The following is a 144179-nucleotide window of genomic DNA, read 5'->3' as shown; positions in this document are numbered from 1 at the left end:
TTCTGCTGCAATTTCTGTATTCCTATGGTTATTAGTTAGGTAAAAAATGTATTGCACCTTGTTTTCTTGTTAATAAAGATTATTGCTTGTGGGAGGTGCTAGGCATTGTGGGTAGTGCAAGGCATTTTGGGAAGGAGAAGCCCAGTCTTCAGTCTACATACAGACTACAGGGCATCAGCAGAGCTGTCCCTTGCAGTTCTCCTTCTTAAACTCCACCATCTTTGTGCAAGTATATCTGGTGAGTGAGGGGACATTATGTTATGCAGAGCTGTTTAGCTAAAGTATAAGTGTCACTCAGGGAGTTATTTCTGTTAGCTAGACATGCAGTTCTATGTATAGGCAGCCATTTTGGACATCTGCTTTCTTTGTCAATGTATTACTGTACATGCTTTTCTGTATGTTTTACTTACACAAGTCATTTGTATTCTTGTAGTTTTACCAATTCACAATCCTGTTGACCAATAAACAAGTTAGACTACAGAAAACAGTCCTCTTATTTGGAAGACAGGAATGGTTTATACTGAATGTCAGACTGCACACTGTGTGAACGTGTATGAAGACAGAACACCTAATTCACACTTCAGTGATTTGGTCAGTGATTTCCATACATGATTGTGAGGTAAAAGCAGGTACAGGTCCAAAATTCAGAACAAATGCAAATATTTCCATTATATCTTTTGTAGCCTCCTCTCCTTGTTTTGGTTCACAATCACTGAGGGAAATCACTGACCAAATCACTGAAGTGTGAACTAGGCCTAAATAGGAGGCTGATCAGCAATTTTTAGCCTTTTATTATGGGTTAAATAAGGGATTAAAAATTCAGAAGTCTCTTCTGGGATTTGAATCTAGAATATCTACATGCAAGGCTGAGTAATCATATAATCATATATTGTGCTTATGAATAAACCAGTAATATGTACTAGCTTTCTAAGCATAGAAAACCTCTATTCTCAACATGGTAAGACTATAGTAAGTGATGTATATGAAATGTACATGCTAAGACACAGATCTGACCGCAACATGATGATGTCTAGCTTTTCCAAACAAGGAGAGGGATGAGGGGGTGTTATAAAAGCAGTACTCCAAAGAATAAGTCACACCACTTGGTGCGCCAATGTGCTCATTTGCATATGAATAAAATGCAGGTATCGCTGCAGATGTTTAACATACAGAAATAAGAAAGGTATGGTTTTAATCAACATGATCAACCCTACCAGGCAATATGCCTAGTTCAATAGGCTTGATCATGCTGGTAGAGGCTCTTTAAACCTTAGTGCTTGAAGCCAGCATTGCTAGCCCCTGGGCCACAGTGCTTTTAACCTGTTGGGGACACATGACGTACTGGTACATCATGATGCCCTGGTACTTAAGGACACATGATGTACCGGTACGTCATGTGTATTTACGATCACCGGCGCGCGTTGCGCGGTGATCGGAACAGAGTGCCTGCTGAAATCATTCGGCAGGCACTCTGTGACAATGCCGAGGGGTGTCCTGTGACCTCTGGTGACCCGATAACCCGGAATAGGATGGCGATCGGTGGTGTGATAATACACCACCAATCACCATCCTTAGATCCCCCCCCCCCCCCGCCCCCACACACATTTTTTGGGGTTTTCACTTTTTTAAATTAAAATTATTATCTTTTTGTTAGGTTTAGGGCAAAGTCCACGAACACCCATGCCCCCACACACACGCACACTAAATAAAGTTTTCCACATACTCACACACACACTCCCCTATGGCCCGCCGGACGTTCCCTGCCGAGGAGGTATACGCCCAGCTTGCCTCCGACTCTGAGAGCTCCAGTGAGGACGAGGATGACCCCACTTTCCTCTTGTCATCCGCGTCCTCCTCATCATCTAGCGATGATGATGAGCCCCCAAGGCGGCAGAGACACCACCAGGCGGAGCAAGGGGACCGCCATGCCAGGGACCCTGTCGCCCACACTAGTACGGGCAGCTCTGGGGCTCGTACTACTTTTCCGGCCCACCAGATAAGTTCACCTGAGCCCCCTATCAGTGAACTTGCATGGTGTACCCCAGAGGATTTTGAGCCTGTGATTCCTGATTTTGTTGGCCAACCAGGAATCCAGATTCCCACAGTGGGCTTCACTGAAAATGACTATTTTAGGTGGCTGGACTCCGGTCAGTGCAGCCGAGATGAGGACATTTTGGGACCCAGTGTCAGGCTGTACTGGAGTGGGGACGTCCTTTACCAGACCCCACTTTACAATACGGCCATGACACGCTCCCGTTTTGAGGCCATTCGGAAATGCCTGCATTATGCAGATAATGCAGCATGTCCTCCCCCCAAGGTGATTCTACCTATGATCGCCTGTACAAAATCAGGCCAGTCATCGATCACTTTGGGGCCAAATTTTTTGAGGTCTATGTACCTGGAAGGGAGGTCGCAGTTGATGAGTCTCTCATTGCTTTCAAGGGGAGACTCATTTTCCGCCAGTATGTTCCCTCACCGCCAGATCCACGTCTGCTTGTGGGACCGTGCAGAAAAATCAGAAAAGCCTCCCTACCCTCCCCCTCCAGGTACCTATCCCCAGGGATGAGACCTGTGCCCTTAAAAAGTGGAAACCTGTTGCTAGTCAGATATAAGGACAAGAGGGATGTCCCTGTACTGTCCACAATTCAAGGTAACGGCATCACCCCTGTCCCTGTGCGAGGTACCGTGGCAACGATCCTCAAGCCCGATTGTATCGTCGACTACAATCAGTATATGGGAGGAGTTGATCCCTCTGATCAAGTCCTCAAGCCATATAACGCCATGCGCAAAACCCGGGCATGGTACAAAAAAGTTGCGGTCTACTTGGTACAGGTTGCCTTGTACAACTCTTTTGTGCTGTCCCAGAGCGCTGGCAACACAGGGACATTCCTTCAGTTCTATGAGGCAGTCCTCAAGGCCCTGATCTTTTCTAACCGGGAAAGAGCAGGCCGGAGTACCTCTGGAACTGGAGTTACCCGGATCGTCCCTGGCCAACACTTTCCAGGTGTGGTCCCCCATACTGGAAAGAAGGGACGGACCCAGAAAAGGTGCAGAGTGTGTCACAGGAGGGAGATACGGAAGGACACAACGACTCAGTGTGACACGTGCCCCGATCATCTGGGCCTCTGCATTATTGGTTGCTTCAGGGAGTACCACACTTCCATGGAGAAATACATTTATAATCCCCTTCCCAATTTTAATTCCATTTAGGCACTGACAATCGAAAAAAAACTATAGTTTTCAGACTTGAGACACCAAAAATGATATTTTGTAAAACGAAAATAAATAGTCACAGTAGCGTGGGTACCCAATGGCCACCCCGCACCAGGAAGGATCCCGCACATGCCTCAGTCAGCACTGACCTCAGCAGTGTGAGTGTTAATTCGCCGGCATCTGTGCTTTCACCTATGTTGGAGCATACATAGGGGTCCGGCTATCAGAGACTGCCAGACCCCTGCTGTTGATCGGGCGTGCGCAGCTCCTGCACCCGCCCGATCATCCCGCCGTACATGGTCACGTCCACCAGCGCCGTACATGTACAGCCCAGGTCCTTATGGGGTTAAATAATAGTATATAATAATAAAAATAATAGTGTGTGTTATAAAAACTGAATATTGCATGCTTGGCTATGAATCTGGGTTACAAATTCTGAGTATATTTTCTTTTCTCCATTAATAATGTAACAAATCCAGCAGCCTGTGAAAGCTCAGAAATTGACAGGTCCTAGGTGAAATGTTCGCCTCTGAGTTTGCTGAAATTTCTGTTCACTGACTGTAAGAAGACGTCTTAATGTAAAAAGGGTAAAATAATGTTGAATATAACCATATAATGCACAGTCGAGTCACTGACAGCAGCTAGGTGGGAGGAGACTTACTCCATAAGGCCCAGGTGCATCCAACAGCTGCTGGAGGGGGAGTGAGAGAGCGAACACGACCATTGAGGTGGCCCCACAGATGCTCAATTGAGTTCAAGTCTGGGGAATTAGGAGACCAGGGTAGTACTTAGAAGTCTTGGGGCTCTTTCACACAAGCGGATGCCGTGCATTGAATCCGCTGCGTGAAAGACAGCCAAGCCCCGCTCCGGACAGTAGAGACACAGAGCATTAAGATGATTGATAATGCTCCGTGCCTCTCTGTGACCTTTTTGCTACAAAATCACAGTGACAACTTTTTCTCACTGTGATTTTGTAGTAAAAAGATCACATTGTGTTGCTAAAAGATCCCATCTGCCCCAGGGAAGACAATCAGCATGTATGGGTGTACATGATCTGAAAGGTGGATTCATACAAAGAGTGCCTTTCACATGGATGAGTAGCCCAGAGAATTCCCTGAAAACCTTCCCTAGATTATAACGCTGCCCTCACCAGCTTGTGTTCTTTCAACATTGGTTGCAGGGTGCTTGTTCTCTGATGTTTCTCACCTGACTCACCTGACACACCAACATCCATTCGTTCCATGAAGCAGAAAATGTGACTGATTGGAGAAGACAACCTTTTGACAATCAGCGGTGGTCCAATTCTGATCATTTTTGAAGTTGAAGCCTTTATCTGCCAATGCAACTTTGTTAGCAGGTGCAGTGACTATCTGTCTGCTTTGGAGCCCCATACATAGTAGGGTTCACTAAATTGTAGTATTAGATACACATCTAGTATCCCCTGGTTAATTTTGGTGGTGAGCTGCTCCACTGTAGCAGTCAGTCATCCCTCGTGCACCTTCGTAGCCGACATTCACCTCTTACATCAATGGCACGTGTGCTCCACAGTCTCCACGTCACTTATTCACAAAGGCTGATCAGCAACATTTAACCTTTAATTATGGGTTGAATGAGGTAGAAAAAAATTCAGAATTCTCCCCTGGGATTGGAACCTGGGACATCTCTATGCAAGGCTGAGCAATCATATAATCATATTTTGTGCCTGTGAATAAACCAGTAATATGTACTAGCTTTCTAAGCATAGAAAATCTCTATTTTTAACATGGTAAGGCTATAGTAAGTAATGTATATGAAATGTACATGCTAGGATGCTGATGTCTAGCCCTGTCAGTCAAGGAGAGGGACAATGTTGCCATTTGTCCACTCACCATACACTTTCACCCCAGCAATAGAGAGCAGTTCACACTGCACAGTGTCAGAAATAAGGCCAACCTCGGTCTGAAAGCCAACAATCATCTTTTTTCTACTCTGATAAATCGCCCCTTTAACCCGTGACAACAATGAGGAATATGTGTGCAAACAGAGTATCACACATCTAATATACCCACCAAGCCAGCTCAGCACACGTGACGTCATTCAGAGGTTACAAGCTGCCAACAAAAGTGGGAAATGTTCATAATAAAGGGACTCAACTGTGTATATCAGTCATTTCGACAACATTTTGTGATACAGTGATTATACATCATTTACATTAAACTCCGTGCTGCCCCCCTTCTTTTTTTATAATGCTATAGAACACCTTAAACTTCATACCACAAATACACATACCTAGATGGTTACAGTCACTTTTACCTACAATATATACTGCCAGATTCGTACATCTGTGACATGAGTAGCTCTGTTGCTTCTTTCATCTTCTTGGATTATATCACTAGTAGATTGTTTACCCGCTAGCAGAAAACCACTATGTTCATGTCAGCAGGATTCCCTTACTTTATTTTACCGTCTCTATTTATAGGACTGCTGTGCCTTTCAGATAAATTAAAGAAGAACCGTCAAGGATCTTAAAGGGATTTTCCAGGAATATAAAATAGGGCTGAAGTAACAGAGTCATGATTATCACACTGCTGCTTGATTATATTCCCAGTGGTTTCTATACACTGGCAGCAATGGATAAGAAATGTTAGCATGGAAGATATGCTGTTTTTTTTTACTTTAAAGTAATTTTCCTAGACTAATCAAACAAGGGTAGCTTAATGTATAACTATGCTTAGAAACTTAGCAAAAAACAGTACTACAAGAACTCCAAGCTCTACTTTACCAAGGCTTATTTTCCTCAGTATTTGTGCAGCAATTGCCTCATAATCTTCTTTTTCTCACTGTATTTTTTAATCATTCTGCCTATACATTAATAGAAATCAGCTCTTTATGCAGCTGAGACTGTGATAGACTTTTGAGGAGGCAAAGCTGCTGGGGGAGGGACCAATCAGCAGCATGAACCAATCACTAGACAAGGATGCGTCTTAGACTACCTGCGTTTTGCTGTAGGTACTGAAGTAAAACTTTGTAGTCACAGATTACAGCTTATCTTAAAAGGTAACTGTCATATTTTTATTTTATTTGCTAGTTTATTAGAGCTAGGCATGTATACCTGAGTTATTCTGTCAAAGATTGTCAAAAGATCTGTAATTACCTTATAATAACAGCTTTCATTAATGTCTCCTGTCCCTTTCCACTGCTCCCTCAAAAGACTGTTGCTAGGGCTTGTCTGTCTTCCTGTTAGCATAAACAGAAGACAGAGGGGCGGTCCTTCACACTGCATGCCTACATTAGGCTTCAGAGTGAGGAGGGGTGTCTCTCAGTAATCCAATCTGATTGGCTGGCAGGGAGCTGCTGGCTAGAGCAAGTGTGTATGGAAAGTGAGGGAAAGCAGTTTTGGCCTCAGAGAAACTGGCAGAGGAGCCATCTTGAGAATATCCTCATATTGTCAATATTTAAACAGCCGTAATTAAGTGAAAAACTCAAGGAAAACAGTGGCATGTGAAGAAACTAAAGACTGCTTTATGCATAATGCTGCTGCAGCAGTAACATATGCTAAATTGTTTTTTGATGAAAACATGATAGTTACCCTTTAATGGAGCTGGGCTGAAAGCAGCCAAGGAGCAAGGTCTGAAGAAAATATAAATATCATTTATCATCCCATAACTGGATAGTCACTTTAAACTTTCTAATAAATCTACTTAGGAGAAAGTAGCATCTTACCTATCTTACCGCAGTGGGTAGTTCCCCTAAGAGTAGATGCACACATCCGTAATTCTGGCTCCGCATCCGTTGCGGAACTGGTGCGGACCCATTCTTTTAAAAGGGGCTGTAAAAGATACAGACAACACACTGTGTGCTGTCCGCATCCGTAGTTCCTTTCCGCGGCCCCACAAAAAAGCTAGAGCCTGCCTTTTTCTTGTCCTGTATGGTGGACAAGAATAGGCATTTCAATCATAGGGCCAGCCATGTGCGGTCTGCAAAATGTGGAATGCACACGTCCGGTATCCGTGTCTTGCAGATCCGCAATTTGCGAACCACAAAACACTTATAGACATCTGAATGGACCCTTACTCTGATGGTCTGATCTATAAATAGGCAAAAAAATTGTTACATTCAATTGGGATAGAGAAATATATAGTGTTTTGTTTTGTTTTGTGATTAAAGGTGATGTGTGAGATAATTAAAAATCTGGGACCAGCCCTTCAATAGCCTAAAATTAAAAAAAATTATATTCACCCCTTGTGGCTCTGGTCTGCTCCTACTGCAGATGCTTGTTTATAATCTACAGGGGTGATATGCCGTTATATGGCATGTGACCACTGCAGCCAACCAGTGTCCTCAGAGATCTAATGCTGAGGACAGTGATGGGCTGCAGCAATTGACACCGCAGTCACCATTACAGACTGAAAAGCAAGCAGCGGCAGTTGGACCGAACCAGCATGGGTTTCTTCAAGATTTTTACAAATCTGGCATTTGGCTTTTGTACAAATGATGGGGATGGTGGATCCGGTGTTATGTGCTATTCATAGTAAATCTGCCTGTGATGGGATGACTGCAGACCATACCGGCAGTGTACCCAGCACAAACTGAAGTTACAACAGATTCCCTTTAAAGCGTACTTAACCTTTCAACAAACTTTGCACTAATTAGTAGTACAATGTGGGTACATGAGGGATAACACTATTTCTGTCATCTATATGACTTGTATCTGTCATTTTTAGCAGTTTTCCTCTGTGCATGCTGAATGTCTAGTTTGCTGTTCTCTCAGACATGGTGGTTGGAGACCAGCTCCCATCCACTGCACACAGAAAGTAGAGGAGAATCTGCCTCTCAACATTCTCTTACTCACTCAGAAGCAGCCCTGGAGGACATTACAGAGAAGTACTGACCTGTATGCTTGTGAATAAAGCACTTGTGCTGAGATATAAGCCTCCTATGTTGTCCGTGTGTGTGTTATTTAGCTCTTGCTCACTACTCCTCACTCCCCTCTCCATAGACTTGTATTGAAATGTCTAATATGATATTCCTGAGGAGCTGATATGTATTAGACGGGATTAAGGCATTTTGCAACGTGAAAAGCAATTAGCAAGGGAGGAGGGCTAAACAGCTGATAACATAAGGACTACACATTTCTCACTATTAAGACATATTACAAAGTTTCTTGTGGTTGCTTGTACTATTGATTTAGGAAAAGTTGTTTTCAAAAGTTAGTGACCATTTAATATTTGCTTACATAAATCAGGAAACCTATTTCAAATCTACAACCATTTCATCCACAGTTTCATCAGCTTCTTCAGTACAGATATGAGGAGAAACAGGTGACTTATAACTACAGATGAGTGAATTAATTTTAAAGTTCTTAAATTCAGCCCAAATTTTTCAAAATTTTTTGATTCTACTAAACCTGGACTTTGTGTGATTCAATTTGGGAAAATCGACGAGAGATAGAGAGAAGGAGAGAGACACTTTCAAGGGAACCAGGGCATTTTTGATTCCAGTCGGATTTATTTGGACCTGAATCTAATCGGATGACTGATTTAGCCAAATCAGAATCTAATCAAATTTTAAGAAATTCTCTTATCTCTACTTAGAGTCATAAAAATAGATGCTCCAGAATTGTTTTTTCATGGGGGTGCAAGTAGTTACTAAGACAAGTCAGGAGAGGGGACTGCTCCTCTATAGTAAAAGTTTCCATAGTTTTTGTTTTTGCGTTATTATGGCAGGTTTTTTGTTTATAAAATTCATGATACATTGTTACAAAGCCTGTTTCCCGCATAGACAGCACATGTGGATGGATACATATGCATGCATTTATGCACCTGCTCGCTTTGATTTTTCTAAACGTTTCCCGTGTGTTCTCAGCTCAGAATACTACCAATCTATTTCATCTAGAGAGGTATTTACTCTACTCCTATGGGAGCCCCAGAATGCTTTTTGACATGTGAAGTTTACCAACTACAGTTTAATGAGATGTAGCCATATGTTCCGGGGATGTCTATAACAATAATGAACTGTTAAGGTGCAGACTCCATGTTGCTGTGTTTATTCCTTCTCGACACCTCCTTGTCAGGATCCCCACTGGTGACGATACCGTTGATGTAAAGTATTATGTCCCCAGCTCTTCTACCAGATTTTAAAGGGAATACAAACTGACAGACAATAGAGGGACGATTCTTAGATGAGAAGCACATTTATAAAAAAAAAAAAAAAAGACAAACGCTGACCATAGAAAACACATACTTTATTTTTGAAGCATGCAAAATAGATTGTTCCTGGTGTATCACTTTATTTAAAGGTCACCCATGATCAATCCTAATAAACCAGGGGAACCTCGTGGTTGGGTTGCTCCCACTACAGTGTCCCTGCAGGGGAAAAAAAAATATTAATTCTTTATGCAGATGGGGAATTAAGTGCACCAAGGGGAGGGGCGTAGCCACTCAAAGCCCGCAATTTTTTGCGCAATCACTTAAATTTTGCGCAAGCAAGTGCAAAAAAGCCGCAAAAACCCTACTTTGTGAGTTTGTGATGCCAGAATTCTGGAGTGAAGTTATGACAAATCAGGGCCATTGAATGAGAACCTATGAGTCTATTTAAAGGGGTTGTCTGAGTGTTTAATGCTGTGATGACCTATCATCAGAATAGGTCATCAGTAGAGATGAGCAAGGTATTCCAAAATTTGCTTAGTGACAAACTACTTCGTCACAAAGCGCCTTTCTTTGTAAGTAGTGGGTGCAATGACAGGGAGCGGCGATTGCACCGCTCTCCATCATTGTACCCCTCAGATGCCGCGTTCATAGCTGATCGAGGCATCTAACAGTTATAACACAGTGTAAAGTTTAAAGAAATAATCATACTTACATGATCCATTCGCTCGGGACAGGACGGCTGCTGCCATCTTGCTTGAAGATATGGCGTGAAATCTCGCGCCATCCTTGATGAAGTCATCACACTGGCTGGCAGGATTTTGTGCGAGATCTTCAAGCGAAATGGTGACAGCCGTCCTGTTCCAAGAAAATGAATGAGGTAAGTATGATTTTGTTTTTTTGTTTTTTACACCATTTCAGGGAAAATCGATTCACTACAACAAAACACAAGGAAACTCGGCTTTGCGGCAAATTGAATTTTCCCTGAAATTTGGATTGAAATCCACTTTGTAGACTTTGATTCGCTCATCACTAGTCATCAGCGGGGTCAGGAAAAGGTATTTCAATGCCCTAGGCGGAGCAGGAAAAGTGCACCTCGACCGAACCCCCACATACACACACCCGCCAAATCAATTAAAAGTTACATTACTTTTGAATAAATATATTAAAACAGATTTAAAAGAAGCAGTGAAGGGCAGACTCACTGACTTACAGGTGACATCTTCACGGATTTGAGTTCTTCACTTTCCTTTTCTTTTGCATTTGGTCCAGACCATAACAGGCAGGAGTCTTTGGTCAGGGGTGTGCAGCCCCCTCTGTCACATCAGAGCAAGAAGACACCAGTGTTACTATATGGCAAATGGTAGATGGGGGGTTATTACAGATTTTGCAAATGAGCCCCCAAATGTGCAATATACAGACACAAATAAGTCCCCATTTTTATACAGTCCACTATCATCCTGCTGCTACTCCCAATACTGTGCCCGCTGTGCTCCCACAAACACTATACTGTCAGAAATAACAGTGCCATACAGATTCCCCCATAGTAATAGTGCTCCCAGACTGTCCTCATTAGCAAGAGTGCCCCCAATAGTGATAATATCCCCCAAGAGTTCCCAGATTAGCAATGCCCTCCATAATGTGACCAATAATAATAATGTCCCTACAGTACCTCCAGTAGTAATGATGACATCAGTTCCCCCAATATTTATAATGCACCTCCTGCTGTCCCACATAGTGTCAGTATATACAGTACAGACCAAAAGTTTGGACACACCTTCTCATTCAAAGAGTTTTCTTTATTTTCATGACTATGAAGGCATCAAAACTATGAATTAACACATGTGGAATTATATACATAACAAACAAGTGTGAAACAACTGAAAATATGTCATATTCTAGGTTCTTCAAAGTAGCCACCTTTTGCTTTGATTACTGCTTTGCACACTCTTGGCATTCTCTTGATGAGCTTCAAGAGGTAGTCCCCTGAAATGGTCTTCCAACAGTCTTGAAGGAGTTCCCAGAGATGCTTAGCACTTGTTGGCCCTTTTGCCTTCACTCTGCGGTCCAGCTCACCCCAAACCATCTCGATTGGGTTCAGGTCCGGTGACTGTGGAGGCCAGGTCATCTGGCGCAGCACCCCATCACTCTCCTTCATGGTCAAATAGCCCTTACTTTCAAAGTTTTCCCAATTTTTCGGCTGACTGACTGACCTTCATTTCTTAAAGTAATGATGGCCACTCATTTTTCTTTACTTAGCTGCTTTTTTCTTGCCATAATACCAATTCTAACAGTCTATTCAGTAGGACTATCAGCTGTGTATCCACCTGACTTCTCCTCAACACCACTGATGGTCCCAACCCCATTTATAAGGCAAGAAATCCCACTTATTAAACCTGACAGGGCACACCTGTGAAGTGAAAACCATTTCAGGGGACTACCTCTTGAAGCTCATCAAGAGAATGCCAAGAGTGGGCAAAGCAGTAATCAAAGCAAAAGGTGGCTACTTTGAAGAACCTAGAATATGACATATTTTCAGTTGTTTCACACTTGTTTGTTATGTATATAATTCCACATGTGTTAATTCATAGTTTTGATGCCTTCAGTGTGAATCTACAATTTTCATAGTCATGAAAATAAAGAAAACTCTTTGAATGAGAAGGTGTGTCCAAACTTTTGGTCTGTACTGTATATACACTCACCAAAGAATTATTAGGAACACCTGTTCTATTTCTCATTAATGCAATTATCTAGTCAACCAATCACATGGCAGTTGCTTCAATGCATTTAGGGGTGTGGTCCTGGTCAAGACAATCTCCTGAACTCCAAACTGAATGTCAGAATGGGAAAGAAAGGTGATTTAAGCAATTTCGAGCGTGGCATGGTTGTTGGTGCTAGACGGGCCGGTCTGAGTATTTCACAATCTGCTCAGTTACTCGGATTTTCACGCACAACCATTTCTAGTGTTTACAAAGAATGGTGTGAAAAGGGAAAAACATCCAGTATGCGGCAGTCCTGTGGGCAGAAAATGCCTTGTGGATGCTAGAGGTCAGAGGAGAATGGGCCGACTGATTCAAGCTGATAGAAGAGCAACGTTGACTGAAATTACCACTCGTTACAACCGAGGTAGGCAGCAAAGCATTTGTGAAGCCACAACACGCACAACCTTGAGGCGGATGGGCTACAACAGCAGAAGACCCCACCGGGTACCACTCATCTCCACTACAAATAGGAAAAAGAGGCTACAATTTGCACAAGCTCACCAAAATTGGACTGTTGAAGACTGGAAAAATGTTGCCTGGTCTGATGAGTCTCGATGTCTGTTGAGACATTCAAATGGTAGAGTCCGAATTTGGCGTAAACAAAATGAGAACATGTATCCATCCTCTAATGGCTACTTCCAGCAGGATAATGCACCATATCACAAAGCTCGAATCATTTCAAATTGGTTTCTTGAACATGACAATGAGTTCACTGTACTAAAATGGCCCCCACAGTCACCAGATCTCAACCCAATAGAGCATCTTTGGGATGTGGTGGAACTGGAGCTTCGTGCCCTGGATGTGCATCCCTCAAATCTCCATCAACTGCAAGATGCTATCCTATCAATTTGGGCCAACATTTCTAAAGAATGCTATCAGCACCTTGTTGAATCAATGCCACGTAGAATTAAGGCAGTTCTGAAGGCAAAAGGGGGTCCAACACCGTATTAGTATGGTGTTCCTAATAATTCTTTAGGTGAGTGTATATAATGTCCCTCCATAGTACCAATATATAATGCCCCTCCAACTCCCCTGTTGTGCCAGTATATAATGTTCCCCCTTGTACGACTAGAATACTCAAATTATTATGCATAATTTTATTTAAGTGTCACAAAGATTAAATATTTTGTTTTTAGTTTAACTCATGGATGGCATTGTGTCTCAAGGCTCTTTTGATCACTGAAAACAATCTCGGACACCTGTGATAATTAGATTGGCAGGTGAGCCCAATTTAAGGAAAAACTACTAAAGGAGGGTGCTCCACATTATTAAGTAGAACACCATTTTCAAGCAATATGGGGAGGAAAAAGGATCTCTCTGCTGCCAAAAAGAGAGAAATAGTTCAATACCTTGGACGAGGTATGAAAACAATAGATATTTCACAAAAACTTAAGTGTGATCATAACACTATTATGAGATTTGTGGCTGATTCAGAGCACAGACGGGTTTGGGCAGATAAAGACACATTGAGGAAGATTTCTGCCAGATCCATGCATCGGATCAAGAGAGCAGCTGCTAAAATACCATTACATAGCAGCAAACAGATATATGAAGCTGCTGGTGCCTCTAGAGTCCCACGGACATCAAGGTGTAGAGTCCTCCAGAGTCTTGCAACTGTGCTGCATAAACCTTCTATTCGGCCACCACTAACCAATGCTCACAAGCAGAAACGGCTGCATTGGGCAGAAAAATACATGAAGACTAATTTTCAAACAGTCCTGTTCACTAATGAGTGCCGTGCAACCCTGAATGGTCCAGATGGATGGAGTAGTGGATGGTTGGTGAACGGCCACCCTGTTCCAACAAGGCGGTGGTGGAGTAATGTTTTGGCCCAGAATCATGGGAAGAGAGCTGGTCGGCCCCTTTAGGATCCCCGAAGGTGTAAAGATGACCTCTACAAAGTATGTGGAGTTTCTGACTGACCACTTTTTTGTTCCCTGGTACAGAAGGAAGAAATATGCTTTCCGTAATAAAATCGTCTTCATGCATGACAATGCACCATCTCATGCTGCAAAGAATACCTCTGCATCAATGGATGCTATGGGGATAAAAGGAGAGAAAGTCATGGTGTGGCCTCCATCGTCTCCTGACCTCAATCCTATTGAGAACCTTTGGAGCATCCTCAAGCAAAAGATCTATGAGGGTGGGAGGCAGTTTACATCCAAACAGCAGCTCTGGGAGGCTATTCTGACATGTAACATAGAAACATAGAATGTGTCGTCAGATAAGAACCATTTGGCCCATCTAGTCTGCCCAATATACTGAATACTACTATGACTAGCCCTTGGCCCTATCTTATATGAAGGATGGCCTTATGCCTATCCCATGCATGCTTAAACTCCTTCACTGTATTTGCAGCTACCACTTCTGCAGGAAGGCTATTTCATGCAAACAAATTCAAGCAGAAACTGTCCAAAAACTCACAAGTTCAATGGATGCAAGACTTGTGAAGCTGCTATCAAATAAGTGGTCCTATGTTAAAATGTAACGTGACCTGTTAAAATGTTTAAAAAGTTAAAATGTTGTTAAAAGTTTGATTGAAATAGCTTTTGATTTCAGTAAATATGCTGCAAACACAACTAATGACAATTTTCAGTTCTTTAGAACCTAAAAGTGTTTTGAAACTTACTGTGCGTAATAATTTGGAACAGTGCATTGTAAGTTTTTTATGTTTAGGAGGTTTGTTCAATAAAATTTGAATTGTAGTCTTAATAGTTGATAACATGAGAATTATGCTGACTGTTATTTACATCAATTATTTAGGTAAATGAGAAAAATATCATTTGCATAATAATTTGGAACAGGGTGTATATAATGCTCCCCTGGTGCCAAATATATAATGCCCCCCCCCCCCCCTTGTACAGCCAGTATACAATGCTCCTCCCCTGCACAGCCAGTATATAATGCACCCCCAGCATTAGTATATAATGCTCCCCCATAGTGCCACCCCTAGTACCAGCCAGTATGTAATGTTCCCCCTGCACAGCCAGTATATAATGCTCTCCACAGTGCTAGTATATAATGCTTTCCCAGTGCCAGTATATAATGCTCCCCCAGTGCAAGTATATAGTGCTCTCCCAGTGCCAGTATATAATGCTGCCCCTAGTGAAAGTGTGATGGTCACGTACACTACACACAGGGGGGAGGATAGTGACCACTGCGCTCCACCCTCACCCCTGGCCCTGCCTACTTGCCTCGCAAGTCCTAATGACAGGGGACAACTAGACAGCAGTCCCTAACTTAGGATACGTGCTGGGAAGACAGACAAGACAAATAACGGAACGTGAACGGACAGGGTCAATACCTAGAGAGCTATGCAGTACTAAGGAATGAGCAGAGAATAATCAGGAGAAACGAAGTACAACAGGAGTCCGCAAAGAATTGTCAGGTGGAAGACGGGGTCAGGATACCAGGAGAGATGCGCAGTACAGGAGGAGCAGGCAAAGGATCGTCAGGGAACAGGATCAGGTAGTATTCAGTAGTCCAACAAATAGCCAGGAACCTAGAATTAACAGGCAACCAGTGGCCAGCAGGCTGCCTGTATTTATAGTGGGGTCTGAGGGTCATGTGATGTGGCCAGTGTCACATGACCGACAGACAGACAAGTTGAGCACCGAGTCATCAGCTCGGCGCTCAAGGCAGACCTAGGAGCCTCCCAGTTAGCAAAGGGAACGAGGCCAAACACAGTTCCTTGCTCCCGAAGCTAAGCAGCAGGTCTGCGACTGATGGGAGACCGAGTGCGCCTTTGACGCCCCATGACAGAAAGTATATAATGCTCCCCCCCCCATGTCAGTATATAATTAGAGATGAGCGAATCGAAGGAAAAATTTGATTCGCAACAAATAAAAATTTCATCGTGCCTCGTGCTAACGAATTGCATTTTTCCTAAAATGGGGGCTACATGTGTTAGGACTGAGGACATTGGGCAAGGAACTCTGGGAAGGCGGGATCACCCAGATTGACATGCCTGCATGCAGCCAATCAGCAGCCAGCCAGCCCTGTGATGTCACAGCCCTATACATATGTTGGCCATTTTAGATTCTGCCATTTTCCAGCATTCAGAGTGCAGGGACAGACGTGTGAAAGCGCTAGGGACAGTAATTGGAAAAACCTGATTGTGGAAGAAAATGACAGAAAAAATTATTTACAAGTGCAAGGAAAAGATAGGGAGGAATCATTTCACAGCATCTTAGTGCAGGGAGAGACGTCAGAAGGTGTTAGGGACATTGAAAGGAAAACAAATTATTAGTGCAGGGAAACATTATTTGGAGATCCAAATAGCCATTATACAGCTCTGTCATTCCAGCTATTTGTTATTGGGCTGCAAGTGTTATGTTGAAAAGCCTTTAGAGGCTTATATCTTAGTATCTTTAGTATCTTATATCAGTACTACAAGAAAAATATATACTGTAAGAAGGTACAAGGAATCATCATGGATGATAGGCACATGACTTTTGTTTTATTAACTTGCCATTGGGTGTGAAGTAACACCAGCACTGCAAAAGTGACATTTGTTTTTGGTATCATGTGTGAATAAACACTGAAGTTTGAATTACGAACTTGTATTTTGCCTCTGTACTGCGCCTGCTTATCCTAACTACCAGAGCGAATCCCCACAATTGGTGGAGGATGCATGCATGAGCAGTGAGGCTGGTGTGAATGCCGAAATATTTTTTGGTTTGCATTTTTGGGCCTTTTTGGGCACGGTGGTATGTCATACATCAATCGGCGGTATTACAACCCGGCTGTTGTGAAGGCCCTCATGGAGGCTAATCTGCAGCAGCGAGAGACAAACCTGCAATAACGGGAGGCTAACAAGCAGCAGCAAGAGACCAACCAATTACTGTAACAACATATGATGGCTTGGCAGACAGCAGGAGCAACCCTGAGTGTCCATGATGCCCCGAAGGCAGTCCGTGCGGTAATTCCTAAGATGACACCCGCAGACGACATTGAAACCTACCTGGCGATGTACGAGAAAGTGGCCACAAGGGAGAAGACTGGGGGTGAATGTGTTGGTCCGGGACCAACGGGTACATCAGTGGGGGTTTAAGCCGGCTAAGCCCGCGAGACCTCAGTATTATGACTTACTCCACCTTTTGCAAAAGTGGCTACAGCCTGAGGTGATCAATCCCATGGCTATGCTGGATAGACTATTGGCTGATATGTTCTGGAGGGCTTTGCCACCCCCTCTCCAGCAATGGATCGGCCAGGTCTCTCCAGGTAATGCCCTTGAGATGGTCGACCTGGTCCTTTTGGGAGGGGGCAGTCAAATCCCGTAAATATCCAACCCAGACCCGGTGACTTGCGTCAACAAAACCCGCCCGGGATGTACCCCCTATGGATCAGACTCCGATAGTCTGCTGGCGGTGTCGGTAGCCTGGCCATGTACGAGCTAACTGTCCACATCAGGTGGAACCCATGGACACAAACTATGGCTTCCGTCAGTCGCTATATGCCAGGAAACTGTGTGCAGCAAGTACACCAGAAACCCTAAATCACTTGTGCCAGGTGGAAGTAGGAGACACTCCAGCAGTCTGGTGTACCTAGTAAGGGCTCCCCTGGTACGGTCCGCTAAGTATACTGGTCCGAAAGTTGGGGTCATGTGCAGTGAGCAGGATACGGGTACACTGACGCCACTTTTGCAGTGGGTCAGGATATGGGTGGTTAATAGTCTATAGTTTGTTCGTGACGCCAATTGCAGCGTGCGCAGGGTACTATCCCAGGGCCCTTCCAAGGTGTTATAAAACACGTCCCAGGTTAGGAATGCCAGAGTGGTGTAATGGCCTATAATGTCTCTATAGGTGGTGATAATGGTGTCAACAGTGTCTCCTACCTGGGTATGGCTGGACTCCTGCCTCCTGGCTCACTTGCAATAAATTGAGTGAAGTAGGAGTAATAGATGAATTTTGCAGCAGAAATGATGTCCAGACCTTTAGATGAAGTTCAAACTTTTCTTTACTGAAGATAACTTGTATCCAAACAGTATGCAGCTTTGGTCCTTGGTCCCAGCAGGTTTTGGCAATTATTGGCAGGAATAGAGGCTTCTGCTTTGAACTGTAACTTCTGTTTTGTGGGGACAGACTAGCTGAGGAGGAATGGCTTCTCCTAGGTCTCGGGACTTGACTCGCAGATATATTCTCAGGGGATGCTTTCTTACTGAAATTCTGGAGTTTGTTAGCAACTTTCTGCTTTTTGTCATCCAGCTGAGCTGCAGAGCTCAGACTGGGAATTTGATCAAGTCTCAGCACAAGACTTGGTCCTTGCTGTCTTCCCTATGCAGGGGAAACTAGAACTGGTCCTAACTGTTTTTTTCCTCCCTTGCTGCAGGAAGATGTAAACCTCCACTTCTCTTCAGCTGGGGGGCAGAATAGAACAGGATTTTTCCACTCTGAACGTCCATAAAATTAAGACTATCGCTACCAATGATGCTGCCACCTGCTGGTGAACATGGAAAATACAAGGAAATTTACATTTAACATAGTTTTAAATGCACAGTTGTGAAGACCTGAGCAAAACCATATCAGGTGACAAGGTAAAGGCTCTTAACAGACAGTAGCGGGGTAGAGGCGTGTAGTAACACAACTCTGGGGTGTTACACATGTGCATTCATGGGGACTTAAAAGACTATCCCACCCCCCTGGTGTCTCTAACCACGGGGACGGCAGGTGGACTCACGAAGTTGCAGTTGCCACAAACTTACACTACAGACTTATAATAGGAAGAGACTTCCCTTATTTCCCGGTACTGTGGCCTGCTACGACAGTGACTGATACCCATGAGACAGGGATAACCCCAGCAGAGTGACCTTGCTCCAGGGGAGGCCAGAACACTTGGAACCCGAGGCCAAAGGGCCAGCAGTAGAGGTGACCTCCACTTCAGTGGAAGAGGGTGTCACATCTGTGACAGGTCTCAGAAGGTCTGAAAGATTATCTACGCATTAGTGATCTGACAGCCTCTTTTGGTTTCACTTTGTCTGTGTGTTGCTGGCATGTCCACACCTCCTGTTCAGGTGTGGATCGTGTGACCTTTTCCTCACCCTATTTAGTCTGACTTTTCCCATCACTCCTTGCTTTAAGTGTGGTTCGTGTTGAAGTCCTGTTCATCCTTCATCCTCTGAAGTTAAGTGTTCCGCTTGTTGTGTTTTGTATTCTCCCCCCGGTTGTTTACTAGGCCTCAGTGAGACGCTAGTTCCTTCACCAGGGAAGGAACGGGTGGTCTCTGCCCTGTCATTATCTTTAGGGCATCTGAGGGTCACCAGGGTTTTCTAGGTTCCTATGTATGGGTATTGCTACCATCGAGAGGTGCCCATACGTATAGGAGTTAGGGCCAGGAGCAGGGTTTTATAGGTGGTGACCCTTTTCCTTCCCTAGTGGTGAGGCCTAGTGTCTATCCCCTTCCTTCTTAATTGTCTTTTGGTGTTTTCCCCTACTACATCCGTGACAGATCGGGAGACAACCCCATTGAGTGTAATGGTGGGAGACGTGAAGGACTTACCGCCGGGGCCTGAGCTGGCAGACCCCAATGTCTCCAGGGATAATTTTGGTACTGCACAACACCAGGACTCCACCCTATCCCGAGCCTGGGAAAATGTATCAATAGTAGATGGTGAACCACAACAAGGTTGGGCAGAGTCAGTGTTCCCCCGTTTTGTGACGTATTTCGGTGGAAAAACAAATCTTATTCAGCATTCAGCACTGTAGTAATATGCAGTAAAATCTTTTGTGATGTATTTCGGTGGAAAAACAAATTTTAATCAGCGTTCAGCGCTGCAGTTATATGAGGTAAAATCTTTTGTGACTTATTTTGGTGGAAAAACAAATTTTATTCAGCGTACAGCGCTGTAGTAATATGTGGTAAAATCTTTATTGAAGTATTTAGTTTGAAAAACAAAATTTGTTCTGCGGTTAGCGTTGCGGTTATATGCGGTAAAATCTTTAGTAACATATCTTGATGAACTTCGTGGCTCTTCCGGACTCAAAGCTATCTTGACGCTGTCTTGTCATTGTCTGTATCTACTAGAGGTCTGTTCATGCCAGGCAGGTTCCCCCAGAAGTATCTTGGTCGATCGACACTGTCATTGTGCCATTCTATGGCTTCCTCATGCTGCTGCCACCTCCAGACTCTGTCATTGTGCCACTCTGTGCCCTACTCATGCTGCTTCCACCTCATCACTATGTCATAGGTCCACTCTGTGGACTTCTCATGCTGTTCCCACCCTCCCCACTTCATAACTGCTCCACAATTTTGGCTTTCAGCCTGGCTGATATCATTTATTTGACTTTTCTTCTGAAGGACGCACAATGGATCCTGTCTGTCTAGCAGCTGTAAGGCCTGTATGGTCCTATCAGAATTGGCTTATGATTTGGTAGCCAAAAGCAGGAGTGGATACAAAACACAGAAGACATGCAAATATTCCATTCATGTGTCATCTCTGTTTTTTGTGGGTTATTGTTCTGACGGATCAGAGGAAGGGCAAATTAATCATGACATCAAAAACAAATTACTGCTGACACCGTCTCCACTCTGTCAGGGGGGCTCTACTTGTATAAGCGTTTAACAGGTTCTGTTGACATCTATGTGGAATCAGCTGGCGACGGTGTAAAAGGAGTGCGCTTCTTCTTGGCGCTAACATCGTCCTGTAAGGCTGAGTTCATACTTGAGTTATTTGGTCAGTTTTGGCTCCGTGACTGCCCTAATAAGTGAAGTGTGCAGTGATTATAAGAGCGACGCCTGTCATGTGCTTGTCATACTGACTCACAGTATTATTTCACTACCAAAGCAGACTCCCTATATGTGTTACTGCAAGGCACCGTGTTCTACACCAGTGTTTCCCAACCAGTGTGCCTCCAGCTGTTGCAAAAATACAACTCCCAGCATGCCCGGACAGCCAAAGGTGCAAGTGCCTTGGTGCCCACAGTGCCAGTATATAATGCTCTCCCCAGTGCCAGTGCTGTGGTGCCCCAGTGCCAGCATATAATGTCCTTTAGTGCCTAGCAATCTGAAGCCTATGAGACTGAAGGGGCACAGATGCGGTCATGATAGTGTCCCCTCTTATGCCTAGCGAGGTGGCGCCCTAGGCGAGCGCTTACCCTCGCCTACCCATCGTCCTGGCCCTGGTCATCAGTATGAGATCGGTGGGAGTCCAACACCTGGCAATACCACCAGCATCAGCTACTTAAAGAGGCTGCGGCACTCCAGTAAGAGCCATGGTCTTCTTGCAGCTTACTAAAGAACAGTGCCATCCATTAGATAGCGACTGTGCTTGGTATTGCAGTTCAGCCCCAATCATTTGAATGAAACTGTGCTGAACCTAGGCTGTGTGACCGATGAACATGATGTCACTGGCCTAGGAAGAGGCCACCATACCCATGGAGTGCCGCAGTCTCTTCAAACAGCTGATTACTGGGAATGCTGGGAATCAGACCCCCACAAATCAGATGCTGATCACCTTATCTGAGGATAGTGCAAAGAAATAAAAGCAAAGTTAGACCAGCACCTTGAAACGATATGAAATAATCAAAATTGGGTTGGGCCCATCTACCAACAACAAGGTGGCTTCCAACTGAAAAGACCTTCACTATCAGACTTGCCTCTGCGGTGCCTAATAAAATTCAGGCCAATGTAGGATCCAGCTATAGTATACACTGATTAAAAAGCCTGGCCGATGGGATAGGTCATCAGTGGTAAACACTCAGACAACCCCTTTAACGTATGTTCCAGGAGCTTTCCCTGCATGTACGGTAAATGTACACTGTTAATGCACTGTGAAAAGCCCCTAGTTTGCACAAAACAGATGACCCTTCACAATGGAGGTGATGACAAGAAGCAAATCAATGAGGTAAATGTACATTTATTGAAGATTTTACATTGTAGAAAAAAAATAACCCAAATATTTGTGTAGCTCTAATAATCAAAATAAGCTGTAATTGATTGATGGCTGTCCATTTTTTGGGGGGACGGCAGTGTAACCAATCAAAGAATACTGCCCATAATATTCTTTAAAGGCCAGTAATTGAGTCACCACCCCTCCCTCCTATCTGGCCTGACTGATGGTCTGACAGAGAAAGTTTAGTGAGCCGCTGTGTTATCAGTGTGCGCACAAGGGAAGTTAAAGAAGCTGGACAGAAAGTAGGTCGTATCGAGTGACATTATTTTTTTTTAAAAGTTTCCATTTAACATAGTGCGATAAACACACACCTAACCATAATGGAGTTCAAGTAGTTCAATATGTCTTCCTCCTATCTGGTAATCAGTCAGGTAGGAAGAGTCAGTATTAGGTAATCTCTCCCTGTTCTTGGCAGTTGAGTCACTTTCCACAGCCGTGTTAGGAAAGGGGATACACGTTGACACTGGTCGCGTGACACCTGTCGTGGCGAGGATCGCTGAGCAGTGGTGATCCCGTAGAAATGAATGGGATCGGCGCGGCAGTCGCAAGAAAACCAGCCATGTTTCATTTCTATGGGATGACCGCTGCTCATCGATCCTGGCCGCGACAGGTGTCGCCGTGTAGCCCGTGACTTAGTCCGTCAAACCAGGGAGAAGCAGGGATTCCCTCTCATTGTGCCTCATAGATGCAATATGCAAGCAGGCAGTGCTCCCCCGCCCTCACCCCTGACTAGCTCCCACCGATCTACCCTTTAAGGACATCTATGTGATGTCTGGGTTTAAGGTATACCTACCGAATCCCTCTAAGGAGCCCTTTAGGTTGAATGCCGACTGCACGAAATCTTAATAGTCTGCTGCTTTGTCTCTTGTTTCTCTTGCTTTCCCTCTTAGACAAGTCATACTGTGCCAGGCTGAAAGCGACTTTCTTGTATTTTTTCATCGTATTTCCTTTCTCTCTCTTGGTTCAGAGATTATAACCCAAAGGAAAGGGAAAAAAAATCACAAACTGTTTCTAGAAGAAGAGATACAAACAAATATTACCAATATTATTTTACCTCTCTGCTGGGTACAAGAACACAGGAATACAGCTCCCTCCAACAGTCCAATAAAGTTTGTAAACGACAAGAAAGCGGTATAATTTGTTTGCTTAGTGAACACTGTCTACACTCCAGTAAATTAAAATGTGCTGCATAATTTTACTACCAACCCGACAGAACCAATGGAAGCTGATCGTGCCATCTGATTGGTTGTGTAACACTGCCATCTGGTGGTCAGTACGGAATTACAGTTTTCACCTATAAAAGGCTGCAATTACACACATATATTGCTGCTATATTCCGCAGCGCTTTACACACATTAGCATCAAGCTGATACTAATTTCCATATCAGTATGTCTTGGAGTGTGGGAGGAAACCGGAGAACCCAGAGGAAACCCACGCAAACACGGGGAGAACATACAAACGCTGCAAGGCACCAGTGCTAACCACTGAGCCACCATGCTGCCCACTTATCACTTTTAGGGCTCATGCACACGAGCATGTGTTTTCCCCTGCCCGAAATGCCCAGACGCCGTTCGTGTGCACGTCGTTTGCAGATGCGGACCCTTTGACTTGAATGGGTCCATGAACCGCAAGAGACGGTGTGCACAGCAAAAAAATAGGACATGCTCTATTTTCCTGCGGTACGTAGGCACAGACCGAAATCCGATCCATGACTCTGCTTCCGATCCATGGCTCCACTGCATATCTTGCAGATTGCGGATCCATTCAAGTCAATGGGTCTGCATCCGTGATACAGAGTGCACAGGGCCAGTGCCTGTATATTGTGGGCCCCCTGTATGCGGCCCACATCCTTTGCATATGTGATGTGTGGGGCGGCATGTCAATGTATGTTGCGGATTTTGACACCAGATTTCATAGGAATAGTATAATATACATAGGAATACATAGGAATAGTATAATATGTGACAAATCTGCATTTAAAGTACATATGGATTTTGCTGCATTGCAGTACGTTGCAGGGTATCCTGACACCATCTCTTCACCAGGTAAGTGATGCACATGTGCTGAGAGCCCTTGAGGAGCTGGTGTAGAGGATGGTAGTGGTAGTGGCCCTGATGAGATGTTGTGTCAAGGTGTACTCCCTCAGGCCATTGCTTCCTGGGGATCGGTGCAGTGGAAAGGTAATTTAAAGAATCAGGCCAGAAGTAACAGAATAACAATCTCTCTTTACACAAAGTGCAGTTTCGGTTACCAGATGAGGAGATATGGTGGCTGGTTAGGTGGCAATTCAATGGCACTTGCAGGCACTTGTGGATATGGGTATTCACAGTATGATACAGATCTGGTGTTTTACTTGCCTGGAAGATGTCTAGGTGATGGGTGTCTGAGCGGTAGTCCCTCACCTGCAGCAAGGTATTTAAACCTGTGATTTTGATTTTCAATCTGCTGTCTAGGTGCACTAAAGCTTTTTGTAAGCAATGTTCTTGATTCCAATAATCTTTCTGGAGTGAAAGTTTCACAGGATAACTGGACACAGTCCCTTGGAGGAGCTCTGGCATGCACTTCCTATCTCCTCTCTGTCTGGACTCAAAATCACCCACCTGGCAGGAAGTAGGACCAACCCACTCCTACCAAAAGGGGAGGAATAGGGTGGTCAGCCCTGTTCCTGTCAACCGTTGCCAACCATTCCCCCCCCCCCCTTCTTCCTATGCTGATATACATATAACATATCACATAACATAACTGAAGATACCACCAGGTCTGGGGCACTGCACATGCACCTGGCAGTCCACATGATGTAACAAAAACCATGACTCGTTACACCCGCTCACCTTACATTGTACTATGTCCCATTGCTGATGCAAGCATTTCCATTATCAGGGGTCCAGTATTGTCTGCAAACATTTTCCGATATGTAAAAACATGACCAAATACACAACTAGCCATTAATGTAAGATCTAAAGATGGTATGCTTCCTTTGTTCCTTTCGCATGTATTTGTATTCAGAATCGGCTTAAAGGGGATGTCCACTTTTACATATAGGGCAGAATGGGATAAAAAATAATTGCAGTGGAACCAGTGTCGGAACAGCAGAATCAGGGGATCATGAGGTAAGTAATGCTCCTTTTTTTTGTTAACCAACTCTGCCCCATAGGTGAAAAGTGTTGTCCTACTGCACAACCCCTTTAAGTCTATTCTGCATATAAAGTATGGTGCATGTTTAAAGACTGATGGTATTAATACTGCATTCCCTTAAAGAGATCGTCACAAAAAAAAATTAAAGTCATATATTATTACCCCTCCTCCCATTACAATTTTTTTCCTCTTATATGAAGACTTACCTAATGAAGGTTTTTTGCTTTCCTCTGGATCATCTTTGCAGGATGACAGGCTTGGCTGGATGAGCAGATGTCTTTTTCATCCCATGTTAGCTTTATAATGATGCATGTATTCTTTATGCATTTACTATGTAATAGTCACATCATCCAGGGGTGGGCACAATAGTTAAGCACAAGGGAGGATCTTCAGTAGGGTCATTGGTGCCATTAAAGCACATTTGCTATGCTAGAATGGCAAATCAGAGCGTGCTGCCCTTTGCTGCTGTATGCCAGGCTGCTGGGGACCTCACATTGTTCATCACTCTTCACCTAACTCATTCTATGATTATTTTAGTTCTGTGTTTAACCACCTCAGCCCCTATGGCTTAAACACCCTGAAAGACCAGGCCACTTTTTACACTTCTGACCTACCCTACTTTCACCGTTTATTGCTCGGTCATGCAACTTACCACCCAAATGAATTTTACCTCCTTTTCTTCTCACTAATAGAGCTTTCATTTGGTGGTATTTCATTGCTGCTGACATTTTTACTTTTTTTGTTATTAATCAAAATTTCACGATTTTTTTGCAAAAAAATGACATTTTTCGCTTTCAGTTATAAAATTTTGCAAAAAAAACGACATCCATATATAAATTGTGCTCTAAATTTATTGTTCTACATGTCTTTGATAAAAAAAAATGTTTGGGTAAAAAAAAAATGGTTTGGGTAAAAGTTATAGCGTTTACAAACTATGGTACAAAAATGTGAATTTCCGCTTTTTGAAGCAGCTCTGACTTTCTGAGCACCTGTCATGTTTCCTGAGGTTCTACAATGCCCAGACAGTACAAACACCCCACAAATGACCCCATTTCGGAAAGTAGACACCCTAAGGTATTCGCTGATGGGCATAGTGAGTTCATAGAACTTTTTATTTTTTGTCACAAGTTAGCGGAAAATGATGATTTTTATTTTTTTTTTTCTTACAAAGTCTCATATTCCACTAACTTGTGACAAAAAATAAAAACTTCTATGAACTCACTATGCCCATCAGCGAATACTTTGGGGTGTCTTCTTTCCAAAATGGGGTCACTTGTGGGGTAGTTATACTGCCCTGGCATTCTAGGGGCCCAAATGTGTGGTAAGGAGTTTGAAATCAAATTCTGTAAAAAATGGCCGGTGAAATCCGAAAGGTGCTCTTTGGAATGTGGGCCCCTTTGCCCACCTAGGCTGCAAAAAAGTGTCACACATGTGGTATCTCCGTACTCAGGAGAAGTTGGGGAATGTGTTTTGGGGTGTCATTTTACATATACCCATGCTGGGTGAGATAAATATCTTGGTCAAATGCCAACTTTGTATAAAAAAAAATGGGAAAAGTTGTCTTTTGCCAAGATATTTCTCTCACCCAGCATGGGTATATGTAAAATGACACCCCAAAACACATTCCCCAATTTCTCCTGAGTACGGAGATACCACATGTGTGACACTTTTTTGCAGCCTAGGTGGGCAAAGGGGCCCATATTCCAAAGAGCACCTTTCGGATTTCACCGGGCATTTTTTACACATTTTGATTTCAAACTTCTTACCACACATTTGGGCCCCTAGAATGCCAGGGCAGTATAACTACCCCACAAGTGACCCCATTTTGGAAAGAAGACACCCCAAGGTATTTTGTGATGGGCATAGTGAGTTCATGGAAGTTTTTATTTTTTGTCACAAGTTAGTGGAATATGAGACTTTGTAAGTAAAAAAAAAATCATCATTTTCCACTAACTTGTGACAAAAAATAAAAAATTCTAGGAACTCGCCATGCCCCTCACGGAATACCTTGGGGTGTCTTCTTTCCAAAATGGGGTCACTTGTGGGGTAGTTATACTGCCCTGGCATTTTCCAGGGGCCCTAATGTGTGGTAAGTAGGTAAATGACCTGTAAAATCCTAAAGGTGCTCTTTGGAATGTGGGCCCCTTTGCCCACCTAGGCTGAAAAAAAGTGTCACACATGTGGTATCGCCGTATTCAGGAGAAGTTGGGCAATGTGTTTTGGGGTGTCTTTTTATATATACTCATGCTGGGTGAGAGAAATATCTCGGCAAAAGACAACTTTTCCCATTTTTTATACAAAGTTGGCATTTGACCAAGCTATTTATGTCACCCAGCATGGGTATATGTAAAATGACACCCCAAAACACATTGCCCAACTTCTCCTGAGTACGGCGATACCACATGTGTGACACTTTTTTGCAGCCTAGATGCGCAAAGGGGCCCACATTCATTTTATGAGGGCATTTTTAGACATTTGGATCTTAGACTTCTTCTCACGCTTTAGGGCCCCTAGAATGCCAGGGCAGTATAAATACCCCACATGTGACCCCATTTTGGAAAGAAGACACCCCAAGGTATTCAATGAGGGGCATGGCGAGTTCATAGAAATTATTTTTTTTTGGCACAAGTTAGCGGAAATTCCGCTAACTTGGGACAAAATTTTCAATCTTTCATGGACTCAATATGCCCCTCAGCGAATACCTTGGGGTGTCTTCTTTCCGAAATGGGGTCACATGTGGGGTATTTATACTGCCCTGGCATTCCAGGGGCCCTAAAGCGTGAGAAGAAGTCTGGAATATAAATGTCTAAACATTTTTACGCATTTGGATTCCGTGAGGGGTATGGTGAGTTCATGTGAGATTTTATTTTTTGACACAAGTTAGTGGAATATGAGACTTTGTAAGAAAAAAAAAAAAAAATCCGCTAACTTGGGCCAAAAAAATGTCTGAATGGAGCCTTACAGGGGGGTGATCAATGACAGGGGGGTGATCAATGACAGGGGGGTGATCAGGGAGTCTATATGGGGTGATCACCCCCCTGTCATTGATCACCCCCCTATAAGGCTCCATTCAGATGTCCGTATGTGTTTTGCGGATCCGATCCATGTATCAGTGGATCCGTAAAAATCATACAGACATCTGAATGCAGCCTTACAGGGGGGTGATCAATGACAGGGGGGTGATCAATGACAGGGGGGTAATCAATGACAGGGGGGTAATCAATGACAGGGGGGTGATCAGGGAGTCTATATGGGGTGATCACCTCCGTCATTGATCACTCCCCTGTAAGGCTCCATTCAGACGTCCGTATGCGTTTTGCGGATCCGATCCATCTATCAGTGGATCCGTAAAAATCATACGGACATCTGAATGCAGCCTTACAGGGGGGTGATCAATGACAGGGGGGTGATCAATGACAGGGGGGTGATCAGGGAGTCTATATGGGGTGATCACCTCCGTCATTGATCACTCCCCTGTAAGGCTCCATTCAGACGTCCGTATGCGTTTTGCGGATCCGATCCATCTATCAGTGGATCCGTAAAAATCATACGGACATCTGAATGCAGCCTTACAGGGGGGTGATCAATGACAGGGGGGTGATCAATGACAGGGGGTGATCAGGGAGTCTATATGGGGTGATCACCTCCGTTATTGATCACTCCCCTGTAAGGCTCCATTCAGACGTCCGTGTGCGTTTTGCAGATCTGATCCATCTATCAGTGGATCCGTAAAAATCATACGGACATCTGAATGCAGCCTTACAGGGGGGTGATCAATGACAGGGGGGTGATCAATGACAGGGGGGTGATCAGGGAGTCTATATGGGGTGATCACCTCCGTCATTGATCACTCCCCTGTAAGGCTCCATTCAGACGTCCGTATGTGTTTTGTGGATCCGATCCATCTATCAGTGGATCCGTAAAATTCATACGGACCTCTGAATGGAGCCTTACAGGGGGTTATCAATGACAGGGGGGTGATCAATGACAGGGGGGGTGATCAGGGAGTCTATATAGGGTGATCAGGGGTGATCAAGGGTGAATAAGGGGTTAATAAGTGAAAGGGGGGGGTGTAGTGTAGTGGTGCTTGGTGCAACATATTACTGAGCTGCCTGTGTCCTCTGGTGGTCGATCCAAACAAATGGGACCACCAGAGGACCAGGTAGCAGGTATATTAGACGCTGTTATCATCTGTGGTTAAGTGAAGCTTTGGCCAATTTGACACCCAACAGAGTGTTTTCTGCATGTATTCCATGCTTATTGTTGTTTGGGATGTTTAAACTGAACCAACATCAGATTCATTAAATTTAATCAGAGACCCTCATTACAGAGAGCTAGTGTATGTTTTACTCCATAATGCTATGGTGTTTCAGAGAAAATATAGTTTGGAAATGAATGGGACCAGAAGGAGGATCCAGCCACGAGAAGAAGAGTCCACTGTGCCGCTTACTCCTGCCCTGCTCAGCTTGATTGACACAAACATCTGTCAATAAACTCAAGAAGGGCAAAGAGAAACTGTATAGTGGACTCTTCGCTATGTGCCTAGACTCTTCTCTCTGTGCTCAGACTCTTTTCTCCATGCCCATACTCTTCTCTCTGTGCCCAGACTCTTTTCTCTTTCTGCCCAGACTCTTCTGCCTGTGTCCAGACTCTTTTCTCTATGCCCATACTCTTCTCTCTGCGCCCAGACTCTTTTCTCTGTGCCCAGACTCTTTTCTTTATGCCCATACTATTCTTCCTGTGCCCAGACTCTTTTCTCCATGCCCATACTCTTCTCTCTGCGCCCAGACTATTTTGTCTGAACCCAGACTCTTTTCTCTGTGCCCAGGCTCATTTCTCTGTGCCCAGACTATTTTCTCTGTGTCCAGACTCTCTCTCTGTGCCCAAATTCTTCTATGTCTGCCCAGATTCCTCTCTCTGCCCAGACTCTTCGTTTCTCCATGCCAATACCCTTCTCTCTGTGCCCAGACTCTTCTCTCTCTACCCAGACTTTTCTGTTTCTGCCCAGACTCCTCTGCCTGTGTCCAGACTCTTTTCTCTATGCTCATACTCTTTTCTCTGCGCCCAGACTCTTTTCTCTGTGCCCAGACTCTTTTCTTCATGCCAATACTCTTTCTGTGCCCAGACTCTTCTCCCTGTGTCCAGACTCTTTTCTCCATGCCCATACCCTTCTCTCTGCGCCCAGACTATTTTGTCTGAGCCCAGGCTCATTGTGTCCAGACTCTTCTCTCTGTGCCCAGATTCTTTTATGTCTACCCAGGTTCCTCTCTCTGCCCAGACTCTTCTGTCTGTGCCCAGACTCTTTTCTCCATGCCGATACTCTTCTCTCTGTGCACAGACTCTTCTCGGTGTGCCCAGATATTTCTGTCTTCCCAGACTCTTCTCTCTCTGCCCAGACTTTTCTCTTTCTGCCCAAACTCTTCTGCCTGTGTCCAGACTCTTCTCTCTATGCCCAGACTCTTTTCTCCATGCAAGACTGTTCTTCCTGTGCCTATACTCTTCTCCCTGTGTCCAGATTATTTTGTCCATGCCCAGTCTCTTCTCTCTGTGCCCAAAACTATGAAAACTATGGCCCTGATTTAATAAGACCGGCATGTGCTATGCTGGTCTTCATGGGCCCTGCGCTGCATATAATTTATGACTAGGCCCTTTCCACACCCTGCCATCATCACGCTCCCTTTTCAGGAACCGGCGAAGGTGGCACAAAAATGCCAGTTGCAACTAAATCTGGTCACAATGGCATTTAAATTGTCGCTAAACTAAGTTTTGCAACCTTTAAACGCCAAATCTGTGGCATAGGTGGATGCTAAATGTTTTCTCTAAAATGCTGCAGTGTTTCAGAGTACGATATACAGTAGCTGTCTGTCAACAGGTTCCACTTTGCCCCCGATGTACCATTCCCTTTACAGGGCTTACCCTGGATTTTAATATAGACGGCTACTCTGAAGCAGCTTATCGGCAGGAATGCAAGATGTCGGACACATGCCAATTAAATATTGATCATCTATTCTGGGGATTGACCATCAATGTGAAAATACTTGACAGATTTTTTAAGGTGAAGCAAGGGTCCATCCCATATTCAAAAGTCAAGTATTTTAAACTATATAGTGCCTACACTCAATGTGGATTTACACGGCCCGGCCCACCGCATCACGTGACAAGGGTTGCCCAAGCCCCTCAGGCCGATTCACCTCACGCCCTCACATGCTGTTACGCCCTACGCCGGGCTGTAACTTGAGCATAAATCGCCACCTGAAGCCTGCAAGCACACCCACGCACTGCCACCACCCATCAGTTATAAGGTCGACAGGACACCCCTGAGTGTTCCACTCGCAAGCAGACACCCACACGACAGCAGGCCTCACGGAAAAACAACGTACAGCCTCAGACTGCGCACACACTCTTCATGGAGCTAACAGGTTCTTAAGGTTACAAGACAAACCATCAAACTTTTAGGTTTAATGTATAAAAAATAGACAGTACTTGGTTACAAAAAATTATTAACACGAGACATACATAAATGGCAAACAATTATAAAATAAAAAGGAGAAAACAAAGAAAGTTCTAATACTTTGTGTGGTAAAAGTCCTTTCCTCCCAGGAGATTTGGGCAGAGTAATGGTGCACTAACCAATTCGATTGGATCTACCACTTTGTGACACCCAAATATCCAGGGATTACATTTGTATGCCTTTCCTCCAGGGGCAGGCCTGAGGGGGATTCTCACTCACCCCTCTGGGCCAAGCTACATTTCCCATGCAGCCGGACCCCTGGCCATGTAGGGAACAGGTAAGAAAATATCAAAAAGATAGTTTCCCAGTTGCCCTGGTGAAGATACAGACCCCAGACCTTCTTCATAATTCATATCTCATCGTTCAAAGTCCTAGCATATCAAACAAGACACATCCAGGACGCTCGGAAGGTGAGATCCTTCTTTTAAGAAGATGAAGGCGAGTTGATACACCATGTCTGGTGTCCATGCGATGCCCCCATCATACCAGATATGATGAGCTGGGTTTTGGAGATGTCAGACCCATCCTGAACAAGTTATGAAGGATTACAACTTATTGTTCATTCTCTGGTATGAAGCCCCCATGCTGACACACGGCGCCGGAGAGAGTCTGCTGTCCCCTGTCATGAGTGTGACCAGCAAACGGGCCCTTCCTGGTTAGCATCTCTGTGCTAACTAACCCCCCCGGGGAGCAGACATCTTGGCACTATATGCAGCCTTTAACCAATTCATCAATGGCTGCTGGCCTGGCAATACAAATACACAAATACATACTGTATATGAATGTGAATCACACTGGACTATGTTACACTACGACATATACCCATAAAACATATAATATGACAGCAAACATTATAATGACTAGGGATAAGGTGGTCCTTATTCCTGACAGGCAGATTATCGGGAATTAACGTACCTGTGAACAATCTGCCCGTCTAAATGTGCCGCCAATCATCTGGGTGATCCTGTCGTTCGTGCAGGCACCTAAATGATCATTTCTGGGCAGCAGATCATTATGTCTAAACAGCGCTCTGCTGCCCAGAAACAATGCAGCTGTATGAGGGTGACCGATCGCAATAGCGAACCCTTTTTTCATACTGTGGAGGTGATCGCTGCATGTAAATACAGCTTTCTCCTCCACCGACGAGCAGCCGACTGTCAGGAAGAAACACTCCCTTCCCGACAAATGGCTTTTTAAGCCCGTGTAAACCCACCTTTAGATATGGTTCGGTATCATTATTTTCACACTACGCCTTGTGGTGGAAGGAGGCACCGACAGAAGATAACTCATATGGCCCCATCCATTGTAAGGTCGGCCATGCCTAGTTAACTGAAATGACATGTCTAAATTTCCATTCTGTCTGTTTTGTGAAAGCGATTCAGCTTTTTGAAGTTTTCTCCCTTGTTGCCGTCTTCGTAGTCTCCCTCATTACGGAGATTACCCATGCATACAGGTTCATTGATGAGGATTCATGGAGAGAAAACACGTCTTCATTTCTTTCGCAGCCATACTACTCCTCTATCCCCTTGAGTTAAGCAGAGCGGCTTCTGATGAAGCAGACTGAATTATTTAGGACCTGGATGGACGGCTCGGCTGCTAGTTTGCATTCCGTAAACCTAGAAAAAAAAAGAAGCAGAAAATCTTGTGTGCTTCACGGTGGTTTCTCTCTCCCTGATATCAACTTTTCACATTGCTATCGTGGGCTCGGACCTGCTGGGTTACTAATGCAAATGCATGTTTTCGCATCATATACAGTCCTAATGAGGCCTCGTCTACTCTTAAAATAAAATTCCTTTAATACATGAAATGACAACTTGCCAAAATCAGCCTTGCCGGGGCCTGCTGATAGCAGTTATCTCTTAACGGAAAATAAACTGGGCATATTTATCGCGTAAATAATTTATTTCTACAGCGGGACGTCTCAGCATAAAAACGTATGTCTCTGGGCTAAAAGAAACAAACAATCAACCCCTGCTGATAATAACTTGTACTGGTAGCGGGCCCAAAAGGAGCTCTTAAAGGCTTTTCGCGAGCCGTCATCAGTGGTGAGAGATCTTATCATGTGGAAAGATATGTATAGAACAATTGTGTATTGATTATCTATACAAGCCCGTGTAGATACGCTGCGAAGAATCAAACGCCTCTTGCCAGGAAAGCGAAATGTAAAGGGCATCTCAGACTGAATGATCTGGAACGGTTTAGAGGACACTCAACTAAAAGCTAACCATGGGTGATACCCTCCGTCGCCCAATATTTGTACATTGTCTAAAAGCTTGGGAAAGGGCTAATGATATCACTTACATATTAAAAATAGAGATGAGTGAATCGATTTAAAAACTTTGGAAATTTGGCTCAATTTTCTCAAAAATTTCTGATTCTGCCGAATCAAGGAGAGAAGAGGACAGAGAATTTTCCAAGCAATCAAAAAACATACGTTTCTTGAAGAATTTGTTTGGACCGGAATCAAATCACATGAGTGATTCAGCTGAATTGTGACCTGTAACGAATTTTTTGCAAAAAATTTGAGATGAGCAAATTGATTCTAAAATTTGGAAATTTGGCTCAGTTTTCTCCAAAATGTCTGATTCTGCCGAATTTGAACTTTGGGTGGGGAGAGAATTAAGGAGAGGAGAGTTAGAGCCTACAATAACCCAAAAACCAAACCTCACTCCCCAACTTACTGCAACTTGTACAAAAAAAGAGCAAGGATTTAACAAGGTAAAAAAATCTCATTTTATTAATTATAAATCACATGAACATTACAGGTGAGACTCAAAAGGGACAGAACATGGAGACTGGGCCACAAAAGGGCTCTGCAATGTGGAGAATCACAATGGGGGATAATGTGACCATATACAGCAGGTAACAGACAATTAACAGAAGCTGTGAATATTGGAGTAGTTGCGGGTGCAATTGCTGTCCCCTAGTGTTGAACAACTACCTAGCTCTTATTCACAGCGTCCAAGCAATGGATGCTGTAGGGTGTAATTGGACGGTGCAATACTACTCATAAAGATGGCATATAACAATAACTGTAAATCACTAGTCCCACCCTAATCCAGATACCATGTTACCTACCTACCTACCTACCCATGTTGCTGCTGAAAAATGGTGACACGGTTCCCCCACTGCTTCAACCTCAACACGTGTTTCGCCACGTAGGATTCGTCAGGAGGTACCTGTCTGTTACCTGCAGTATATGGTCACATTATCCCCTATTGTGATTCTCCACATTGCAGAGCCCTTTTGTGGCCCAGTCTCCATGTTCTGTCCCTTTTGAGTCTCACCTGTAATGTTCATGTGATTTATAATTAATAAAATGAGATTTTTTTACCTTGTTAAATCCTTGCTCTTTTTTTTTGTTCAAGGAGAGGAGAGGACAGAGAATTTCCAAGTGATAAGAGCACATTCGTTTCTTAAAGAATTTGCTTGGATCTGAATCAATGGCGTACATAGAGAAGTAAGGGCCCCATAGCAAGGATCAGATCAGGCCCCCCACACAGGACAGAAGGGTCTCTGCCTAAACCCTTTTCAATGACCCTTTGGCCATTTTTCCACTGCCTCGTTTGCTAAAAGTTTTTCCTTTAGATGGTAGAATCCTGACCAAGTTTTCTCCTCCAGTAGAAGAGGAGATAATCCAAGACCGGGCCCCCTCTTGCCCTGGGCCCCATAGCAGTTCCATGGTCTGCCGCTATGGTAGTTACTCCCCTGATATGAATCGAATCTCATGAGCGATTCAGCTGAATTCTGACCCAGAACGAATTTTGAGCGATTTGCTCATCTCTGTTAAAGGGAATCTGTCACCTATTTGGAGCATATAAAACTGTGAACATAGCAATGTGCAATAAAGTACCTTCATTCCAGCATGTGTCCACTTTCTTTTATTCAACTTTTCATTTAGATGAAAAAGCAATTTTTCTGATATGCTAATTAAGCCTCCAGGTGCCCAGAGGGGCGTTATTCCTCTGCTCTAGTGCCCAGTAATGCCCCCCTGCAGTGCCCAGCCCGCCTTTCTTCCAAGCCCAGCACGCCTCCTAAGAAATACATTTACTCCCACATCCTTGCCGAACGGCGCCGCCCCCTCCACTACGTCATGTAATTTATTCACCCCACCATCCTTGCATCCTCCTTTCTTGGCGCGCAGTCGCAGTATCGCTGACTGCCTGCACCTGTACGATACTCCGGCTCCTGAGGCAACAGCGCTCTGATTACGTCACTCGGCTCGGCCCATGCCCAGTGACACTATTGAGGCTGTTGCCCTCAGGAGCCGGAGTATCGTACAGGCGCAGGCAGTCAGCGATACTGCGGATGCGCGGGATTTCGGAGGTCAAGAAAGAAGGACGCAAGGATGGTGGGGTGAATAAATTACATGACATAGTGGAGGGGGCGGCGCCATTCGGCAAGGATGTGGGAGTACATTTATTTCTTAGGAGGCGTGCTGCGCTTGGAAGAAAGGCGGGCTGGGCACTGCAGGGGGGCATTACTGGGCACTTGAGGAGAGGAATAAATCTAAATGAAAAGTTGAATAAAAGACACATGAAGGAATAAAGGTACTTTATTGCACATTGCTATGTTAACAGTTTTATATGCTCAAAATAGGTGACAGATTCTCTTTAAAAATTGACATTATTATATTGCCTGGGTACTCGGGGTCTCTTTCAATGATTTAGATTCTGATGAACTATCCTCAGGATAGGACATCAATACCAGATCTGTGGGGTCAGACACCCGGCACTCCCACCAACCAGCTGTTTCAGACAGCCTCCAGCATCAGAAACTTTACAGTGGACATAAGGGGCTATCCACTGTGTCTTCCTGGCGTGGCATACTGCAGCTCAGGTCCTATTCACTTGAATTGAAAATGAGCTGTAGTACCACGAATGGCCACTACACAGCAGACAGAGTTTCTAGTTCCAAGGGCTGTCTGAAATAGCTGATCGTTGAGGGTGTCAGGTGTTGGACTCCCACCAATCTGATACTGATGCCCTATCCTGAGGATAGACCCTCGATATGTAAATCCTCAAAAACCTCTTTAAAGACCATCTGTCAGCAGCTTTGTACCTATGACACTGGCTGACCTGTTACATGTGCGCTTGGCAGCTGAAGGCATCTGTGTTGGCCCCATGTTCATATGTGCCGACATTGCTGAGAAAAATGATGTTTTTATATATGCAAATGAGCCTCTGGGAGCAACATTGCCGCTAAACCTTGAGGCTCTGCTCTCTCTGCAACTGCCGCACCCTCTGCACTTTGACAGGGTCAGTCAGTGTAAATGTGATCACGCCTGGCCCTGACTTCTCCTAAAATCAAAGTGCAGGGGGCACAGCAGTTGCAGAGAGAACTGAGCCTCTAGGTGCAACAGAAACGCCCCCATTGCTCCTAGAGGCTTATTTGCATATATTAAAACATCATTTTTCTCAGCAATGCAGACACATATGAACATGGGACCAACACAGATGCCTTCAGCCGCCAAGCGCACATGTAACAGGTCAGCCAGTGTCATAGGTACAAAACTGCTGACAGATGTCCTTTAGGCTCCATTCACACGTCCGCAATTTTGCGGAACAGGTGCGGACCCATTCATTTTCTATGGGGATGGAATGGATGCGGACAGCACACAGTGTGCTGTCCGCATTTGCGGAGAGCGGCTTTGATCTTTGGGTCCGCAGCTCCGCAAAAGATAGAACATGTCCTATTCTTGTCCGCAGCTGTGGACAAGAATAGGCATTTCTATAGGGGTGCCGGGCGGGTGTGTTGCGGATCCGCAATTTGCGGGTCCGCAACACACCACGGACGTGTGAATGGAGCATTAAAGCTTACTGGCGATCAGCTGATCCTCGTGAATCCGGAATCTGAAACCATCTAATGGTCAAGGTGCAGCGTCCCACATACAGTGGATATAAAAAGTCTACACAGCCCTGTTAAAATGCCAGGTTTCTGTGATGTAAAAAATTGAGACAAAGATAAATCATTTCAGAACTTTTTCCACCTTTAATGTGACCTATAAACTGTACAACTCAATTGAAAAACAAACTGAAATCTTTTAGGTGGAGGGAAGAAAACATATAAAAATAAAATAATATGGTTGCATAAGTGTGCACACCTCTTAAATAATACTTTGTTGAAGCACTCAGTCTTTTTGGGTATAAGTCTATCAGCATGGCTCATTTTGACTTGGCAAGATTTGCCCACTCTTTTTTGCAAAAACACTCCAAATCTGTCAGATTGCGAGGGCATCTCCTGTGCACAGCCCTCTTCAGATCACCCCACAGATTTTCAATTGGATTCAGGTCTGGGCTCTGGTTGGGGCATTCCAAAACTTTAATCTTCTTCTGGTGAAGCAATTCCTTTGTTGATTTGGATGTATGCTTTGGGTCGTTGTCATGCTGAAAGATGAAGTTCCTCTTCATGTTCAGCTTTCTAGCAGAAGCCTGAAGGTTTTGTGCCAATACTGACTGGTATTTGGAACTGTTCATAATTCCCTCTAGCTTAACTAAGGCCCCAGTTCCAGCTGAAGAAAAACAGCCCCAAAGCATGATGCTGCCACCACCATGCAACATATCTTTTGGAATTATGGGCAAAAATTTCAACCTTGGTTTCATCAGAGCATAACACCATTTCACACATGCTTTTGGGAGACTTCAGATGTGTTTTTGCAAAATGCAGCCTGGCTTGGATGTTTTTCTTCGTAAGAAAAGACTTTCGTTTTGCCACTCTACCCCATAGCCCAGACATATGAAGAATACGGGAGATTGTTGTCACATGTACCACACAGCCAGTACTTGCCATATATGTCACGTCTGTATGTGAGCAACAAGAGCATACACAGTGAATAAGCTACTGACCGGACCCAAACTAGGGAGGATAAAGGGTGACCCCTGTCAGACCCTAAAAGCTCTCCCTATGCTGCTAAGCACATGTCCAGATCCAAATGGTGGATCGAGACATGCCCGCGTACCTAAGGCTGATGACCACTGTAACCCCTACAATAGTGGAAGGGGCACGGCCACCGGTGCCCTGCTCAGAATATGGACGGAACCGGGGTCGCCTCGGATCCAGTCAGAAAACAAACAGAAACACACAATGTCTGCACACTTAACTGAAGGAGCTGCAGCAGCAGTGAAGACAGATCCAAAGTCAGCAGACACTATCCGAAGTACTTGCTTCAGCAGAACTCAGGTCCATAGAAAGATAACACACAAGTGAAGATACTCAAGCGAGAGATACAGCTCAAATGAAAAGTATAATCCACACCCTACAAAGGAGGAGGGGTGATTTAAAGGCAGAGAAATCAAACACAGGAGGGACAGCTGGGAGGAAGTAAAGACCTAAACACAGGGGCGGAGAAACAGAGCAGAGGGAACTCCTCCAAGCTCTAGTAGTGACATCATCACAGGGGTGGAGAAACAGAGCTGTGAGAACGTCTCAAAGCTCTGGTAGTGACAATATATTCCTGCAGCTCCTTTAATGTTGCTGTAGGCCTCTTGGTAGCCTCCCAGACCAGTTTTCTTCTCATCTTTTCATCAATTTTGGAGGGATGTCCAGTTCTTGGTAATGTCACTGTTGTGCCATATTTTCTCCACTTGATGATGACTGTCTTCACTGTGTTCCATGGTATATCTAATGCCTTGGAACTTCTTTTGTACCCTTCTCCTGACTGATACCTTTTAACAATGATATCTCTCTGATGCTTTGGAAGCTCTCTGTGGACCATGGCTTTTGCTGTGGGATGCGACTAAGAAAATTTCAGGAAAGACCAACTAGAGCACCTGAACTTTAATCAGAGGCACTTTAAATGATGGCAGGTGTATGCTGACTTCTATTTAACATGATTTTGAATGTGATTGCTTAATTCTGAACACAGCTACATCCCCAGTTATAAGAGGGTGTGCACACTTATGCAACCAAATTATTTTAGGTTTTTTTTTTTTTCTTCCCTCCACCTAAAGTCCTAAAAGATTTCAGTTTGTTTTTCAATTGAGTGGTACAGTTTATAGGTCACATTAAAGGTAGAAAAAGTTCTGAAATGATTTATCTTTGTCTAATTTTTTTACAGCACAGAAACCTGACATTTTAACAGGGGTGTGTAGACTTTTTATATCCACTGTATGTGTGTAAAAGGGACACTTTAAACATCTGCCTATTTATGTATTTATTGGTATTGTATGGTATTTTCCTATTATCAGGCTGGCAATGTCATTTCACCCATTCGCCCCTAGGTGGTGCTGGCACCACATAATATATATAGCTTGGGTGTGTCTAGTAGAGTGGAGAGTGGAGATTGTAGAGAGGAAGGGAAGTTAGTTAGTACAGTGTGTATGGAGGAGAGAAACAGGCATCGTCCACCATGTAGTTTGCTATTTCTACCCCATGGTCATGGCCAGGCTAAGGGAGTACAGCAAACATTTATCTACAGCAGCCAAGCACCAGACCACAAGTCTATGTCTAAATATAAAGCAAGCCTATTGAGGGTTACAGCTGAATCTAGCTTATGGACCTCACCAGCACAAGTGCCGGAGAGTAACTTTCCAAGTGCTGGGACACAAATGGATAATTAGTGCGCAGAATTGTCCTTATTCAATAGAAGCCTTCCGGGATATAGTGGAAACCTAAAAATCTGATTACTTCAGGAGAGCATCCTGCAAATAATGTAGCAGAAGACTGATGCCTGCCATGAGGGAGAACGCCCTTATTGGATAGCTCAAGATAAGTAGAAAACCGCATATTTAGTACCAGAGTGCTATAGTTGGGACTTTAAGTAAATATACTCAGTCTTTGCCTGTTACGTAACAGCATTAGAAAATCCCTCCATTCACAATTGCCTAAACCTGATATAAGGATTACAATTACCTTAACATCTGAATCATTACTGGTGCCATAAAAATGCACTTTATTGATGGACTATAACATCTGCCTCGAGACTATCGATTCAAGTATTCATGTTTTACAACAACTGACTCTTCATTACTACTACTACACTCAACATTTGCACCTTACGGTGCTGGTGTCACTAACACAGGGGCCCATCCACCAAAGCACCTTAAACACCTACACCATCAAGGGCACCTCAACTTTCATCTGGCTGGTGTTCCCTGCAATAGAGAGTGCCCCGGAGGATTTAGTGCTGTCTTCTCCATCACTGTACGCCGACCCAGGGAGGCTCTGCTAACCGTGAGTAAATAAACTACTACTACCCCATCGGTCCACCATAGCATCACGTGTTGCCTCTGTGGCCTGGTCGTTACAAAGGGAAACAGCAGGTGGCCATTGAAGTAGATGGGTATCCAAGTGACAATAGTTGTACAGAGTCCACCAGAGAGGGAAGGGTTTTTTCCAGTCGTCTTCCAAAGCAGAAGACACTCTCTTAGACGTCCTTATCCCACAATACAGGCATTTTGTCCAGTTGATGAACCTCAAAAGGGCTTAGTAAGTGATCCTCATGTTCCTATTTAGAACCCCCCGCCCCCATTCCCCATGAAATGACAATGCCGAACCATCTTTTCTTAGAGATGCTCCTTATGCCGTTCCTCAGTTACTCTTCTTAAAATGAGACATGAGAGTTAGCCTCCCCATTGTCAGTTGGGTATGTCATTCCAAAGTCTGGCCCTGTTGGCACTGACTGTGCAGTGTCAGTGTGTAGAGATGTGTGGGAGTGTGAGGAGACATGTCCTATGGACTAGAAAAATGGCAATACACAGTTGCCAATTTTTTCCTGCTTTTACAGGAGGCATAGTAGAGGTACAGCTCAATGCAGAGTTCTAAGACAAATACAGGTATTTATGAAAGCAGACATGTCAGGGATGATGACTGCACCCGTCACGTTGAATGTGGTGTCTGCTCTGCGGGCTGCATGTTATAGAGCAGGAGGAGCTGAGCAGATTGATACATAGTTTTGTTGCAAGAGATTTAGTGTAACTTGCATTTTATTCATTTAACTCATTTAAAAGGGTTGTCTGGGTTCAGAGCTGAACCCGTACATATCCCGATTTTCACCTAGGCAGCCCCCTTTACTTGAGCATCGGAGCAGTTCATGCACCAATGCTCTCTTTTGCCCTGCGCTAAATCGGTGACATACCGGGCTCTCCATAGGGTTGCCAGGCGGAGGCTTCCGCCCAGCAGTGAGCCCGGTGATGTCACCGGGACTGATGGGCGGGCTTTAGCGCTGCCCTAACCTGTAAAATGGCTAGGGCAGCGCTAAAGCCCGCCCATCAGAGACGGTGACATCACCGAACACACTGCTGGGCGGAAGCCTCCACCTGGGGTTCCAGGATATCCAGGTAGGTGCAGCGTGACAAGTGCACAGCCACACCTAGAGGGACATTCTAGGCTACCCTTACACCACTCTGGCATTCCTACACCAGGATTCCACCATTACAATCTACTTAGGGTACTTTCACACTTGCGGCAGAGGATTCCGGCAGGCAGTTCCGTCGCCGGAACTGCCTGCGCGATCTGTCAAAACGTATGCAAACTGGTCTCCATTCAGAATGCATTAGGATAAAACTTTTTCGGTATTGAAGCCCCTAGGACTAGAATAACTCTAGCGTGAAAGTACCCTTAGGGGGGTACAGTCTGCGCTGTGCTCTTGCAGTCATCTTTACAAGACGGCACACTCCTAGGGAGAGTAGCAGCAGTGCTGAACTTTCTCCATTTATAAACAATTTGTCTTACCGTGCACTGATGAACAGCAAGGCTTTTGGAGATACTTTTATAACCCTTTCCAGCCCTATGCAAGTCAACAATTCTTAATCGTAGGTCTTCTGAGAGCTATTTTGTGCGAGGCATCATTCACATCAGGCAATGCTTCTTGTGAAAAGCAAACCCAGAACTGGTGTGTGTTTTTTATAGGGCAGGGCAGCTGTAACCAACACCTCCAATCTCATCTCATTGATTGGACTCCAGTTGGCTGACACCTCACTCCAATTAGCTCTTGGAGATGTCATTAGTCTAGGGGTTCACATACTTTTTCCACCTGCACTGTGAACGTTTACATGGTGTGTTCAATAAAAACATTGTAACATTTAAATCTTTGTGTGTTATTAGTTTAAGCAGACTCTGATTGTCTATTGTTGTGACTTAGATGAAGATCAGATCACATTTTATGACCAATTTGTGCAGAAATCCATATCATTCCAAAGGGTTCACATACTTTTTCTTGCAACTGTATAAGCTAACTAACTAACTAATGTAATGAGTTTGACACACCAAAGCGCAGAGCACAGAAATGACACTGCTGTCTCTCTCATAAATGCAAAAAAACTGCAGAAAATGGCTGCTAGGGAGATTCTCATACAGTAAGGGGTAGGCAACTTTCCTATTGGTTGCTAGGGATGTTGCTAAGCTCAGACAAAGACATTGCAGCCTTCTCATTGGCCCACAAGCAAGAAGCAGGGAGGGATCATGTGTTCAAGTAAAAAACAATCTAGAATATTCGCGAATACCAATACATAGCACTATATTCGAAATATTCATGAATTCCCAAATCGGCGATATTCGCGATTAAAATTCCCAATACGAATATACGCGCCCTACACTAGTAATTACATGCAAGAGACACCAGCTTGTTAGAAATACTAATACGGTGTTGGACCCCCTTTTGCCTTCAGAACTGCCTTAATTCTACGTGGCATTGATTCAACAAGGTGCTGATAGCATTCTTTAGAAATGTTGGCCCATATTGATAGGATAGCATCTTGCAGTTGATGGAGATTTGAGGGATGCACATCCAGGGCACGAAGCTCCCGTTCCACCACATCCCAAAGATGCTCTATTGGGTTGAGATCTGGTGACTGTGGGGGCCATTTTAGTACAGTGAACTCATTGTCATGTTCAAGAAACCAATGTGAAATGATTCGAGCTTTGTGACATGGTGCATTATCCTGCTGGAAGTAGCCATCAGAGGATGGATACATGTTCTCATTCTGTTTACACCAAATTCGGACTTTACCATTTGAATGTCTCAACAGAAACCGAGACTCATCAGACCAGGCAACATTTTTCCAGTCTTCAACAGTCCAATTTTGGTGAGCTCGTGCAAATTGTAGCCTCTTTTTCCTATTTGTAGTGGAGATGAGTGGTACCCGGTGGGGTCTTCTGCTGTTGTAGCCCATCCGCTTCAAGGTTGTGCATGTTGTGGCTTCACAAATGCTTTGCTGCATACCTCGGTTGTAACGAGTGGTTATTTCAGTCAACGTTGCTCTTCTATCAGCTTGAATCAGTCGGCCCATTCTCCTCTGATCTCTAGCATCCACAAGGCATTTTTGCCCACAGGACTGCCGCATACTGGATGTTTTTCCCTTTTCACACCATTCTTTGTAAACCCTAGAAATGGTTGTGCATGAAAATCCCAGTAACTGAGCAGATAGTGAAATACTCAGACCGGCCCGTCTGGCACCAACAACCATGCCACGCTCAAAATGGCTTAAATCACCTTTCTTTCCCATTCTGACATTCAGTTTGGAGTTCAGGAGATTGTCTTGACCAGGACCACCCCCCTAAATGCATTGAAGCAACTGCCATGTGATTGGTTGACTAGATAATTGCATTAATGAGAAATAGAACAGGTGTTCCTAATTATTATTTAGGTGAGTGTACATATACAGCATAGAAGGACATTCTGCAAATACCCATATGTATACAGGCCCCCACCACACATACAGAGTGGGACACTGCAAATATCTAACCAAGCTGATATCATGGGAAACATACTGTGTATTTATTGGATAGAATGGAGCTTTCTTATGCTCCTCGTGTCTCTCCAGGTGATAATGGAGCCATGGGTCATCACCCCATCCCAACTGACTAAAATAACATTGCCAGGGACCACCTTTAGCGTTGACTATAGGTTTTTCGTCTGATATGACTGGATCTGGCTGTCGAAAATGCTAGGAATCCTGTAAATGCATATCATTTCTGTCTCATCTGTTCTCCTCTAAGCTGCGGCTAATGGAACATTTGGATAGTAATGATTCTGACCCTTCCAGCTCTTTGCAGGATAAAAAGATTCGCAGAGCAGAACAATATTACAGAAACATCCACTTATAACAGCCAGACACCAAGGACTATACCGGATCATTTTTCAAGGGAGAAAAATATGATGCCATCACACAAGGTCACGGCCTTATCTTGGATTTTGGTTTCCACCTGGGAAATGAATGGAGGTTTGTATTTTCTCGAGGGACCTCAGCCTGAAGTACAGATCATATAAGATGCTTATACTGCAGGGGCCCAAACATGTTCATTATGGACACAATGACATCTAATAGGAACTTTGGCTCTAGAGCCATTTATCGGACTGATATAAGAGAGCTGTGGTTAAAGCAACGGCGTCTTAGCAGGACTTTATTGCGTGCTTTTGGCAGCTATTGTAAAATTAACTACATGTGTTACTTAAAGTGTAACTGTCATTTAAAAAAAAAAATTGCTAGTTTATTAGAGCTAGGCATGTACAGGGAGTGCAGAATTATTAGGCAAGTTGTATTTTTGAGGATTAATTTTATTATTGAACAACAACCATGTTCTCAATGAACCCAAAAAACTCATTAATATCAAAGCTGAATATTTTTGGAAGTAGTTTTTAGTTTGTTTTTAGTTTTAGCTATTTTAGGGGGATATCTGTGTGTGCAGGTGACTATTACTATGCATAATTATTAGGCAACTTAACAAAAAAAAAATATATACCCATTTCAATTATTTATTTTTACCAGTGAAACCAATATAACATCTCAACATTCACAAATATACATTTCTGACATTCAAAAACAAAACAAAAACAAATCAGTGACCAATATAGCCACCTTTCTTTGCAAGGACACTCAAAAGCCTGCCATCCATGGATTCTGCCAGTGTTTTGATCTGTTCACCATCAACATTGCGTGCAGCAGCAACCACAGCCTCCCAGACACTGTTCAGAGAGGTGTACTGTTTTCCCTCCTTGTAAATCTCACATTTGATGATGGACCACAGGTTCTCAATGGGGTTCAGATCAGGTGAACAAGGAGGCCATGTCATTAGATTTTCTTCTTTTATACCCTTTCTTGCCAGCCACGCTGTGGAGTACTTGGACGCGTGTGATGGAGCTTTGTCCTGCATGAAAATCATGTTTTTCTTGAAGGATGCAGACTTCTTCCTGTACCACTGCTTGAAGACGGTGTCTTCCAGAAACTGGCAGTAGGACTGGGAGTTGAGCTTGACTCCATCCTCAACCCGAAAAGGCCCCACAAGCTCATCTTTGATGATACCAGCCCAAACCAGTACTCCACCTCCACCTTGCTGGCGCCTGAGTCGGACTGGAGCTCTCTGCCCTTTACCAATCCAGCCACGGGCCCATCCATCTGGCCCATCAAGACTCACTCTTATTTCATCAGTCCATAAAACCTTAGAAAAATCAGTCTTGAGATATTTCTTGGCCCAGTCTTGACGTTTCAGCTTGTGTGTCTTGTTCAGTGGTGGTCGTCTTTCAGCCTTTCTTACCTTGGCCATGTCTCTGAGTATTGCACACCTTGTGCTTTTGGGCACTCCAGTGATGTTGCAGCTCTGAAATATGGCCAAACTGGTGGCAAGTGGCATCTTGGCAGCTGCACGCTTGACTTTTCTCAGTTCATGGGCAGTTATTTTGCGCCTTGGTTTTTCCACACGCTTCTTGCGACCCTGTTGACTATTTTGAATGAAACGCTTGATTGTTCGATAATCACGCTTCAGAAGCTTTGCAATTTTAAGAGTGCTGCATCCCTCTGCAAGATATCTCACTATTTTTGACTTTTCTGAGCCTGTCAAGTCCTCCTTTTGACCCATTTTGCCAAAGGAAAGGAAGTTGCCTAATAATTATGCACACCTAATATAGGGTGTTGATGTCATTAGACCACACCCCTTCTCATTACAGAGATGCACATCACCTAATATGCTTAATTGGTAGTAGGCTTTCGAGCCTATACAGCTTGGAGTAAGACAACATGCATAAAGAGGATGATGTGGTCAAAATACTCATTTGCCTAATAATTCTGCACGCAGTGTATACCTGAGTTAGTCTGTCAAAGATTGCCAAAAGATCTGTAATTAGCTTATAATAACATTAATGTCCTCTGTCCCTTTCCACTGCTCCCTTAAAAGACCGTTGCTAGAGCTTCTCTGTCTTCCTTTTACTATAAACAGAAGACAGAGGGGCGGTCCTTCACACTGCATGCCTGCATTAGGCTTTAGAGTGATGAGGTGTGTCTCTCAGTAATTAAATCTGATTGGCTGGCAGGAAGCCACTGGCTACAATAAGTGAGTATGGGAAGTGAGGGAAGGCAGTTTTGGCTTCAGGGAACTGGCAGAGGAGCCACCTTGAGAAGATCTTCATATTGTAGGGTTTAAAACAGCCGTAACTAAGGAAAAAAAAGTGATATGTGAAGAAAGTAAAGATTGCTTTATGCATAGTGCTAAAAAAATATATAATTTTTATAACAACATGACAGTTACACTTTGAGGCGCTTTTCTGGTTTGCATCAACAACATTTAAAATAATCCTTTATGAAGGTAACTGTAATTTTGTAATATATTTTTTTATTAGCCTTTATTGCTTCTATTTTCCATTTTGGGCAGTGGTCGCATGACCATGTCCATGCAGCTCATTCTTATTTCCTTTGATGTTATGTCCATAGGCTGGACAGTGATAGCGGAGTGTTTATGTAACTTGCTGTGTGGGAGGAGCTATAAACTAGCTGGGTGTTGTTATGGGTGGAGCTGGAGATGTGGCAGAAGAGGAGTGCATCATGGGTTTGGTGGGATACAAGAACAGGAAGTGCTACATACAGGATGGAAATAAACCAGCTGCAAACAAAAGATATAGCTGGTGACAGTTAAAGATTTAAACTGAGCATGTGCGACCGCTTCAGTGAGGAGGACAAGAAATATAGAAAAGAACAAACAGCAGGTGGCGCTATACATATACATTTTATTGAATAACATAGTCGTTATACTAGGTTTTTAATTACATGCAGTTGCAAAAGTATTCAGATCCAGGTACTGGGTTATAAAATGTAGAATATTTTTCATGGCACCACCCCTTTAAAGGGGTTTTCCGGTTGCTAGAAGTTATCTTCTACCCTATCCAAGCACACTGGCCAGTCATTTCTTTTCAGGGGGACTGCAGGGGGTAAAGGACCCCCGTTCTCATGACCCCCACCAATCTAATAGTTATTCACTATCCTGTGGATAAGGGATAACTTGTAACAACCGGAACACCGCTATAAGTTTTAAAGTGGAAGTATCAAAGCATGAAACTCAATACACATTCAATAAGAATATCACTAAAATTTACATTGTTACATCCTATCTCTATTTCCTTAGAATTCTTTCCCATTTTTCTCCTCAAATGGCATATGAAATGCTAAAACGTCTCATTGCTTTCTGCACCATGCACATAGAAGTTGGCGGCGTTACGTGATTTACTCATATGATTATCTCCCAAGTTGTCTAGTCCTCCAGTGCTGATACAGGAGATTCTGTATCTGCCTGTATCTGTGCCTGCGCTGAAAGCTTTCATTGCCTGAGCAGTAGAGGAAGCATCTGAGGAGATCATCATGTGGGAAAGTCAAGTGATGCCTAGTGATGAGCGGCAGGTGCAATATTCGATTCCGACAAAATTCGCGAATATTCGATAGAATATTCGTTTCATATTCGTCGAAATCGAATATTCGTCATTATTCTGGTTATCGCGATTATTATGCGATTTAAATAATCGCGTATTGCGATTTTAACTTAAGGCTACTTTCCTATTGGTTTGATATCTAGAATTAGCGAATATGACGAATGTATTCGTCATATTCCTCAAAACGAAGATAACGAAGTATATAGGAAAATAGGAAAGATGACTATAGAGACAGCTGTGTTTAATTCGCTATGAGAATATATTACTTTGCTTTTTTTTAAAAAAATTGAATAGTTAAATGCTTGATTATTATAATGATTCTATTTATAAAAATAAAAAAAAGCAAAGTAATATAATCGCATAGCGAATTAAACTTAGCTGTCTCTATAGTCAACCTTCCTATTTGATTTCTAGAATTAGCGAAGTTGACGAATAGGTAGCTAAAACGAAGATGTAGAATACTTCGTTATCTTCGTTTTGAGGAATATGACGAATACATTCGTCATATTCGCTAATTCTACCAAGCCAACCATAGTAAACCAGGTCCAAGTTGAAATCGCAATTCGATTAATTCAAGTTATAATAATCGAATTGCGATTTCAACTTAGCACTGCTATATTCCATATTAGGCTACAATTAACGAATATGGAATATAGCAGTGCTAAGTTGAAATCGAAATTCGATTATTATAACTTGAATTAATCGAATTGCGATTTCAACGTAATTCTCAAATCCGACAGTAGATTCTAGTATGGAGACGTTCCCATGGTGATGGGGACGCTCCATGAGCACGGAAGTCGTCAGAAGCGGCAACGGGCAATGACTGGAGCAGCCAGGAAGCCAGGAATCCTAAGGACAGGTAAGAACTACTTTTGGGAAGTGGGAAAGAAAAATATATAACAATAAAAAATAAAAAATAAAACGAATATTCTAAATATCGAATTTATAGCACTATATTCGAAATATTCGCCAATTATCGAAGTGACGATATTCGCTAAAAAAATTTGATATTCGAATATTCCCGCTCAACACTAGTGATGCCACCATCTTGGACACTATGGAAGTGTGGTCTGTTTACATATGACACCCATGGGCAATAAGGGAGGCTTCTAAAGCTGTCCTGGGGTCACTGAAGGGCAGTTTTAGCATTTTGTATGACACAATTCATGGCATTTCATTTTTATTTCAAATTTAAGCAGAAACTGGACCACCCCTTAAATATATAAGTAGGTAGAGGACCCAAAACACATGTGGGGTAGGAAAAAATGAGAGAGGCGAAAGTCGCTTTCTACATGTAATATTAAAATACAATGTCTGTCACACATAACACCATATACTGTATGTATATTATGACCTTATCGAGTTGTACAAATTATAGGCACAACTCTGTGGAGATCTTGGGGGTCAGCTGATACCAGTTGGTTGGGGATGTTGGGCCTCAAGCCACGTTGCTGGCATTGGAAACTCATTTTGGAGGCATCTAGGGTGACTTGAAAACGTCAATCCAAATAAAGGAAAAGGCAACTTCAAGCAGGGCTGCTCCAATAGCCCAAAAGGATATTCCGATATCCACACTGCATAACACGTTTCAGCCTCAGAATGGGGTCTTCTTCAGATCTTCTTGGATCAAATTTAATATATAATTATGCTATGGTTATCAGAACCAGTCACCTGTTCATCTTTTTTAAGTGGAAAGAAAGATGATTTGACCCTTGAACTTGCCTTATTTGCATCAATTCCCGGTCGGTACATTTCACCTCACCAATATCCCGATACTATTGTTCCAACGCTCGTTGGGTCTTCGTTGGACTCTACTTGTCAGTCCCTCTCAACAAAAAGGAAATAATCACTCAGCGAATCACTGGTCATTTCCTATGTGTGGAAACAGACAAGGAAGCAGAGACCAATGGGGACCTGGAAAAAGAATGGGAGCAGCAGGGATCGGTAAGGTGAGCAGAACTTTTTATTTTTTAAGAAAAAATTACTAGCTGGACAGCCCCTTAAAGTCCCCTGCAGGTTCTCACCACCCTGAGGACCCATATGGGTGTTTATAAACTGCTGGGGTGCTCTCTAGAATAGATGTTGCCTTGTCTATATAGGACGCTTCACTTGTGGGTAATTTTATATATTTATTTGAAGACATTTTATGCTCGTACAATATCCAATTTTTAAGGTATAGCGGTGCTATAAAATGTGAACCTGATTCTTGTTCTTCTGAAATGTGCCTGTGACAGCGCTGACATACATTTCACAGGAAACCCTAGCATACAAAAAGGAATGTTATAAGACGTAGAACGGGTGCATAGACTGCAGGCAGAAGCTCTGGTTGTAGCAGATCCGTGTCTGCCTGGAGCTGCCTTTTTGAGGTAAGACAGCCTGATTACTAATACACTTAGTCAAGTACTTGTGAACCTGTCAAATTAAGCCCATTTAGTGAACATGTTGCAGTATACAGCTGGATGACTTGTCAGGAGAGCTCACACGGCGGCTGAATTGTGATGAATGTGGAGCTCATTGGCTTGACAATAGGCAGTGAATCATAGGAGAGGCAAGGGCACCACTCCTGCTATAGCTAAAAATGAATGGTGGTTTTGTAGCCTCGCTCACGGTCCCGTCCAAGGTCTCCGTAAGGCTACTTTCACACTAGCGTTCGGAGCGGATCCGTCTGATGTTTCATCAGACGGATCCGCTCCGATAATGCAGACGTTTGCATCCATTCAGAACGGATCCGTCTGCATTATTACTTAGAAAATTTTCTAAGTCTGAAAGTTGTCTGAGCGGATCCGTTCAGACTTTACATTGAAAGTCAATGGGGAACGGATCCGCTTGAAGATTGAGCCATATTGTGTCATCTTCAAGCGGATCCGTCCCCATTGACTTACATTGTAAGTCTGGACGGATCCGCTCGCCTCCGCACGGCCAGGCGGACACCCGAACGCTGCAAGCAGCGTTCAGGTGTCCGCTCACTGAGCGGAGCGGAGGCTGAACGCTGGCAGGCGGATGCATTCTCAGTGGATCCGCCTCCACTGAGAATGCATTGGGGCCAGACGGATGCGTTCGGGGCCGCTCGTGAGCCCCTTCAAACGGTGCGCACGAGCGGACACCCGAACGCTAGTGTGAAAGTAGCCTAACCGTGTTATAGTATTAGACGTCCATGCTTATCAATTAGCAGACAGACGTGGAATACATGACTGGGCTTTTCAACTAGCTCAATACATGGATTTTGTATGCTCTACCTGTACTTTCACATGCCTCCTCTAGGCACGCCGGGTTCCAAGAAGAGTCCAAAAATGTACAGATAAGCAGGCTTCCTATGATACTAGCTCACGTTTGGACAGTAAAAAATCTAAGTTTGGACACACCTTTTCTTCCCATGGTATTTCTTGTTTTTGTTCTTTATGTATATTAAAAACATGAAAATGGTGAAGGAACATATATGGAATTAAGTAGTAAAGAAAAAAGTGTTGAACCAGAATATGTTTCATATTTTACATTCCTTACAGTCGCCTCCCCTTGGGTTTCATAACAGCTTTTCACACTCCTGGCATTCTCTCAATCAGCTTCATGAGGTAATTGCCTGAGATGGTTTGACTGGCCAAGACTCAAGAGTTAATTTATGGAATTCCTTGCCTTCATAATGAGACCATTAGTTGTGTTTTGCAGAGGTAGGATTGGTACACAGTTCCATACAGTGTTTAGCTCTATTCCCCTGTTGTTTTACTCTACTTTATGATAAGAACCACTCAACTAGGTGAAGAGAAAAACCAACGATCCGGGATTACTTTAAGACATGATGGTCAGTTAATCCATAAAATTTTCAGAACTTTAAAGGTATCCTAAAGTGTAGACATTTATGGTTGAATTGCTGCAAAGAAGCCACTATTGAGGAACAAGAAGAAGAAGAAGAAGACACAGCTTGAGCCAAGAAACAAAAGGAATGGACATTAGGACAGTGGAAATCTGTACCTTGATCGGAGTCAAAATCTGTGATCTTTGGTTTTAACCCTAACCACCATGTCTATGTGTGATGCAAAGGTGAGCGGATGGTTTCTACATCTGTGGTCCCCAATTATGGAGGAGGATGAGTGATAGGACGAGGGTTCTTTGCAGGTGACATCATTGGTGATTTATTCAAAATTCAAGACACACTTAACCAGCATGGATACCTAAGCATTCTGCAGTGACACGCCATCCCACCTGGTTGGCTGGGACCATTATTTTTTTATCAACAGGACAGTGACCCTAAACACACCTCTGGGAACTCCTTCAGGACTATTGGAAAAACATCCCAGGCGACTTCCCCATGAGGCTGATTGAGAAAATGTCAAGAGTGTGTGAAAACTGTCATCAAAGCAAAATGGGTAGACTGTGAAGAATGTAAAACCTAGGCTACTTTTACACTAGAGCTTTAGTTTTCCGGTATTGAGATCCGTCATAGGGGCTCAATACCGGAAAAAAAACGTTTCAGTTTTGTCCCCATTTATTGTCAATGGGGACAAAATTGAACTGAACAGAACAGAATGCTCCAAAATCCGTTTAGTTGTATTCTCATACCGGAGAGCAAACCGAAACATGTTGTCAGGGCCAGCGTTGGAGGGGAAGGGGTTGGCAAACTGGGCAATTGCCCAGGGTCCCCATTGTCTATGGGCCCCCTGCTCCAGTGCTGCTCTTCAGCTGAACGTCCGAGGAAGCAAACGGGCGGACAGCTGAACAGCTGCACTTTACAATGCAGTGTATGGTCTCCTCCTCACATATAAAAGAAATTATTACAACAGTGCTGACAGGACCTGTGATAATGTCAGATGCAGGAGGCGGAGCTCAGCAGAGAAGAGGGGATGAAGGACCTGTGATGACCTCAACATCATGTGACCAGAACAGGAGGTGGAGCTCAGCAGTGCAGTAAAGTAATGAAGAAGAAGACCAGTGATGCATGTGAAGAAGTATGGATTCAATGTAAGTGCCAGGGAAATGTTGGGAGTTGTAGTCCTCTCCTCTTATACCTCCTGTTATGTAATATCAGAGTACATTATAAGAGGAGGTATGAGGAGAGGACTACAACTCCCAGCATGTCCAGGGTGTTGTAATGTACCCTGATATTATATAATAATGGCCTGGACATGCTGGAGTTGCAGTCCTCTTCTCTTATACGTACCTCCTGTTATGTAATATCAGAGTAAATTATAAGAGGAGGTATGAGGAGAGGACTACAACTCCCAGCATGTCTAGCTTGTTATGTAATATCAGAGTACATTATAAGAGGAGGTATGAGGAAAGGACTGCAACTCCCAGCATGTCTAGCTTGTTATGTAATATCAGAGTACATTATAAGAGGAGGTATGAGGAAAGGACTGCAACTCCCAGCATGTCCAGCTTGTTATGTAATATCAAAGTACATTACAAGAGGAGGTATGAGGAAAGGACTGCAACTCCCAGCATGTCTAGCTTGTTATGTAATATCAGAGTACATTATAAGAGGAGGTATGAGGAAAGGACTGCAACTCCCAGCATGTCCAGCTTGTTATGTAATATCAAAGTACATTACAAGAGGAGGTATGAGGAGAGGACTACAACTCCAGCATGTCCAGGCATTGTGGAAGCGCTCATCTCCATAGTCATCTGTATCGCCGTCCTCAGGACAGAGATACAGATAGATGCTGCGGCGGGGCAGGGGAGGGAGAGGCGTGTCCCTTCCCTGTTCCTCTGATAGGCTGCCGGCACGTCATCGCGCCTCCTGAGCCGTACAGCGCAGGACATAGGCCGGAAGAGGCCTGCATCGCATCGCTGACATGGAGGTAAGTATAAGTGTTTTTTTTTTTTCTTATATGTACAATACTTACTAGCACATGATGGGGGGCTCTTGTTACTGGCACATGATGGGGGGGCTCTTGTTACTGGCACATGATGGGGGGGCTCTTGTTACTGGCACATGATGGGGGGCTCTTGTTACTGGCACATGATGGGGGGGCTCTTGTTACTGGCACATGATGGGGGGGCTCTTGTTACTGGCACATGATGGGGGGGCTCTTGTTACTGGCACATGATGGGGGGGCTCTTGTTACTGGCACATGATGGGGGGGCTCTTGTTACTGGCACATGATGGGGGGGCTCTTGTTACTGGCACATGTGCAGTCAGCCAGAACCGCAGGGGCAACACGTGAGGTGCACGGTGGGCCGATGAGGGGCCAAATAACAACACAGTTCATCAGTTTACTCTCGGTTAGCAGAAAGCCTCCCTGGGCCGGCAGCATAGTGTTGAGAAAGACAGCACGAAATCCTCCGGGGCGCGCTCTGTGGTAGGGAAGCATCAGCCTAGATGGAGGTTGAGGTGCCCTTGGTGGCAGTGGTGTTTAGGGTGCTTGTGGCGGCTGGGTCCCTTGGTGTTATTTGTCGTGATGCCAGTACCGTTAATGGTGGTACAACCAGTGGTAAGAATGAAGTAGACAGTGGTAGGATACAACTCACAACTTTTACTGATGTTGGTTCCAGTTGCGGCATATACATCCAGACAGAATACAGTCTTTTGCAATTTAAAACAATCCTGTTGATCCACTGTTAATAGGTTTGGCTGGGTTTAGCTTAGCTTGAAGGTTCTGTATCAGTAGTTCTGGTAGGTGACTTTGCTTCAGGTCCCTAGTAAATCTGAGTTATTTGGTGAGGTTGCCTGTAATGCTTATTTGGTATGCTTAGTCCTTTTGTTTCTGTATCTTCCAAGCCCTTGAGCAGGTAGCTAGTCTGTATTCGTCAATGTATGGTGAGGCTGCCTGTAGCTAGATTGTCCTCCATTATGCCTTAAGTAATGGCTGTTATCACCGATGTCTCTCTTTAGCTTGGTTAACTTCTTCCAGGGACGAAAACGCTATCCTCTGGTTATAGGATCTAGGATCTAAGAAGGTCACAGAAGGAAAACTGCGCCTCTTCTGCGCCTCATACCTTGGCTCTACCTCATTTGTACAGCTGGCTTCACCCACTAATCTGTGGTGTGTAGCCTCAGCTTAGCAACTCACTCTGCTATGCACTAACCTCCTAATCTTCCAGACCGTTCCACTAGGCCTGACCTAAGTATTTATATGACCTAAGTGCTATCCCCATCTAGTGGTGGGATGTATAAATTACACCAGACCAGCCTATGAACAGGGATGCAACAGGTGTTGTAGTACAAAATGACATGCAGTATGATTATGCCGTTTCACAGTAATTTTGAAGTTCCCATGTGTCCTGAGTGGGACTCTGCACATGATGCCCCCTCTTGTTACTGGCACATGATTGGGGGGCTCTTGTTACTGGCACATTATGGGGGGGCTCATGTTACTGGCACATGATGGGGGCACTTGTTACTAGCACATAATGGGGGGGCTCTTGTTACTGGCACATTATGGGGGGGCTCTTATTACTGGCACATGATGGGGGGTGCTCTTATTACTGGCACATGATGGAGGGTGCTCTAATTATTGGCACATGATGGTGGGGGCTCTTGTTACTGGCACATGATAGGGGGCTCTTATTACTGGCACATGATGGGGGTGCTTTTATTACTGGCACATGATGGAGGGTGCTCTTATTACTGGCACATGATGGTGGGGGCTCTTGTTACTGGCACATGATAGGGGGGCTCTTATTACTGGCACATGATGGGGGTGTGCTCTTGTTACTGGCACATGATTGGGAGGCTCTTGTTACTGGCACATGATTGGGGACATCTATGGGGGTACATTTTACTGGCACATTATTGGGGGCATCTATGGGAGCACTTATTACTGGCACATTATTGGGGCACTTCTTACTGGCACATTATTGGTGGGCACTATAGGGAAATCTACTGAGGCCACAAAGAAGGGGTATTTTATATGGGGGGGCTCTGTACAGTAGCATTTTATACTGGGACACATTATGGTGGGTAATATGGGAAAGGGGTACTATGGGGTCATCTACAGGGGGGGCACTAAGAAGGGGTATTTTATACTTGCAAATTATGGGGGACACTGACGGCATCTACTGGGGTACTATATATGGGGCATTTTATACTGGTACATTATGGGGGCACTAGGAGGAAGGGGGATAGGAGCACTATAGGGGCATTTACTGGGGGCACTATATAGGGGTATTTTATACTGGCACATTATGGGGGCACTATGGGGACATTAGCTCAACTGGGGGCATTACAAGGGGGTATTTTTGCACTGTCACATTATAAGGAGAATTATTTCTACTTGGGGGGGGGCATTATAGTGGGCTTTATTACTCCCCCATGGTATGAGCTCTCTAGTAGCAGCACCAGCCTCTCCCTGCTCTGCGACCCCACTGCCCCTTCTCCAAATCCTTATTATGAAATCTTTCTCATTAGGATAAAACACAACATCAGCTCCACCAAGCCCCCCAACCAAAGTTTTGAAGTGGTGTCCGAGATCCCCAAGGGCCAAGCCAAGTAACTGTAAGTTTTCATTTGGAATATGTTTATGTTATACACATACAGTCCCTGACAAAAGTCTTGTCGCTTCTCTATTTTGTAGAAACTCCTGCTATTAACCTGACTTTTAATTAATCAATTGGTTTTAGAAATAGCTCATATGAAAAGCTAAAGCCCTTCCAAATGATGTTTAATGCACTGAAATAAATTAGTTTCACTGAAAAAAGATTTATCATTTATTCAAGACAGAAAGGTCAAATTTTGGCAAGACAAGAGTTTTGTCGCCTATACAGAAATTGAACAACTTTACTGCAAATCCAAAAATATGTCAGCAAATTAAGTAGTGGTGCTGTGAGATCCAAATTTAATATCTTGTATGACTTGAAGGACAGCATCCATGCGGTTTGGCAAGGATTCATACAATTTATTGATGAAGTCATCAGGAATAGCAAAGAAAACAGTCTTGCATGCCTCCCAGGGTTCATCAATATTTTTTGGTTTCGTCTTCCATGCTTCCTCTTTCATCCTACACCACATATGCTCAATGATGTTCATGTCTGGTGACTGGGTTGGCCAATCCTGGAGCATCTTGATCTTCTTCGCCTTATGGTTGGGAATATAAGAGGTAGGTAAGATTTCTTGGTATTTTAGACTATTGATGTTGCCTTCCACCCTGCAGATCCCTCGCACACCCCCATACTGGATGTAACCCCAGACCATGATTTTGCCTCCACCAAACTTCACTGTTTTCTGGGGAAATCTTAGCTTCATGAGGGTTCCAGTAGGTATCCTGCAATATTTGCGGCGACTGTGGTGTAATTCAACAGAAGACTCATCTGAAAAATTCACCTTCTGCCACTTTTCCAGCCTTTTACCAGGCTGTAGCCCTTGGCAAATGCCACACGGTTTTTCAATTGTCTTTTGTTTAGTGCTGGCTTATGGGCACTGATTCGACCATGGAGGCCATTTCGAGACAGAATCCGACAAACTGTTCTGGTTGACACAGGGACTTCAGGTGACCGGGTCTCGTGGAGCTCTGCTGCAGTGGAAAATGGGCTGGCCTTGGATTTTCGAGCCAACAAACGGTCCTCTCAAGCAGTTGTCTTGCGGGGTCGGCCTGACCTGGCCTTGTCCAAAACGTCTTTTTTTTATCCTCTGAACTTGACGCTGAGACACATTGAAGGTGTCTGCCACATCAGCAGTGGATCTGGTCTTCAGCCTCTTGATAATCAACACTTTAGTCTCCGGGTGAATCTTAGGCATGTTTGCAGAGGTCTAGTTGCAGTTGATGTGAAGGTCTAGTGTACTGGGGTTCTTTTTATACACACCTGAGACCTAATTGATCCATTATTAGTCACAGGTGAAGGTCATATGACAAGGCGACAACACTTATGTCTTGGCAAAAATTGACTCAATGGGCTTTACCAAGCTGTGAATATTAGAATACTTTTTTTCAGTTTCGTTTTGCACTGAAACATTATTACAAAAGCTGTTGGGATTAAAATGACCCATTTCTTGTAACAAAATCTTGATTAGAAATATATTTTAGCAGCACTTCAGGTCAATTTGTACACAAGTGACAAGACTTTTGTCAGGGACTGTATAACATACACTGTGCCACACAATATACAGTATACCTCTACACTGTGTAGTCTGTTCTATAAGCACCATTGCCACTGCCCGGTAAGCGATCTGACTGCTAGCACAACCCCCCCCTCGTCGACGATCTGGGGGGGGGGCGTGCTGCTGAGCTAATGGATACACCCCTACGGCAGTAGCGCCCCCATAGCCCCTATATATGGCTAAAAAAACAATTGCTTTGGGGGGGGGGGCGGTGACACCATTTTCTACCGCACCAGGTGACACCAGCCCTAGCAACGCCACTGATATCCGGGTACATTACAACACCCTGGATATGCTGGAAGTTGTATACCTCCTCTTATAATGTACTCTGATATTACATAATAACTGCTTGGACATCCTGGGAGTTGTAGTCTTCTCTTATACCTCCTCTTGTAAAGAAGAAGCCGGACTGAGGGCGTAGCATAGGGGGAGGCGAACATGACAGGGGGTGGTTTAAGGAGACCCCTCCCTGGTCATGGTTAGGGATTGGTAGGTTTGAGTTGGTGGGAGGGGGACAAAGGGGTTAAGAGGGGATGTGTGGCAGAAGACAGGGGCCATTTTGTGCGTTCTGACCGCCATCCAGACGCGCAATGGAGGTGCTCATATCTCAGCTTCGGGCAGCGGCGGAGGAGAAGGGTGAGGACTGGCTGCAGGGTCGGATCCAGGAGCTGCTGCAGGGGGTGGCAGGGGCGCCCGCTTTGCCTCTGCCTCAGACGTCCCGGCCGCGGCGGTCCGTACCGCCGGCGCGCCTTAGTCAGGAGATGGTGCCCCCTAGGGCTCAGCGCCGAAAAAGGAGCCCCTCAAGGGACCCTTCACGCCTGGGGCAGTCGGTACCTGTGCCTCCACGGACGCCCAGGCGTGGGAGGAATCCTGGTAAGCGGCGGAGCTCGGCTGCAGGCTGTGCCAGGCCTGCCCGGCGTGATGGACGGCGGTTGGAGGCGGGACCCGGTTTGGCAGGCCCAGTCCATGGAGCGGTGGCTGGGGCCTCTCAGCGTGGGAGAGGAGGACAGAATGGCGGAGCTGCTGCAGGCCAGGAGGCAGGAGGCAGCAGGCTCCCGGCGGTGACGTCCAGCAGAAGAGAGGGGGAGGGGCCGGCCCTCCTTGAAGAAATTGCCTGTAGCAGTGGATCCTCGTCTAGTGGAGGGGTGCGACGCTTGGAAGAAGATGTCCCTGGAGGATCTGCGCAGAGATCGGCTCTTCTGGATGCAGGACCTGCGGCTGGTGAGGTCACAGCACCCACGCAGCCAGGTGAGACACCTTGGGGACCGTTAGTTCAGCTGGGGGCTAGTTTGGCTGGGGCTGGGGGTGGGGGAGCCCACCTTGATTTAAGCAGAGGTTTAGGTCAGTTACTGGGGGGTTTGGCGGGGCTGGCGGCTAGCGGCTAGCTGGGGGGCTGGGGGCCTGTCACCGTTGCCAGTTTGGGGGGCGTTGGGGGGTCCCTGTGGGGTACAGAGTGGTGGGGTTACGGTTGCGGAGGTGCGGGCTTCTAGCGTGTCAGTGCAGACGCAGGCCGGTGGAGTGGGGGAGGGGGGTGAGTCGCGGTTAGATGACCGGGCAAAGGGTGAAGTTTATGTTTGCTTTGAGGGGCCGCTGGGGGCCCATTTGAAGCAGGAGGTGAGGGATCGGATCTGGAAGGGGGAGTATGTGGATATTTTTTCGCTGCTCCCTCTTGAGAAGTTTAACCTGGATAGGGTGAGGAAGGATGAGGGGAAAAGGGAGGAAGAGGAGAAGAGGAGGCATAGGTTAATACCGCGTACGTTTGCAAACTGGTTGCAGGCGTTCGCGATACTGGCTAGTGTTATAGGGGAAAAGGAGCCGGAATGTTGTTCCGCTCTTTTTTGTTATCTGGACGCGATAGGGGAGGCCTATCGGGTGTATGGGGGGCTGGCCTGGCTGCGCTACGATGAGCAGTTTCGGCAGCGGAAGGCGGTGCGGCAGGGTATCCGGTGGGACCACAAGGATATCGCGTTGTGGTTAAAGGTTACGGCGCCGGTTAGGGGGGGTCAGTCCTTTCGAGGGGAGGTGGGGGGAGGAGGCCAGTCAGGTTTTGCGTCAGCATCCGCGAAAGGTCTGTGCTTCCTGTTTAATGAGGGGGGATGCAAGTTCGGGGCAAAGTGCAAATTCAAGCACGAGTGCTCAACTTGCGGGGGGGCACATGGAGCGGCGAGGTGCTTTAAAGGGGGGAAGCATAAGGGAGGGGATAATTTTGGAAAAGGGGGAGACGCCGGTGCGGCTAGCAAGGATGGTCCCGTACCTCGATAGGTACCCGGATAGGGGAGCGGCGGATTTGTTAAAAAATGGGTTTGCGTTTGGTTTTCGGATTCCGTTTGTTCCGTCCGAAGCGGTTTTGGTTAGGAAGAACTTGCGGTCAGCTAGGGAGCACCCGGAGGTAGTCACGGAAAAACTGGAAAAAGAGGTTAGGTTGGGTAGGATGGCTGGCCCCTTTTTGGAGCCTCCTTTAGTGGCGCTGCGTTTGTCGCCCTTGGGGGTGGTGCCAAAGAAGGAGGTTAATAAATTCAGGCTGATTCACCATCTGTCCTTCCCTAAGGGAACGTCGGTCAATGATGGTATTGACCCGGCGATGTGTTCCGTGGTCTATACTTCATTTGATGCGGCAGTGGCATTGGTGAAGGGGTATGGGCAGGGAGCCTTAATGGCAAAGACCGACATTGAGGCGGCTTTTAGGCTGTTGCCAGTACATCCAGATAGCCTGCATCTGTTGGGGTGTTTTTGGAACGGGGGTTTTTTCGTGGACCGTTGTTTACCAATGGGGTGCTCCTTATCGTGTGCTTACTTTGAGGCGTTTAGTTCTTTTTTAGAGTGGGCAGTTCGGGATGCGTCAGGGTGCGAGTCGGTCATCCATTATCTGGATGATTTCCTTTGTGTGGGTCCGGCTCAGTCCCGGGTGTGTTCAGTTTTGTTGAACACGTTGTTTGCGTTGTTTGAGGCGTTTGGGGTTCCGTTGGCGGGGGAAAAGACGGTGGGTCCGGTTACGGAATTGAGCTTCCTAGGGATAGTAATAGACTCTGGGAGGATGGAGTGCAGGTTGCCATTGGATAAGGTGGAGGACCTTAGGCAAGAAGTGGCAAGGGCGGGGAGATTGGAAAAAATCAAATTGAGGGATTTGCAGTCTCTTTTGGGGAAGCTCAATTTTGCATGCCGGGTAATGCCGATGGGGAGGATTTTCTGTAGGAGGCTGGCGGGGGCCACGGCGGGGGTTCAGGCCCCTCATCATTTTGTACGGTTGGGTCGGGAGCTGAAGGCTGATCTGAGAGTTTGGGGTATGTTTTTGGATCAATATAATGGGCGTTCTTTGTTCATGGAGGAGATTAGTTCATTTGATTTTGACTTGTTTTCTGATGCGGCGGGGGGTTGCGGTTTTGGGGTCTATTTGGGGGGCCAGTGGTGCGCGGGCAGGTGGCCGGACAGTTGGGTTAGTAAGGGATGGGTGCGCAACCTAGCGTTATTAGAGCTGTTTCTGATTGTCGTTGCGGTGTTGTTGTGGGGGGACATTTTTCGTAATAGGACGGTTCGGTTCCACTGCGACAATTTGGGGGTAGTGCAAGCAATTAATAGTTTGTCGGCTTCTTCACCATTGGTTGTGCGGCTGCTACAGAAATTGGTGTTGGAATGCCTGCTACTCAATGCGTGGGTCGTGGCGGTTCACGTGCCCGGTGTGGATAACTGTATTGCTGATGCCCTCTCTCGTTCGCAGTGGGACCGTTTCCGGCAGCTGGCTCCTGGAGCAGCGGAGGTGGGCTTGGAGTGTCCGGCGGGGATTTGGGAAATCTTGGAACCGCGGTGATGGGTTTGATTCGGTCATCCTTGGCGCCTGTGACATGGGATAAGTATGCTGGAGCTTGGCGGGGGTGGGAAGAGTGGAAGGTGAAGTTGGGTGTGGGGGAGCGGGAGGATCTTGAGATCCCCCTGTTGTTGTTTATTGGACATTGTAGGGAGGAAGGATGGTCTGTCACCAGGATGAATAGTTGGATCGCGGGCGTGGCTTTTGGGTTTCGCTTGCGGGGTATGGTCGACATTACTAAGGCTTTTTTGGTGAGGAGGGCATTAAAGGGGTGGCGTAGGGATGGTACGGGGAAGGATTCTCGCCGCCCGGTGTCATTTTTGATGTTGTTGCAGTTAGGTAGGACGTTGGCGGATGTGTGCACATCGCCATGGGAGGTGCGTTTGTTTCGCTTAGCGTTTTCATTGGCATTTTTCGGGGCATTGAGAGTGAGGGAGCTGGTCTGCCCGGCAACGGATAGGTTGGGGGGCCTGTTGTGTGACGATGTGGATGTTTTTCCGGACCGGATGGAGATAGCTTTGCGGCGGTCCAAGACAGATGTGGAGGGTAGAGGCAGGCGGCTGGTGTTGTTTAGTGTCCCGGATTGTGAAATGTGTCCTGTTCGCTGTTGGCGGGATTACGGTTGTGAAAGGGGTAGGGTGGCCACCCCCCTGTTGGTGCATGCGGATGGGGCCTTTTTGTCTAGGTTCCAGTTCACTGCAGTTTTCAGACGGTGCTTGGTTCAGTTGGGTCTGGGGGATGCGGGTTATGCTAGTCATTCTTTTCGGATAGGTGCGGCGACAGAGGCGGCCAGGTGGGGTTTGGGGGAGGAGGTCATCAAGAAGATCGGGAGATGGGAGTCAGTGCGGTTCAGGTCTTATGTGCGCCTGGAGGGGCTTGGGGGGTGGTGACTTGTAGTGAAGTGAGTTGTTTAGGATGTGGGGAGTTGGCCAATAGATTTTGGTTCTGTTATGTTTTTCATTTCTTTGCAGGTTCCGGTCCGGCGATGGTTTGGGTGCTTGGGCACTCCTACGTTTTCTGGGGAGCTCTCCGGGCGGCAGTTCGGCCTGATGGCCAGCAGCTCGGTTTGGCGCGGGACGTGGCAGTGGTAAGGTGGATAGGCAGGCGGGGCATGATGTGGAAGGGTATGTTGCCGGAATTCCACCAGTTTGTAAAGCAGGATAGGGCTCCGGATGTGCTTGTATTGCATGTGGGGGGCAATGATCTGTGTGCGCGTCCTTCACGGGAGTTGGTGAGGGATGTTAAATTTGACCTGCTTAGATTGTGGTCCCTTTACCCGGGCATGGTGACGGTCTGGTCAGACATGGTGCCACGGACGGTTTGGAGGGGGGCTCGCTCAGTGGAGGGTGTGAACAGGGCGAGGGTGAAGGCAAACAGGGCAATAGGTAGGTTCATGGTTCGGAATGGGGCATTGGCGGTCAGGCACCGTGAGCTGGAGAAGGGTGTTGGTGGCTATTGGCGCAGTGATGGGGTTCATTTGAATGCGCTGGGTATAGACATGTGGTGTTTAGTTTTGCAGGAAGGCATCGAGGTTGCAGTGCGGGTGTGGAGGGACGCCAAGGCTTAAGAGGTCAAGCCTTGGCTTCTGTGGCGGTGGGAGGTCCTTGGAGTCGGTGGGTTTATCAGAGGATGAGGATGGGAGGGCCCCACGATGGGGGCTGGACTCCCATGGTTGCTTGGCGGCTGTGGCGGGATTGTTGGGGTGTGTCAACCGTGGTGCTTCCGAGCTAAGGTGCAACGGCTGGAGGTAAGGTTGGCCACCCCGGCATGGTTTCCAAGGTTCCGGGCTTCAAGGACCTCCCCCTGGGTTAGGTTAATGTGGGGACAACTATATATGTATGTTTTGTTTAATAAAAGGCTGCTGTGGCCAATTTATCCATCCAGGTGTCGGTGTTTTATTTGAAGGGAGGAAGGTTGGAGGTAAAGTAGAGGAGGGATGGCGTGGAGGGCAGCCTGAAGAAGGGGTCGAGTGTAAGTAACCAGTGCCCTGTCAAGAAGAAGCCGGACTGAGGGCGTAGCATAGGGGGAGGCGAACATGACAGGGGGTGGTTTAAGGAGACCCCTCCCTGGTCATGGTTAGGGATTGGTAGGTTTGAGTTGGTGGGAGGGGGACAAAGGGGTTAAGAGGGGATGTGTGGCAGAAGACAGGGGCCATTTTGTGCGTTCTGACCCCCGCCCACCCACCCTTGTTTTGGGGGGGGGGGAGAGGGGATGGGCCCCCCTTGGGAAATAGCTGTCGGTATGGGTTGGGGTTGCGTGCTGTCTGCATAATGAGGGTTCTATAAAAAAAAAAAAAAAAAAGGGGGAAGGATAAAGAAAGGAAGAAGAAAAGGCGAAGAATGAAGAAGGAAGAAGAAGGAAGGTTATTGTCGCGGCGGCTTAGATTGGCGGTGGGAGGTCCTTGGAGTCGGTGGGTTTATCAGAGGACGAAGATGGGAGGGCCCCACGGTGGGGGCTGGACTCCCATGGTTGCTTGGCGGCTGTGGCGGGATTGTTGGGGTGTGTCAACCGTGGTGCTTCCGAGCTAAGGTGCAACGGCTGGAGGTAAGGTTGGCCACCCCGGCATGGTTTCCAAGGTTCCGGGCTTCAAGGACCTCCCCCTGGCTTAGGTTAATGTGGGGACAACTATATATGTATGTTTTGTTTAATAAAAGGCTGCTGTGGCCAATTTATCCATCCAGGTGTCGGTGTTTTATTTGAAGGGAGGAAGGTTGGAGGTGAAGTAGAGGAGGGATGGCGTGGAGGGCAGCCTGAAGAAGGGGTCGAGTGTAAGTAACCAGTACCCTGTCATGTACTCTGATATTACATAATAACGGCTTGGACATGCTGGGATTTGTAGTCCCATTCTCTTATACGTGCCCCTGTAATGTGCTCTGATATTAAATAATAATGGCTTAGACATGCTGGGAGTTATATTCCTCTCATTTTATACCTCCTGCAGTAATGTGCTCTGAATTAGGGCCGGGACGATGGAGAGGGGAGGGTAGTCATCTGCCTAAGGCGCCAATTTGCTACCCATAAAGGGGGGGGGGGGGGGGACTCATGGCCGTCCAAGGCTGCTAGGCCTCAAGCCTGTGAGGCGTTAGAACTGAGCAAGAAGCTGCAATGAGATCACTGCAACCTCTTGCTCTGGGTCTCGCATGATGATGTCATCATGTGAGACCTGGAGCAGGAGTGGTGATGTCATCGGGACTGCATGCATCAGGACACAGCAACACAAGCTACAGATAAAACTGTAGACAGGAGCGGGGGGACGGGAGGGAGGCAGTTTTTAAAAAAATACTTAATGTCTACACTGCTGGGAGCACCAGGGATGGGGGGAAGGAGATCATTATATATATTTGGCAGTACTGGGGAGGAATGGAGGAGCATTATATACATACTGGCACTATGGGGGGAAGCATTATATATTGGAACTAGTGGGGGGCACTACAGGGGGACATTAGAGCCACTGGGAGCATTATGGTTATATTACTACTACTAGGGTGCTGTAGGGGCGTTATTATTATTTGAGTATGGAATGCATTGCTACTAAAGGGGGCTATCTTGGCAGTATTAGCACTCTTGGGAGCACCATTACTAATAAGGGCAGTCTGGGTGTATAGTATAGTGTTTGTGGACATGGGGGGCACAACAGGCACTGTATTGGGGGTAACTTCAAGAGGTTCTCCGGGTTTTTTCATATTGATGACCTATCCTTAGGTCATCAATATTAGATCGGCGGGGGTCTGACTCCCGACGATCAGCTGTTCGAGGAGACAGCGTGCACTGTGCGTACGCGCCGTCTCCCTTTTCTCTTCCTGCTCTGCTGTAGGTCTATGGGACAGCAGCAGTGAACAGCACGTGTTTCAATGGAGTTCATGACGGATCCGTCTTGGCAATGTTACAGATAATACAACCGGATCTGTTCATAACGGATGCAGATGGTTGTAGTATCAGTAATGGAAGTGTTTTTGCTGAACCCTATTTAGGTTTGTTTAATACTTTTTGTTTCATACTCAATTTCATACCTGCTTTTTATTTGTTTTCGTGTCTTCTCATTCAAGTGAATGGGACTGAGCTGTAGTACCAAGCACATATACGATGTAGGACACTGTGCTTGGTAAGCCGTGAAGAGACCACTGCGCTCACCAAAGCTCCTGTGAACGCAGCAGCCTCTTTAAACAGATGATCGGCAGGGGTACCAGGAGCTGGAGAACAGGTCATCAATATCAAAATCCTGGATAACCCTTTTATGTGTCCGTCCCATAGCACTCTGGGCTTTCAGTTCCAGTCAGCTTAAGGGCAAAATAGGATACCGGCTGTGTGCATTCTGCATTTTGCGGACCGCACATGGACAGCCCTGTGATAGAAATGCCTATTCTTGTCTGCAATTGCAGGCAAGAATAGGACATGCTCTACCTTTTTTGCAGGGCCGCGAAACGGAACTATGGATGCGGACAGCACAGGGTGCCCCATTGAAAGGAATGGGTCCGCACCTGTTCCGGAAAATTGTGGAACAGATGCGGACCCAGAACTACAGATTTCTGAATGGATCCTAAATGCGGTTTCCCCAGATTTTGATATTAAAGGCCTATCCTCAGGATAAGTCATCAATATTAGATCGGGTGAGAACCCGCTGTCCCACATGAACAACTCCCTCTGAGGGCGATGTCTGAGCACACCCCTCATTCTTTACACGATACCTCTGATGGTGAGGAGAGGCTTTCCCTAGGTACCAGGTGCTACCTCAGAGGGGAACTAGAACATAAGGGAATCGGGACCTGAGTGTGAACCCACTGCACTAGCCTCCAGGTGACACAATACTCCCAGTGGATACTGGGAGGCCAGAGGCTGATCAGATAGAAGTGTAATCAGGGTATGAAGGCAGAAGTCACGGCAGACAGCAATCAGGCAAAGTCCGTAAACGTAGACCAGGGTCAGGGCAGGTGGCAATTAGGCAAAGTCCGTAAAATGTAATCCAAAGTCTGTTACATAGAATGACAAGAAACAGCAGAACGCCTTAGCTCAAACAGGAAAGTAGACTAGCTAGGAACCTAATTGCTCAGGCACCTCTGAGTTGAAGAAGGCACCTTAAAATACACATTTCAGATTAGCCATAGACTGGGGAAGATAGAGGGTGTGCGCATGCAGAGCTGGAAGGAGGATGTCTGTGACTACATAGCTGCACCTGTGCCAGCAAGGAAGGAAGCGCCGGCACGGGGCATATATAACAGTTAAGCTACCCGCTGCCCAGGCTTGTCAGCACGGCACGTGGCAGCAGGAGGAAGTGAAGGAACCCGTGCCTGCGTGTAGGGGCAGCGGCACAGGCACAGAGCGCTGGGCTAGCACTGCCACTTACAATGCAGCTCTAACAACTCTTCAGATGCAGTTTAATTACACCTAATAGCTTCAGTCATGCGAATACAACCAACATCTAACCTCCATGACTAAAGTATGAGTCACCAGTATTTAATGCGAGAGAATTCTCAGACATTGTAACTGAGAAAGCCAAGATTAGCTAAATGTCTTCAAGAAAAAAAATACAAGTCCAGTTGCTGTGACCTATTGCTAATGATATACCATGACCTGGATGAATGAGAACTTGTTGTCCATGCTGTGCAATTAAGTGCATATACACAACAACTCACAACATATAACTCAAAAAATATTGCAATTAACCCTTTGCAGTAGTCCTTCTGGGGTACTGCACATACAAGTGCAGGGATCTGTCTCCAGCCCATAATGAATGAGTAAGTGAAGCACATACGGGAGAGGAAAATAGCAAAAAAAAAGGCACAAAATCTAAAGTGCTTTATGATGGAAAGGATTTCTTACACATTGCCAGTGTATATACCATTGACTACTCACATGTGACTGTTCCCCTTTAAATTTCCTCTTGCTCTCTGTTGGTGAGAGGTTCGTGCTTCCCGCAGACCTGCTGCACTTCAGGTTTATGTGCAGAACAGTTTCTATTGATTTATTTTTTGAGCATTTGATCATCAGAGCTGGAGCGCTGTAAATGACATTTCATAAATATAGAGTAAGCAGGAGAAGGTCTGCTGGGAGCACCTTTAACAATTATGTGGCCCAAGGATAACCTCCCTCACCATTCTTATCTGTTATATGGTAAGTAGATCCACAGTGATGGGGAGACAAGCAAACGGAAGAGGAAACCATTTGTCCAAAAGGGACATCCAGCTGAGGCTTTCTAATTTAACGATAGATGCCGCTGGAATACTGAGTAGCATGAAGACTATGAAGCAGACTCATGTCACAGCTTCTTCTCTATACCAACTTTAATAGATATTCCCATATCTTTACAAAGTTATTGATGTAGCATGGTGCCAAGACATTACAGCTCCATATGTGGCTTCTAAGGCTCAAGGAAATATTAATTAGTTTCCCGGTATTCAGGATGGGATATCTTCAGGACTACTATTGCAATTAAACTTGTGTAATCTACTGTAGTATGTGTGGGACCTAGAAGTCCCATGTTAAGCGGGCTCATTCAACCATCAGCTATTTCTCTGGGGTGCCACACGAGCATGGTACAGTGATTGTGTAACGCAGCGGGTGCGAACCCACTGTATTAATCAAACAGATTTGACTTTGGACTGCACCTAAGGGCGTTATCCTGGAAGTCCCCTGTTCTTCACCCTTTAACCCCTTTACAGGGATCTGAACTACACTGCAGGGAACTACCAGGTTGCTACCTACTGGAGTAGTCTTTGTTTGGTTGACTGCAGACAAGGGGGGGGTCAAGAGACATCAGTGTATAACAAGGAAGAGACAGTCGTAGTCAGTAAAAGGTCATGGTCGGGGCAGGCAGAGTATATGGAACTTTAGAAACTGTCCAAGGATAGGACAGGCAGCTCAGAGTCAACATGTAGACCAGGAAAAGGTCAGTTCAGGCAGAGACAAGTCAGAATCCAGGAAACAGGCAGAAGTCAGTACATCGACAGATGAACAAAATCAGCACACCTTAGCAGAAATAGTGAACTGGAACACATTGCTTAGGCATATTCCCCTGGGTGACCAGCAATTGACTGATGAAGATCATGGTGTGCACACACTGGCCCCTTAAGAACTGGAGTGAGAGCACATGTGTTACCTATGGGTAGAAAAATGCAGTGCAGGCATAATATGGGCCATAGCCTGCAAGAAGAGTCTTCAGCCATTCTGGTGGCCAGGCCTGCAGGAAGAAGAAGGAGGACAACTGGCAGGTCTGAGCCTACGACAAACAGGAACAGGACTGGTGAGCAGAGCTGCGGCTGTGCCTATCAGGAGAGCAGAAGCACAGACTGACACCATAGCAGATTGACAGAGACAAAGCAGATTCAAGAATAGTCATTACTTAGAGTTGAGTAAATACTGCAGGCAATGTTCCCTTGAATAAGACCGAGTGCCTCGACCTAGCAGTGGAATGAATTCTCCAGCTACATAGAAACATGGTCCCGCAAAAAAAACTGAGTGGGGGACATACAGTATCTCACAAAAGTGAGTACACCCCTCACATTTTTGTAAATATTTTATTATACCTTTACATGGGACAACACTGAAGATATGACACTTTGATACAATGTAAAGTAGTCAGTGTACAGCTTGTATAACGGTGTACATTTGGTGTGCCCTCAAAATAACTCAACACACAGCCATTAATGTCTAAACCGTTGGCAACAAAAGTAAGTACACCCCTAAGAGAAAATAGCCAAATTGTGCTCAAAGTGTCAATATTTTGCATGGCCACCATTATTTTCCAGCACTGCCTTAGCTCTCTTGGGCATGAAGTTCACTAGAGCTTCACAGGTTGCCACTGGAATCCTCTTCCACTCCTCCATGACAACATCACGGAGCTGGTGGATGTTAGAGAACTTGCGCTCTTCCACCTTCCTTTTGAAGATTCCCCACAGATGCTCAATAGGATTTAGGTCTGGAGATATGCTTGGCCAGTCCAGCATCTTTCCCCTCAGTTTGATGCAGTGTGTGGCGTATGGTCTGAGTACTGACAGGCTGACCCCCCACCCCTTTAACCTCTGCAGTAATGCTGGCAGCACTCATACAACCTCTGGATATGACACTGAGCACGTGCACTCAACTTCTTTGGTTGACCATGGCAAGGCTGTCTTGTTAAACCGCTGTATGGTCTTGGCCACAGTGCTGCAGCTCAGTTTCAGGGTGTTTGTAAACTTCTTATAGCCTAGGCCATCTTTATGTGGAGCAACAATTCTTTTTTTCAGATCCTCAGAGAGTCCTTTGCCATGAGGTGCCATGTTGAACTTCCAGTGACCAGTATGAGAGAGTGTGAGAGAGATAACACCAAATTTAGCACAACTGCTCCCCATTCACGCCTGAGACCTTGTAACACTAACGACTCACATGACATTCGGGAGGAAAAATGGCTAATTGGGCACAATTTGGCCATTTTCACTTAGGGGTGTCATCACTTTTGTTGCCAAGGTCTCTAACATCCACCAGCTCTTTGATGTTGTCATGGAGGAGTGGAAGAGGATTCCATTGGCAACCTGTGAAGCTCTAGTGAACTCCATGCCCAAGAGAGTTAAGGCAGAGCTGGAAAATAATGGGGGCCACACAAAATAGACACTTTGGGCACAATTTGGCCATTTTTTATTAAAGGTGTACTCACTTTTATTACCAGCTGTTTAGACATTAATTAGTGTTGCATTATTTTAAGGGCACACCAAATTTACAACGGTATACAAGATGTACACTGACTACTGTACATTGTATCAAAGTGTCATATCTTCAGTGTTGTCCCATGAAAAGATGTACTCACTCACTTTTGTGAGATACTGTAAGTATTTTAGTTGCACTTTATACTATTAAAAAAAATGGTTTGGTCTCAGGGAGATATTCTGATTGCCTGATTGGAGTCGGGAAGGAATTTTTTATTCCCCTAAAGTGAGGAAAATTGGCTTCTACCTCACAGGGTTTTTTTGCCTTCCTCTGGATCAACTTGCAGGATAACAGGCCGAACTGGATGGACAAATGTCTTTTTTTGGCCTTATGTACTATGTTACTATGTTACTTATGTACTATGTCTCCATCTCAGTGACATGGAATGGAGCGTCTTATCGGGGCTATATTAAAGTCTGATGTTAGCTCCCTGCACGGTACAATGCCGTTGTTTCATAAAATTGTATTTAAGCAGAAGACACATGTAGGAATAAAAGATGAAATATGGCAACTAACATCAAGGCTGATACCAAACGTGAATTTGTGAAACCAATTTTCGTAATATCTGGAAATGAAATGTTTGAGCTCAAACAGCTTGCTCGTATAATCAGTCAAGCATTTGTGAGCTTTCCCAGCTAAGTCTGTTTATTAAAAACATGGCAGCGAGCACAGCTGGTGGGGTTGTCAGGCAGAACACGTGCCAGCCGAATTGATGTAAATTTCTCCGTTCAGATTCTTGGCAAATCATGGAGTGCGTTAGATACGAAGACTCCAAAGAGCATTATCCAGTATCAGGATTTAGGCCGACGTCCAAAAGGAAACTCCATGTATTGTTTTGAAGAAGGCCAAACACATGTTGACTTGCATCTGAAGTCCTCTACGGGGAATCCACATTTCAAACGTTAAAGGACCACTCAGGGGCCCTTCTGTATCTGGAAAGGCATTTATTAGGGAGAATTATAATTAAGGGAAATCAAAAACTTTATCTGCCAGTTAAAAACAGATAGCAACACATGTCTTTTTTTCTACTTTTTTATTTTCTGATTGCATATTTTTTATTCTATTTCCTGAACATGATTATGGAGGCAGCCCTCTTGCCTGAGCGGTTCTTAACAGCATTTTACACAGCATTAAGAAAATTGCTTTACAGCAGCCTCATGGTCCATAGACACAGTGGTCTGGAGAAGAGCTCATTGACTTCTATGGGAGAGTTTTTCAGGCATGATCAGTGATGTAGCTGATCAGTGATGTAGCTGATAAGCTATGATATCACCTATTATGAATGGCGGACCCTGTGTTGTGTGTAATATAATGAGGTTGTAAAGTTAACCAGATAACTGCAGTAAAGTGATCAGTACAGACCAAGAGATGGCGCCTATTATTAGGCTTAGCGGCCAGTGAGAAAACTGCAGGATTTTATGGTTTTTGTTTAAATATAGATAGTGACGTGGAAAATAAAATAACATCACCAATAATTCTTTAAACAATAGGTGATGAGACATTTATTGAAGTGAGACGTAGATTGAGGTGGCACTGCGGCTTCAGATCCTCGCTTCACCACTAATCGCATGGAGGAGGCAAGGGGTACGGTGACTCGCAATCTGGTGGTGCACGGCTTGTCAGGTACAAAATGATTCCAAAAGTAGAAATGAATAAGCGGCACTCACCATTCGATGCAAAATTTCTTTTACTGGGTGCAGAGAGGGAGATAGCAAACAACAGTGCAATCACAGGAACATGGCGACGGCCATTTCGCGTATCACCGCTTCATCTGGCCAATACTGTCAACCCTTTGGCGCAAAAGATGTCATATTTTATGCGTCACGCGCGCAAACTTAGGCGCATAGTGATGTCGTAGACTGTCGCATGGCATTGCGAATGTAGGCTACGTCAGCAACAGGGGTTGTACATCAATGTTACAAAATAAGATATATGCGAGATATTAAAAACAACAAAGACAACATACATGGAATATTGAAATTTTTACAAAAAAACACTCATGTCGAGTTTTTCATTTAATCCCAGGGGGCCCATGGCATTAAAACGCAAGATCCATCTACCTTCTTTTCTCAATAGTTCCCGTCCTCTATCGCCCCCTCTCGGTGAATTCTGAACAACCTCTAGGCCTGCAAATCTGAGGACTGAGCTATCTCCGTTATGTATGGATTGTATATGTTCTATAAGGCGGGGGACACCCCTACCAGTGGGAATGGAGTGTATATATTCGCGAATACATTCAAAGAGGCAGCGGATCGTCTTTCCGATGTAAAATCGGCCGCATCTGCACAAGACTAGGTACACTACATACTTGCTTCTACATGTGATTAGTGTGTTTACTTTATGATTGATACCTCCGAAGTATATGTGAGACCACTGGGGGTTGTACCTACAGAAGGAACAACTGCCACATCTTCGATTGCCCTTTGGTGACCACCCATCCAGCCAAGTGCGATTTTTACATCGGAAAGACGATCCGCTGCCTCTTTGAATGTATTCACGAATATATACACTCCATTTCCACCAGTAGAGGTGTCCCCCGCCTTATAGAACATATACAATCGATACATAACGGAGATAGCTCAGTCCTCAGATTTGCAGGCCTAGAGGTTGTTCAGAATTCACCGAGAGGGGGCGATAGAGGACGGGAACTATTGAGAAAAGAAGGTAGATGGATCTTGCGTTCTAACCCCTGTTGCTGACGTAGCCTACATTCGCAATGCCATGCGACAGTCTACGACATCACTATGCGCCTAAGTTTGCGCGCGTGACGCATAAAAGATGACGTCTTTTGCGCCAAAGGGTTGACAGTATTGGCCAGATGAAGCGGTGATACGCGAAACGGCCGTCGCCATGTTCCTGTGATTGCACTGTTGTTTTCTATCTCACTCTCTGCACCCAGTAAAATAGATTTTGCATCGAATGGTGAGTTCCGCTTATTCATTTCTACTTTTGGAATCAGGGTGATGACACATTCCCTTTAAACCAGTTTGTGAGCCCAAGAACAATATATTATCCACACTCATGTCTCTTTAACGTATGGGGGAGATGTCTCCAAATGGCCAATCTACTGTGAATTGAATAAATAATGCACATCAAAGAGGTGTTGGAAGTAAACTATGAGATTGTGAGGTGTTGCTTGCTTGGATTGCTTGCTTTATATAATTTTTCAAGATGGGATCAATTATTTCATTTTAGATAACATGGTAGCATCATTGATAAATTTTAAAAAAAGACAAAAGTCCACTAAGTCCAACCTATAATGCTGCATTATTGATCCAGAACAAGACAAAAAAAAATCCCATAAGGTAGCTGCCAATTTCACTATATTAGAGAAAAGAAAACCCACCATAGTCTCTAAATACAGCACTGATAAAGTAATTGTCCCCTAAACCCTATAACTGGTTGTTGTGATGAGGCTTTTATGGTTGTGTAGGAATTTTGGCACATTCTTCTTTACAATTTTTTTATTTTATTTGGCTACATGGGAAGATTTTGTTTCTTTCAAGTCATTCAGAGATGGACTTGCTTGTGTTCTTTGGGTCACTTTTCTGCAGCATAACCCAATCACGTCTGAGCTTTATGCCACAAACTGAAGGGTGGACGTTCTCCTTCAGGATTTTCTGATAAAGAGCTGAATTCATTATTCAACGAATTATGACAAGACATCCAGGTCGTTCAGAAGAAAAGCAGCCCCAAACTACCACCACCATGTTTGACTGTTGGTTGGATGTTCTTATGGTGGAATGCAGTTTTAGCTTTACTCCAGACGTAATGTGACCCATTTCTGTACCTTTATATCATCAGTCCACAGAATATTATCCTGAAAGTCTTGGGGGTCATCTAGATATTTTTTGACAAATACGAGATGTGCTTTTGTGTTCTTTTTGGTCAGCAGTGGCTTGCAACCTGCAACCCTCCCATGGATGCTATTTTTCACTAGTGTAATTGTTTTAGGCCTAATGCACACGACCGTTGTGTGTTTTGCAGTCCGCAAATGGCGATCCGCAAAACATGGATGGCGTCCGTATGCATTCCGCAATTTGGACAGCCATTAATATAACTGCCTATTCTTGTCCGCAAAACGTGGACAAGAATAGGACAGGTTATATTTTGCTCCAGAGCTCCCAACTTGGCTGTATTCAGATGGGCCAGGGGATTGTTGTCCGTGAAGGCGACAAACGGAGTGGCAGCAAGGTAGTCCTTGAACTTTTCAGTCACAGCCCACACTAAGGCAAGGAACTCCAGCTTGAAGGAACTATAATTCTGATTGTTTTTCTCAGCTCCCCTCAGGGATCTGCTGGCATAGGCAATCACCCTCTCTTTGTTGTCTTGCACCTGAGTCAACACGGCTCCCAGGTCTCTTTTACTGGCATCCGTGTAGAGGTGAAACGGCTTCTGATAATCCGGGTAACCCAGGACAGGGGGTTCAGTCAGCTTCTTCTTTAGGAGCTGGAAGGCAATCTCCCGTTCTTCATTCCATTCAACAGGGATAGGAGTCTTTGGACTCTTCTTGGGATGCCCCCTTAGGAGTTCCTGGATCGGATCCGAAATTTGTGCAAAATGCGGGATGAAGAGTCTATAATATCCTGCAAAGCTGAGGAATCTTCTCACCTCTTTCACGGTGGTGGGAGTAGGCCAGTTACGGACAGCAGCAAGTTTATCAGGATCAGGCTGCCCTAGGTACTTTACTGCTGGTTTCAGCAGATGGCACTTGGACGGCTTGATTTTAAGGCCATATTTAACAAGGACTTGAAACACTTCAGCCAGGTATTTTAAATGATCCTCATACGTCTTGGAGTAGATAATGACGTCATCCAAGTATAGCAGTACAGTCTCAAAGTTCTTATGGCCTAAACAACGCTCTATCAACCGCTGGAACGTCCCTGGAGCGTTACACAATGCGAAAGGCATGTAATTAAATTCAAACAGGCCCATAGGCGTAGTGAAAGCGATCTTCTCCCAATCTTCTGGGACCATAGGTACCTGCCAGTACCCACTGGTTAAGTCCAGAGTGGAGAAGTAGGCTGATGACCCCAGGGCAGTCAAGGACTCTTCAATACGTGGCAACGGATAAGCGTCTTTATGGGTGATTTGATTGATTTTTCTATAGTCCACGCAGAACCTAATGCTGCCATCTTTTTTTTGAACAAGAACTAGGGGCGCAGCCCAGGGACTATGACTGTCCCAGATTATATTAGAGTCCTTCATTTCCTGTATCATCTCTTTCACGGACTGATAGGTAGTAGGCGGTATGGGTCTGTATCTCTCCTTAATAGGAGGATGAGAGCCAGTGGGTATGGTGTGTTTGATTACACTGACCTCTCCATAGTCCGTGGAGTGCTTACTAAAGGCCTTGCGGTGTTCTTTCACCAGATTCAGGACTCCCTCCATTTGGTCCTTCGGGGTAGATTCGTTCCCCACATGAAGTTCTTCCCACCAGGATACTGAAGAGGCGTTGGCAGGGGCATTGCTGCTCTGTGCTGTTTGAAACGTCTCCGTGGCAGGCAGACGGATAGCATCCTGGAAGGATACCTGGAAAAGCTGAGCAATAGGGCAATGCTTAAAGAGAGTAACAGGGTGATCACCGAAATTAATCAAACGGACAGGCACTTTACCTTGAGATACAGTAACCAGGCTCTTGGCTGCTAGTATGAAGGGATGATTCTCAATTTGGATGGGCTCTACTAGGGCTTGATAGTCTTGGCCCTGGATACCTAGCACGGCACGGCACCACAGGATGATCTGCGAATTCGGTGGCAGGATTACCGGCCGGTTATCCCGAATCTGGGCCGTACAGATTTCTCCTTTTCCATTTGCGAATCTTTGCTGAGCACACAGCACACTGATAGTCTTTTGAATGATTCTTTTAGAAGCAGATGAAGCTAAAGATATGGATTGGTTCAATGCCTCAAGCACTTCGGAGTAACAATTTTTAAAGACATTAGTCCCCAGGATCACGGGGTGTCCCCCTTTAACTCTGGCTTGCACCACAATCACACCTTGCTCTGGTAAGGTGGCTTCTCCCACCTGAAGGGTAGGTTCCCAGTACCCATGGACTTTCACCAGCTTGCCGTTGCTAGCAATGATATCCAGCCAGGATTCTGGTGGCTGGGTGAGGAGACTTGAATCCCAGAATTTGTCAAAGGCGGGTCGTTGGATGGTGGTGACCTGAGACCCAGTATCCAGCAGGGCTTCAAAAGGTATCCCGTTGATGCTTATGTTAATTTTTGGACGAGATCCTACGTATCTAGGCATCCAACTTGGATCCTTTGGACCTACTGTTCTACCTCCCGAGGGGCGGTCCTCGGCCTCGGGGGTGGCCCGTTTAACTGCCAACATGTTGATTCAATGTGTCCATATTTTTTACAATAGTGGCAGACAGGCTGCTTGCGATTCTTAGACCGGTAACTTGGTCGTCCATCCGGTTCTTTGGGGTATACCTCTTTATATGCAGGTGGGAGGAGCCTTTGAGGTAGGGGGCTCTCGTCCTCCAATAACAATGGTCTTTCCCATTCCTCTATTTTCCTGCACACTTTTTCTAAGCTCTTAGTGAGATGGTTAACTTGCTCCATTAATGCCGCCACCACATCTGTTACTGGAGCCTGGGTGGCTTGACTGGCTCCGGACGGCCGCACATTAGTTTTTGACTGGCAGGCCTGAGGTTCAAGGGAGGCCACTGGCCCCGTAGGCGGGTTTTGGCCTAGGATATTGATGGCCAGCTCTTTAAAGTCCAAAAACGCACAATTGGGGTGTTGGGCCGACAGCATCCTCAGCTGGCCCTTTAAGTGCTCAGTGTTTACACCCGCTATGAACTGCTCTCTCAGAGTCCGGTCCTGGTCCTCAACCTCCCGGGGGTCCACCTGGACCACAGCCCTCAGGGTCTCTTGCAGGGACAAAGCAAAATCACGGAGTGACTCGCCAGGCTGTTGCTTCTTGCTGAAAAATCGCATCTTAACTTCGGACACCGTTCTGGCCTCAAACGTGGTGCCGAGGCAATCAAAGATCTGTTCCAGGCTATTCTTTTCGGAACGGGGCCATGAAATGACCTCCCTGCGGGTGGCCCCTTCTAACTGTGCTAAGAGGATCTCCATTTGTTGCTCAGCGGAGATAGGAATAAGACCAGGATCTGGTCTCTAAAGTCCTTTAATTTATGGGCTTCCCCGGAATATCGCGGGAACCAGGGGGCCCCAAAATAATATGGCATGGTCAGTGGCATCAGGCTTGATGCTGCCGCAGCAGCAGGCGCCCTGTTATCAGCTGCGTCCACTTCAGAAGGCATATCGGGGGCCACCTGCCCCGCTTCTTCAGGTGCGGACATGGCGTGGTCTCTGGAGATAGCTTCTTTAGGCAGACACACGCTGGGTTTCGCTGGCTCAAGCGTTGCTAAGGGAACTATGAAGCGAGTATGGCCCTTTAAGGAGCAGCGGAGCAGGCCAAGATCCGAATCGGATGTGTTCTCCCCTGGATTAAGTCTCTTATGGCTAAAGAGGGACCTCCCCCCAGCTTTCCAGCAGGATCGGAATTCACCCAGAGCTTAAATATTAAGGGATCGGTTCGTACCGAAAGTTTACTTACTCCAATGATGCGCAGTCCAGGTCTCGCGAGGCACAGGATGACGTCGTGCGGAGGTCCCACGCGCAGCGTCAGGGGATAGGCGCTGCCTCTCTGAGCTCCGGGATTAAAGGTAGGCGGTATCTTCTTTACAGACAGGGTGGTACTTTTCTTTCACAGGCTGGGCGGTACCTTCTGTTCTCTTTTTCGCGCCAAACAGACACAACGAGGCGCACCGATAGTTCAGTCAGCTTAGGCGGCCATCTTCAAGTATAACGCTGTCCATTCACTGACAGCAAGCGGTGACTTTAAGAAGCGGCAAACAGTCCACAATATATAGTCTTCACACAGCGATTTTCACAGTTCGTGGCCCAGCAATTTTGCGAATAAACATATAGGGCTTTATCACTTTATGGCAATAACGGCACACAGTTTATATTCCACAATGGCGCAGGAATGATCGCATCCTGTTCGTGACGCCAAAATATGCAGTACGCAGCCCTGCAGGGTATTGCGATGGTGAGGTCACGGTTAATAGGCAAACGAGGGTTGCTCTTGGTTACTCACAGTTTTATGAAAGACCCTGGGCAGGCGTACAGCAGTGATGGAGAGGCTGGCACATGGATCCTCTGGGGCACTCTCTGTGTATAGGGACCAGGCCTGATGGTAGGTGAGGTGCCCTGGATGTTGCAGGTTTAAGGTACCGGTGGCAAGATCCCTTTAAGTTTGTGACGCCAGTGCCGGTAACGGTGGCACACCGATTTTATAATAGGAATAATTGAGGAACACGATGTTGTGGTGAACCAAAACTTCGTTTTACTGGAAACAATCAACTATTTACAGTCTTTTGTTCAGTTCCATATGTCAGCAGCAGTCACAAGCAGGCTTATACAAATGGCAGGCACAATGTTCTTGCAAGATACTCAGAGGGTTAACACTCTTACAGATCAGGCTGCATTTTTCCTCAGAAATCCTATCTGTCTTTATCCCAAGGCCCGTATGCCCTATTGTTGGCTTTATCCTTGGTTAGGGAAACTTCTTCAGGTATATGTCCTTGCTTTCAATTAAATCCTTCTGCCCTTCAGCTCTCTTGTCTGGCTGGAATACTGGCTCAGCTCTGCTCTGTTATAGGAACGTATCTTCTCAGGAGGCAAAACCCTCTCCTGGTGGCAAACTTCTGAGCTTGCTTTGCTCAGGAACCTCAGGCAGGCTAGACTGCACTCACTAGCCTCCTGGACTACTCTGCCCTCTCTTCCTGTCTGGGCCTAAATATATACACTAGGGGTTCCCTAGCTCCCTCTACTGTTTAGGAGGAGGAACTACCCCCAACAGGCCAGATACACAGATAAAGCAGGGAAAATACACATAAAACATAGCAATATACACTCACCTAAAGAATTATTAGGAACACCTGTTCTATTTCTCATTAATGCAATTATCTAGTCAACCAATCACATGACAGTTGCTTCAATGCATTTAGGGGGGTGGTCCTGGTCAAGACAATCTCCTGAACTCCAAACTGAATGTCAGAATGGGAAAGAAAGGTGATTTAAGCCATTTTGAGCGTGGCATGGTTGTTGGTGCCAGACGGGCCGGTCTGAGTATTTCACAATCTGCTCAGTTACTGGGATTTTCACGCACAACCATTTCTAGGGTTTACAAAGAATGGTGTGAAAAGGGAAAAACATCCAGTATGCGGCATTCCTGTGGGCAAAAATGCCTTGTGGATGCTAGAGGTCAGAGGAGAATGGGCCGACTGATTCAAGCTGATAGAAGAGCAACGTTGACTGAAATAACCACTCGTTACAACCGAGGTATGCAGCAAAGCATTTGTGAAGCCACAACACGCACAACCTTGAGGCGGATGGGCTACAACAGCAGAAGACCCCACCGGGTACCACTCATCTCCACTACAAATAGGAAAAAGAGGCTACAATTTGCACAAGCTCACCAAAATTGGACTGTTGAAGACTGGAAAAATGTTGCCTGGTCTGAAGAGTCTCGATTTCTGTTGAGACATTCAAATGGTAGAGTCCGAATTTGGCGTAAACAGAATGAGAACATGTATCCATCCTCTGATGGCTACTTCCAGCAGGATAATGCACCATGTCACAAAGCTCGAATCATTTCAAATTGGTTTCTTGAACATGACAATGAGTTTACTGTACTAAAATGGCCCCCACAGTCACCAGATCTCAACCCAATAGAGCATCTTTGGGATGTGGTGGAACGGGAGCTTCGTGCCCTGGATGTGCATCCCTCAAATCTCCATCAACTGCAAGATGCTATCCTATCAATATGGGCCAACATTTCTAAAGAATGCTATCAGCACCTTGTTGAATCAATGCCACGTAGAATTAAGGCAGTTCTGAAGGCAAAAGGGGGTCCAACACCGTATTAGTATGGTGTTCCTAATAATTCTTTAGGTGAGTGTACATTAAAATGTAATGTAAAATACAATGCCACTGTTCCACAGGAGGTGGAGAACAACGTGGCCCAATTGACCCTTGTGTAGTGCCCACATTTACCTAGTGGGACACTACAAATCCACTACTATAGATCACTCTTCCAGGGTGACCAATGTCTAAACTGCATGCAGCAGAGTATTTAAAGAGGACCTTTCACCTGTATAAACGATGTTAACTGAGTATGCTGCCATATAGAGCGGCGCCCGGGGATCTCACTGCACTTACTATTATCCCCGGGCGCCGCTCCGTTCTCCCGTTATAGGCTCCGGTACCTTTGCTTCTTAAGTTATAGTAGGCGGGTCTTCTCTTGTCCTGTGGGCGTCTCCTTCTCCTAGGCTGTAGCGCTGGCCAATCGCAGCGCACAGCTCACAGCCTGGGAGAAAAAAAACTCCCAGGCTGTGAGCTGTGCGCTGCGATTGGCCAGCGCAGCAGCCTAGGAGAAGGAGACGCCCACAGGACAAGAGAAGACCCGCCTACTATAACTTAAGAAGCAAAGGTACCGGAGCCTATAACGGGAGAACGGAGCGGCGCCCGGGGATAATAGTAAGTGCAGTGAGATCCCCGGGCGCCGCTCTATATGGCAGCATACTCAGTTAACATCGTTTATACAGGTGAAAGGTCCTCTTTAAGGAATTATCACATTTATACAAGACAAAGGATTAGCAAGATAGTCATTACCTGAGGACTTATTAGGCACCTTTGTAGTAGGTGTAGGAGACAGCAAGAAGCATCCACACCTCCAGTTCAAATCCTGAGGACAGTCAGGCCAACTGTCAGAACAACATTGGAATAGAAGTTGCAGGATTCAGAAAAGCAAGGATTAGGATCAGGCCGGAGTTGTGACCAGTGTAAGACTTTTAGAATATTACAAGCCTAGTCGGAGCAGTAGCTTTCTTATGTATTACAAGACCCTGTACTTCATTGAGGATTTGCATTTCCCTTTCCCTGTATGTATGGGAGATTGTGCTTAATGCCAGATTGTATCAAGAGACAGTTTTTATGCCATTGGATGTGTTGTTATTGGAAGTCATCATCAGTAAAGTTCCACTTTCAGTTTCACCCTGCTTGCCTCAGACTCAAGTTCCTCTATTAACACTATAGTAAATGGTTGTACCTCCATACAAAAGGTACTGGAGTCACGACTACAAGGGACCTTGCCACTGGCACATTAATACAGACCACCAAGGGCACCTCAAACCACCATCTGGCCAGTGTCCCTTACACCAGAGTGTGCCCCAGATAATCCTTCTGCAGTTCTCCTTTTCCCCACTTTAGGGGAATAAAAATTCCTTCCCGGCTCCAATCAGGCAATCAGAATAACTCCCTGGACCAACGACCCCTCTCTAGTAGCTATAACCTGTAATATTATTACACTCCAGAAATACATCCAGGCCCCTCTTGAATACCTTTAGTGAACTCACCATCACCACCTCCTCGGGCAGAGAGTTCCATAGTCTCACTGCTCTTACCGTATGCACCTCACCAATGGCCAAAGGGGCCATCCTGAATTCAACTCTATGGCCGTCCTCAGGACAGTGATACTGTTGTATACTGTGTCGATTGTTGCAGTATCTTGTGCTGCACTGTGGTTCTGCTGGGGCGGTAGTTTGTACCCCGCCTACTTGTGTTGCTCTGCCTTCTGTTAATCTGGAGCCGCCTACAACATTGGGTTCATTTTTTATTTTTTTCAGGGTCACTTAAAGTTCCCAGTCTACCCCTGGATGGCTCTGCATATAAAAGCACAGTCTACTATGCTTTACAATACATACCAAACCACCGGATTCCTTATGGACACTCCTTTGGCCTCCAGGAGAGTGAAGCCTGAAGGACACATTTGGCACATGCCCCAGGAGCTGCTATTTTTGCAGTGTGAAGGGGTATGCTGGGAGTAATACATTGTATCTCAGGTAGCTGCAGTATTCCATATACTGTATATCCAGAGCCGGTACTATTTGTAGAGACATTTATTTCATTTTTGTCATCAGACTCCTTGGGGAATAAGCACAGACTTTTAAAGCTAATTGTCGATGTGGTAACAGAATATCACTTTGCTGTATCACTTATTGAATGTGCGATTGTCCTGCCCTTCTGGTCATCTGTAAAAACATTTATTTCAAATGCATCTGCCTTTCCAAGTATTGGCTTCTAGCAGGTATTACATGCGGGAATCACAGATAACCCGGTTGCTGGGAAACATGACAAGACTTTCTTGAGACTGCTTTTATTTTGAGGATGGAAATCAATTTCATGCAAATGGAAATTAACTCTGTCGCGGACCCTGAATAAATGGAAATATATTAAATATGACATCAACAATGTTACATGTGTAGGCCATATCTAACCAGTCTAGCAATTCCGGATAACCACCCCGCATCAGCACTACTGGCCAAACCAGAAATTTACATCTATGGACAGATCTGTTCCAGTCTCTTGGCCCTCAGAGGAATAGCAACGTGAGAGGCTGTGAGTTGATGTAGATGAGCTTGCACCCAACACTAGGGGGGATTTTCTGCATTTGGATTAATATTAAACTCTATAATATATTAGGATGCATGAAGCTCCCCCTAGTGGTGGCTACATGAAGCCAGAATTGTTTGTATATCTGTGGCAATGATAATCATCCCTCTTTCCTGGTTCCTAGTTGGGTCCCATAGACAGAGGCTCCACCCTAGCAATCAGACATTTCCTCCTCTAGACACAGCCATGGCTCTCCTTCTCAACATGGCAGCCTTGACTTACTAAGGCCACTGATAGTGTTGAGCGAATTGGACTTCGATCCAAATTTCAGGAAAAATTAGATTCGCCGTGAATCCAAATTTCTTCTTGCTTTGTGGTAATGAATCAATTTTCCCTAAAATGGCGTAAAATTAAAAAATCATACTTACCTCATCCATTTGAGCTAGGAGAGGTTTCCGCAGCTATCTTGCTTGAAGATCCCGCACAAAATCTTGTGTGTGGGGACATATGACGTCACCATGCCGACCCGCGTGATGATGTCATCACGCACCGCACAGGATTCCGCGCTAGCCGCGGCAGCGTCTTTGCGGTCAAAAGAATAAGGTAAGTACAATCTTTTTTTAAATTATTAACCCCTGAAAGGCCTTAATATTAATATCGGCGATGAATGTGGCATCTGAGGGGTTCAATGACGGGGATGATGCAATCGCCATTCCCCGTCATTGCGCCCTCTACTTACAAAGAAATGAAGTAATTCGTCACGAAACGGCTGAATCTAATTTTTGAGAACTTCGTTCATCTCTAGCAACTGACACCCATCAATGACATCAGACATGGCGGCCTGCCATGCTTTGTTTGCTTATTGTGGTTCCTTTCCCAGTCCTTGTTCCTTGTGCTTTTGATCCTGATTCAAAAATCGACCCTGACCTTCATCTCAGCCTTGTGCCTGGATATCACACCTGCCTCACCTTTGGGATTATTCACCTAGTATTTGTTATTCTACTCCTGGCTCCTGACTACGCTCCCATCTCATCTTATGGCTTTTTATATCCTAACCTCTCTTCTGGTAATGACCCCTGGTTCCATTTTCCGACTACACAACAGCCACATCAACATTACTGTCCCCAATTATTGACTATTCTGGGGACTGTGACCTAAGAATCTGAACAGGAAAGTCCACACCACCTAGTGGAGTTTATCACCTTAGACATTGGTGGCACATCGCTAGCATAGTCAGATAGATATGGGTCCCACCTATCTCCAAAGTGAATGAGAGCACACCGCGCATGTGCAGCGTGCTCTCCATTCATTCCTACGTGAGTTCTGAAAATAGCCAAAGGAGGGCACTGAGCTTTTTTCCAAAGTCCAATACACATGAATAGGCAGCGCAACGTGCAAGCACGGCCACTGCTCTATTTACTTCTATGGGACTGCTGGAAATAGGAAATCCATTCACTTTGGGGGTTCCTGTTCTGGACATAAGAGCGGGTCACAGAGGTGGGACCCACGTGTATCTGCCATTGGTGGCATATTCTAATGATATGCCACCAATGTCTGACGTCAGACAGCCCCTTTGAAGGTGAAGAACAAGAAGATTCCTTAGACTCTTCACCCATGTCTAGCCAGCTACAACTGAGGCTTAAAGAATTCTTCCTCCTTAAGATGCGACGGCTGTCCCAGATGCTCAAGAGACTCCTCTCTTCATCTTGATTGACAGAGCCAGACATCTCGCCAGGCCCCATCAATCTTGTGCCTGTGTCATTGCCCTGAGTAGTGACCAGTACAGAAGTACAGATGCTGACTGTGCATGCGCCCCTAAACTTTCAGGAGCACCTGGACATGAGTGGCGCATGCACAGTCAGCATCTGAGCTGCTTAGGTAGCAGAAGGGCCTCTTTGCTTGCTTCACTCCTTGAAAGTGGTCTTGATCTGTCAATCAAGAGGGCGGAAGTCTCTTGAGCAGCCCCTCGCTGCTCAAGGAGGCTGATCTTTGAACGAATTTGATTTCTAAGAATCGATTCGCTGAAAGAAGATAAATCAGAGATTGGTGCTAGAAAAGCTGAGCTAGGACTATTATAAAGGTATATTCTACAATGAATCATTAACCATAGACCATAGAAGCATTATTATTATAGTCCAGGAAGATTGTGAACCGCAGTTTACGGTTATTCAGTGACTCGGCGGCGTGGCCAGGTTGTAGTCTGTGGTCTCTACTCTATATATTGCTTGCCGTGCTAATACAGAGGTGTGGTGTACTATCAGTATGGGGCCGCGCTCTCACACAGAGAGGTGTCACATTTTTACGTACATAGGAAAACTTCAAAATTCAAATGTTTCTACCTTGATATGAGATGCCCGCTGTTCATTATATTCAACCTAGACGTCCATAATAGAAAACAGTGTGAGACCAACATAATAAATACAGCATCGTACAGCTTCTTTATATCTATTAATCTATTTCAAGACTGTGCGAACTACATATGATGCCACTATAATTCCAGTTAACCCTTTTGGAAGGCGGCATTTTTTTTTTTTTTAAATCCTCACCTTCCTAACTTCTTTATTTTTCCGTCGATGTAGCAGGGTTTGTCTTTTAAGGATATTTTTAAGGGTCATTTACTATGCTAAATTAGTTGTGCCGCTATCTGCAACTTCCCCCTGCTCACGGTAGGTCTAAAATCGTGGGAGTAGCGTGGGCAGGGAAGGGGACAGGCTGGCAGGCCCGTCTCAGTCACCATTTTTTACGCCTGTTTTAGGCGTAGAAAGAGGTCTAAATGTAAGACCGCTCAGAAGCTGTCTTACATTTACAACTGGCGTTGGATGCGCTGGAGTTATGGAGAAGCCGGCGCCAGATTAGGGTTTTATTAAGACTGGTGTCTAAAAAATGTGCCCCTTATTTTTAATGCCACCAAATTGAGGTGCATTTCATGTGTTTGTGGTGGAATTGGGGGGAAAACAGTAATTTCACAAATGTTTATTTTTACGTCATATACAGTGCGGTATCAATGACGTGTAAAATTTATGGCAATTTTGTACCGCAGATTTTTTCTACAGAGATTCCAGTAAGTCCCATGGAAACATACCTTGATAATAGTCATACATTTCCCACAATCTGTATATTTGCATGGTTCCACCTGGCGTCCCCGGTAATAAAGCTGGAGAAAGTGGTGCCAACCATTAAAGGCTTGTCAACCAGAGTTAAAGGGATTCAATAAAAATGAAGCTGAGAAACGTAATTCTAAATGCAGCCTCCTCAGCGGGATCCCCTCCTTTATTCCTGCACAGTTTGTAGCTAAAGATAAATGGCTTTGCTTTTGTGTTTCATTGACTCTTTCTTTTGACTCCATATGGTTGGAGAGGGAATAGACTTCCCGTATAAAATTAGTAGCTGAAAGAATGCGCACTATTAATTCAAGTCCCTGGTCAGGGCATTCATCAATCCCGTGTTTAAGGAAGAAGAGTTAATAGAGGCCATATTCCTGTATTTAACTGTGTCTGCGGAAAGACGTTTTCTCCAAGTGTGATATATAAGGGCGCAAAATAAATAAAATTAATTCTGATTTTACTTTATTCAACAAGGGAGCAATAATCCAACAATTCTGATGAAAGGTCCTCGAATAAAGAACAGCAAGCAACACGTATAGTGCACACGGAGACGCAATACATCACAGGGAGGGTCCGTTACCGTCTATCGGTTAGGAAGAGTCAGAAGAATGACTGCTCCAGAATAATGGCTGCGCTCCATTTTGAAAGAGAAGTGATAAAGTCGGGCAAAATCATCATCACTGTCACCGTGGAGGGTTCTGGTTTAATGTAAAAACCGTCATTAGTTTGGGTGATGTGTAATACATTTGTCGAAAATTCTAAATGCCACACGTTTTCCTACTGCTGCTCTTAGATCTTACCATAGTCGTACTGTATAACCTGTGGGGTTTTGCTCCGGTAGACAGGCTAGCGGACGCAGTATAGTGGCAATCACAAATAGAGTTCCGTCGTCGGGGCTCTATGCCGGAAGAATCCTGATCAGGATTATCCCAATGCATTCTGAATGGAGAGAAATCCGTTCAGGATGCATCAGGATGCCTTCAGTTCCGGAACGGAACGTTTTTTGGCCGGAGAAAATACCACAGCATGCTGCGCTTTTTGCTCCGGCCAAAAATCCTGAACACTTGCCGCAAGGCCGGATCCGGAATTAATGCCCGTTGAAAGGCATTGATCCGGATCCGGCCTTAAGCTAAACGTTGTTTTGGCGCATTACCGGATCCGACGTTTAGCTTTTTCTGAATGGTTACCATGGCTTCCAGGACGCTAAAGTCCTGGTTGCCATGGTAAAGTGTAGTGGGGAGCGGGGGAGCAGTATACTTACCGTCCGTGCGGCTCCCGGGGCGCTTCAGAGTGACGTCAGGGCGCCCCACGCTCATGGATGACGTGTCGCATGGATCACGTCATCCATGCGCATGGGGCGCTCTGAAGTCATTCTGGAGCGCTCCGGGAGCCGCACGGACGGTAAGTATACTGCTCCCCCGCTCCCCACTACTACTATGGCAACCAGGACTTTAATAGCGTCCTGGGTGCCATAGTAACACTGAACGCATTTTGAAGACGGATCCGTCTTCAAATGCTTTCAGTTCACTTGCAGTGTTACGGATCCGGCGGGCACCTCCGGCAAATGGAGTACATGAAGGATCCGGACAACGCAAGTGTGAAAGAGCCCTTAAACAGTTCAGTGTTTATTCACACATAAGGAAACAGAAAATGACCGTTCACAGTCTTGGTGTTTGTTCACACCATGCAATGTCCATAGAACAAAATCTTCACCTGGTTAGCAGTCTTTCCAGCCGTCCACAGCAGGCTTTAGGGGTCTGTTTTCCAGCATGCAGCTTTCAAGCCTTTAGCACGGCACCAATTCACAGGTCCCAAAACAGAGTCTCCACAGCTTCCCTGTCAGATGGAGGATCAACCACACCCAGCTGAGACTGCTGGATGGGTTTTATAAAGGCCAATAAAGACCCGGCCTGGAGCGTGGGGAGAAGCCACCCCCCCACGCAGAACTTTGGCTACTCCCAGTAAGAGCCGGTCCAGATCGGCTTTACAGCCATACTAACAACTAGGGATGTCCGCATAAGTACTCACCGATACCAATTACCGATACCAATTATGGTGTGCTAATGTTTTTACAGCAAATTCCAATTTTATTTAGTCATAGGGGAGATTTATCAAACCTTGTACAAAGAAACAGCGGTGCAGTTGCTGATAGCAATGAAAAAAATTAAAGCTGGAATTTGGTTGCTATGGACAACTGCTTTACTTTTCCTTTGTACAAGGGTTAATAAATTAATAAATGGGCAAATAACAGTGTTTCCCAACCAATTTGCCTCTAGCTGTTGCTAAACTATAACTCCCAGCATGCCCGAACAACCTTTGGCTGTGCGGGCATGCTGGGAGTTGTAGTTTCGCAACATCTGGAGGCACACTGGTTGGGAAACACTGGCATATAAGGAGGGGAATGGGCATATGAAGGGAGAGAATGGGCATATGCCAGTGTTTCCCAACCAGTGTGCCTCCAGCTATTGCAAAACTACACCTCCCAGCATGCCCGGACTGCCTTTGGCTGTGCAGGCATGCTGGGAGGTATAGTTTTGCAACAGCTGGAGGCACACTGGTTGGGGATCACTATTATATGCCCATGTCCCCCCACACCTTTTTTTATTATTCACTTTTTGTCTGTTTTAAAATGAAATGGAGAGAAATTAACAGAATTTCTCCTCCATTTCATGCACCACCAACCCACCTGGCCTGCTGCAATCTTTCCCATGCAGATTCTCCAGAGTAATGGGAGGAAGTGGCTTTAACTTCCTCCCAGTGCTAGGCAACCGCATGGGACTAGAAACACTGCCGCACAGAAGTTCCGCCCCCATGCCGATCAGCTGGGACACACTGCCATCCCCACGCTGATTGGCTGGGAGCAGCGCCACCGCCGCCCAGAAGAGAAGATTGGACACGCGCAAAGTACAAGTACTCGTACTGGTATTGGTATCGGGACATCCCTACTAACAACAAACAGTGTCAATCAGCATTAGCTGCCGCTGCCACTTAAAATTACTGTCTCTTACCTCACCGATGCCAGGAACCTCGGTGACACATACCTTCCATCAATGACGGCCCCTTGCGCCTTCCTACAAACCCTTGACATGGGGTGCACCACCAATGAGGCCAGGTGAGGCGATCGCCTCAGGCAGCACCAGGTAGGGGCAAGAGGGCAGCCAAATGGCCATGGGCTGAAGGGAAGGGGTTAGGTTAAGAAATTGGCATTAGGGAGGGGATGGAGCACTGTTTCAGTTTTCGCCTCAGGCAGCAGAAAGGCTAGGTGCACCCCTGCCCATAACTATACATTCCTCCTACATCTGTTCTATAGAGGATGCAGAATGGGTACACTTCCTTAGCTTGCAGAATACTGAGCCGTAGTCTTCAGCAGTGCCTGTGCATAAACCCATTTGTGAGCAAGGGAGCTCCGAAACGCCCCCCATACTAGAGTAAGTGGTGTATAATGTAAGTGATGCAAAGCCCGTTACGTCATTTTCATCTTCATAGTCACTTGCATTCCACCTCTGTGCTCCCACAAACCAGCAGTAAGATGCATTGAGAGGACTCCTGGGCGCACACACATAATGGAGAGGACTCAAAGAGGAGTCCTCAGTGCATTTTACTGCTGGTTTGTCAGAGCACAGAGTTGGGACGCAAGTGAGTATGAAGATAAAAAGATAGATTAGATAGATAGATAGATACATAGATAGATACATAGATACATAGATAGATAGATATAAAAAAAAAAGAAGGAAAGCGATGGCCATCTCCGATGCTCCCACCTTGTTGAAGATCATGTAGTGGTGCATGTTTTTACATATTTTACATATATTTTACTTGAAAAAGAGCTGTATAGCAGGAGAACCCTGCTGCCCATCGATAAGAACCTATCCTGGTGGGTACAACAATTTAATTATCTTCTATAAGCCGTCTGCTTACTGTGCCCATATTGTATTTGGCGCTTACAGTTGTCACAATTCAAAGTGCGCCTGCGCTACTCTAGCTACATCTTTTGCCCTTTTATACTATGGATGCACCATGTAAGAGGTGCGCAGTGCGCATGTTGGACATGCTCACTGTTTATGAATATGTTTCTCCGTGCCTTGTTGTCTGTGGTTTCTCATGTGGTCTGCCGACATAAGCAGTGCTTCCTAAGGGACACCACACATGGCGGCCCATACTATAGATGTTCTCCCGACTAGCCTCCTCCTTCTCCTTCTCCACAAAACGTAGGTCATTGAATATGTATTTATTTGCCTCACATGGGTAGGGTATTTTGTATAATCATGTATTAACCCTGTATGAATGTGAATTAATTGTCACATATAAAGTGTTAGGCAATACAATTGCCGTGTTTGTGAGAGGGGAGGCGGGGCTCTACAGCCTATTTATACCTGCAGGGACACAGCCACAGGTGTGGTACGTCAGCGTTACAGGCACTTCCTGTTCGGCTGGGTTTACTTCGGATTCTGTGTGCACTACGGGCGGATTGCTGGTTCGGTGGTGAGGTGTTTTTCCACACCAGGCGCTGCTACTCCTGGTAGGACGAAGGCTGCTGGGGCTTTCTGGCAGCCTGGGACATGTTACGATCATAGCTGTTATCCGGGGGGCAGGGTTGGCGGTGCTTACTTTCAGTTTCGTTCCTGTCTCGAGCGACACGCACTGGGCTCACAGCCGGCGTGCTCGGCCCTCCCCAGTGCGTGTCGCAGCGGTCTGGTTGTGCGGGCGCCATCTGCTGGTCATTCTTCGCTGAGCAGCTCTGCAGCTTCGCCAGCACACCCAAGTGCTGCTCGGTATGTTCTACGTGTTTAGCTGTTTGTTGCTGGGGGGAAACCTGGGGCCCACAAGTCCGTTTTAATGAAGAAGAAAAAAAAAAGAGGAAAGAAAATAAAGCTATGCAATTAATAATTGTTATATTATAATGGTGCGTTTTCTGGTTTGGTTATCATACTACTTATCACGAGTTGGAGGTCCCAGGAGAGTCCACCGCATCGTTAAGCAATAAACGGAAATCAGGTACAGACACAAGAGTTTATTGCACAAACAAAAACATGGAAGGCAGCACAGACAAAACATGAGCTCTATGTACCGTCAGCACAGTGGGAGAAAACCCCCACTGCGCCACTGTCTAGTAATACTCCAGAGGGCCGTAACTAAGCAACTCCTGGTTTTCACTAGAGCCCTAGATGGTAGGGTTAGACTTTGCCGCAGGAAGTTGCCAGGGTCCACTCTGGAGCGTGAACTACACAGTGACAGCAGGGACGAATGGACAACAGGTACCAGAAGGTACCGACGGCACATAGGCAAACATAACAGACAGGTAAATACAAAACAGAGCAACTAATGATACAAGCAGGAGTTCACGCAAGGGAGCAGGAGTGGCAATGAGCAGAGAAGGACTTGCTCCACCAGTAGTAAACTGCATGGCCTTGTCATGCCACTCTGCTGCAAAGGCTTGCTGAACACAGACATCAGAATAAACACAAAGTAACTAAAACATAACTGACAGAACAGATAACAGAAAGACAGGAAGGAAGACATCAAAATGGACGGGAAAGAGGACGCAAATGAACAAGTAGGGAAACCCACAGAGCACAGACAGACAGACACGGATCCCATGGGTCAGCAGCATGGGAGAGAGAGTACAAACCAGGAGCAGGACAAGACAACACACACCAGGAGAGCTGACACAGAACTGAGGAAACCTCAGCCTTTTATACAGGTTCCATGGGTGCAGCAGAGAGACCACACCCATGGAGCAGACAGAGGATTAACTCCTAATAGGCACACAGGGGAGTTAACCCATAAAGAACCACAAATGACACACAGGAACAGAACTTCAGCGAGGAGCGCCGAATGAGCAAGAACGGAAGGTCACAGTCAAAGGTAACGACTGTGACACTACTACTACTTTCACATAGTAAGTTGTTTTTTCTTCATTTCAGTAGTACAGTCAGATACACTAAGTGTGCGCTGCACTCCTATCGTTATCTTGTCTACCTGTAAATCAAAGGTAGGTATGGTAGGGGCCTTGTTGTCATACTATTTATGCATACTGCTGGGCAGGTGGTTAGACTGTGTTTTATCAAGGGTGCGCCATTTTTCCACCTCCTCCACAGGCACTAGATTTCCTGTTGGCGCTTCTAGTAGTTCTACTGTTAACGTATGGGGGTAGTTGGTACCTGCATTTCCATTAAGATATGTGTCTAAAAAAGACTACAGACTTGATTTCTTGATTTTAAAGGGTTTCTACCACTTCGTTTCACATAATTAGCTGTCAGACACTAGCGATCCGCTAGTGTCTGCTTTGCCAAACCATCCTAATATAATTGCTTTTGGGGCAGCCGTTTCGCTAAAAAAAGAACTTTTATTAAAAGCGGATCGCTAGTGTCTGACAGCTAAATATGTAAAAACGAAGTGGTAGAAACCCTTTAAGTCCTGTCACGACTACAGGCAATGGGGCTATGTCTGTCACGACTACAGACTCGATTTCAAGTCCTGTCACGACTACAGGCAAACGATGCAATGTCTGTCACGACTACAGACTCGATTTCAAGTCCTGTCACGACTACAGGCAACAATACAATGTTTGTCACGACTACAGACTCGATTTCAAGTCCTGTCACGACTACAGGCAACGATACAATGTCTGTCACGACTACAGACTCGTTTACTAGTCCTGTCACGACTACAGGATCAGGGTATAGTGTTGCACGACTGTAGGTTCATGTCTTACGCACGGTTGTAGGTGTCAGTTCTCTATACTTCATTGATAATAAGGTGTTGGTATCATTATTTAGGGTGGCACAGTGTTTGTTATTTCGGCTGGTAGCTGGTCCCCTCATTTAGCTATCTCTTTTAGTAGGGAGATGTCTCAAGAGTTTCTGGCCGAGGGCTCGTCCTCCTCTCTACAATCAGTACGAGACAGTATACCTTCATTGAGGTCATGGACCATCCCGAAGTTGACGGCAGAATTGTCTAAAAGAGGAATTCCGTTCTCAGCCTCAGCTAGAAAGGCAGAACTTTACCGTCTTCTCTCTACGGATTCGGCTTCACCAAGCCAGGAAGTGGTTTCCATGAATACCATCCAGATGTCACTAACTCAGCTACACACTGTCATTAACACAATGGCTTCTTCTGTGGCTGTCATTCAGGCTAGACTGGACACAGTCGAAGCAAGTACTGCTGCTTCTGGCTTGATGGGGCAGACACCGGCGGTAGCCACTGTTCCACAGTTTAATGTTCCTGGTGGGTCCAGTCCTACTCCCGTTATTGCACCGTCTCATTTCATACCCGCTAGCATACGACAAGACATCATTGCAGGGAGAGATGTCAATCTGGCATCTCTTCTCATAGCTTCTCATGAGGTCCCAGATAACAAAACCATAACTTGCGGTGAGGTTTCGGAGATATTAAAGTCTAGGGAAGTTAGATTGAATAGGAAGCTCGATATTGCTGAATTTGTGCTGGCTTTTAGCTTGTTTCGGGATGTAGTTTGTACACTTAGTCCGTTTAGGAGGGAGGAGTTAGACCTCTACATGTATAAAGTCATAGACCTGGGGTATAAATATGGTGGTGGTGCTTTCTACGACTATCACCGCTCATTTTCGGCTAAGGCAGCAGCCGCTCTTGCAGAGTGTCAGCATACGGTCGATTGGTCCGTCATTGACACAGAGCTGTTTTGTCGCCATTTTGCGGGTCTTAAAGCGCCCCAACCTGTACGGTATGTAACTCATACGCTCATACTGCCGGCTGGTGCTCCAATACTAGTCACACCACAGCGGAACCCGTCCAGCCTGCTGCTGTTCCAGGCCCATCAGTTAGCAGGGTGGTCTCCGGAGTGGATAAGTTGGGTCGGCCGATCAAATATCTAGGCAATTCGCAAATTTGTAACAATTTCAACTTTTCTGCGTGCCACTACAGCCTGTGCCGATTGTTGCATTTATGTGCCATTTGCTTTAGGGCCCACCCCCGAGTTGCATGCCCTCAAAAGGGCAATAATCCTGTATGACTAAGCGTGGTGAATGTGGAACTCCTCACTTGTTTGTTAGCCGCTCATCCAGACCAAGGTTGGGTTCAGTTTGTACTCAACGGCTTAGTCAACGGTTTTCATACAGGTATGCTCGCCCTCCCCCAGTCCCCGCATGAGTGCAAGAATTTATTATCGGCATTCAAAGACCCCGAAGCTATTTCCCAGTTAATTCAAATGGAGTTAGATAGGGGTTATTTAATTGGCCCATTGAAACAGCCCCCCTTTGAGTGTTGGAGGATTAATCCGGTTGGGGTAGTGTCCGGCAAGTTTTCTAATAAAAAGAGATTAATTTATGACTTGTCGGCCCCACATTCCTTACCCATACCCAGTCTAAATTCATTGATCCCCTCAGAAGAATTTTCCATGAAGTATGCGTCTATCGATGAGGCTATTCAGGTCATACTTAAGTTGGGTAAAGGAGCCTGGTTATCTAAATCAGATATTACAGATGCTTTTAAGCTACTCCCCATTCTACTGGACCTATGGCGGTGGCATGGTATCAAGTGGCAAGAGCAGTATTTTTTTTGCTAGCAAATTAACGTTTGGGTCGAAATCTAGCCCATGGTTATTCGACCAGTTTGCTAGCGCCCTGCATTGGGTTTTGTCAAACACCTTTCGTGTTAACCATGTCATTCATTACCTAGATGACTTTCTCTTGATCAAGCCCCCGTTACAGGAGCCTCTAGACTTACAGGTATTGCGCACGTTGTTTGAAGATCTCAGGGTTCCGTTAGCTCCGCACAAGGTCGAAGGTCCTAGTACGTCAATTACCTTTCTGGGTATTTGTTTAGATACTGTTCAGATGCAAGCTAGTCTCCCGCTAGACAAATTAGATAGGATCAGGGAGGTCGTACATAGATTGGCACAGGTCAGGGTTACTACCAAAGCGAATCTTCAGTCTCTCTTAGGTATGCTCAATTTCGCTATGCACATCATTCCCCAAGGTAGGTCATTTATTTCCAGACTCCTGGTGTTGCTCCCTGGTGCCCCTAGTCAGGACAGTCCAATTTATTTGGATCAGGAGGCCAAGGCGGATTTGTTAATGTGGGATAGGTTTCTGTCACAATGGAATGGAGTCTTTATTCCGGTGGTCTCTAATCTATCCCCGGTGGTGTACACGGATGCATCTCCGGCGGTAGGTTTTGCCGCCATCTTTGGTAAGCATTAGTTTGCTGATTCTTGGCCCCCTCAGATTGCGACTATCCCTGGCTTCTCTCAGTGTTCCCCGTTGTTTAAAATTTATCCTATAGTGGTGGCGGCGTACGTTTGGGGTAAACAGTGGAGAAACCGTACAGTATTATTTCTGTCTGATAATGCGGCAGTGGTTGACATCCTTATGAAGGGTAGATCGGGGTCAAAACAGATAATATAATTTGTGAGGAAGTTCATTTGGCTGTCTTTACAACACAATTTTCACTTCGTTTGCACGCACATCAGTGGGCAGCGTAATGTCGCAGAGGATGCTCTGTCCCGGTTTAATCTTCAACTCTTTTTTCAGGTTTTTCCGGGCGCAGATCGTTTGCCGACGCCAACTCCTCATCATTTCCAGTTGCTGATGGATTAGGGGCTCATCTCGCTGTAGCCAGAAGCCTTATGGCCAAGTCATTGTCCCCAATTCCCTTAGGACTTATAAAACGGCCTGGCAATTGTTTGATAGATTTAAACATACATACCCCCCTGCGGGAGAGGAGCCTATAACTTATATACTCGCATTTGTTGCCTTTTTCCACTCTCATCTTGTCCCTACCAGAGCTTTGAGACGTTCTCACAGCTCTGTTTCTCCACCCCTGTGATGATGTCACTACTAGAGCTTGGAGGAGTTCTCTCTGCTCTGTTTCTCCGCCCCTGTGATGAGGTCATTACTTTCTGTTTCCTTCCTCCCAGCTGTTCCTCCTGTGTTTGATTTCTCTGCCTTTAAATCACCCCTCCTCCTTTGTAGGGTGCGGATTATATTTCTCATTTGAGTTGTAGCTCTCGCTTGAGTATCTTCACTTGTGTGCTATCATTTCACTGGACCTGTGTTCTGCTGCAGCAAGTACTCCGGATATTGCCAGCTGTCTTTGGATCTGTCTTCACTGCTGCCGCAGCTCCTTCAGTTAAGTGTGCAGACATTGTAGTGTTTCTGTTTGTTTTCTGACCGGACCCGAGGCGACCCCAGTTCCGTCCATATACTGAGCAGGGCACCGGTGGCCGTGCCCCTTCCACTATTGTAGGGGTTACAGTGGTCATCAGTCTTAGGTACGCGGGCATGCCTCGTTCCACCATTTGGATCCGGGCATGTGCTTAGCAGCATAGGGAGAGCTTTGAGGGTCTGACAGGGGTCACCCTTTATCCTCCCTAGTTTGGGTCCGGTCAGTAGCTCTATTTACTGTGCATGCTCTTGTTGCTCACATACAGCCGTGACATTATAATCCGCCAAAACCGTCCTTTTTGACATGGATCCGCCTGGTTGACCGCATGCAGGGTCTTTCTTTGGAGGTAGCGGATCTCCGTCAATCTATGACTCAGCTTCATGCATTGGGCTGTGCTCCGGCCCATGGAGTCTGTTGCGAGCCAAAGGTCTCACTTCCGGAAACGTTCTCCGGGGGCAGTGAGAATTTTGTTCGCTTCAGAGAGGCATGCAAACTCCATTTTTGCTTGTGTCCCCATTCCTCTGGTAATGAGGAGCAGAGGGTGAGGATTGTCATCTCCCTGCTCAGGGGTAATGCTCAGACTTGGGCTTTTTCGCTGCCATCAGGGGATCTCTCCCTTTGATCCGTGGAAAGATTTTTTGTGGCCCTGGGGCAGATATATGATGACCCGGATCGTGTTGCTCTGGCCGAATCTAACTTACGTTTTTTATGCCAGAACAAACTGTCTGCGGAGCTTTATTGTTCTGAATTTCGGAGATGGGCAGCTGATTCAGGTTGGAATGATGCTGCACTCTGGAGTCAGTTCTGTCATGGTCTCTCAGAGAGATTGAAAGATGCGTTTGCTTTCCATGAGAGACCAACGTCCTTAGACGCCTGTCAAGGCGTACCGCCAATGACATGGCAGACTCTAAGAGAAAGAAACGAGACCTCTCTGTCCAGCCATTGTCAGTCTAGGGGCAGTGGTGCGGACTCATTCAGTGTGCAGGGGCCTCATCCTGTCTCGGTCCCCTCTGAGGAGGAGCCCATGCAGCTAGGTCGACTTGCCCCTGATAAAAGAGGATTTAGTCCTCAGAGTATGGTGTGTTTTTGTTGTGGGGGCATAGGTCATTTGGCAAATGTTTGTCCGTCTAGGAGATTCTTGAACTGTACTAAGAGCGATAATAAGAGAAAAACCTCAAAAGGTAAATCATCAAACTCTGCTTCATCTGCTACTTTGGGCAAAGTTGATGTAGGAATTGATGCTTTTCCTCTGACCTGCAGTTCCCGTTTTCTGATGTCTACCAGGGTGGCGCTAGAGAGCAAAGTCATTTCTTGTTAGATTTTTGTCGATAGTGAAGCGGCCGTCAATCTTATTGACAGTCAATTTGTAGCCATGCATGGTTTTCAGGTTTGCACATTAGAAAAGGATATACCTGTTTTTGCTATTGACTCTGCTCCACTCTCACAGAGATCTCTGAAGGGCATTGTTCACAATATCCGGTTAGCTGTAGGTGACACTCATGTGGAGGATATATCTTGTTTTGTCCTTAACGGATTTCCTTCTCCTCTAGTTTTGGGGTTACCCTGGCTCACTAGACATAACCCCACTATTGATTGGCAAGGAAGGCAAATAAATGAGTGGAGTGACTTTTGTAGAGAGAATTGTCTCACAGCGACTTTTGCAGAGGTGTCTACTAAAACTGTGCCATCATTTCTCTCTGATTTCTCGGACGGGTTTTCCGAGAGCGGTGTTCAGGAGCTATCTCCTCACCGGGAGTTTGACTGTCCCATTAACCTCATTCCTGGCGCCAAGCTGCAAAAGCACACCTCTACAATCTCTCACAACCGGAAAGAATCGCAATGAGAACCTATATCTCCGAGAGTCTCGATAAGGGGCATATTCGTCCCTCAAAATCACCTGTTGCCGCTGGGTTTTTTTTTGTTAAAAAAAAAGATGGCTCTCTGAAACCTTCCCTTGATTTTAGGGAGCTGAACCGTATCACGATTCGCGATCCCTATCCCCTTCCTCTGATCCCGGACCTCTTCAACCAAATTGTTGGGGCCAAGGTTTTTTTCAAATTGGATTTGAGAGGCGCGTACAACCTGGTCAGGGTCAGAGAGGGGGATGAATGGAAAACAGCCTTTAATACCCCTAACGGGCATTTCGAGAATCTCGTTATGCCTTTCGGCCTGATGAATGCTCCGGCCGTCTTTCAGCATTTTGTTAACAGTATTTTCTACCATTTAATGGGGAAATTTGTATTGGTGTATCTTGATGATATTTAGATTTTTTCCCCTGATGTTCAGACCCATCAGGATCATCTTTTTCAGGTTCTGCGGGAAAATAAATTGTACGCCAAGCTGGAGAAATGTCTTTTTATGGTATCGGAGATTCAATTTCTGGGTTTTCTCCTCTCTGCTTCTGGTTTTCGCATGGATCCGGAGAAGGTCCGTGCTGTACTTGAGTGGGAGCTTCCTGAGAATCAGAAGGCATTGATGCGCTTTCTGGTTTTTGCGAACTATTACAGAAAGTTAATTTTGAATTATTCCTCTGTTGTCAAACCCCTCACTGACATGACAAAAAAGGGGGCGGATTTTTCCTCTTGGTCGGAGGAGGCGCTTGCAGCTTTTTCTAAGATTAAAGAGAGTTTTGCGTCTGCTCCCGTCTTGGTGCATCCCGATGTTTCCTTACCTTTTATTGTTGAGGTGGATGCTTCCGAGGTGGGTGTGGGTGCGGTTTTGTCCCAGGGCCCTTCTCCTGCCAAATGGCGACCCTGTGCCTTTTTCTCTAAAAAACTCTCCCCGGCAGAGAAAAACTATGATGTGGGAGATAGGGAGTTGTTGGCCATCAAGTTGGCTTTCGAGGAATGGCGCCATTGGTTAGAGGGGGCCAGGCAACCTATCACCGTTTTTACAGACCATAAGAATCTGGCATACTTGGAGTCGGCCAGGCGTATGAATCCGAGACAGGCCAGATGGTCTCTGTTCTTCTCCAGATTCAATTTTGTCATTACATTCCGCCCTGGGATCAAAAATGTGAAGGCTGATGCTCTCTCTCGCTGTTTTCCGGGAGGAGGAAACTCCGAGGACCCGGGTCCCATTTTGGCGGAGGGGGTAGTTGTTTCTGCTCTATATTCTGATTTGGAGGCCGAGGTCCAGGCTGCCCAGACTGAGGCACCTGCCCGTTGTCCTTCTGGGAAGTTGTTTGTGCCTCCTGAGCTACGTCACAAACTCTTCAAGGAGCATCATGATACTGTTCTTGCTGGTCACCCCGGGAGTAGAGCCACGGTAGATCTCATTGCTCAGAGATTTTGGTGGCCGGCTCTTCGTAAGTCGGTGGATGGTTTTGTGGCTGCTTGTGAGACGTGCACTCACGCTAAGGTCCCTCGTTCACGGACTTCAGGTTCCCTTCTCCCGTTACCCATACCTTCCCGTCCTTGGACACACCTGTCCATGGACTTTATTACGGATCTTCCTCGTTCCTCAGGGAAGTCGGTGATCCTGGTGGACCGTTTTAGCAAGATGGCTCATTTTGTACCATTCCCTGGTTTACCCAATGCTAAAACGTTGGCGCAAGCTTTTGTCGACCATATTGTTAAATTGCATGGCATTCCCTCTGATATTGTTTCCGATAGAGGCACGCAGTTTGTGTCCAGATTCTGGAAGGCTTTCTGTTCTCGCCTGGGGGTTCGGCTGTCCTTCTCTTCTGCTTTTCACCCGCAGTCGAATGGTCAGACTGAGCGCCTCAATCAGAATCTGGAGACATATTTGCGCTGTTTTGTGGCAGAGAACCAGGAGGATTGGTGTTCATTTCTCCCTCTTGCTGAGTTTGCTCTGAACAACCGTCGTCAGGAATCTTCTGATAAGTCCCCATTCTTTGGTGCATATGGGTTCCATCCGCAGTTTGGGACATTCTCGGGAGGGACTCCTTCTGGTTTACCTGAGGAGGAGAGATTTTCCTCGTCTTTGTCTACCATTTGGCAAAAGATTCAGAGTAATCTTAGAAAGATGAGTGAGAAGTATAAGCGTGTGGCTGATAAGAGACGTGTGCCTGGTCCGAACCTGAATGTGGGTGATCTGGTGTGGTTGTCTACAAGAAATATTAAACTGAAGGTTCCCTCCTGGAAATTGGGTCCCAAGTTTATTGGGCCTTATAAAATCTTGTCAGTCGTCAATCCTGTTGCCTTCCGTCTTGATCTTCCATGGGTTTGGAAGATACATAATGTATTTCACAGATCTCTCTTAAAACCATATGTCCAGCCCACGGTACCCTCCTCTTTGCCTCCTCCTCCGATTTTGGTTGATGGCAATCTGGAGTTTGAGGTTTCCAGAATTGTGGACTCTCGCATTGTCCGCGGTTCTCTTCAGTACCTCGTTCATTGGAAGGGTTATGGTCCTGAGGAGAGGATGTGGGTTCCGGTGTCGGACATTAAAGCCACTCGCCTCATCAGGGCATTTCATAGGGCTCATCCTGAGAAGGTGGGTCCTGGGTGTCCGGAGTCCACCCGTAGAGGGGGGGGTACTGTCACTACCAGAGCTTTGAGACGTTCTCACAGCTCTGTTTCTCCACCCCTGTGATGAGGTCTTTACTTTCTGTTTCCTTCCTCCCAGATGTTCCTCCTGTGTTTGATTTCTCTGCCTTTAAATCACCCCTCCTCCTTTGTAGGGTGCGGATTATATTTCTCATTTGAGTTGTAGCTCTCGCTTGAGTATCTTTACTTGTGTGCTATCATTTCACTGGACCTGTGTTCTGCTGCAGAAAGTACTCCGGATATTGTCAGCTGTCTTTGGATCTGTCTTCACTGCTGCCGCAGCTCCTTCAGTTAAGTGTGCAGACATTGTAGTGTTTCTGTTTGTTTTCTGACCGGACCCGAGGCGACCCCGGTTCCGTCCATATACTGAGCAGGGCACCGGTGGCTGTGCCCCTTCCACTATTGTAGGGGTTACAGTGGTCATCAGTCTTAGGTACGCGGGCATGCCTCGTTCCACCATTTGGATCCAGGCATGTGCTTAGCAGCATAGGGAGAGCTTTGAGGGTCTGACAGGGGTCACCCTTTATCCTCCCTAGTTTGGGTCCGGTCAGTAGCTCTATTTACTGTGCATGCTCTTGTTGCTCACATACAGCCGTGACACATCTACACTTGGCCCATAGCACTATTAAACTATACCTGGCCGGTATCCAACATTATTGGTATTGCCAGTATCCGGACCAACCGTCTCTGTTCTCAGCCCATCCCGTTAAGGCCTTATTAAAGGGTATTCAGAAGGTGTCCGTCAAGAAACGACCCACTCGACAGCCTTTTACCGGTAGCATGTTTAGGTCTTTATCAGACATGTTGCAGAATAACCCGTTTGGTCGGCACATCAGCCTACTAATTAAAACAGCCATGTACTTGGCTTTCTATGGGTTCCTCAGGCCGGGTGAGTTTTCCTGCGCCAGCACATCTTTAAATTACTTACGCAAGAGTCAGCTGCGCTGGAGTAAGTCTTGCTATACTCTAAGGCTACTTTCACACTAGCGTTCGGAGCGGGTCCGTCTGATGTTTCATCAGACGGATCCGCTCCTATAATGCAGACGTTTGCATCCGTTCAGAACGGATCCGTCTGCATTATAACTTAGAAAAATTTCTAATTGTGAAAGTAGCCTGAGCGGATCCGTTCAGACTTTACATTGAAAGTCAATGGGGGACGGATCCGCTTGAAGATTGAGCCATATGGTGTCATCTTCAAGCGGATCCATCCCCATTGACTTCCATTATAAGTCTGGACGGATCCGCTTGCCTCCGCACGGCCAGGCGGACACCCGAACGCTGCAAGCAGCGTTCAGGTGTCCGCTCACTGAGCGGAGCGGAGGCTGAGCGCTGGCAGACGGATGCATTCTCAGTTGATCGGCCTCCACTGAGAATGCATTAGGGCCGGACGGCTGCGTTCAGGGCCGTTTGTGAGCCCCTTCAAACGGAGCTCACGAGCGGACACCTGAACGCAAGTGTGAAAGTAGCCTTACCTTATTAGCCTCCAAGACGTCCCGGCCGGGGGAACCTGTAACAGTCAAGTATTTTGCCACCAGTAATAAATGGTACCCTGTGAGGGTATTGCATCAGTGGTTGCAGTTTATCAAAGCTGAGCCAGCGGATTCCCCCTTGCTCAAGTTGGTAGATGCTCCCTTGAATATCAATACGTTCCTCAAGTTCATCTGCATATTGTTAGCCAATTCAGGAGTTAACCCATTGTCCATTACTGGTCACTCCTTCCGTATTGGCGCAGCTTCAGCTGCTTCTGAGCATAACGTACCGGTCCATATCATTAAAAAAATGCGTCGGTGGAGTTCTTCTTGCTATACTCGATATATTCCCGATCCTCATCATGAATTGTCACTTGCCTTTCAGGATTTGATTATGTAATTATGTCATAAAGATACCTTTGCTATATCTATGGTCTGTTATTTTTGGCCCCTTTAGGCTGCCCTTCTACAGCAGCTCTGGCATAACCCTACTGCTATTAGGTAGAGTTAGGTAGGGTGTGTTCTCACAAGAGCCGATCCGAGCACAAGTGTTAGGCGATACAATTGTCATGTTTGTGAGAAGGGAGGCGGGGCTCTACAGCCTATTTATACCTGCAGGCACACAGCCACAGGTGCGGTACGTCAGCGTTACAGCCCTCCCAAATTCCCCTTCCTTTCTTAGGGCACTAAGGATTGCTCCCTTTAGGCTGCCCTTCTACAGCAGTTCCGGCATAACCCTACTGCTATTAGGTAGAGTTAGGTAGGGTGTGTTCTTACATCAGCCGATCCGAGCACAGATACACTATGTAGATTGTGTATAATCATGTTCAAACAATTCTGTATGGAATGTTATTATTTAGAATCATGTTCACATTATGTGATTGCACTTTATTATATTAATTGTTTTTGATCACTTAGTACGGTAATTGCTTATTGGATGCACATGCAATTTTTGAATATATGCTGTACTCACTAACACTTTTTGCTTGAGAAAGGCTCCAGTATAGAGCCGAAACGTCGTGCTTCCAGCATGGGTGACTAAATTATATCAATTTTTAAGGCGAGAGTACTGCCTGATTTCCTTCTTTTTGTAATTTTGGGTCAGTGTCGGACCAACGGGCGTGCACCTCCATATCTTTATTCTGTTTCTTTTTGTCCTGTGCTGCCATTTGAGTATTAGATAGATAGATAGATAGATAGATAGATAGATAGATAGATAGATAGATATTAAAACAAAAGGCAACAACAGCACTGTCAAAGAAGAGGTGGGTGCAATACCTAGACTATAAGCGATGGGTCGGTAGGTATCCAAAAGGCTGCTGTCTATCTCATATCTATCTATCTACATAATATCTAATTATCTATCTATCTGCTATGTATCAACCTAATATCTAATTCCCTATCTACAGTATCTATCTGAAAAGTAAAAGAGACTGCATTCCAATATAGATGAAAGGGGGTGAATGAAGTGGGTCCACCACCACCCTTTCACCTATATTGGAATGCTGTCTCTTTTTTGCCTTTTAGACAGATGATAGATACTATAGATAGGTAATTAGATATTAGGTTGATACATAGCAGATAGCTAGAAGATATGTATAATTAGATATTATGTAGATAGATATAGACAGAAAATGCATCTATTTGGTTTAATGACACTTTTTACATTTATAGTATCTTTTTTCTAGCAAATATACATATTTTTGAGGATAAATTTTGATGATGCCTCGGTCAATAGAAGAAGATTTCCTTTCCTGCGAGGCTCAGGTTTACGTATTTGTAAAAGGTTTCTGTCTTTCACTTCTTCTGTTCCTACCAGATTGCTGCTGGGTAACGACATTATTTCCAGTCCCTTCTGCTCCACCGTGGACGTTTGACATCTGTACTCATTCTGCGACTAGGTCACTTCTGCCGCGGCTTCCACTCTGTCATCCACAGACCTGCACATTTTAATAATTCAGGAATGGTTCGCACATTCAATCATTCCTGAGTGCATGAACTCCGCTGTGTCCTGGAACGCATGTGGCCCCTCTACTGATTCTGACAGCAACACAAAGCAGACGGTTGGGTCAAAAGAAAAAAAAATGATATCGCCACGGAAATGGAGCCAATCTGACACCTTAACTCTGCGGGGACTGAATAATAGGAGGGAGCTCCATTCTGTTCTATGCCACGCGGAGGCCCCAGCGAGTGAATGAAGTGGGCATTTAAATAAGCATTAGGGACGATGGCAGACACACAAAGAATTTACTCAGCAGATGGGAATCATGTGTCTTGGAACGGTGATTGGCATCTCCACCCGGTAGAACTATCTGGACTATATTTTGCAAGACTGGATACTTGATGCCAAGCCAGAAATATATTACCTTGGGCAAGTAGGGCTCCGTTGTATTTTAAATTATTCATGACAAAATGAATGCAAACCTGACAAGGGAAATGTGTTTCTCAAAAGTGGCTGTACAAATCTGTGTATCTAAATCCAATGTGATGTGATTTAGCCAAAGCTTGCGGTGTATAAATAATGAAAATTAAAATTTGTTTTAATTAAATTGCTGGAGGAAGTCGTAGGTTTGCTAGGGTGGGAAATGTTAGCGAGAAAACAAATAAACGACAATAGGTCCCAAATGATGTTCTCCTAACCTGGCGGGTCCTGTCGTTACATAAACTGGCAGCTGCCATCGCTCCCTCTCTTCTTCTGGAAAGGCCAATCCTAAAATCTCTCAAATTGGAAAAGATAAAGGTGTATACAGTTGCAAGAAAAAGTATGTGAACCCTTTGGAATGATATGGATTTCTGCACAAATTGGTCATAAAATGTGATCTGATCTTCATCTAAGTCACAACAATAGACAATCACAGTCTGCTTAAACTAATAACACACAAAGAATTAAATGTTACCATGTTTTTATTGAACACACCATGTAAATGTTCAAAGTGCAGGTGGAAAAAGTATGTGAACCCTTGGATTTAATAACTGGTTGAACCTCCTTTGGCAGCAATAACTTCAACCAAACGTTTCCTGTAGTTGCAGATCAGACGTGCACAACGGTCAGGAGTAATTCTTGACCATTCCTCTTTATAGAACTGTTTCAGTTCAGCAATATAATTGGGATGTCTGGTGTGAATCGCTTTCTTAAGGTCATGCCACAGCATCTCAATCGGGTTGAGGTCAGGACTCTGACTGGGTCACTCCAGAAGGTGTATTTTCTTCTGTTTAAGCCACTCTGTTGTTGATTTAATATAATAATAATAATTTTGTACAAAACGATTTGCCAAGCATCTCTAACTTATTAGTATTGCATTTGCAGTTATGATGCAATTTTGTACTTTATTTGGTTTGCAGTGAGCTGTTGCATTGTATGTTTTGTTTAACAGTCTTGTTCTCAGCCATAGCAACGTGCCCCTGCGCTTTGGGATGTGCTGACTGACCCCCTTTTTCTTTGCAGCTTGGCTGGAGGTGTGGCTGCCTCCTTAGTCGTGCACTCCTGACCAGCTCGTCTGCCCCATTGGTTGATTTTAATTAGTGTTAGTATATAGCTTGGCCTGCTCCCCCTCACTCACTGAAGCCATCTGGCACCAGGAGAGAGATAGTGTGTGGACTCTCATTGCAGTCCTTGGTGACCTTTTGGCGCCAGGAGTGGTGTGGAGTGGGCCCGGCATGCATGCTGGTAACTGCTTTCCGTGGATATAATGGAGGCCATTTTGGCACCAAAAATGACAGAAATGCATCCCATGTGGAACCTGCACTTTCTGAATTATATGATAGCCGTCATAGCACATAACAGGTAAAATTTAGTGTTAGGAACCCGTCTAACTAGAGATCGCCTTGACGTGCGGCAGATGGGCTCAAATAATTTTGTACAAAACGATTTGCCAAGCATCTCTAACTTATTAGTATAGCATTTGCAATTATGATGCAATTTTGTACTTTATTTGATTTGCAGTGAGCTGTTGCATTGCATGTTTTGTTTAACACTGTTGTTGATTTACTTCCATGCTTTGGGTCGTTGTCCTGTTTTAACACCTATCTTCTGTTGAGCTTCAGCTGGTGGACAAATGGCCTTAAGTTCTCCAGCAAAATGTCTTGATAAACTTGGGAATTCATTTTTCCTTCGATGATAGCAATCCGTCCAGGCCCTGACGCAGCAAAGCAGCCCCAAACCATGATGCCCCCACCGCCATACTTCACAGTTGGGATGAGGTTTTGATGTTGGTGTGCTGTGCCTCTTTTTCCCCACACATTGTGTTGTGCGTTTCTTCCAAACAACTCAACTTTGGTTTCATCTGTCCACAGAATATTTTGCCAGTTCTGCTGTGGAACATCCAGGTGCTCTTGTGCAAACTGTAAACGTGCAGCAATTTTTTTTTGGACAGCAGTGGCTTCCTCTGTGGTATCCTCCCATGAAATCCATTCTTGTTTAGTGTTTTACGTATCGTAGATTCGCTAACAGGGATGTTAGCATATGCCAGAGACTTTTGTAAGTCTTTAGCTGACACTGTAGGATTCTTCTTCACCTCTTGCAGTCATCTTTACAGGACGGACACTCCTAGGGAGAGCAGCAGCAGTGCTGAACTTTCTCCATTTATAGACAATTTGTCTTACTGTGGACTGATGAACAGCAAGGCTTTTGTAGATACTTTTATAACCCTTTCCAGCTTTATGCAAGTCAATAATTCTTAATCATAGGTCTTCTGAGAGCTCTTTTGTGCGAGGCATCATTCACATCAGGCAATGCTTCTTGTGAAAAGCAAACCCAGAACTGGTGTGTGTTTTTTATGGGCCAGGGCAGCTGTAACCAACACCTCCAATCTCATCTCATTAGTTGGCTGACACCTCACTCCAATTAGCTCTTGGAGATGTCATTAGTCTAGGGGTATGCAAAAGTTGTTTGGACGGCACTCCTTAACAATGGTCCGGTGCTCAGCGGTAATGACAGTCAGTATGGATTAATAAATAATTAACTACCTAACTCGAGTGCCGCGGTTTCATATTTCCATTAGTCTAGGGGTACACATACTTTTTCCACCTGCACTGTGAATGTTTACATGGTGTGTTCAATAAAAACATGGTAACATTTAATTCTTTGGGTATTATTAGTTTAAGCAAACTGTGATTGTTTATTGTTGTGACTTAGATGAAGATCAGATCACATTTTATGACCAATTTGTGCAGAAATCCATAGGGTTCACATACTTTTTCTTGCAACTGTATATAAGGGGTGGGGATTTTTGTGGAGGGGATTTTTGAAGGCAAGGTTCTCACGAGCCTGCGTTGCCGTGATTTACACGTTGTTTGATAAAATTAGAGAATCTTTAAAGGGTCAAAAGTTTTTAAAAAACTTTTCATATGTCATAGAGACATAGCATATGGAATGCCTTTCTTGCACTTTTCCTACCTTTATCCACTCCAGATTACATAGAAGTCTATGGAGAGGGGAGAGGAGGATGAGAATAGAGGGACTACTGCAGACAGGCAGAGACAGAGAGACTGACACAGAGAGAGATTGCTGCGGGTTTGTAAATGATTTACTGTCTAAATTCATAGCTGGATTTAAAGCTGCTCAGTACTATTGCACATTGTCCATTACTGTTGCTGCTTCTGAGCATGTGCTACAGAGAGGGAAAAACTGTTAAAAAATGTCAGCTTTGTCATATAATGGCCAGATATAGCGTTATTCCTTATATACAGTATATTAACATGGCAGCTTACTCTGAAAAGAATACCTAAAAATGGCAGTTACACTGCGATAAGGTGTAGTGCAGTACCAGGCATGTGGGAAAAGAGGTTGTTTTGTATAAAGTACTCTGGCTGGTCTAGCTAGCTGACTCTGCTGCACCTACTAGGCGCTGGTCAACTGTATGCTGCAGAGGTCGGCTGGATGTAATGCAAGGTGGGCCAATGTTTGTTTCTAAGGCACATAGAACTCGCTACAACACTGTTCTGCAAAAGATGTGCAGGGAGTGAGTGGCCAAATGGGGGTAGTAGTTGCAGTACTCATGGTTCTGACACTCCATGGGCAAATGTGCAGTGATGGGAAGAGTGCACCTGTCTTCCCTTAGGGGCATACTCCAGTTCTGGGGTTCTCCTGCCTGATGACAGTTGAGATGCCCTTAGTGGTAAAGAATTTGAGGTGCAAGGCAGGGTCTCGGTTTTCGTGACAACAACACTTTGCAGTAGTAGAGTAGTAGTGCAGGAAGCAATGATGAAGCAGTAGTGCAGCAAAACAGTTTTAGTACAGATTAGTACAGTTCTTGGCATGCATGGACTGGATGTAGTTCACAAAATGCATTTTCCACAGATGTTACATGTCTCATGGCTGTACAGGTAGTTAATAGGTGTCTCTTTAAAACAATCTTCCTTACTCTTCACTTCGCTAGCTTACTCTGACATAGGCGTGAGGTGTATAGTTTAGATAGGACAATGCAACCAAAGGGCGGTCCCCTCACAGCAGGCAAACTATTCTGCACTTTTTTGAACAGGTTGCTGTACTTACAGTACACATCCACAAAATCTGCTGTTGGATATGGAGATTCTTACCCAATGCATATCCAGGCACCGGAGATTAACTCCTGCACACATGTACTGTAGTGCCAATAAATCCTCTTCAGACAAGTTATCTCTACTGGACTTCCTCTACTTCTCTGCTTTCTTCTGGCTTGCTTTTTTATGGTCCAGAGAATGGCACTGTCGGGATTCGAACCCGTGACCAGCCACATCCCAGGCGGTAGCCCTGCTTACTAGGCTAGCGTCCTCTCTGGACATTCCTCCCTGAAACCTATTATGTAACCTCAGTCTTGCCAAGCCTTGCTCATCACCCTTGATTCCCCACACCCGGTACTTCCCTATATAAGTCCAGCCCCTTGCACTCCAGCTTGCTGATTATTGAGCTCCTGAGCCTTGATCAAGCTTCTCCTCATACTACTGGAAGTCCACTGCTGACCAGGAATTGCCTACCGACTACTCTTCTGCTTTGTCCCTATCTGACTCAGATGAGCCTGTAGGACTGTTACAGGCACTTTGTGGGGTACTTCGATTCTGGAGTGGGATGCTGCAGATGGTAGTGCCTTTGAACACATCCTACATACTCCATCTTGTACCCTACTGTATACATTTTATGAGTTTTTTTATGTACAATGTGGGCTTCAGTAAAGCAACTGAAAGCAAACAATATATTTACTGGAGTCCATAACTTTTTTATGGGACCTATTCATGTAATATCGATGGGTGGGCCCTATTATGCACTTACTTGCTAAGGCACCTTATAGCAGTTTCACTTGTAGTGCCCTAATAAAAACCCAGGGAAGACTAGGACCTTACTAAGAACTCACGTGAAAGCACTTTCAGCTTGGAATTCGATCTTTGAATAGAAAATGCAGTGTTTCACTAGAACACCCTAAGGCATGGCTGAATTTGGAGCAAATAAATGGAAATACACTTTAAAGTTTCCAATTTTTTTTTAAAAAAAATATATTTTTACATAACCTAAACTTTATCGTTAAGCCTCTGAGTTTATCAGGTTTATCTCGTTATAACAGCGGAAATAACGAGTCTTTACTCACCATGATGGATGACAGGAATGGAAAGAAACAAAAAAAATGCCACTTTCCATGCTTCAGTTATTTATGAAACAGATAAATTAAAAGTGAAAAGTTGGCAAATCTTCCTTTATAGTAAAAAACATGTCATTCCATGAGATAAATAACAGCACATGAAAATACATTACACCCAAATAAATATCCCAGCGACTTTAAACGGAGGCGCTGAATGCATCATTTGACGATTTATACGCTACTTGAGCAAGTACCATTGCGAAATTATGTAAAAATATGTGCAGCTGTTGTAACATTTGGTCTCCTTGGATTATTGCAACATAAAGTGAAAGATAAACTGAATTATTTACTTGCGCTATAGGAAGACCTGGAAGAAGAGAATAAAACCTACCTGTTTCGGAGAGTGGTGCGAACAATGCACTAAAATATTTTCTTATTTTTACATCAACACAATGTCACTGTCACGAAAAGGTAGGGATAAGTGCAGCCCTACTCTCCACCCACACCTCTGTCCCTACCTACTTGCACGGTCCGCCGTAACCGACGTGGTACAACTGGGCGGCAGTCCCTAGCTTGCGTACATGCAGGGGCCTAAAAGGAAGGAACAATAAAGGAAGGGAACAAAAGACAAAGAAGGAAACACAGAAGCAAATGCTTCCCAGGACGGGTAAGAACAAGCCGAGGTCAGGAGCCAGGAGATCGCGTCAGTACCAGGGATATCACAAGGTCAAAAGTCAAATACAAGCTGAGGTCAGGAGCCAAAAGATTGCATCAGTACTAGGGCTGCAAAAAACTATTATTTTAGAAATCGAGTATTCTATCGATTATTTTTTACGAGTAATCTAATAAGAAAAAATTAATTAATAGACTGTTTTCCTATTAAAACTCAGACCCCCAGCCATCAGTCCCCAACACCCTTTGTTCCCCCCAGTGCGATCAGCCCAAGTGTATCAGTTCCCCCCAGTGCCATCAGCTGCCCCCCCTAGTGCCATCAGCTTCCCCCTCAGTGCCATCAGCTGCTCCCCAGTGCCATCAGCTGCCACACCAGTGCCATCAGCTGCCACCCCAGTGCAATCAGCTGCTCCCCAGTGCCATCAGCTGCCACCCCAGTGCCATCAGCTTGCCCCCCAGTGCCATCAGCTTGCCCCCCCAGTGCCACCAGCTTGCCCCCCCAGTGCCATCAGCTTGCCCCCCAGTGCCACCAGCTTGCCCCCCCCAGTGCCATCAGCTTGCCCCCCAGTGCCCCCAGCTTGCCCCCCCCGTGCCACCAATTGCACCCCTGTGCCACCATCTCCCCCTCCTCGCCATGTCCCCTGCGACAGTACCTTTCCTGTAGGGGTGCCGCTCCACAGCTCCTCCATCTACTTCTCTGCGAGCTGCACTGTCGTCTTGACATCACACAGCGTCAGGTCATAATGCGCGCTTACGTGCACTATGATCTGACGATGTGTCAGGAAGAAAGTGCAGTGCGGTACGGGCCGGCAGGTGACCACGGAGCGGTAAGTAATAGCAAGCGCTTCACTCCCGCTCCTTGGTCACATGACACAAACGAAATGATTTTTTTGTGTCGAATTACTCGATTCAATCGAGTAATCCTTTCAGCCCTAGTCAGTACCAGGGGTATCACAAGGTCAAAAGTCAAATACAAGCCGAGGTCAAACAAAGGAAGTCACACATGCAGGAAATGCTAGTGAGGTAGCAAGACCAATCACAGGCAACCTGTGGCAGCAGGTTAACTGTTTAAATAGGTCTAATTGATGGGTCACACGACGTGGTCAGCTTCACGTGACCCATGTCCGGCACATCAATACACCTAAGCACCGACTCATTGCCATCAGCGCTCAGTTCCCTCCCTGCTCGTTGTCTAGGGGATGAAGGACGCGGGCCACGCTGAGGAAGCGTGCGTGGCCGGGTCCTCTCACCCCCTTGTTACTATGGAGACAAGGCGGTGCTGCAGAGAGAGAGAGCGCCGCCGCCTCTAAGTTACAGTCATGCTGTGCATCAGAACATCCTCCTGGACATTTTAACAATGCAGGGAAGACAATACCAGTGATAAGTGGTGTTCCAGATATCCTGCATGTTAAAGGAGACCTCCCCTGACATGTCTGTTTTACTAACTACTTGCATGCCTGGTGTGATAACAATTCTGGATCATCCATGTGTAATAATACCCCAGAGTGATATTACTCTTCCTACACCCTGCTACTGTCTCTAATAAGCTAACACTTATGTTATCTGTGTATTTATTCCACTTCGTTTTTCACTCCCCGCCTGCCCATAATCCTAACTTTTTTATTTTTCCGTTCACATAGCCTTATGAGGGCTTATTTTTTGCAGGACAAGTTGTACTTTCTAATGGCGCCATTAACGGTTGCATACCATGTAGTGGAAAGCAGAAAAATAAATCCAAATGGGGTAGAATTGGGAAAAACCGCAATTCTGACAAAGGTTTTTATTTTTATGTTTTTTAAACCTACACTGTGTGGAAAAACTGACCTGTTATCTTCATTCTCCAGGTCAGTACAGTTACAACGATACCACACTTGCATAATTTTTCTTGCGTTTTAATAGTGAAAAAAATATTAAAACCTTTGAGAAAAAATTTATGTTAACACCATATTCTGACCCCTATAACTTTTTTGTAGTTATGTGTACAGGGCTGTGTGAGGGCTCATTTGTTGCGGGGCGATCTGTAATTTTTAGCGATACCAATTTAAAGTGTGTGCGTCTTTTTGATCACTTTTTATAAACAAAATATTGGGGAGTTGAAGTGACAAAAAATAGCAAATTGGCTTTTATTGGTTTATTTTTTTTTCCCATTACGCCATTTGCTGTATGCCATTAATATTGTTATATTTTAATTGTATGGGCATTTTCAAACGCGGCAATGTCCATGATGTTAATTTTTTTATTGGTTAAGTAGTTTTTATTTTATTTTAAGGAAAGGGGGTGATTTGAACCTTTATATTTTATTTTATTTTTTTATATTTGTAAAATCTTTTTTTTTTTTACTTTTTTTAAATCACCCTGGGTGACTATAACTGGCAATCATTAGATTGCCCATTGTGTTCATTGATGGCTATAAAGCCATCATTGAACACTTAATTTTCAATATAACAATACAGAGCTGCCACCTAGTGGCCTGTATTGGTATATTCATCTAATAGACTCTGAAGCCTGCTTGAGGCTGTTACCGGAGCGGAAGCACACGGTTCCGCTTCCGGACTGCTCTAATGCCTTATGGCTGATCGCATCTATGTGCCGCAGGTCTCTGCTATTTAAAATAGCAGAAACCCGGCGGCTATGGTGCCCTCTGCACGTGCGAGAGGGCGCCATGCTTAAAGACCGGACTTCCACTGTACATGTACGGTGGAGGTCCTGAAGGGGTTAATTGTTCTGCTAAGTAACTAATATTTGTTGTATTATATGTTATATGCCTGGTGCACCAGCAGGTGGCAGCATATATGGCAGAGAGATCTTTTGATAAAATGGAACTTACCATTCCATTCTCCCCCTTTTGGGCAGAAGTGGGCTAGTCCCATTTCCTACCAAGGGAGGGGCTGCAGGAAGTGTTTGATGATTCTCAGTCTAGCCTAGAGTTGGAAGGAGAGGAGAATCACCCTGACTCCTTACAGATTAACCGACAGAGTATTGCGAGGGGGTCAACAGCCAAAGGCACTCCAAAGGTAGCAGAACAGCCCTAAAGTCCAGCGACCAGACTTAAGCAGAGTTTAGCACAGCAGAGAGATAAAGCTGAATATTTAAGTTTGCCTGCCAGTTTATGGCAAAACCTGTGTAACGGATTGTCTCTTTTCAGGGGGTCACACTCAAAGATATCTCACCAGACAACGGATTTTCATGTCCAAACTCTTGCTTTATTTCAGACACTTTAGCAAAGCACAGGTTACGAAGTCGCAGCTTCAACTTATCACATGTGACAGCCACACAAAATAACAAACCCTTGCCTGGCTAGGCTCTAACTAAACACATAAGCGTATCCCTGACTCACCTAGAGAGCCCTGTTCACACATGGAACACAAATGCGGTTTTCCTCAGCCATACAGTCCAGCAACCTCCAGGCTGTGACACTTCAATACCTTTTGGGGGATTGTGGCCCAGTAGTCCTCCCGACTCTGGCCTCGTGATCCTTGTTTCACAGGCGTCACCGCGTCCCCCAAAGTTCAGGCTATCGCCTAGCCTCATGGCCCCTCAGCCCACTCACACAGAGCCTCACCAGGACTCTGCTTCACAAAACACTCCAGAGTGAGACACACCCAATTGCAGAAACTAGATTAAATGGAATCCGTGGACGTGAGCATGCCCTAAGTCCCGGACTGGAGCATGGCGAACAGGCACCCACCTAACACATTGTCTGTTCCCAGTAAAAGCCCACCCTGAAATAGCTGAACCAGCTACACTATCTATATGGTGTCCCCCAACTACTTTAGTGGACACCTGGACTAGGACTTTTACTCCACCAAGGCCGGGCCCCTTGGTGACACGCTCCTGGTGCAAACAACACCTCAAAGTTCACATTGCCACATATCCCCCCCCCCCCCTCTGTTCAAACCTGTGGGGGTAAACACATGTACCAACCGGATGCTCGTGATAGGGCATCCGCATTATACTGCCATCTTCCAGCTCAACGTTCCCCCTGGAAGAGATGGCCAGCATTGCAGGCTTCCCTTTATTTTGCCAGACCCAGGCCATCAGAGCTTGGTTTGTCATAAACACTGCCTTCCTACCTAGACTACAGTGTCTAAGGGCCTCCTCCGTCTCCTCTTCGCTGGAGAACTTAGCTTTCTGGCTTTCTTCTTTTCTAAATTTCTTCTTAGGCCCACGACCTTTAACTTCCGCAACCTTTACAGCTGCGTTTTCCACGGGGAGCTCCTGCCTCCTCCCTTTGTTGGAGATCCGGCGAGTCAGTTTTAAACCATCCTTCAGCCACTCTAATATCACCTGGTGTTCACACTCACTTTGTTTCTTTATTCTATCACCAGATAGCACTTCTCTGTTTTCTTTAGTCCCCACAGGGGTTACCTCAGGTTTGGCTTCAGTTTCAGAGTCTTCTACTTCTTCAGTGGCTCTCCCCACTTCTGCAGACCCCTCTTCAGCCTTATTCTTGGTCTGTGGAACATCTGAGCATTTCTCCCACTCCAACTTATCGGCCTTAGCTTCTTCAGCCTTTGAGTCTCCTTTGGAGTCTTCCTTCACTTTGTTAGCTCTCTCATCCTTCTCAGACACGGCATCATATACTTCCAATCTGAACCCCTCCTCCTCCTCTTTCTCATCAAGGTTGGAGGTACTGAGGACACCGGGGTCTTCACTAGACTCGTCGTCTTCTGGTATTTTCTCCATAGGCTCACCCAGGATATTGCTCTCCCTTCGGCCAGGATTCAGGAGAGCCAGCCCATCGTAGTAGACAGGATCCTCATACTGGTCATCCGTCTCCCTGTATTTCTTCCCCAGCAGACTGCTTGCTTTCTGGAGGGCATTGAGAGCAGACTGCCACCCACTGCCATGAGTCTCTTGTCTTTTGCATCCACATCATCCCCATCAACTGGTTCAGCAGATACATATTCCATTTTCTTCTCTGCCTCGGCCGGCACCACGGCACCACCATCTCCAGTCCCATTCTTAACAGGCTCTGGCTTAGACTTTTTGACGTCTTTCAGAGGACTCTCCTCTTCAGGTTTCTCACCTTCCACCTGCTGCTCGAGAGCACACTTAGATTTCTCCAACTCATAGACGTTCTTCCCTACGTCATTTTTTAAGCTCATGAGATTTTCCATCTCTGCTCTGAGTTGCCTGTTCAGCCTCTCAAATTTATTTCGCTCCTCAAGCGCTTCTTCAAGGACTTTAGCCAAGGAGAGGGCCCTGGTCTCCTTCTCCCGAGCATCAGCCTCCGCTCGGTCATGTTCCTCAGCATATCGAGCAGATATGCACCTCTCTTCAACCAGGAGCTGGTCAAACTTCTTCTGTTTCTTCTCCAATCTAGACACCATCCGATCACGCAACTCTTGATCAAGTTGAGCCATCCTGGCTTCCAAATGTCTTTTCTCCTCCAAGAGAGCAGATTTTTCGGAGCCGCTGTTTAGGACCACATCAGCCAGTTCATCCCTTTCCTGCTCTGCATGACGTCTGGATCACTCAGAAGCTGCAAGTTCCTCTTGAAGTTGGAGAATTTCCGCTTCTATTTGTGACTCTAGATCCTTCAGTTCATTCATCTCTCTCTGAATCTCTTCCTGTGACTCCTCTGGAGCTTTCTGCAGTTGTTCTGCGAGAACCGCTAGTCCCTTCTCTAGTGTATCTAGGTACTGTGCGAAGCGAGGGAAAACATTTGTAGCTGTACTGACCTGTCAGGTCATCTACCCCTGCCTGGGTATGGGTCTCAGACACTAGGCTGCCATCTCCCCACTCAGGTCTCGTCACGTCAGGTATAACTGTCATCTGGTCGCTACCAGTGACCGCCTGAATTTCGCAATACTTTGACCTGGTAGCTTCCCTCTCGGAGTTGCTAATGGTCACAGCACATACATCGCCTATGTTACTCATGTCATTATTAACACTGACCTCTAGGGGCGCACATGAGCTAATCCCCACATTGGACATTTCCTCAGTAACCATAGAACCCCGTGGAGACTGCATACCCACTTCTGGTACGTGTGGTACATACTCTAGCCCCGCCACATTGTCTACAATGGGGTCTCCTAGCGGTGTTCCTTCAACATTTATCAACACTTTTACATCAGACACATGTTTACCAACAGGGGCAGCTTCTTCCCCAATCACAGCCTGCAAAGGAAAAGGTATGTCATTATTATCACATATTTCACATGACATCACATTTCCAATATGCATTTCGGCAAACATGGTACCATCACTTTGCACTGGTACCATGTTTGCCGACACCAGTTTCTAATGGTCACTTCATTTAAAGGGCTAGATACCAGTTCTGCAGGAGTTATGTGACAGAGCGCAGAAGTGTTTTCACCTCCCCACAAATCACAGAACACCATTCTCTTATGTACGGGCATATTTACGGCAGCAAGTCCATCAGTCCCAGCTATCTCTATAGCCTCACGCTCAGTGAGAACTACCTGACAGTTCTCACTAACCGCATGTCTGTCCAGCATATTTATCACAGCATATTTATCGCTTTATCAATCTCAGGTTTCCATATCGTGCTACCTCTTACCCGGGCTAGCATAGGATCTCTAACTTTCGCCATCCCATGTCTAGCCTTGATCCCAGGGCATTTTGGGCAACACAAGAACATTCTCCCCTGCAGATTCCTGCGAGGGAGCAATCACAACAGGCTTACCCGCCTGTTAAGACACTGCATTTTCCATATGGTCACACACTTTTGAGACAGTTTCTCGCCTCGGTGGAATATCAGCCACCTGCCCAGTGGGTAGGAACAACCTCTGGCTCAATGTCACTGGGTCTGTTACACACGGGATAATCGGAACGATCTTACCGATTGTCGGCACGGATTCGGCACTCACAGGAGATGAGGGGAGTCCAGGAATATCTCCAGCACGGTCATCACCCTTCTCCTTAATACGGTAGTTGCCACGGGAAACGCCTTGGCCTTGACTCCAGCCTTTTTCCGGACAGTCACTCAATCCGCACCCTTTAGGACTTTGGGCACATGTGCAGGAAACATAGGATCTCCTGAGAGCCACACCGCCAGGGCCGCTGATAGGCCAGTACAGCTGGCCCAGTTGTACCGGGCCCGGCTGGCAGGGGGGCCCAGGCAGCCTCGACATAACCAATTAATGTTTTAAAAAAAAAAAAAAAAAAAACCTCCACAGCCCTGACCGCTAGTCAAACGCCGTCGTACCCCCCCCCCTGCTTTCTACGTTTTTGTTTTTTTTTAAATCGCCGCTCAGTACCTGCCTGCTTGCTCCGTTTGTATGCGGCAGCAGGTAGGGACTATTTCCTCTGTTTCGGGCGCGGAAGAGTATCTCTTCTCTTCTCTCTCCCGCGCCCGCTCCTCTGCTCTGCTCAGTCTGCTCTGCAGAATCAAGTCCCGGCCAGCTTGTCCTTCCCTGGCGCCGCGGAGTGATTCTTCTCCCTCTGCGGCGCCAGGGAAGAGAGTGAGAGAAGGAAAAGCACCACTGGCAGGCAGTGAAGAAAGGAAAAAAAATAAAAAATTTTGTGACACGGCAGCGAATCCAGGAATCCAGGGAGGCAGACAGCACAGCAGCCAGCGCTACTACTACAGTCTATCTACAGTGAAGGAGGAAGTGACTCTGTCCTGGGGCCAGGAATCAGGATAACAGGTATGAATGTACTTGTTTGGGGGGGGGGGGGGGGGTCAAGATCTACTGTCTGCAGGCTCACTCTAATTATTATTTCAGGCCTGGCTACCCCACTGTAGTTGAGTTGTCTACAGTAAACTATCTTTAACGAGACCTGGCTTGTTGTTTTTTTTCCACCTTTATCATTTGTTTAATCTTCCTAATTTTTTCAAAATACCACTTCATTTATTCATTAATGTTTTTTTATTACATATTGATATTAAAGAGGTCTGTTCTCATCTGAAAACAGTATTTATTTTGGATAATAAAACTTATAACTGGCTGGAGAAAAATAAATATCACTTGTAGACAAATCTGCATGTTGTTTCAAGGCGGCGTCTGGGGAGGGGCCAAGGGTGGGGCCAGGGGTGTGGCTGAAGGAGGGATCAGGGGGTGGAGCTGAAGGGGGCCCCGTCATGTATGCTGTACGGGGCCCCATGATTTCTATCAGCGGCCCTGCACACCGCTCTCCACCTCCTTTTCTTCCTGACGGTTGCCCTTGGCAATGGCACACATCTTTTCCTCTGGAACTCCAGCCGCACAACTCGAAGACTTTTTTCCGCTCCATAGCTGTCAGAAGAACTGAAAGTCTTTGCCGAGCACAAACTCCTCTTCCAGGGTCTCACATTTTAAGAGCTCCCATTGCACAGGGCCATAGTCTGTGAAAAAGGTCAGAGACACGGTGACATCTGTCTCTTTAGAAAGTCCAGTACTTCGGGCTTAACCCAGGACACGCGTTGGTGGGAATCTAAAGTGACAAACAGCGGGATTCCCCCAATCACCAACTCGCAGGATCTTTCTGTATCAGATCTTCTGACCTCACAATCATCCATTGCGTAGTCCTGCTGCAGGTGGGTCTGCACAGACCTCATAGTGACAAAACTTTTTTTTTTTTTTTTTTTTAAACAGGTCAGTTTCTTTTCTGGGCTTCTGGCCCTTTAAATCTACACATGGCAAAAAACTGCTTTTAGCAGCACCTGCAGTCTCATTGTTGCCCCTAGCAACACACCGTTGCTGTCACGGATGGTGTTGCAGAAAAATGGAAGTCACAAATAAACATCAGACTGACTTGATCCCAAACTAAGAAACAAATGGGTAAGCCCTATAAAAGCCCTAGAGCTCTCCCTTACTGCTCAGCCCATGCAAAGATCTCTATGATAGATAGATGCATGCCCTCGTGCCTCGACTATATGAGACCTGAAAACCCTACAATAGTGAGGGGACATGACCACCGGCTCCCTGCACTTAATACGGAGGGAGTCAGGGTCACCTAGAATCAAGCCAGCAGAAAAACACAAAGAAAGGAATAGACTTATCTGAGGAACCAGCAGTTGCAGCTTCTAGCAGAGAGCACAATCCAGGAAGTAGTATAAACCACAAAGTGAGGCAGTATGGGAGGGGATATAAAGGGAGGCAATCAGTGTGAATAGATGACAGCTGGGAGAAGGAAAAGAGATGACAAAGTGAAAGCAAAACAAAAGAACATCATGCAGGAGGTACAGAAGAACGTCTGTCAGAGCTTCTTAGAGATCTGGCGGTGACAGTTGCCCTTCTTTCATGGACAACTTCCCTGCATCCTCCACCAATTGTAAGGGATCGTCTCTTTTCAGGGGGTCACACTCACAGATATCTCATCAGACAACGAATTTTCATGTCCAAACTCTTGCTTTATTTCAGACACTTTAGCAAAGCACAGTTTACGAAGTCGCAGCTTCAACTTATCACGTGTGACATCCACACAAAATAGCAAACCCTTACCTGGCTAGGCTCTAACACATAAGCGTATCCCTGACTCACCTAGAGAGCCCTGTTCACACATGGAACACAAATGCGGCTCCAGGCTGTGACACTTCAATACCTTTTGGGGGGTTGTAGCCCAGTAGTCCTCCCGACTCTGGCCTCGTGATCCTTGTTTCACAGGCGTCACCACGTCCCCCAAAGTTCAGGCTATCCCCTAGTCTCGTGGCCCCTCAGCCCACCCGGCTGAGACCACTCACACAGAGCCTCACCAGGACTCTGCTTCACAAAACACTCCAGAGTGAGACACACCCAATTGCAGAAACTAGATTAAATGTCATCCCTGGACGTGAGCATGCCCTAAGTCCCGGACTGGAGCATGGCGAACAGGCACCCACCCAACACATTGCCTGTTCCCAGAAAAAGCCCGCCCTGAAATAGCTGAACCAGCTACACTATCTATATGGTGTCCCCCAACTACTTTAGTGGACACCTGGACTAGGGCTTTTACTCCACCAAGGCCGGGCCCCTTGGTGACACGCTCCTGGTGCAAACAACACCTCAATGTTCACAATTCCACACCTGCTAGAACCAAGAGAAACACCACTCCACCATTACTCTCCCCTTCATTGCTTTAGAGTCTAGTCCTGGGGATCGACTGTATCCGGGTAGGAGCACCACACCACTCGGCATTCCGATAAACCTGGGATGCGATCGGCCCTGAGGGGCGGCACGTTCCACATTCTTATGTCTTTATGTTGTGCCATTCCTTTATGATTCCTGTTAGCAGTTTTAAGTGAAGGTCCAACTGGGTATTACTAGTTGGAAGTGTGTCTGTACAGTCTAACATTATGTAATCAGTGCTGCTATTGTCAAACTGTGCAGGGACCCACCCCCAGCTAGTAACACCCATCTGTACTTTTACTGCACACTTCTAGTAACTCATTCCTAACTTCTAGTAGGAATAATAAAGGAATGGCAAAATATAGAGTTATAAAAATAGATGCCTTAGAATTATTATTACATGAGGAATGCATATTTCTGGTATTTTGTGGATGGATCATCTTATGATATTACTATTAGGGCACATTTACATTGCTGAGGATCTAGGCAATTATCAAGAACTAGCATTTGTACATAGGTTTATTTCCTATACTTGGCCGGAGTGAGTGTGCCACCAATTATCCAATATAATTCATCATGATCACATCTTTCATGTGGCACATTACAGTTTGCTGTCAGCACGTCATTCTATCTAATCTGTATGTGGGCAAACAATCACAGTAACGATTGCTCGTCCCCCCTACACAGAAGATGACTGTATAATTAAAGGGGTTCTGCACTTTGTTTAAACTGATGATCTATCCTTTGGATAGATCATCAGCATCGGATCAGTGGGGGTCCGACACCCGGGACCCCCGCCGATCAGCTGTTTGAGAAGGAAGCAGCGCTCCAGCACCCCTTTAATAATTGCCTGTGCATCAGCCTGTGTAAAAGGACCCTACGGGGCCTCAAAAGATGTGGACAGCACACCGTTGTTCGGTTCCGCGGCCCCACAAAAAATATAGAGCATGTCCTATTCTTGTAAAACATGCTTGCAAAACATAGCATGGTCGTGTAAATGTGCCCCAAAGAATACCACCTACCATTTTTTTTTTTTACTTTTGACACGTCAAAGTGACAGTTCATCTGCTTCACTATGAGATCACTGTGCCAGCACTGAGAGGAGGGAGCGAGGGCGCTGCTGGCATGTTAGGCCAGGTTCACATCTCTGTTAGGGCATAACGGTAGTCTATACCAGCAGAGAGGCACACCATAAAAATTACTGTATCTGCCATAGCCGGATATCACCTGGCACTGCCAGATCCAGGCTCGCTTTTGCCACGAGGCAAGATAAGAATCTCGCCTCAGGCGGCATCTTTTGCTGGCTTTGAAGGGGCGGCATTGACGCTGCCTGTGGCCGATGCCTCCCTTGCCAGTAGCGCTTTACTTTTCCCCTTTATAATATGCACTGCATCTTATAAAGGGAATACTAGTGAGCTATGAAAGCGCTCACTAGTATGCAGGTCTAGAGGTCTGACATGGGGGGTTTGGAAATTTGATTGGGGGTCTGAGGTCTGATATGGGGATCTGAGGTCTGCTATGGGGGGTCCGGAAGTCTGATTGGGGGGTCTGAAGTCTGATTGGGGATCTGAGGTATGATATGGGGGGTCTGGAGGTCTGATTGGGGGGTCTGGAGGTCTGATTGGGGATCTGAGGTATAATATGGGGGGTCTGGCGGTCTGATATGGGGGTCTGGAGGTCTAATGGGGGTCTGATATGAGGGTCTGAAGTCTAATGGGGGTCTGATATAGAAGTCTGGAGGTCTGGTCTGGAAGTCTAATGGGGGTCTGATATGGGGGTCTGGAGGTCTAATGGGGGTCTGGAGGTCTGATATGGGAGTATGAAAGTCTAATGGGGTCTGATATGGGGGTATGAGAGGTCTAATGGGGGTCTGATGGGGGTCTGGTCAGAGGTCTGATACATGGGGGGTTTGGACTGAGATGGGGGTTTCTGACATGTAGATCTGATCTGAGGCCTGATATGGGGGGTCTGGAGACCTGATATTGGGTGTCTGCGGCCTGATATTGGTTGTCTGAGGCCTGATATTGGTTGTCTGAGGCTTCATATTGGGGGTCTGAGGAATGATATTGGGGGTCTGAGGAATGATATGTGGGGGTCTGGAGGTTCTGATTGGGGGTCTGGAGGTCTTATATGGGTGGTCTGGAAGTCTGATTGGCAATCTGAGGTATGATACGGGGGGTCTGGAGGTCTTATTGGGGGTCTGAGGCCTGGTATGGGGGGTCTGATATGGGGGTCTGGAGGTCTGATGTTTGATTGGGTGTCTGAGGTATGATATGGGGGGTCTGGATGTCTGATCGGGGGTCTGTAAGTCTAATGGGGGTCTGATATGGGGTCTGGAGGTTTAATGGGGGTCTTTTATGGGGGGTCTGGAAGTCTGATTGGGGATCTGAGGTATGATATGGGGGGTCTGGAGGTCTGATCGGGGGTCTGGAAGTCTGATTGGCGATCTGAGGTATGATATGGGGGTCTGAGGCCTGATATTGGGGGTCTGAGGCCTGATATGGGTTGTCTGAGGCTTCATATTGGGGGACTGAGGTATGATATTGGGGTTGTCTGGAGGTATGATTGGGGGTCTGACGGTCTGATTGTGGTGTCTGGAGGTCTGATATGGGGGTCTGGAAGTCTGATTGGCGATCTGAGGTATGATATGAGGGGTCTGTAGGTCTGATATGGGGGTCTGGGGGTCTGGGGGTCTGTAAGTCTAATGGTGGTCTGATATAGGGGTCTGGAAGTCTAATGGGGGTCTCATATAGGGGTATGGGGGTCTGGAGGTCTGGTCTGAGGTCTGATATGGCGGTCTGGAAGTCTAATGGGGGTCTGATATGGGGCTCTGGAAGTCTAATGGGGGTCTGATATGGTGGTCTGGAGGTCTGATCTGAGGTCGGATATGGGGTCTGGAAATCTAATGGAGTCTGATATGGGGGTCTCGAGGTCTTATATGGGGGTCTGGAAGTCTAATGGAGTCTGATATGGGGGTCTGGAGGTCTGATATGGGGGTCTGGAGGTTTAATGGGGGTCTTTTATGGGGGGGTCTGGAAGTCTGATTGGGGATCTAAGGTATGATATGGGGGGTCTGGAGGTCTGATATGGGGGGTCTAGAGGTCTGATTGGGGGTATGAGAGGTCTAATTGGGGTCTGATGGGGTCTAGTCTGAGGTCTGATACATAGGGGGTTTAGTCTGAGATGGGAGGTTTCTGACATAGAGGTCTGATCTGAGGTCTGATATGGGGTCTGACAGACGTCTAAAGAAGGTCTGGTCTTAGATGGGGGGGTCTCATCTGAGGTTTAATATGGGGATCTAATCTGAAAGGTAAGGGGGTATTTTTTGTACTGTACGGATCTGTTTGTATTATCTTTAACATTGCCAAAGCGGATCCATCTTGAACACCATTGAAAGTCAATGGGGGGCGGATCCGTTTTGCATCCGTCCCCATTGACTTACATTGTGTGTCCGGATAGATTTGTTTGGCTCTGCATCGTCAGGCAAACACCAAGCGTTTTGGTATCTGACTCCAGAGCAGAATGGAGGCGGAACGGAGGCAAACTGATGCATTCTGAACGGATCCTTATCCATTCAGAATGCATTAGGGCAAAACTGATCCATTTTGGACCGCTTGTGAGATCCCTGAAACGGATCTCACAAGCGGAAACCAAAACGCCAGTGTGAAAGTAGCCTAAGATGTCTGTTTGTCAAACTCTGCAGAGAGAAGAGATGGCTGAAAGAAATCATGGTGGTCTGGTCTGAATGGAGAGGATGAGGACAGAATATCTACATCAGAGAGGAGAGGTCACTGGATGTAAGAGCTACATATGGGGGGCCGTATTCTCCTGTATGTTCTGTAGCGCTGTATGTAATGCTTTCCAAGTATATCTTTAAAGGGGTTGTCCGCTTTATTTTTTTTCGTACTAGCGCTACCTTCTCTGCTCTGTTTACTTGCTCAACACTGCAAATGTTGCGGCGAGCAGGTGAACAGAGCAGAGAAAACAGCTCACATATGAGCACAGCCCTCTCTTCAAACAGCTGATCAGTGGGGGTGCCGGGTGTCGGACCCCCGCTGATCTGGAGGAAATAGGTTAGGTTGAGAATTTGGCATGTGGGTGACATTAAAATTTTTACCTCAGGCAGCAGAAAGGCTAGGTGGTCTCCTGAGGGAGGGAGAAGGGGGGGGGCGCCATTTCATTTTTTGCCTCAGGCAGCAGAAAAGCTAGAATCGGCCATGACCAGATCCCCGCTATAATAGGATCAGGTGGGGATCTGGCGAGTCTCTGGCATAAATTCTGGTTTTCTACCAGAAAAATACTGCTGCATGGGGATCTAGCGGTGCACGTGGTGTCCAGGTATGCCAGATATGGTCATTCCGCTAGTCTGCTCCAATGCACTGGAGATGTGAACCTCCACCACTGAAAGGAGGAAATGATGGACCAGAATTTAGGCTGCAGGAGAAAAAAGAAGCAAACAATAATTCCATTGCAGGTATACTGCAAAAAATACTTCATTTGAAATGCCCTATTCATGGCATAGTAATACTTTTTGTGGTACAACCCCTTTAATGACCATAATATCATCTTTAATAATTATTTTATGTGTACTGACCCATTAAGCAAAGAGCATATTTGAATTTACCTTCCTATTCATTTGCAGATCAAACAATCGGCTCCAGATTTTAGGTAAAGCTCTTAAATCCAATATTTGAACATCTGAATGATTTTTTAGGGTAGCAGCACAGAAAAGGTTCCTGATCCTGGTGTTAAATAAACCGCAATTAATTAAAAGCAAAATCCACTGCTACCTATTAGGGATTGTAATTTTAAAACATCTGCAAATATAAAATGAACCATTTGTGTGAACTTCATGGAGAAGAATCCATGGATGGCGAAAACAGCTACACGTGAAACCTTTCTATAATATGGAGTTGAACACTCCAGAGGCCCAGTAGACCCCTGTAGACCCCACTCCATATTAAATATGGCCATTCTAAATAATGCCACTAGAGCGCATTATACCAAAGACACTGTTTGGGACCTGTTATGGTTGTCTGCTTTTCTCCCCATACAGGTTGTGGCTGGACTGTTAGCATAATGAGTTAATGGGGCAAACTTTTGGTGTTTAACTAGAATTGCTTGTATATCTGCGTTGTATTCAAGTATGCATCTTTAAATAGCCTCTGTCAGCATGATCAACCCTATTGAACCTGGCATAATGCCGGCTAGGATTGATCATGCTGATTAAAACAATATTTTAGTTAGGTTTCTAAGTAGCATTTTTCTTATTATTATTCAGAAAAGCTCCATCGAGGACCAAGGGGCAGGTAGAAGGCTTGGAGCACCACTATTTTAACACTCCTCTAGGCACTCCCCGACCTCTTTGATTGGCAGGACTTTACATCTAATTTAGCCCTGTATTCTCACGCCTCCACCACCCATCCCAATAGTGTATCACCTAAATAATTACATTCACTTGCAGGGGCGGACTGGGAGCTTAAAGTGGCCCTGGAAAAAAAACTAAAAGTGGCCCCATGTTGTAGGCGGGTCCAAATGGACAGAAGGCATGGCAACACAAGTAGGCAGGGTTAGCATTACCATAGTGCAAAATACCGTCCCATTATGACCATATACCACAGTGCAGCACAATATACTGCCCCAGAAGCTGTCCCTCTGTGGTGGCCACCAATAGCTGCCATTGTCTGTCCTCCTCCTCCTGTTGTCTCTGATTAAGATATGGAGCAGGGGGCTTAAGAGGTGACATGTGGGCCAGAGCATCTGAGTTCAGAAGAAGTCATTGGTGCTTTAACTTGGGTAGTTTCATCCACGGCGATGTGCACCTGCGCATTTTCTTCATCGCAGAATGTACTAAGCGCTCGTGCACACCGTATTTTGTTGAACGAAACGTCCTGGCCTCTATAGAATACCCGCAAAATGGACAAGAATAGGATATGTTTTTTTGGGGGGGGTTTTTTGCAGTTGCCTTGGAACGGACATACGGATGCAGACAGCATGCGGTGTGATGTCCGCATCTTTTGCGGCCCCATTGAATTAAATCGGTCTACATCCGACCCTCCAAAAAAATTGGTATCGGACATGTGCACAAGCCCTAACTTTGTCTTTTTTTTTTGCAGTGTCTGAGATAGGGAGCCCTAGGACAGTGATGGCGAACCTTTTACAGACCAAGTGCCCAAACTGCAACCCAAAACCCACTTATTTATCACAAAGTGCCGATATGGCAAGTTAACCTGAATACTACAGTCCAGTATAGTGTATCTTCCATGTACTTTATCATTTAGCTCTAATAGCCTGGCTACATTCAATGTTCTGACTGCAGTTCATAGTGCGCCCTGCGCTGATTAATGGTAGGAAACGTCTAAGGCATATTAGTATGCCATAGACTTTCTCAAGGGTGCGGCTGCCCACAGAGAGGGCTCAGAGTGCCGCCTCTGGCACCCGTGCCATAGGTTTGCCACCACTGCCCTAGGAGGTGAAACTGGGTTATGGGAAAATTGATAAAGGGGTTGTTTCCCACTAAAAAGGAAGACGTGATGGAGAGATGTGTGTGACCTAGACAGGATGTCTAAGCTGTCCTGTGATGCATGGTAGTGGTAAAATTACACCAGTTTAGTGAGTGAGCATTGACAAAGGGTGTGACTAGGTAGTCCGGCAGGGGCGGGCTGGGCCGGGGGGCAGGGAGGCAATTGCCCCCCAGGCCGCCCTAAATAAACGGCCGCTGGGCCGCCCGTCTTAAATAATATATATATTTTTTATTTTTTTATTCTTCAGGGCCGCACCGCCGATCACCACAGGCGGTGCGGCCCTGGATGTCATTGCGGCCGTGCTGTGTGCTGTGGGGCAGGGGAGGGAGAGGCGTGTCCCTCCCCTGTTCTTCTGATAGGCCGCAGGCACTAATGCCTGCAGCCTATCAGAGGCCGGCTCAGGCAGCGCGATGACGTCATTATCATCGCAACGCCTGAGCCCGGCAGCACACAGCAGGGACACAGGCCTGAAGATGCTTGCATCGCTGCTGATGGAGGCAAGTATTAGTGTTTTTTTGTTTTTTTCTTCTTTGCGGGGGGCTGGCACTATGGGGGGGGGTGGATCTGGCACTATGGGGGGGTGGATCTGGCACTATGGGGGGGGGATCTGGCACTATGGGGGGGGGATCTGGCACTATAGGGGGGGGATCTGGCACTATGGGTTTGATCTGGCACTATAGGGAGGCTTGCACTATAGGGGGGGCTGGCACTATGGGGGGGTTTGGCACTATGGGGAAGATCTGGCACTTTTGGGGAGCGGGCACTATAGGGGGAGCTGGCACTATGGGGGGATCTGGCACTATAGGGGGGCTTGCACTATATGGGGGGCTGGCACTATGGGGGGGGGATCTGGCACTATGGGGGGATTTGGTACTATGGGGGGATCTGGCACTATGGGGGGGCACTATAGGGGGGCTGGAACTATGGGGGAGCTGGAACTATGAGGGAGCTGGAACTATGAGGGAGCTGGCACTATGGGGGGAGCTGGCACTATGGGGGGAGCTGGCACTATAGGGGGGGCTGACACTATGGGGGGGCTGGCACTATGGGGGAGGAGCTGGCACTATGGGGGAGCTGGCATTATGGGGGAGCTAGCACTATGGGGGGGATGGCACTATAAGGGGGAGCTGGCACTATGGGGGGAGCTGGCACTATGGGGGGAGCTGGCACTATTGGAGGAGCTGGCACTATGGGGGCATTTCTTGCTGGCACATTATGGGGGGGCACCATGGGGGAGAGGAGCACTATGGGGTATCTGGGGGCTCTTTTTAATTATTGGCACATTCTGGGGGGCACTATAGGGGAGAGCAGCACTATGGGGCATCTGGTGTTACTATAGGGGCATTATTTGGGGGCACTATGGGGAAGTGGGGGCTCTAAAGGGGCCTTTTGTATTGGAACATTATGGGGGGCACTATGGCATTTGGTAGCACTAAGGGGGCATTTTTTACTGGCACATTAAGGCAGACACTATAGGGGAGAGCGGCACTATGGGGCATTATTTGGGGGCACTATGGGGGAGTGGAGCACTATTGGGGCATATGGTGGCACTAAGAAGGGGAATTTTTTTACTGGCACATTGTGGAGGAGAGGAGCACTATAGGGGCATCTGCTGGGGTACTAAGGGGCATTTTTTTACTGGCATATTATGGGGGACACTATGGGGAAGGGGGAGAGGAGCAGTATGTGCATTTACTGGGGCACTATATAGGGGTATTTTATACTGGCATACATTATGGGGACATTAGCTCAACTGCGGGCACTAAGCGGGTGTATTTCATGTACTGTCATATTATAGGGAAAATTAGTACTACTAGGGGGTATTATGGGGAGCTTTACTACTACTGGGGGCCTATGAGGAACATGATTACTAGGGCACTATAGGGGCATTATTACTACTAAGTGTGCTCTGGCAGATAATTATTTCTATTGGTGGGATTTTGGGGGGCACTGTTACTTTGGGGGCACCCTGGCATAGTATCAGCTTAGCACAATAATTTTTGGGGGACATTATCTTTATATTATTAGTGTCTGAGCGCAGTTATTTTTTAGAGCACTGTGTGCCAATAATTGTTTAAGGGGGCACTATCTGTGTGGTAGTAGTATTCCCAGGGGTACTGTTTCTGCAGTATAGTATTGGGGGCACTATCTGTGTGGTAGTAGTATTTCCAGGGGGACTGTTTCTGCAGTATAGTATTGGGGGTGGCAGGAAACTAATGTCTGTTTCTCAATCTCTGCAGAGACGGGAGATGGCAGAAAAATCATCATGGCGGTCTGGTCTGAATGGAGAAGATGAGGAAAGAGAACGTCTACATCAAAGGTGACATCACTGGATGTAAGAGGTATGTGGTGCTATGTAGGAGAGGAGATGCTCCGTCTCCTCCTCCTGCCATTTGCAGAAGGAGGATTCAGAGCTGGGTGAGGACGACGAAAGGGGGCAGCAGGCCACGGGCGGGTTGCAGATGGTGGGGGGAACCACAAGCCTTGAGCAGGATCAGGGGAGGGAGGAGAGCGGAGGAGCTTCCTGGCTGTAGCTTGTTATATAAGCAGGCAGTGCAGCCGGGACAGACCCTCCCCTCTCCGTATGATGTGTAGACAGGCCTCAACTATAGAATGTCAGCTGTACAGTGTGTGTTGGGAGTGGCCTATTAAATGTAGGAGGGGCTTTTAATAATGGGCGGGGCTAAAATGGGCCACTTGACTGGATTTGCCCCCCAGAACTAAGGCTGCCAGCCCTCCCCTGCAGTCCGGTGTAAGAGACCTGTAAATTAACAGCCGAGAGTGCATTTGAAGGACATGGGGAGCCCGCCAGATAGAGAGATGAGAAATAGTGACTCCAAGCTAAAACCAGCTGACCTCATTGAACTCTATATGTACGGAGTAGCCAAGCAGTACACTAGGGTAAGGAGCTAAACTATCAAACTGACTCCATGCTGAGAGACTGTAACCAACATGTATAGTTGCCTCTAAGAAGTAAAGCTTATACAAGTTTGGATGTTCCTGTCTACTGACTATCACTTATTCCCAGTACGTACAGTGCCTTGCAAAAGTATTCACCCCCTTGACTTTGTTCGTGTTTTGTTACATTACAGCCTTAAATTAAATGTTTTGTTAATCTGAATTTCATGTGATGGATCAGAACACAATAGTCTAAGTTGGTGAAGTGAAAGGAGAAAAATATATAAATAAAACTATTGTTTAGAAATAGAAAACTGAAAATTGGCATGTGCGTATGTATTCACCTCCTTTGTTAGGAAGCCCATAAAAAGCTCTGGTGCAGCCAATTACCTTCAGAAGTCACATAATTAGTGAAATGATTTCATGTATGTGCAATCCACCAAAACTCACGGACCTGGCAAGGAGGGTATTAATCAAAGAGGCAGCACAGAGACCTAAGGTAACCCTGGAGGAGCCGCAGAGTTCCACAGCAGAGACTGGAGTATCTGTACATAGGATGACAATAACCCGTACGCTCCATAGAGTTGGGCTTTATGGCAGAGGGGCCAAAAGAAAGCCATTACTTTCAGCAAAAAACAAAAAGGTAAGTTGTGAGTTTGCGAAAAAGGCATGTGGGAGACTCCCAAAATGTATGGAGGAAGGTGCTCTGGTCTGATGGGACTAAAATTTAACTTTTCGCCCAAAGAAAACGCTATGTCTGGCGCAAACCCAACACATCACATCACCCAAAGAACACCATCCCCACAGTGAAACATGGTGGTGGCAGCATCATGCTGGGGGAGATGTTTTTCATCAGCTGGGACTGGGAAACTGGTCAGAGTTGAGGGAAAGATGGATGGTGCTAAATACAGGGATATTCTTTAGCAAAACCTGTCCCACTCTGTGCGTGATTTGAGGCTAGTACGTAGGTTCACCTTCCAGCAGGACAATGACCCCAAATACACTGATAAAGCAAAACTTGAGTGGTTTAAGGGGAAACATGTAAATGTGTTGGAATGGCCTAGTCCAGGGATGCTCAACCTGCGGCCCTCCAGCTGTTGTAAAACTACAACTACCACCATGTCCTTCTGTAGGCTGATAGCTGTAGGCTGTCCGGGAATGATGGGATTTGAGTTTTGCAACAGCTGGAGGGTCGCAGGTTGAGCATGCCTGGCCTAGTCAAAGCCCAGATCTCAATCCAATAGAAAATCTGTGGTCAGACTTAAAGATTGCTGTTCACAAGCGCAAACCATCCAACTTGAAGGAGCTGGAGCAGTTTTGCAAGAAGGAATGGGTAAAAATCCCAGTGGCAAGATGTGGCAAGCTCATAGAGACTTATCCAAACCGACTTGTGATTGCCGCAAAAGGTGGCTCTAAAAGTATTGGCTTTAGAGGGTGAATAGTTATGCACATTGACTTTTTCTGTTATTTTGTCCTATTTGTTGTTTGCTTTACAATAAGAAAAAAAAGATCTTCAAAGTTGTGGGCATATTCCGTAAATTAAATGATGCAAATCCTCAAACAATCCATGTTAATTTCAGGTTGTGTGGGGCAACAAAACACAAAAAAAGTCAAGGGGGGTGAATACTTTTGCAAGGCACTGTATCTTGAACAAAAGAGGTCCTTTCAGTTGACCTTGAACCTTTCGAACTAGGTATATTCAAATACCAAAGTAAAGCCCTGACAGGACTACTGAATGTGAAGGTTTCGAAACCTAGGTCATGTATGCCATGTTGCCAACAAAATCTCCTGGAAAAAGCAGCAAGTGAGACACCACTGGAGGAAATATATTTCTGGCACTGATCTGTGCCGACAGACTTCGGTAATAAGAGAGGAAGTTAACTCTGGTTAGTTGTCCACTGTCACTTGCTAAAACGTGGAGGAGGAGGTGGACATAGGTTCTTGGTTTTCATATTGGAGGGCACTGTTAATGGTGACAAATCTGACTGAAAGAAACTCTGCGGCACTTCTGTGAATGTGCGTTTATTCACCCGGTATCATGCGACGTTTCAGTCCTCTCAGTGGGACTATTCTCAAGCAGTGGTTACTATAATGCATTTTATATATAGATGTTATATATGAAAATAACTGTTTATGAACATTGAGCTATAGCAACGTTTTCTTTCAAATTCTCTAAAATGCTTTGTGCATGTGATTCTTAGATCTGAGAAGCTGCCTTGATGCTCCTTTGGAACAGCACCATGTTGCAAGATCCTGATTTTCTAATATTCTGCTACATTGTGCACAATTTAGGTAACGCTTATGTAAAACTTCTGTCAGGAAGAGGCGACTACCGTCACACAAAAACAGGGATTGTGTAGCCCTGACCCGCTATCCCTACCTACTTGCATATTCCCCCTAGGCAGTGACCCCACAACTGGGCAGCAGTCCCTACGCTGGAATAAGTGTGAGGGCGACACACAAACAGGGGCCAACGGACAAAGTGAATAGTCGTAGGGCTAAGGGTAAAATGCCAGTTGAACAATGAAGTACAGAAATGAGAAAACCAAACATCAAAAAGTCTGAACCAGGAGATCAATACAATACCAAATCGCCAGAAGCCAAAATACGTAGTCACAATACAAATCCAGAAAGCCAAAGGAGTCTTCAATACCACAAGGGAACAGCAGGGGAGCCAGAGGACAAGAAATTTACCAGCAGCTGCACTTGCAGGCGCCAGCCTTTTATACTGAGTGAAGGGAGATCACGCCAGCGTCCCTGCATGCCGGGTGGAGCTACCGGCAGCGCGTCCTGACACTCTAGAGCCCTGATGCTCCTCATCCTTACTCCGATGCCAGAGCAGGCTGCCCAGCAACTATGGTTCACCTGGCAACTTGACGCTGCTGCTGAACAGAGGCAGCAGCGGCGGTGGGAACTGTAAGAACTTCTGCTATTTGTGCAACATCTAAAAAATTTTGGTATTTTCTGGGATTACTATTACCTCATGTGCATCTTCTCCATGCTTTTTTTCAGTTTGAACTCTCCTGTCCTGACCTGTTTTCTCCAAGTAAACTAATCCCTCTGGTTTGTTTCCATCCTGTATGTAGCACTTCCTGTTCCTGTATCCCACCAAACCCATGATGCACTTCTCCGTTCACTGCCACAGCTCCAGCTCCACCCAGCAACACCCAGCTAGTTTATAGCCCCTCCCACCCAGCTCATTACATTCACACTCCGCCATCACTGCCCCGCCCATGGACATAACATCACAGGTAATAGGGAAGATCTGCAAGGACATAGTCATGTGACCACAGCCCAGAACGGAAGATAGGAGCAATAAAAGGTAAAATAAATAAATTACAAATTTACAGCTGGCTTCATAAATGATTATTTTATGGGATGTTGATACAAATGGGGAAACCTCATTAAAGCAATTGTTGAAAGCTGCATATAAAACCTTTGTACAGTCCAGAGTTGTGATAAAAAAAAATATAACAGATTAAAATCTAATAAAGGTCCCTCTATATAGGAAGATGATCAGAAACAGACATTCATATGAACTCTGCAAATGCACTGAATCTGAAAGCTGTACAGGGAAAGCTGTTGAATGTTTTGTTTTTAAGACCAATTGAAAAAGCATGATTTTATTTCAAGACACGGAGGCTCCTATTGCTTTAACCCTTTCTTTACTGTCCAACAATAGCAGAAAAGAACAAGACATAAGAAAAAAGTAACCATAGCAACTGGCCCCTCCCCACTCTGTCCCAGTATAATAGACCCAACGTCCTTAGGTTCTCCCTCTTTCTTTGCTGCTGCCACAAAGATAAGTGAAATTCATTCAGTCCTTTATCTTATATATTTTGTTTGTAATATTATTGCTTCATGTTGTTGTTTTGGGGCTTTATGGGGTTTTATCGTTCCTCATATGTGTTTCTTTTCCCCATAGATATTCATTTTTAGGTTTTATATATATATATATATATATATATATATATATACTGTATATCTTATATCTATATTTATATTCCTTCCCCATTGCCATCCTGGTCTCTCCCGCTTTCCTTTCATACCTCATCTGCGCATTCCGCTATGTGCCCCCCCTCTGGCGGGGGGGGGTAGGGGGTAGGAGATCTTCTCCCTCTGCCCCTGGCTGGGTCCTTCTCTCCTCACTGTAGCCTTTCTTATCAGCCATTTTCCCCTTCTTCTTGGTCCCCGTGACCCCGCCTCCTCAGCTCATGTCATCCCCCAGCTCTTCACACGATCTAGCCGCTCTGTTTGACTTGCCCCGCCCGTAGTCTCGCGATATTTGGGGTGCCAGCAGTAGAGCAAGTAGCTTCTGGTTTCTCTCCGGCCTCAGGTAGTGTCTAGCCCTCTCTCTTATGCAGTTAATCTTGCTTTGTGTCTCCTGTCACATTTACTAGTGGCCTACTGTCCGTTTGAGCTAGGTGTTGCTTCCCCTAGTGCAATGTCCAGGCAGAGAGTGCCTCTAAGCCCCCCTTTCCCCGCAGGTCCTGACTTGGGAGAGGTCTCTGTCAGTCCTGGGCCCTTGTCTCCCACGGGAGCGGTCTATCTCAGAGTAGATGACTCCCAGGCCCTGGCACTTTAGCGCTCGGTGACGGACTCCTTTATAGCGGCTATGGGGTCAGTATCCTCCACACTTACCCGGTCAATCTCTGAGGCCCTTATGGGCCACCCACCCTCTGCCAGGGTTCAGGTTCCCTAAACCACGTCTGACGCTTGGCCATCAGCACCTGATCCACCTGCCTCCAGAAATACTTTGAACGGTGTGTCTTTTGCCACCCATGATAGCGCGCCTATGTCGTGCAAAAGAGCCACCCATGATAGCGCGCCCTTGGAAATGTGCCAGAGCACAACTAGATACTGAGTCCAAATCAGACTTCGGCTCAGATGAGGAGGCTTTGACTGACGCTTTATGCGACACTGACAAGGACCTGGGAGATGTACCAGTGGACCGATGCATTTCTGCCCCTTCGGCCACCGGCTCCCTAGCTGAGGTCGCGACCGGCTCCTCTGCAACTCTGATTGATCTGGCAGGGGAACCCCTTTTTGACCCAGATGCCCTCCACCATCCCAGATCTGCGGAGTGGCTCCCTGTAGACCATGTGGCCAGGTACTTAGAAGCCCGGGTGCGGTGCCCCCTTAGCAAGGAAGCCCGCAAGAAGCTACCCGAATCTGAAACCGATGATACCCGAGACCGATGATACCTAATAAGGTCTGTGATACCCCAGTGGTGGATCCTAAGATGGTGCAGTTTCTGGCCAAATCGGGCTGGAACCCCCGCAAGGGTCTAGAATCAGCCTTGAAAGCTTGTCAGGACAAGCTCCTAGATATATTTGGTCCCTTGGCCTGAATCTTTGAGCTGGCTGAAGCTGCTAGAGTGGAGAATAGTCAGGTGGACCCAGAAGAACTCCGGGGATGGGTGCAACGGGCCATTTGCCTGCCGGTAACGTTAACACGTCTCTCTCTATTGAGAGGCGCAAGGCTATTCTATTTAAGATAGAGCCTAAATTGGCCAACCTCGCCCTTACAGAGGCAGGTAGGGATGCTCAAGGTTTGCTCTTTGGAGATTCCTTTATCAAAGATATGGGCCGTTTTGTAGGCGCCTTCACGGCTCTGGACAAGGCCCAGTCCTCCATGAAGAGGGTTTTCCAAAGTAGGGTTTCTACCATGGCCGGCAGTTCCAGGGGCCGTCTGTCCAGCCGGTCATCCTTCCGGACCCGTGGTACGGGTCGAGGCTCCTTCTCTCAGACATCCTTTACTCAAAGGAACCACTACCAGGAGGTGAGACAACCCACTACCTTCTTCTCCGCTCGTGAAGGACCAGGCCACTTCAGGGGCTACAGAGGTTCCACGGTTTCAAGGCGATCTTATGGTAAGTCTACCACCTCCTCTGCATTCTTTGGATATCTATGTAGGGGGGAGGCTCCGTCTCTTTTCACATGCCTGGTCCAGCATCACCTCGGACACGTGGGTACTCTCCACAGTACGGGGATTCCACATAGAATTGGTAAACCACCCTGTCTTCCTTCCTCCCCCACATCCCATGGTTCTCTCCCAGCAGGCACAAGCTTTGGTAGACCAAGAGCTGTCAGACCTCTACCGGAAAGGGGCGGTGGAACATGCACTAGACCTATGGTCGGGGGTTATCAGCAACATCTTTCTTGTATAAAAGAAAGGAGGTCAGATGCGCCCTGTAATCAACCTCCGGACTTTAAACGAGTTTGTGCGGTACAGCCACTTGAAAATGGAAGGGATTCATCTCCCAGAGATCTTCTTCACCAACAAGATTGGATGATGAAGCTTGACCTCAAGGACGCATATTTGACAGTCCAGGTGTCGGAGCCTTCCAGGGACCTCCTGCGTTTCATCTGGAAGGGGGACATTTGGCGGTTCACATGTCTTCGCTTCGGCCTATCGTCCGCTCCTTGGTGCTTCACCAAATTGATGCGTCCAGCTATGGCTTGGCTACGCAGTCGAGGGGTGCGTCTCATAATCTACTTGGACGACATCCTCATCATGGCCCAGGACCGTTCCACCCTCCTCAGGCATCTGGATTGGGCAATGAATCTCCTTTCTCGTCTGGGTTTTCTCCTCAACCGTGAGAAGTCTGTGTTGGTACCTTCACGTACCATGGGCTTCCTGGGCTTCACTTGGGATTCGACCACGGCGACTCTTCGCCTCCCTTGAGAGAAAATCCACTCTATCCGCAAGGAGTTGCGCCGCACCTTAGCATTACCTCAGATCTCGCTGCGCTACCTGGCCCGGATTATCGGCCTCCTGGCTTCCTCTATTCAAGCAGTCTTCCCAGCCCCACTGCATTACCGAGCCCTTCAGCTCTTGAAGATCACCCACCTGCATGCGGGGGCTTCGTACGCGGACCTCATCTCACTGGATTCAGAGACCAGGGATGAGCTGTTATGGTGGATCCACAACCTTTCAGCCTGGAACGGCAAGGCGATCTTCGGTCCCAAACTGGACTTTACGGTGGAATCGGACGCCAGTCTCCGAGGTTGGGGCGCTCACTGCGAAGGCGTGACCAACGGAGGATGTTGGTCAGAGGTCGAGACCAGACTCCACATCAACGTTCTGAAACTTCTAGCGGGATCCTTCGCGATTCGCAGTTTTGCGAATGGAGTAGCCAAGGCGTGCATCAGGTTGCGCATGGACAACGTCTAGGCAGTCTGGTACGTCAACTCCATGGGGGGCACCCACTCCGCTATGTTGTCTCAGCTAGCGAAGGACTTCTGGTCATTTTGTCTGTCCAGGGACATAGTGGTACTGGCGGAATACCTTCTGGGACTCCACAACACCCACGCGGACTGGAGCTCTCGGTACCTCAGGGACGGCAGCGATTGGAAGTTGAGCGAACGGGTCTTCGCTACTATATCATCTCGCTGGGGTCCTTTCTCTACCGACCTCTTTGCTTCCCGCTTGAACACTCAGCTGCCTCGCTTCTTCAGTTGGCGCCCGGATCCAGACGCGGCGGCGGTGGATGCCTTCCTACAGGATTGGTCGAGATCTCAGATGTACGCCTTTCTGCCATTTGCCATGATCCCGCGGGTCCTGAATCAAGTGCGCCAACAAAGGGCCAACCTCATGGTGGTGGTCCCCTTTTGGGGCACCCAATCTTGGTTTTCCCAATCACTATGGCTGTGAGTCGACACACCTTTCCTCCTGCCATACTTCTGGGGTCTCTTACAAGGACCGTTGGGGTTAGAGCATCCTCTCATACTGGACGGCTCTCTGCGGCTCCTAGCTTGCAAGATTTCGGGAACTCCTGGGAAATCCAGGGAATTTCGGAGACAACTCGATGTCTTTTGGAGGCTCCCGTCACGAGAAGATCTTATAGAGCAGCCTGGAGATCTTGGTCTAGCTGGTGCCTGGCACGGGACTTGGATCCCTTTACAGCACCTGTAGTGGAGATGCTACAGTTTCTCACGTCCTTGTTCGAAGAGGGCAAGGCATACCGCACAATTAATTTGTTCAGGTCTGCTATTTCATCCGCTCAGGGATTCGATCACTGTCCGGCAGACCGACACCCCCTGGTATGCCGTCTTCTTCGTGGTTCATGCCTTGCTCAGCCTCCAAGGCCTCGGTTCTCCACTACCTGGGATGTGTCTTGTGTTTTGTCCCTCTTCTCCACCTGGCCGTCCAACACGGACCTCTCCTTGTGTCAACTATCGGCCAAACTAGTTACACTCCTGTGTCTCATTTCTTGCAAAAGAGTATCTGATGTCAGAGCACTGGACTCCGATGCCCGCTCTTTCACTCCAGAGGGCGTTACTTTCAATATCACTCGCCGCACCAAGACACATATCCGCACAGTGCATTATCCCGCGTTCTCTTCGACCCCGGCGCTCTGTCCGGTAGTTTGCCTCAAGGAATACGAGGCTCGTACGTTGGCTCATTGCTCGCCAGCTTCTCCCCAGCTTTTTCTTTCATTCCGTCGACCATTCATGCCCGTCACCAGCACCACGCTGGCTCGTTGGGTTAAGTGGGTCATGTCCTTAGCAGGGGTGGACCCTGCGGTCTTCACGGCCCACTCCACTAGAGCGGCGGCTGCTACTTCCATGGTGGTAGCGGGGGCAAAACTGGAAGAGGTCATGAGGTTGGCGAATTGGTCCAGAGTATCCACCTTCAGGGAATTCTACTTTCGTCCGCTACAACATGCATTCTCGTCTGTAACGGAACAGCTTTGAACTCGCAATAGGAGCCTCCGTGTCTTGAAATAAAATTACATGATTTTCCTATTTTATGACGTAAAGTCATGATTTTATGAAAGACATGGAGGCGAGTATTGCCCCACCCCCTTTTACCCACCCGTTGTAATCATGGTTTCAGGGTATTGTTTTGTCCCTTGCTTTGACTAATAACATTGTTAATTTATCTTCATCCTCAGGGACGTTCGCCCGAGTCGGGTGTAATGCCACGTTTTCCATTTTCTTATTTTTCAGGGTGATTCATCATGGTCGTCAGGAGCCTGACAGTATGGCTACAGCTACCGAGTTTTGCCGAGCCGTGGCGGTGTTTCCAGTTCCAGAGAGTTGAACAGTTCGGTTCGTATCGGTTAAGGAAGAATGTCCTGAGTTCCTGTTGTTGAGTTGCTGGCATTGCGCCAAGAAAGAGGAAGAACCTAAGGACGTTGGGTCTATTATACTGGGACAGAGTGGGGAGGGGCCAGTTGCTATGGTTACTTTTTTCTTATGTCTTGTTCTTTGCTGCTATTGGTGGACAGTAAAGAAAGGGTTAAAGCAATACTCGCCTCCGTGTCTTTCATAAAATCATGACTTTACGTCATAAAATAGGAAAATCATGTAATTTTTAGACCAAAATTAGTAAGAAGCAAAAATTTAAAAAATGGGTGTTCATAGCCTTTAGCCTTTAAGACTGAGCATGATTTATACTTTACAAAGTTACACTTAATAACACAGTATCTTAAAGGACCTGTATGAAGAACCCATCAGAGGAGGCTGACAGCAGATTTCATAGTCTTGTTTTCCTATTGTATTAATTCATTCTATTTCCACAGGGACAATAAGAGTTAAAGAAGAGCATATTTTGGAGGGAAAAAGTCAGACTTGTTTACCACCAAAACTAGACAGACTGACCCTTTGTATGTTTGGTTTAGCTATCTTATTATGTCTGAAGGATTGTATTTGTCTGGAAAACTGCTTTGTTATTTCCATTAACTATTACTGAAGCTCCAAGGCTACTTTTACACTAGCGTTTTTACTGGATCCGGCAGGGTTCAGCAAAAAACTCTTCCACACTAGCGTTTTTCTTTTCCGGCATCGAGTTCCGTCACAGGGGCTCAATACCGGAAAAAAACAGATCAGTTTTATCCTAATGCATTCTGAATGGAGAGCAATCCGTTCAGTATGCATCAGTTCAGTCCCTCTTACGTTTTTTTTAGCTGGAGAAAATACCGCAGCATGCTGCAGTTTTCTCTGCGGTAAAAAATCCTGAACACTTGCCGGAAAGCCGGATCCAGCATTAATTTCCATTGAAATGCATTAATGCCAGATCCGGCCCCAAGTGTTCCAGCAAAACGGATCCGGATTTCCGATCTGCGCAAGCGCAGACCTTTAAAAATGCAAAAAAATAAAAATACCGGATCCGTTTTTCCGGATGACACCGTAGAAACGGATCCGGTATTTCAATGCCATCCGTTTGCGTCCGGATTGCCGGATCCGGCAGGCAGTTCCGGCAACCGAACTGCCTGCCGGAATCCTCTACCGCAAGTGTGAAAGAACTCTTACTGATAATACAACCATCTGCATCCGTTATGAACAGATCCGGTTGTATTATCTGTAACATTGCCAAGACGGATCCGTCATGAACTCCATTGAAAGTCAATGGAGGATGGATCCGTTTTCTATTGTGGCAGAGAGAACGGATACGTTTAAAGTTTTTTTTTTCCGGTATTGAGCCACTATGATGGATCTCAATACCGGAAAACTAAAATGCTAGTGTGAAAGTACCCTAACGGAAGCGTTTTTGCTGAACCCTGCCGGATCCAGTAAAAACTCTAGTGTAAAAGTAGCCTTGGAGCTTCAGTAATAGTTAATGGAAATAACAAAGCAGTTTTCCAGACAAATACAATCCTTCAGACATAATAAGATAGCTAAACCAAACATACAAAGGGTCAGTCTGTCTAGTTTTGGTGGTAAACAAGTCTGACTTTTTCCCTCCAAAATATGCTCTTCTTTAACTCTTATTGTCCCTGTGGAAATAGAATTAATTAATACAATAGGAAAACAAGACTATGAAATCTGCTGTCAGCCTCCTCTGATGGGTTCTTCATACAGGTCCTTTAAGATACTGTGTTATTATTCAAACCCAGGACCCCAGCGTTGCAAGACACCAGTGCTAACCACTGAGTTGACTTCTTCCAGTAAAGAAGCACACTGGTTTACTGCAGACCCTGACTCTCTGGACATATTTCCCATTGGGATGCAACATGTCTCGCCATCCTTTCTGGAGAGCAGCAACACGTGGTGACACCTTAATGGTGTCCGGGGGACCCAGCATAGCTCGACCACTGCACATCCAAATTCTCACACTTGGCCAGTGTCCCGGTGAGGAGTGGGGGGAACACCCTCACCGTGCGATGTTAAAGGGAAAGGGAAGCCGCTAGACCAGGACAACAGAATCAGGGAGCTGGTCACCTCCTAAAGCATCCCTAACTCTGACCCTGACTCCTAACCGTATGAGCCAACCCAGATGGTAGGAGGGCTCATACTCAGGAACCTCGGGTCCCTACTAGCCCTCAGGATATCCCTGGACTAGGGGCTGGGTAAGACGACCTGTTCCTCCTAGACACGGACGAACAGGAGTCTAAACTGACCAGGCTACAAGGAAAGGGAAACATATACAACATATGGATATGGCAGGTGAGTGAAACAACTTCCACACCTACCTGCCACAGACACAGTGACTGGAACCCGTGCTCAAACGCTGATGTCCACACCAAACATAGAGGGAGACAGCACACACACATTAAACACACAGCAAACCAGATCCATAGCTGCAATAAAAGGTAAGACACCACACAAACATAAGCTTAACATCAATACATGTTTTATGACCACAAGGGTGGCCCTCACTGGACAGATGGTATAAGACCAGGAGGATGACTCCAGCATAAGGCATGGCTGGAGTACCCCTCAGCTACAGGGATCCAGCAGAGGTTAAATAGCCCAAGTAGCCACACCCACACACACAAACTAGGAAAGGAGTTAACCCTTCCAACACCAGACCAGGTAAGTGTCACTTAAAGGGGAAATGCACACATAACATGAATCCCGTGCACACCAAACATAGAAAGTGAACACATACTTACAAATGTTGCCAGAAGCAACTGAATGCCTTGACAGCGAGCCGCCTAGCAACCAACTCAGGCTGCTACACTGCCAAACATAATTATGTTGCCAGCGGCAACCACACGTGAGACAAACATACAAACTGTCCTCACCTGCGGTAGACAACAAGCAGACCGCTGACAACTGCATGCGACACAAAGAGTCACGACCATAGGCCGTGACAGCCAGGCTAGAGGAATGTCAATCGTAGCTGAATGGGTGAGGCTTGTAGCAGTGACTCTGTGACTTGGCAATTGGACAGAGCCACCCCAGTGACTTCAGGTCACAGAGTTAGAGCACGTCAGGTACATTTTATAAAGGTGATTTCTTCAAAATGGCTATGCGAAGAAAAAACAAACATTATCAATAAGAATTATATGATGGGACCAGACGCAGCATCATTTCATCTCCAATAGTAGGTCTGGTCTAGGAAGCCTTGAAAATAGTTCTTAAAACTGTGAACAGTTAAGGTCATCGCTGAGAGATCTCAGGCCACACTGATTTTTACAAGTTACGGGCCATTGGCGCTTGTATATTTGATACCATCCACAAATATTGGCATTTGCTAATTAATCTTCTTATAGGCTCTTTAATATATGGGGCTGAATATCCCTCTAGATACCATAAAGCTGTTCTGTTCAGTAGAGCACAATGCTATTGATCGCAGGAAGCCATTCAGTGATGGGACAGAGGAGTGCGAGCAATAACTCATTTCTTTTCCGCGCTGCTGAGCTAACGCTATAAACCACGGTTGTATAAGTCTTGTCTATGGTTTAAAGGTAACACGTACATTTACTGCTGACATGAAGTACGGCTGCTGTTACCGTGTCATTCATCTGATAATCATATCAGTCCCTGGTTGTTTCTAATGCAAGTGAGACTGAGGCATTCAGCGCATTGACATAGTGTTAATAAAGCTGTCTGCAATAAATAATGGAGACTGAGAATGGCGCGTCTATGTGGAAGCTGTGAGCACAATAGCTAAAATCTCAGCCGAAACAATTCAGACATTTTACATAATCTATTTTTTCATTAGCGATAAAAATATTTGTAGCAAAGACAAACTCACGTCTCAAGTGTTACACAGCACGCGTTCTGATTGCATACTAATTACCACCTAAAATTGGACAGAGATCATGCAACTTTGCTTAAAAGAGGCTTTCCCAGACAACTTTGAGGGTGGTCCTAGGCTGAGCAGGGGTGGTGTTAAAACGTCACATGGTTCAAATGTTGGCAAACATGTTATAATTTGTCGAAAAGTTCTGGTGACAGCATCAATAATGTTTCTTGGGAGTTTCTATTTCCTGTTTGGGGCCTTCAAGCGTCACGGTTCCTGTGCAGCCGGCCCATGGATCGGAGCCACTGGCCAATGACGCGTCAGTTCATCTGTCAGGTCCGCACAGCGTGCAGGGAAGTCGGCATGAAGTGTTTGCCGGCGCTCTATTTAAGGACGGCTCCTGTATGTGCAGATGCTGGTGAATTTCTTGTCCTCTGGCTCCGCCTGCTGTTTCCTTGCGGTATTGCTGAAGACTCCTCTGGCTCGTGAATTTCTGGACTGGTTTTGTGACTACACTTTTGGTTCTGGCGTTTGGATTTTGAAGTTTTTCCATACGACTACTCATTGCTTGTTTGTGTGTTGTCCGTGCACATATTCCAGTGTAGGTACCGCCGCCCAGTTGAGAGTTCACTGCGTAGGGTAGCCATGAAAGTAGATAGTGGGTCTGGTAAATTTAGGGCTGCACTATTCCTGATTGAGTGTTGTGGACGTCGCCTTATCCTGACATCAAGTTTTCAATGTATTTCTATAATTGTCTCCATCTAACTTGTTGGTGCACATGCTCCTCCCCTGTTCCTCTTTTGAAGGGGTATACATTTTTCCCTTTCCTTGTGCTTCCCTGCCACGTTCTGTAACTTACTAATGTACTTGCCCTACTTTTTCTGTCTCCCTCCAGAGATCTGGAAAGTGGTCACGTGACTGCGACCTCTGTGGAGATTGTAATTCCTCTGACACCACGACCAGGGCTCCCATGGTCCCCTCTGTCAGAATCCCTACCCGAATGGTCATGATGTCAGACCCATGTCATCTTGGAATAGGCTGGTCGATGCTCTCAATCCACAACCAGCAGGGGCGTAGCTATAGGGGGTGCAGAGGTAGCAGTCGCTACCGGGCCCAGGAGCCTGAGGGGGCCCAAAGACCCTTGTGCT

This window comes from Bufo bufo, chromosome 6 (genome assembly GCF_905171765.1).
Source record: "Bufo bufo chromosome 6, aBufBuf1.1, whole genome shotgun sequence".
NCBI classification, from domain to species: domain Eukaryota; kingdom Metazoa; phylum Chordata; class Amphibia; order Anura; family Bufonidae; genus Bufo; species Bufo bufo.
This window is presented reverse-complemented; position numbering follows the sequence as displayed.